This window comes from Heteronotia binoei, chromosome 5 (assembly GCF_032191835.1).
Source record: "Heteronotia binoei isolate CCM8104 ecotype False Entrance Well chromosome 5, APGP_CSIRO_Hbin_v1, whole genome shotgun sequence".
NCBI lineage: Eukaryota > Metazoa > Chordata > Lepidosauria > Squamata > Gekkonidae > Heteronotia > Heteronotia binoei.
The window spans coordinates 18,601,225-18,725,904 of NC_083227.1; the positions used below are offsets into that span (position 1 = coordinate 18,601,225).

The 124,680-nt window shown below is 47.3% G+C and overlaps 2 protein-coding genes and 1 non-coding gene across 3 annotated transcripts; 2 read left to right on the plus strand and 1 right to left on the minus strand.

The window, feature by feature from the left end:
• Nucleotides 1-456: 456 nt before the first annotated feature.
• AGPAT1 (1-acylglycerol-3-phosphate O-acyltransferase 1) lies at nt 457-93,700 on the minus strand. Its single transcript, XM_060238957.1, has 7 exons — nt 93,575-93,700; nt 24,028-24,217; nt 10,453-10,586; nt 8,589-8,764; nt 6,391-6,486; nt 4,516-4,588; nt 457-1,434 (listed from the first exon to the last, which is right to left on the minus strand). Exons 2-7 carry the CDS (start codon nt 24,210-24,212, stop codon nt 1,292-1,294), a joined length of 807 nt encoding a protein of 268 aa, XP_060094940.1. The 5' UTR covers nt 24,213-24,217; nt 93,575-93,700; the 3' UTR covers nt 457-1,291.
• On the plus strand, nt 54,111-54,185 carry TRNAP-CGG (transfer RNA proline (anticodon CGG)). Its single transcript has one exon. It is a non-coding gene; the product is annotated as a tRNA-Pro (tRNA).
• A 7,130-nt stretch (nt 93,701-100,830) lies between the features above and the next one.
• RNF5 (ring finger protein 5) lies at nt 100,831-121,577 on the plus strand. Its single transcript, XM_060238963.1, has 6 exons — nt 100,831-101,540; nt 105,658-105,676; nt 107,889-108,001; nt 114,137-114,191; nt 116,524-116,635; nt 119,830-121,577. The coding sequence occupies exons 1-6, from the start codon at nt 101,401-101,403 to the stop codon at nt 119,916-119,918; spliced, it is 528 nt and encodes a 175-aa protein (XP_060094946.1). The 5' UTR covers nt 100,831-101,400; the 3' UTR covers nt 119,919-121,577.
• Nucleotides 121,578-124,680: the final 3,103 nt, after the last annotated feature.

Sequence of the window (124,680 nt, forward strand, 5' to 3'; positions counted from 1 at the left end):
ACTGAAAGCGACAGATTAAGGCCACCTTCCACACCTCAGAGATTCCAGTGCGTAGCTCCTCCCCCACAAGTTTTTACTGGGGTGGGGCTGCATTTATTCATCCCACACAGGCCTTAGGTTAAGAAGGGGAGGGGGAATAGGAGAAAGGAGGGTTATTTTTCAACACTGAGAAAGGGATGGGAGGCGCAGGTATCATATTCTGCCTCCCCGTCTCCCCTGCTGTGGCAGGATCTCCAGGCCCCGAGACTTACCTCTCAAACCAAATGCCAAGGGAGCAAGCCGCTTGATCTCAGCCCCCTCCCCAAACACACAAACGCACCCACACGCAAAAAAATTCCTTCTTGCTCCCCTTCGCCCATCTGGGTGAAAGCATAGAGCCAAGTGCATATCCCCACCCACTCCCACCCCTTATCCCACCCCCTGTTCTCCTCCAGCGAGGGACGCAGTCCTGTCCATGATTTTCTCTTTTTATTAGAGCCTCTGTTCGGTCCTAGGAGGTCCACTTCAGGCAAAAAAGCCCCTCCGACCTGCCCTTGCTGGAGACGAGGGCAGTTCAAGTCCGGGGCTTGCTTCCTTCCTTCCTTCTCGTGCGGAGTCAGGGACGGGTCCCTCGGGGAGGGGGTGGAGTGGACTGAGGTCGGTGAGGCTACTTCCTCAAACGCCCTTCACGAAAAAAGCTGGGATGGATGAGTCCTGGGTCATCAATCCGTTGTACGTCCAGAGCAGCACTCTTCCTCTTCCAGACCCCACGCTCCTCGGATCCATCTCCCCCTCTGCTTCTCCCCATTTGAATTTGGAGGGGGGGTCAGTTTGTATAGCGTCTCTGATCCAGGACATGGAAGAGTCCCCCCCCCCAACATGGGGATTGGAGTGGTTGAGCCCAAGAAGTTCAAGTGGAACGGTTCACAGCAACAAAACAAGGAGTGGAGGGAGGGACTGTGCCACGTACCCCTGGGGTGCAGGAGGGGCAAAGGGATGGGGGAGAAGAATGGGCTAGGATTTCGATTCAGAACTGAAGGTGGAAACAGGCATGGCTGGGATCAACTCTCCCTAGGCAGCTCCTTGTGGGTGTGGCCAAGTTAAGCCCCACCCCTCATGCAAGACACCGCCACCAATCCATCCCCTCCACGCTTGGTGGTAGCACAGCTTTGACACTCCCGGTCCAGTTGATGGGAATAAGCTCCGCCCTCTTCTGTTCTGGCTCCGTCTCCACGGCTCTTCACAGGCATAAGCAGCTCCCAGTCCCTACCCTGGAGCTCCCAAGGGCTGGAGAGTGGGGGGGAGAAGGGGGTCACTGTGGGGCACCCAGCTCCCCTGAGAGCCCCTCAAAGGCAACAAGCATGGCTTGGCGCATGCGGTCCGTCAGGGCTGGCACATCGTCGGCATTCAGCCCCCGCGTGGCCATGGGAGGCAAGACCTGGACTGTGCAGCGCCCTGTAACAGAGAAGATAGGCAGGGAGGTGGCGGCAGAGAGATGACAGGAATTCAAGGGGAAACAACAAGGGTGGGGGAGAGAGAAAAAAACCAGAAATGGCATTAGAACAGAGATGTCAAGAGGTACAGCAGAAGGAATACCCAATGATTCCCTCCACTCTGGTAGAACTACGGTAAATAGTCTTTCACAGGGGTGGAATTCTAGCAGGAGCTCCTTTGCATATTAGGCCAAACACCCCTGATGTAGCCAATCCTCCAAGACCTTACAAGGCTCATTTTGGTAAGCTTTTCCTATAGAAGCACTAACTAGGTCTTACTCATGTCTCCCAAAACAGTTCTCACAATTACTGCTCAAGCGAGTTTCAGAGGTTAGCCATGTTCGGCCACAGTAGCACCTCAGAGACCAACAAGATTTTCAAGGGAAGAGAACCTAAGAGAAGCCATGTTGGGTCAGGCCAATGGCCCATCCCATCCGTTTCACAGTGGCCAAAAAAACAGGTGCCATCAGGGGGTCCATCAGTGGGGCCAGAACACTAGAAGCCCTCCCACTTGGTGTCCCACAGTGGCCAAAACCCAGGTGCCATCAGGAGGTCCACCAGCAGAGGGCCTCCCACTGTTGCTCCCCAGGCCCCAAGAAGCCAGAGCATCCTTTGCCCCAGACAGAGTGTTCCATCTTTGGCTCTTGTCTATATAGTCAAAGTCTAAGCATGTAAGAACTCCTTCATTCTCCTTAACATTACTGGGAGGGGGGGGGGAATCTACTGCAGCTGATATAAGTTTAATTCTATCTCGGTAATTATTTTTCCTGGGGGTGGTGGGGGGTGGGCTCCCTCTGGGAATCCTACCCCCCCAGGGAAAGTGCATGCGCAATACATAGCCTCTCCTCTCCCGGTGTAGTGAACGCCGCGTGGTCACTGTCTGGCTATGCCTGGCAGATGGTCACTGCAATGGCCTCTCCTGCATTACTGCATCCGTAGCAACACCTTCTCGCTGGTCCCCCCCGTTTTCACAGAGTTTGCTACGTCATGGTGCGACCGAATTGTCCGGCGGTATAACCGGATGGGCAGGCTGGGCCCACCAACTTCGTCAGCCTAAGAGAAGGAAAACTCTAACATCAAACCCGGGCAGATAGAGCTCGTTAATGTAACACCTACCACCTGGAGGACTCACTGCCGGCGTCCCGGCTTACTGGGCCATGGCAGATGACCCCCAGGTGAAAGGGTGGAGCCAGTACCGCGCACACTGCGCTTCACCTAAAAAATTCCTCTGCGCAGGCCTGAAGGGCATATCCACACCAACCCTAAATCAGACTTTTCCCTGCAGCCGCTGTGGCCGGACCTGCCTGTCCCACATTGGTCTTGTCAGCCACCAGCGAGCCTGCAGCAAACGTGGACTATTGCACCCTTCTTAAATCTTCGTTCGCGAAGCCAAGCCGAGAGAGAGAGAGAGAGAAATTATTTTTCCTATTTTGCGATAGCATCGTAAAGTATTTATTTTGGCTGACATGAGAGGGATCAAAATATAGAATTCCCTGCTAGAGGATGTCGTGATGGCCACAGGAATATACAGCTTGAAAAGGGGATTACACAGATTCATGGAGGAGAAGTCCATTAATGGCCACTAGCCCTGGTGTTAGAGGGGAACCTCCAGGTTCGTATTTCACCTTTTCATTCAAAGCCAAGGTGTGTTCAGCAGCTGCCCCGGATTTTGCCGGCCCATTTGATTTAATTTGAATTTTTGCGCCTTGTAGCAGGTCAGTGAGCTGCCCAGAGATGTTGGTCAAAGGAAGAGGCCACAGTGATTCATAGCCTGAGATATGGGGATGTTGAGTAAAGCAGGGGTGTCAAACTCATTCGTTTTGAGGGCCAGATCTGACATAAATAAGACTTTGTCGGGCCGGGCCATGAGTGTCAAAAAATGTAATGCCAAGTAGCGGAGATATTAACTTTATGAAGGACACAAACAAACACAATTAAGGATTTTTTAAAAAAACTTAAAACATGCTTAAAACATTAGCACTTGTTGGTCTTAAAGGTGCTTTCTTTGTATCTCCCCCATGAAATCCAGGGAACTGGGCAAAGGAAGCTCTAGCTCTTTCCTTCCTTCCCCAGGGGATCAGGAGGGGAAGAAGAAGAAGAAGAAGATATTGGATTTATATCCCGCCCTCCACTCCGAAGAGTCTCAGAGCGGCTCACAATCTCCTTTACCTTCTTCCCCCACAACAGACACCCTGTGAGGTGGGTGGGGCTGGTGTGGAAATGGACTACCTGAAAACTCAGTTGATTATCTTCTGCTCTGCATACTTCCGATGATGATACTGAGGGCTTTTTTTGTATCAGGAACTCCTTTGCATATTAGACCCCTGATGTGGCCAAGAGCTTACAAGGCTCTTCTGACAGGGCCTACTGTAAGCTTCAGGAGGATTGGCTTCCTCAGGGGGTGTGGCCTAATATACAAAGGAGTTCTTGCTACAAAAAAAACCTTGACTGGTACTTATTGAAACAGGGAAATACACTGGATGCCTATCTTTTGCCATCCCATCACTAATTGATAAAAATGTTTGAAGTCTATGAAATATTTTAATTTACTTGGTTTTATCATTAGAAATGGAAATTGAAATCTATAATATTTTATACTGTGCCCAAGCTGTATATCTTGGGGGATTTTTTAATGCCACTTGTTACTTATTTTTCTTTCTTTTTTTGGACGGGTCTCTGACTGTATTAAACTTGACTTTGACTATCTTTTGCCAGTCCTTTCAATGAACTTATGATGGATTTTCAGTGGAGGTGCACTTGACACATGTGAATTATGACTTGGGTGTGCTTCTCAAGGGACTCCTTTTGAACATGTTTTTAGTACAGGCAAGTTTGTTTCTGTCTCAATAGTCTTTTTTTTTCTATTTCAAAATACCGTCTTAAGGATCTTCTTCATTGGTGGACACGTCCTGCCCATTGCAGCTACACGGTGCGGTGCTTTTTAGTATTTTATTTCTTTCTAACTTTGCCTCCTTGCCAGGTAAGGTTCCCTTCAGATTCAGCAGGTCAGGATTTTAAAACCAGGCCAGAAAGTTCAACTCACCTGTAGCGAAGCGCCTTTCCTTCTTGCTGTAGAAATCCCGGTAGGATGACATCACAATTGGGATGACAGGGACCTGGGGTGGAGGGCAAGAGGAGGAACAAGTCAAAAAAAGGAAGAAGAGAATGGTTAAAAACCAACCAATCGCCCACCCAAATTCAAAGTAGTTCAGGGAGCATATGAGTGGCCCAAAGCAAAGTTTCTCGGCAGAGCAGAGAAACAAATTCAGACTTCTCAATCCTTGCTGAGCACTCTAGCCCAGGAATCCCCAGTCTTTTTGAGCTTGTGGCTGCCTTTGGAATTCTGACACAAAATGGCTGCTGTAGGAGGCAGAGCTAGTCACGGAATGGCTGCCACACCTTACCTTCAGTCGCACAGGGAAGAAGACCCTTGTGTTGTGGTGGCAGCTACTGCCCAAGCAACATTTTTTTTAAAAAATCAGCACAGCCAATCAAAACTCCACTAGTTAGTGATAAACCTTGCTGGGTTGTTCCCGACCACTTTCTGAAAACACTTGGTAGGCGCCAAGAAAGGTGCTGGTGGGACTCGTGACCACCACATTGAAGACTGCTGCTCTAACCACTGTACCAAGCAGGGCTTTTTTTTTTTTAGCAGGAGCTTACAGGGCTGTTCTTTCAAGGCCTACTGTAAGCTCCAGGAGGATTGGCTGCATCAAGGGTGTGTGGCCTAATATGCAAAGGAGTTCCTGCTACAAAAAAAGCCCTGTGTACAACACTCTTTCTGGGAGCAAAATGACCTAGAGATAAGTAACTTCCTGCTGAGGTTTGGCCCTGGTACAACCTTTGTGTTTCCTTCAAAGAGCCCAGAGGAGCATTTCAGATTCTCAACAGGTTAGGGCAGCCAGGTCTGTGACATGAGTCAGTGACACAGTCCCTATTGTGCATTTATTTATTTAGTAGGCTTATTTTCCGCATTTTCCCATAACAGGCTCAGGGTGGATCACAACATAAATGTGTCAATAAAAACCTACAAATCAAATTTAAAACTATACAACAAAACCAAGGGAGTAGAACAATAAAATGAATTAAGATGCATCACCGGCGGAAACGGCACATTTCACAAAATACAACTGTTTTTAGCCCAAGAAGAAGTGACAGTGTTAATAATCAGATTCAGCATCACAACAAGGCTGTAAAGCATGATGTTACAATATGAGAGCCAGTTTGGTGTAGTGGTTAAGTGCGCAGACTCTTAACTGGGAGAACCGGGTTTTTCCCCACTCCTCCACCTGCAGCTGCTGGAATGGCCTCGGGTCAGCCATAGCTCTCGTAGGAGTTGTCCATGAAAGGGCAGCTTCTGTGAGTTCTCTCAGCCCCACCCACTTCACAGGGTGTCTGTTGTGCGGGAGGAAGGGAAAGGAGATTGTAGGCCGGTTTGAGCCTCTGTCCTTGAAAGGGCAGCTTCTGTGAGAGCCCTCTCAGCCCCACCCACCTCACAGGGTGTCTGTTGTGGGGGAAGGAGATAAAGGAGACTGTGAGCCGCTCTGAGACTCTGAGATGCGGAGTGAAAGGCACGATATAAATCCAATATCATCATCATGAAAAGGAAGCTGACAAAAAGGCCATTGGCTGCTGGGCAGATTGTGCCTGAGGAGCAACCTGGTCTGTGGACCTTCTGACTCTCAGCCCACCCTTTCGGTCCTGAGGCTACAATGCCAAGGCAGCCTGCCAAAGGGGACTGCCAACCCGGCAAAAAGCCTAAACTGATGAGCCGGACTGAACAGCACGGCAGAGAAAGGGATACGCGCACTGCACAGGTCTGAAAAGGTAGAGCACGTTCTGAAGTCTGAGCACAGACCCAGAGGTCGAAGTGGAGCAAAGGGAATTGCAGGGAAGCGGAAGGAGCCGCGTCTCTTACCTGGGCTTGCACAGCCAAGTGGAAGGCACCCCGCTTGAAGGGCAGCATGGAGCCGTTGTGGTTCCTGGTGCCTTCCGGGAAGACCCAGACCCGAACCTGTGGGGAGGGAGCCAAAGGAGGAGCCATCAAGGTCACAGTCAACGTTCCGGAGTCCCTCCAGAGGTTAGCTTTTCAAGGACGGGGCGCTGCAGTGTCCCTTTGAATCAGAAACCCTTTGATCGCCTGCTCCAGATTCTCCTGGCTATGGCGCTACGGTGGTATGCTGGAGGTTGTTCGGGGGGGGGAGGGGGAGCTGGAAGAGCAACTTAACTCTGCATGTGCTCAGAGGCACTTAGCTCAAAAGCAAGCAGAAATCTCCCTCCTCCCCCACCCACCCCTCCTTTTCGATCCTTGGAATATGACTGGGTATCTACCAAGGGCCACACCCTTGTCTTGCCATGGCCGTCTCCTCTATTCACCCCTAGTGTCAAGTACCACACAATCTTCATCAATGACGACCTCCACATTTACTGAATCATAGGTAGCTTTTTTCACTTAATGAAAATGTAACAGGTAAGACTACGTCTTGGAAGAACTAGAGATACCGATACAGACAGGGTTTTTATTGAGCAGGAATGCACAGGAACGCAGTTCTGGCTGGCTTGGTGTCAGGCGGTGTGGCCTAATATGCAAATGAGTTCCCGCTGGGATTTTTCTGCAAAATGCCCTGTGTGAAACAATGGTGACATCAGGGGGTGTGGCCCAATATGCAAATGAGTTCCCACTGGGATTTTTTTCCTACAAAATGCCCTGTGTGAAACAATGGTGACATCAGGGGGTGTGGCCCAATATGCAAATGAGTTCCCGCTGGGATTTTTCTACAAAATGCCCTGTGTGAAACAATGGTGACATCAGGGGGTGTGGCCCAATATGCAAATGAGTTCCTGCTGGGATTCAGACCATTATTCATTTGAAGAAAAAGCACCTTTTTTTCCTACCAATGAAACAATTCCTCTTCCCCCCCACCTCATCTCAAGTTCCAGTTCAAGCCAGCTGCAACCAAAAGCGATAGTCTCTGAGAGTAGTCGACCTTGATACCAATGCGTGCCACGTACCTCAGGGTGAGAAAAGGATACTTGCAAATTTCACAGACATAGTATACGTGATAGCTAGCAGAGCTATTCTAGCAGCCAAAGCACATTGTTACAAGGCTCTGGATTCAACATGGAAGTACTCATGGCAAGGTGACTGACACCGAGTTTTGATACTGCTTTGGCAAAGCCACAGTTAAGCTTCCTTAAAGATTTAGCAGAAGAGCCTGTTCTAGCATACCTTTACCACCTTGGAATATATGCGATGGTCCCATGGATGCTTTGAGGGCACCCCCCGGCCCCGCCATGGCAGTATCTTCCTTCATTCATAAAGTTAAAACTCTCGGAAAGATGGCAAAGTCATTCTCCTTTTGCAAAGAGTTCTAGAGATGAGGCATCGTCTCCTAAAAGTGTTTCCTCTGGCCCATTGATATAGTGGGAGGTGGCCTACAAACACGGCTTTTTAAAAAGCAGGAACAGAGTTCCAGCTGGCCAGGCACCAGGGGATGTGGCTTAATATGCAAAATGAGCTCCTGCTGGGCCTTTTCTGCTAAAGCCGTGTGAAACAAGGATGACATCAGGGCGTGTGGCTAATAAGCAAATGAGCTCCTGCTGGGCTCTTTCTACCAAAAAAGCCCTGTGTGAAACAATGGTGGCATCAGGGGGTGTGGCCTAATATGCAAATACACTCCTGCTGGGCTTTTTCTAAAAAAAAAAAAAAAAAACCTCTCCCCACAACAAGGGCTGCACCATAAATTTAGCACAGTCATCCCATTCAGAGGCAGTGAACCTCTGAATCCCAGAGCCAGGAGGCAGCATCAGGGGAAGGCCTCGGCCTCTGTGCCCTGTTGTTGGCCTTCCAGAGGAACTGCCTGAGACAGGATGGTGGACTAGATGGACCACTGGTCTGATCTAGCGGGGCTCTTCTTATGTTCTTAAAGAGACATTTTAAACAGAGCAACATTCCGCTGGCTCTTCTCTCTCTTCCTCTTTGGCATTCCAACCAGGCTTGCTTTCTCCACCCATTTGGAAGAAACACCACTGCCCCACCACCACTTCCTCTCCCTCCACCCGCCTTCCTTCTAGATCTCCCAGGACTCTTTGCTCCCCCCGTCCCACGGAACTCACATCCTCGCGCAGCATCGTGTGAGCAGCCTCAGACATGACACTGATGGCGTCGTCCGTCTTCTTGCGGTTGATGAAGATGATGCCGCCCAGCCAGCACGCCAAGCCCACCGTGCCCATGTACATCAGCTCCTTCTTGGCAATTGGCACGCACCGGTCCGGAAGCACTTCCATCATCCCTGGGAAGGAAGAAGCAAAGGTTGGCCGGGGCCATGGATGAGACAGCCCTGCCTGCTTCAGAAGACAACCTTCCCTGGATGGCTCAACGCAAGCTCTTCTCCCCACCACCCCACCTGGACAAGTACCCCATGCGGGCATCCAGGAACCCTGAACAGTCCGCGTTCTCTCACCCACCATGATTTATATATTCAACAGCTGTGCTTTCCAGTTAACCCTGTTCCTCCACCCTTATCACCTGGGGTAACTAAAAAAACCACTTCCATGTGACAGAAGAAGAAGAAGAAGAAGGCTGCAGATTTATACCCCACCCTTCTCCCTGAATCAGAGACTCAGAGTGACTTACAATCTCCTATATCTTCTCCCCCCACAACAGATACCCTGTGAGGTGGGTGGGGCTGAGAGGGCTCTCACAGCAGCTGGCCTTTCAAGGACAACCTCTGCCAGAGCTATGGCTGACCCAAGGCCATTCCAGCAGCTATAAGTGGAGGAGTGGGGAATCAAACCCGGCTCTCCCAGATAAGAGTCCATGCACTTAACTACTACACCAAACTGGTCTTCCTGATGTTCCAACTGACTACCAACATGGTATTTGTGAGCAGGCAGGCTAGTAAGGCTTCAAAGAGGTGGGGAAGTTTTGATTTGGGTGCAGAGAAGTGGTAAGATTTTTCTTCCCCCCTACCAAATAGGGTCCCGTGTGATCTATGATGAGTGACCGTTTGGCTGGTGAGCAAACAGAAAGAGAAAAATGCAAGGAAATAGTAACATAAGAACATCAGAATAACCCTGTTGGATCTAGTCCAGCATCCTGTCTTACACAGTGGCCAGCCAGTTCCTCTGGAAGGCCAACAGCAGGATACAGGGCTAGATGGACCCCTGATCAGATCCAGCAGGGACCTTCTGATGTGCTTATGAACCAGCCAATCCATCCAAAAACCATACAATTGACAGACAGCCTTTGACATCATAATGGGACAACAACGTTTAGTCAACAACGGACAACTGAGAGACAGCAAGAGTCCAGTAGCACAAGATTTGTAGCAGCTTTTGTGAACCACTGCCCACTTCTTCAGATACATGAGCAGTGACTCACGAAAGCTCCTCCCTGGCCACAAATCTCGTTAGTCTTCAAGGTGCCACTGGACTCTTGTTCTTTTCTGCAGCTACAGACAGACGTGACCCGTTGCTGACAGATGGAAAATGGCAGCGGAGTTCTGAATAGGAAAATTAATGAAAGCCTGGGAAAACAGTGAATTGTAATGAATTAAGGCACCACCAAACTACTGCACCTAAAAATAAAAAAAGACGGTCCCAGAAGAAGGATCATTCAGATCCGAAACGAGAACGGACCAGTTTTGGTATCGTGGTTGGACTGTATCAAGTGAATGTAGTATCATCTTACGGACAGTAGCAAAATTGTGTGCTTAGGATGGTATTTTTGTCACTGGAAATTTATATTGCTGTCACTGTAATGTAATATTGTGTAGAAATCACTATAATTATATTTGGATATTGTTTTATACACAGAGAGTACTTTTCTTATTATTTCCTAGTTGTAAAACCTCCGTGGTCCTGGCCTTTGTTGGCTACAGACAGACAAGCAAGGCTACCCTTCCAAATGAGAGAGACACACACAAACGTGGGAAATTTTCTGGCCCTCTGGCGAGTTCCTCCCCCAGCCGAGACATACCTAGCAAATCCAGCGAGCTCTGGTGGTTGGAGACCACCACGTAAGGCTCCTTGATATTGAAGTTCTCTGTCCCCCGCACCTCAATCTTGATCCCGTACAGGTATTTCACATGCAGCAGCATGGATCGGATTATCCTGGAAATGGGGAGGAGGAAAAAGAAACCGGGTGACCCTCGGGATATGGAAGAGACACCACACATTTCTGCAGGCCCCACCACTGAGGCCTAACAAGTGCTATCCGTATTCCCTTAAGGCCATGGATGCGTTCCCCGCCCCAACCCATGACCCTAGAAGAAACTACATTATCCCTAAAAGGGGCTCCCCCTACAGGTCACCACTGTTGGTACACTGTCCGCCCCTATCTCCCATGATAGATTTCACATATACGACATGTTCTTGAAACCACCACCACTTTAGGCAGGCCTGTACGTTGAGAAGAGGAGGGAAGAAAGAAGCTAAGCAAGGTGGAAGCAGAGCTGTCTTACGAACATAAGAACATAAGAGAAGCCATGTTAGATCAGGCCAATGGCCCATCCAGTCCAACACTCTGTGTCACATAAGAACATAAGAGAAGCCATGTTAGATCAGGCCAACGGCCCATCCAGTCCAACACTCTGTCACACAGTGGCAAAAAAAAAAAATTATTATATATATATATACACACACACACACATACACACTGTGGCTAATAGCCACTGATGGACCTCTGCTCCATATTTTTATCTAAACCCCTCTTGAAGGTGGCTATGTTTGTGGCCGCCACCACCTCCTGTGGCAGTGAATTCCACATGTTAATCACCCTTTGGGTGAAGAAGTACTTCCTTTTATCCGTTTTAACCTGTCTGCTCAGCAATTTCATCGAATGCCCACGAGTTCTTGTATTGTGAGAAAGGAAGAAAAGTACTTCTTTCTCTACTTTCTCCATCCCATGCATTATCTTGTAAACCTCTATCATGTCACCCCGCAGTCGACGTTTCTCCAAGCTAAAGAGCCCCGAGCGTTTCAACCTTTCTTCATAGGGAAAGTGTTCCAACCCTTTAATCATTCTAGTTGCCCTTTTCTGGACTTTCACCAATGCTATAATATCCTTTTTGAGGTGCAGTGACCAGAACTGCACACAGTACTCCAAATGAGACCGCACCATCAATTTATACAGGGGCATTATGATACTGGCTGATTTGTTTTCAATTCCCTTCCTAATAATTCCCAGCATGGTGTTGGCTTTTTTTATTGCAAACGCACACTGTCTTGACATTTTCAGTGAGTTCACGACCCCAAGATCTCTCTCTTGGTCAGTCTCTGCCAGTTCATACCCCATCAACTTGTATTTGCAACTGGGATTCTTCGCCCCAATGTGCATTACTTTGCACTTGGCCACATTGAACCGCATCTGCCACGTTGACGCCCACTCATCCAGCCTCAACAGATCCCTTTGGAGTGCCTCACAATCCTCTCTGGTTCTCACCACCCTGAACAATTTAGTGTCATCCGCAAACTTGGCCACTTCACTGCTCACTCCCAACTCTAAATCATTTATGAACAAGTTAAAGAGCATGGGACCCTGCGGCACCCCACTGCTTCTGCTTGCTATCATTCGTAAACTGGGGTCCCAGCCTTTCCCCTTCCTACTTTAGTTCATGCACAGCCCCCCTCTCCCTGCCTTTAAGAAGAAGAAGAAAAAGAGCACTGCAGATTTATACCCTGCCCTTCTCTCTGAATCAGAGAGCGGCTTACAATCTCCTATATTTTCTCCCCCCACAACAGACACCCTGTGAGGTGAGTGGGGCTGAGAGAGCTCTCCCTGAAGCTGCCCTTTCAAGAACAATTCCAGCGAGAGCTATGGCTAATCCAAGGCCATTCCAGCAGCTGTAAGTGGAGGAGTGGGGGATCAAACCTGGTTCTCCCAGATAACAGTCCGCACACTTAACCACTACATCATGTACAGTTCACACAGAATTATTTCTCCCCCACCAGGAACATCTGTTCAGAGGCAAAGTACATGGGCATTTTCCACATTCTCATTTCCCTTGCTTGTAAGTTTCCGTGTCTTCATTTTGCTCCCTGTACTGGTGGATTTGATATTACATCAGTTTATGTCTGTCGTATCTCCCTGGAGGCTGCTATACTTTCTTTCTACCCTTAGAAGCTCTTGATTCACAAATCCTGAGCAGCTGAAGACATTTATTTAATATTTTTTTAAAATGCAAGGAGTTTTTATCCTGTTTAGTTTAGTCTGCAGGGAGATGTGCTGGACATAAACCAGTGCAATATTGAACTGACCAGTAGAGGAAGCAAACCGCAAGCAGAACAGAACCACCCTCGAAGAAACGGGAACTCAGAAGTGCGGAAAATGAGAATGCAGAAAAGCCCAAAGGCAGACTGATCCAGGAGAAACAGGAAACTTGATTAGTTTACCCCCGATGAAAAATATTTCCCATTTTCTACAGAAGAAAAATTAGCAATCTTTAGGGGCTACTGGAAAACTCCTTATGAAATGCATTGGCTTGGATCTAGTAGTAAATCTCCACTGACAGAAGGCATTTCCACCAGGAGAATGAGGATCTCCTTGCCTGCCCCCACCCCCCGCCATTAAAAATGAACTCCCAGCAACAGCACGTGGAGAAGGGAAGGTCTGCAGCAAGAGAGAGGAATCAACACACATACACTAGGGGGAAAAGCCATCACTATTACCATGAGACCTAACCAGGCCCGTAGATCACCACCCAGATATCTCGATGCTAAAATCCAAGAGAGATTTTATTTCCCAGCTACAAGCAGCTGCCTGGCATACCATTTCCTCCTGCTAGAAAGATTCAGCTAAACTTACACTCAAAACATGGTACGGTAGAATTTGGGAATCTTTCATTATGTCTCAAATTACTCAAAATGTATTCTTCTTAGGAGACTCTTTATTATCGACAGGCAACTATATGCAATACTATTGGGATCCAGTTACTGTTTACCTTAAATCCAACAATGTCCTACCAAATCGATCGCATTATAATATATGGTTGTTTACATAAATGTGTTTCTTCTATTATCAGCATTACATAAATGTGTTTCTATTCTATCCCTTATCAGTATTTTAAATACTGATATTAGATTACATATAATGAGGAACAAGATGATATTTATACCTTGCCCTACACTCCAAATCTCAGAGTCTCAGAGCAGCTCACAATCTCCTTTATCTTCCTCCCCCACAACAAACACCCTGTGAGGTAGGCGGGGCTGAGAGGGTTCTCACAGAAGCTGCCCTACACCAAACTGGCTCTCTGAGGAACACTATGTATGAATTTTCCTGATTTTGGTTACCAGTGACACATCCTTACACTTAAGGATCTTTTCTGGCTCCTTCATGGCTGCCTTCTCTGTCTCACTCTCCTTCTGGTTTTTTGGCTGCAGCCTCCCTTTGGTTGATGATGAAACCATAGAACAGAAATTCTTCCACGATTTTTTTTCCATTGCTGGCCTTTGAAAGTTGCATAACTTCTCAGCAGTCATTCCTTTTGTCTTCTTGATGTTCAGTTATAATCCCGCTTGGACATTTTCTTCTTTAACCTTCAACAGTCGTTGTTTCGAGTCTTCGTTGTTCTTGGCTGGCGATGTGGTGTTATCTGCAGATCTCAAATTGTTCATGTTCCTTCCACCAAGTTTCACTCCATCTTCACATAAATCTAATCCAGTTTGCCTTATGATATGTTCTTCATAAAGCTTGAAGAGATAGGGAGACAAATTTCATCCTTGTCTGACACCTTTGCCAACTGGAAATGGTTCTGTTCCTCCATATTCTCTCCTAACAGTAGCCTTGTGTCCAGAGCACAGGTTGCGCATCAAAACCATCAGATGTTGCGGCACACCCACTTCTTTTAAAACGAGCCATAACTTGTCCTGAGCCACACAATCAAAAGCTTTGCTGTCATCTATGAAACACAAGCTAATTTTCTTCTGAAATTCTTTTGTATGCTCCAGTAACCAACATATATTTGCACTATGATCTCCAGTGTCTCTTCCTTTTCTAAATCCAGCTTGAACATCTGGCATTTCTCATTCCATGTACGATAACAGTCTTTCTTGTAAGATTTTGAGCATCGCTTTACTTACATGAGAAATTAACATGGTGGTCCAATAGTTGCAGCAGTCTTTGACATCTCCTTTTTTCAGAACTGGAAAACACAGCATTTCCCATCTGTGGGCCGCTGCTTGTTTCCCATAATTGTTGGTGTATTCTTGTTAAGATTTTGATAGACTCCATTTCTCTGTCTTGGAATAGTTCTACTGATATCCCATCTACTCTTGGAGATTTGTTTCTCCCAATAAGAAAATAAGTATTGAACACATTTCAATTTCCCCCAAAATTTCTGTTTTTCCCTCTGGAATGTCAAACTTTCCAGAACAGCTAGATTCAAGCCCAGCAGAGATGCTCTGCATGTGTAAAAGTCTGGCCTCCCTTGTCGCAGTGTTCCATCTTCTATCGGGTCTACTGATGTACTAATGTATCATCGGTTTCAGCTCTGTCTGTATTATGGCATGGTTAGTCTGTCTTCCATCTGAACTGGAATAATTTTAATTGTTTTATTAACAAGAGCTAGTTTATTAACAAGAGCCACTTTGGTGTAATGGTTAAGTGCGAGGACTCTTATCTGGGAGAACTGGGTTTGATTCCCCACTCCTCCACTTGCAGCGGCTGGAATGGCCTTGGGTCAGCCATAGCTCTCCTAGAGCGGTCCTTGGAAGGGCCACTTCTGGAAGAGCTCTCTCAGCCCCACCTACCTACAGGGTGTTTGCTGTGGGGGAGGAAGTTAAAGGAGATTGTAAGTCGCTCTGAGATTCAGAGTGGAAGGTGGGATATAAATCCAATATCATCATCATCTTCTTCTTTTATTGTTATAATTGCTAAAGGTGCTGTTAATTATCTATTGTCTATTGCTACCTGATTCAATTTGTTGTACTCTGCCCTGAGCCCGCTCGTGGGCTAGGGCAAAATAGAAATTAACAAAATAAAATTTACAAATAATAACAATCAAAATCAAATAAAGAAGATCCTCTGATGTCAAAGCATCGCGTTTAAACTGAACCAACTGAAGGAGCCTGGACTCCTGAAAACTCGTAGCCCAGGAAATCTTGCTGGACTTCTGGACTTGAACCTAGCTGTTCTCCTGCAGGCCCTTTGAAACTATCTAAACATTTCCACAAGTTTAACACTTTGACAGCTGGGTCTGGTTTACATATGATGCTGGCACACAGGGATGGAATTCTAGCAGGAACGCATTTGCATATTAGGCCACACCCCCATGATGTAGCCAATCCTCCAAGAACTTACAAAAAAGAGCCTTGTAAGCTCTCGGAGGATTGGCTACATCAGGGGTGTGTGGCCTAACATGCAAAGGAGCTCTTGCTAGAATTCCACCCCTGCTGGCACATCAGACGATCTTCTTCATTTGATTTTACACATGCGCAGCATTCTCTCCACTCAACTGGCCTTGTGTTTCCCTTCCAGGGATCTTCAGCGCCTCACAGCCCACGCGGGAGAGTCACCGATGAACTAATGGGCAGAAGTCTTGTACAAAATACAGATGCAGTCTGCACTAGGCACCGGGGCACCGTCAGTGGGCTTCCTGACCACAAAAGTTAAGTGCAGCAGCAGCAGCATTTGCTGGCAAGGACAAGGAAAGAAGGGGTAGCAGCGGAGGGGATGAGGGCCTAGGCATGCCCAATCTCATCAGATCTCAGAAGCTAAGGAGGTTGACTGTGGTAGTACTTGGATGGGAGACCTTCTTGAAACACCATCAGGAGCCACTTCTGAATATCCTCCAAGTCCCCAATAGGGGTCAGTCACCAGAGGTCACCATGACTTCCAGGTACACACACACACAAACTATAAAGATACACATTTTTTTTAGTATTTCATAAATTTACCCCACAGCATAAAGGCAAGATAATGCTTTCTCATAGTGGTTTCCAACATCAAAATGCACAAACATTAAATAAAAAGGTAAAGGTAGTCCCCTGTGCAAGCACCAGTTGTTTCTGACTCTGAGGTGACGTTGCGTTCACGTTTTATGGGGTGGTTTGCTATTGCCTTCCCCAGTCATCTACACCTTCCCCCCAGCAAGCTTGAGTACTCATTTGACCGACCTCGGAAGGATGGAAGGCTGAGTCAACCTTGAGCTGGCTACCTGAACCCAGCTTCCGCCGGGATTGAAGGTCGTGAACAGAGTTTAGGACTGCAGTACTGCAGCTTTACCACTCAAAATCAAGTTCAATACCACTGTTAATTATACTAAAAATTATAACAAAGAGACTAGTACAGGATGTTTTATTACAATTATTAGAAACAACCATAGACCAGGATGAAAAAGCAGCAGATGATACAAAGAGAACACAACAAACAAAAACAACCCAACAAGTCAACCCAGCAACTATCAGTACTACAAGTACTGAGACGAACAGAAATGATCTTGGCCTTGTGCCAAAAGGGTATCCTGGTATATCTAGATCTCCATTCTAACTTACAGGGAAGGTGTTCCATTGACAGGGTGTCAAACCAAAGAAGGCCCTGTTGCTAGCAGTCACACACTCCACTTTTGAGGGTGGGGATACACCCAAACTGGACCCTACAGCAGACTGTAACTCTGAGACAGTGGTCCTCCAAATACCCCGTTTACAATTTTACAGCATCACTTTGAATGAATTGAACTCTTCTCTTTGAAGAAAGGCAAAAGGGTTTGGGAATTTGTTGTTTGCAGAGAAGACAACTGTGGGGAAGAAACATCAAAAAAGTTTACAAAAATTCACAAGTGACGTAAAGAACAAGAACTCCCTCCCCCCTGAAAATACTTAGGGTCACTCAATGCAGTTGGCAGACAGTAGACTCAAGATGGACAGAAGGAAATATTTCTTCACACAACAAACAGAATTCATTTGCAGAATTCACTGCTGCTGGGTAAAGAAAAGGGTGCTAGCTAAGCTTAGATGGCATTGAAAGGGGGTTAAACAAATTTGCAGAGAAGCAGCCCCTCAGTGGCTATGAGCCATGATGAAGCATCCACATTCAGAAGAAGTGAATCCCTGAATACCAGTTGCTGGAGGTATGGCAAAAATAGGGTGAGACCTTGGCCTCTAGATGAGGGGTGTCAAACTCATTTGTTATGAGGGCCGGATCTGACATAAATGAAACCTTGTTGGGCCGGGCCATGTGTGTTCCTATTTAAAATTAGGTAGCAGAGACAGAAACTTTATAAAGGACACAGACAAACGCAATTAAAGATTTTTTAAAAACTTAAAACATGCTTAAAACATTAGGTGCTTTCTTTGTATTTCTCCCATGGAATCCAGAGAATTGGGCAAAGGAAGCTCTGGCTCTTTCCTTCCATCCCCAGGGGACCAGGAGGGGGAGGAGCCTCAGCCAATAGAAGGAAGAGAGGCTTGGCTCAGTAGCTCTGCTGTGCAATTGAGGGAGCCTGGCAAAGCAAGCTCTCCCTCCTCCCTAAAGGAGGAGCCTCAGCCAATAGAGAAAACAGAGGCTTTGCTCTGTAGCTCCTGTGTGACTGAGTAAGCCTTACAAAGCCAGCTGTGATGCAGAAGGAAGCAAGAGAGGGGGAGAAGGAAGCAGATGGCAGCCAGTTGCCCAGGGGCCTGATAGGAGCCCTCCTGGGGCCTAATTCAGCCCCTAGGCCGCATGTTTGACATCCCTGTTCTAGGTCCTTCTTTTTGGAGGCATCTAGTTGGCCACTGTGTGAAGCAGGATGCTACTCTTATAGGCTCCTGGTCTAATCCAACATGGATGCTCCTGAGTTCTTAGGAGAGGCAGCAAACAGAGCCATCAGGAAAGAGAAGATTGCTAGAAGGCCTGGTAAAAGAAATTAAAAACAACAACCACAACCAACAACACTATGGGTCTGGTGCCTAAAACGTATACACAATTCAACACCAGGTGAACTTCCATAAAGAGGGACTAACCCCAGATGTATTATTGCAAGGATTAGGAACAATGAAGCAGAAACAAAAGCAGCACATGATACATGTTGCAGGTAACAGTCTAGGCACCACTACCAAGAACATATAGCTGCCAGCCTACCTTTGCCTTGCCAGGTGTCACATGCAGTAGACCAAAGAGGGCCTCTATAGGCTGCCACCACTCTGATATGGATGGGTCTGTCTGGGGGCCCAGAGCACCCACCTGACCCCTGTGTCTCAGCAAGTACCTTTTATCCATGACCAAAGAGACATGAGGACCCAGGCAGTATAACAACAATATTGTTGTTATTGTAAGCGCTCAAGAATAAACGTGTGATGTAAAAATTTTAGTGCAATATTGAGCAAGGAAGAAAACAGAAAAGGTGGTACAAAGAAAAATAAACCCTTGATGGAAATAACTGTATATCTCCTCCTTCTGATTCCCCGCGAACTCACCCTTCATTGAATGGGGGAACTCTCCTAGCTGCAGCCTCTCTCCAGCTCAGTCTTTCCAGAGAGAACACTCCTCCCTCTCTAGCTAATCCTTTTATTCTTTCCTCCCGTGTCCCACCCCTCTGTTCTCCACTGGGCAAGTTTTCCCTCTGAAATTTCTGCCTACCCCAATAAAAGGGATGGAAGGGATCCTGGGAGATGTAGCAACTTTGAGGTAGGCTTCTCTAGGTCCTCTAGGCCTCATGGCCTAGGGCATGACGCCAGGTCACACCTTGGATGGAAGCCTGGTATCCTAAGGCTCCCAGGATGCTACAAGAACATTTTACACCTTGCTTTGTTATCAGCTGTTCCATCTTGGCAGGTCTGGTCCACCTCCTCTTCCCACCTGAGCAGTTCAAGCGGTTCACAGGAAGCTTCCAAGTCATTTCTGCTTTCACATATCTGAAGCATGACCCAAGCCTTTCTCCTCCCACATTCCCAGGCCAAGAACGGCCACCTGTCCACCCACTTCCAGGCCTTTGGTTTCTCCTACCACTGCTGCTAAAGCTTTTCATGGAAACCCCACCCTCTGCCAGAAGTACTGAGCCCAGCAGTCAGGCTAGCAGCATGTCATGTTGTGACTCTGTGGCCCAGCCTTGCCCATTCACGGCAGAACAAGTCCTCCATCAGCGGATTACAGACAAGAACAGGATTCTTGCTATTGCCTGGGCAAACCTAAGTCATCATACCTCTGCCTGAAGTAATCTTGCCAGAATTGAACTATAGCCAAACTCAGCGCAGCAGAAGGTTTTGCTGAATGTGTTGACAAAGTCTGAATAGCAGAATTGATAACTATTTCACATTTGTCAGAGTATAACGGCTGGCTTGCCCACTAGGCAAACTAGGCTCCAAATTGGGCTCCCCCCCCTCTCAGTACCCAAGACAACCGCCTTAATTTGCCTCTCCTCCCCCCACCTGCCGCCGCTGCCAGACCCCTCCCTTCCACTGCACTCTGCCTGCCTCCCTCCCCTCAGAGAAGCTCACTGCGACAAGGCTGGACCCTACCGGCTTCGAGGCAGCCAGCATCTGTACATTTTCTGAAGACAGCGCTGGAGGAGGCTTCATTCCCCTTTCACTTCCGGTTCCACAAAGGAGGAGGGAGAAGCCTCCTCCAGCAGTCTCTTCGAAAAATGTGCAGAAGCCAGCTGCCTTGAAGTCAGTAGGGCCCAGTCTCATCGCACTTCTCTGAAGGAGGGGGGGTGCTGAGGAGGGAGGACTGGAGGCAGCAGCGGGGGGGTGGGGGGGCAGGCAGGGAGCCTGCCTGGGGTATCATGCGCCCTAGGGCTGGCACTGCACAGTGTATGCATGCATACGCTACAACTTTATTTCATACGCCAGTGTTTCCTATTTGCAGGGTCACGACCCAGTACTGGGCCACGCAAGCCTCAATGCAGGGTCACCAGGGGCAGCCCGACTGCCCCCATCCCTCTCTATTTATCTTCAGTACCATAATGTGGCACCATGCTCCAGCCCTTGCCCCCCTCACCAGCGACGACTGTAGCACTCTCGTGAGTGTCCTCCGCCTGGAGGATGCTCAGAGAGCACTACAGAGACTGCACGCTGGCCAGAAGCCCTTGCCCGTCCCTTTCTGATGTTTAGAAACATCAGAGAGGGAGGGGAAGCTCCTGGCCAGCGCACAGTCTCTGTATCGCTCCCTGAGCATCCTCTGCCCGGAGGATGCTCAGGGATTGATACTGAGACTGCGCGCTGGCCAGAAGCCCTCCCCCATCCCTCTCTGATGTTTGGAAACATCAGAGAAGGACAGGGAAAGCTCCTAGCCAGTGGGCAGTCTCTGCATCGCTCAGGGAGCGATCCTGAGACTGCGCGCCAGCCACGCACGCTCCTCCGCCCCTCTCTGATGTTCAGACCATGGGAAAAAAACCTCCACCTGAACCACGAGGAAAAAACTGGGCCATGGGGGGGGGGGAGTTTCGGAAACCCTGTCATACGCTATTACCGAAGTTGTATGAACTTTTCCTTCCCCTCTGGCCAAAAGAATCCTTTCACATCCCTCATGGAAGCCACACTGTTTGTCAACATTCTTCACCCCCACTTTTAACATCTAATGGAGGCGACCAGTACCTCACTACCTCCCAGCACTGATACCCTATCCCAATCCAAACAGAATTGAAATGCGCTAAACAGCATCTAATAGCAGCACAGTGCAGAGTGCTAATCAAGAACTAATAACAATGCCATCTAGGGATTAAAACTGTTTTTAGGATTCTATTGTGATTTTAGTGCAATCATTTAATTTTTTTGTTATTTCAATCGTTAGCCACCCTGAGCCCGTCAGGGGAGGGCGGGATGCAAGCGTAATAAAATAAATAATAACATAATTTAAAAATAAATAAATAATAACAATAAATAAAGGTCCACCTGTAGGCTTTAGGTCAGGGGTGGCCAAACTTGCTTAACGTAAGAGCCACGTGGAATAAACATCAGATGTTTCAGAGCCACAAGACATGAATGTCAGATGTTTGAGAGCTGCAAAGAAGGCAGGCAGCAGGCACAGAGATGGGGGGGGGGAGGGAGAGGTGGAAAGAAAACAACTTTAGTTGCCTCCTCCAAGCTGCTGGCTGGCTTGGTTTAGAGAAGTGATTTGAAGGGACGCATGACTTCCCCAAGTGGGCGGATGGGGCGGTGTGAGGCTTTGAGAGCCACACAATATGTGTGAAAGTTCTTGAGCTGCAACTTAGCCACCCCTGCTTTAGGATGTTTGCGACATCTCAGTGACATCACAGAAGCCTAGCCAAGGAGGGTGAACTCTTAAAACAGATTAATATAAATGCCCCATACCAGCCTACACCTTGTATATTGAGGATGCAAATAACCGGGTGACTCAGTCACATGCACTGTAAAAATGTAGGCCTCATGGCTGGCACTTGCATTACCGCAGAGACTGCCTTAACCTTGACTGACAGAAAATGTTAATTCCAGTCCTAAACTCTACATTCCCCCAGCCCTCTAAGTTGCAAGTGCCTATCTTAAGATTTCAGTCCCAAGAGAAGCCCTTCATAAATGCCTACTGCATCAGGAAACAAGACACTAGGACTTGAGGTCATCCAATGAAGCCGACAGGCAGTCGATTCAGGACGGACAAAAGGAAATAACGTCCTGACACGGCGAGTGATTTCACGGAATCTGCTGCCAGAGGCTGTAGTGATGGCTAAGGGTGGGCAGGAACCACAGAAATGCCGTTTGATTCACCGGCAAACCGTGACCAAGCAATGAAGCCATTCGGCTCGCAAATGAACCAGACTGGGCTGCGGGGGCAGCCTACTCCCACGGCTCAGTTGTTTTGGGCTCTCAACCAGGCTACCCCGTGACTCAGCTTCTTCCAATCTAAACAACTAAACCACAGGAGCAGGCTCTGTCCCTGCAGCTCAGACTTTTGCAATCTTTTGGCAGTGGGTATGTTTTGGCGAACTGGTTCATGCCCATCCCTGGTGACGGCCTCAGGCACAGACAGCTTGAAAACGGGATTGGGGAGTCAAGCTCATTTGTCATGAGGGCCGGATCCGACATAAACGTGACCTTGTTGGGCCAGACTGTGAGTGTTGATGACCTCCAGGGTCATCTAGTCCAATTCCCTGCACAGTGCAGGAAATTCACAAATGCCTCCCCCATACTCAGTGACACCTGCTCCATGCCCAGAAGATGCCAAAAAACCTCCAGGATCCCTGGCCAGATCAGTCTGGAGAAAATGGCTTCCTGGCCCCCAAGTGGCAGTCAGCATTTCACCAGAACTAATCCCTGATGCAACTCTTCCTGCCCTCCCTCTCGTGCTCTGCCTAAGTTCACAGGATCAGCATTGTGGTCAGATTGACATTTAGCCTCTGTTTAAAAACCTCCAAGGAAGGAGAGCCCACCACCTCCCAAGGAGGAAGCCTGTTCCACTGAGGAAACCACTCTAACGGTCAGGAAGTTCTTCCTAATGTTTAGTTGAAAACTCTTCTGATTTAATTTCAACCCAACTGGTTCTGGTCCAACCTTCTGGGGCCACAGAAAACAACTCTTCCTCATCCTCTAAATGACAGCCTTCAAGTACTTGAAGATGGTGATCATATCACCTCTCGGTCCTCTCCTCTCCAGGCCAAACATACCCAACTCAGTAGGTGGACATACCCAACAGGTGGACTGCAATCTCTTCCTCTATATACATATCAGCCCTGAATTGGAGAGCCCAGGCTAGCCCCATATTGTCAGATCTTGGAAGCTAAACAGGATTGGCCTTGATTACTACTTGGATGGAAGACCAGCCAGGAAGTCCAGGGTTAAGAACATGAGAAGCCGTGTTAGATCAGGCCAATCCAGTCCAACACTCTGTGGCCAAAAAACCAGGTGCCATCAGGAGGTCCTCTAGTGGGACCAGGACACTAGAAGCCTTCCCACTGTGCTCCCCCCACAAGCACCAAGAATACAGAGCATCACTGCCCCAGACAGAGAGTTCCATCAATAAACTGTGGCTAATAGCCACTGATGGACCTCTGCTCCATGTTTATCCAATCCCCTCTTGAAGGTATCTATGCTTGTAACCGCCACCACCTCCTGTGGCAGTTAATCCCCCTTTGGGTGAAGAAGTACTTCCTTTAATCCGTTCTAACCCGACTGCTCAGCAATTTCATGGAGCGCCCAGGAGTTCTTGTATTGTGAGAAAGGGAGAAAAATCCTTCTTTCTCCGTCTCTATCCCATGCATAATCTTGTAAACCTCCATCATGTCATCCCGCAGTCGACGTTTCTCCAAGCTAAAGAGCCCCAAGCATTTCAACCTTTCTTCATAGGGAAAGTGTGCCAACCCTTTAATCATTCTAGTTGCCCTTTTCTGCACTTTCCCCAATGCTCTGATCATCTCTTGCCTTGAAAAACCTATGGGGTTGTCCTAAGTAGCCTGTGGCTTGGTGGTACTTTCCACCACCGCATACATCTGAATGTGGGTTGCTCCAGTCGGAGCCATCCCGCAGAAGTACCCTCGGCGTGAAAGGCTTACGACGACCCGTGGGTGAAAGGCTTACGACACAAAATCATAATGCCTCCCAGCCAGGAAGATTTGTTTTGGGGAGAAGAGACCCCGGCATCAGCCTGGGGAGGGTCGGAGGGCACAGCCCAGCGCAAGCAGCTCACTTCATGTTTTCCACGTTGCGCCCGCGAAGCGCACAGACCGGGATGACGAGGATGGCCAGGAAGAGGATGTAGCCGTTGTAGAAGCCCATCTTGCAGAAGTACTTGAAGGTGGCGCTCCATTCGTACAGAAGCGGGACCACCACCAGGAAGAGGATAAGGAGCCACTGGCCCAGAGAGATCTCCATCGTCCCTGTGAGAGAGAGGAGAAGAGGAGGAGGGAGAATCAGCTCTGTTTTCAGTTACATCCGTTCAGTTTTATCAACTTGTTCTCTTCTGTTCGAAATACGTTTCAGTTCAACAGTAAAGACCTTTAATAGAAACCAACAGGGGTGTTTTTTATATGGCGTTCCAAGGAACTTTAGCAAGGAGTTCTAAATGAGAATGTTCTTATCTGGCTTGTTTAGGCTAAGCTGGTCTCACCAAATCTTGGAAGCTAAGTATGATATTGGATTTATATCCCGCCCTAGACTCTAAATCTCAGAGCAGTCACAATCTCCTTTACCTCCCCCCCCCCCACAACAGACACCCTGTGAGGTGGGTGGGGCTGAGAGAGCTCTTACAGCAGCTGCCCTTTCAAGGACAACTCCTACAAAAGGTATGGCTGACCCAAGGGGAATCAAATGTGGTTCTCCCACACACTTAACCACTACACCAAACTGGCCCTCATTGGTACTTGGATGGGAGACCTCCAAGGAATACCAGGGTCACCTATGCAAGGGCCACCACAATTGGATCTAACCAAGATTTTCTGTATGATCTCTTCTGTTTCTCCTCACTGTAGCCATTGCCCCACACAGCTTTTGTTCACCCTGGTCCCACAAACTCCTTCCCCCTCTTTTTGCCTGTGGAAAAGTTGGTAAGGTATGGATTTCTATCCCAGTTTTAGATCATGAAAAAAACCATCCCCTCCAGTACATCTAGCAGCAGCAAAAGGAAACAAGGAATTATAATGAAGTTTGATCTAACAATCGGAAAAAAAAAATCGGTGTTTTTGGGGTTTGGGCACACAGAACCCCAAAAATATCAGTATTTTCTGATATTCCTGAATCCCAATACTGGTATGATATTCAGATTCATGATATCTAGGAAATCCCATTTTTTTTCCAGCTCCATTACACCCTATGGAGACTTTTATATTCAATGGTTCCCATAGAGCAGGGGTGGCCAAACTGTGGCTCGGGAGCCACATGTAACTCTTTAACATATAGGGAGCGATGGTAACTCAGTGGAAGAACATCTGCTTGGTAAGCAGAAGGTCCCAGGTTCAACCCCCGGCATCGCCAACTAAAAAGATTCCTGGCAAGTAGGCATGAAAAACCTCAGTTTGAGACCCTGGAGAGCTGCTGCCAGTCTGAGTAGACAATACCGACTTTGATGGACCCAGAGTCTGATTCAGTATAAGGCAGCTTCATATATATGTTCATATACTGTGTGGCTCCCAGAGATCAAGGAGGAACTTAATGCAGGCTTACTCTTAAGCAGGCATGCTTAACATTGGGACCTCAGTCAGCTTCTGAGTCCTGACCCATAGGTAGGTGATATTTCTGCCATGTGTGAAGAGGGTAAGGAGGGGGAAATAGGCAGGCTTGCAAGCTCTTCTCCTCTACCACAGAGGTGACCCGGAGACCAAGAGTGGGGAAAGTGAACACAAGAGCCAAGGGAGCCACTGGAAGGAGGGATGGAATTAAAGAGAGTGGCGCAGGGCTCCCCCTTAGTTTCATAGCTCTTGTAAGAGCTGTATTTACTGAGACATGTGTGTAATATTGTTCATGTCTTGTAGCTCTCAAACAACTGATATTTATTCTATGGGGCTCTTAAGCAAGTTTGGCCACCCGTGCCATAGAGAATAATGGGAAATCGATTTAGGGGTATCTGGGGGGCTGTTTTTTGAGGTAGAGGCACTGAATTTACAGCACAGCTGCTGGTGACTCTCCTCAACACCCTCTCCCCCAGTTTCAAAAAGATTGGACCAGGAGGTCCAATTCTATGGGCCCCCAAAGAAGGTGCCCTCATCCTCCATTGGATTCAGTGGAGGGGGAAAGGTGTTCAAAGGGCTTGCAGCCCCTTTAAATGCCTTCTCCAAGTCACAAGTGAACTCCAAAGGCATTTAAGGGGGATCTCAGTCCTTCTCCAAGTGGTGAGTTCACCCAGAAGGCATTTAAAGGGGCTGCAATCCATTTCAATGCTGTTTAACTTTGACTATCCCTTTAACTTCACTATGGTGTGGGGGCTTGGCCATTTTGGATAGCAAAACAAAAACAAAAACCCACTCTTATCTATATCAGGCTGAAAGAATAGCTGAAAAATACTGATAAGGGTTTTTAAAAATATATTTTTTCAGCTTAGATATGACCAAATGCATACCCCTAGTTCCATCTATCCTTCTACCCATCCACCTATCCATACTAGCTAAATTAGCCTGACTCAGATTAGGTGCCAAACAATGGTCTCTGGCAGGGGTAGAATTCTAGCAGGAGCTCCTTTGCATATTAGGCCACACACCCCTGATGTAACCAATCCTCCAAGAGCTTACAAGGCTCTTTTTTGTAAGCACTTGGAGGATTGGCTACAATAGGGGGTGGGACCTAATATGCAAATAAGCTTCTGCTAGAATTCCACCCCTGGTCTCTGGTGAGGACGCTGAGGCAGCGGGCATCCAATTATTAGGCCTCCCTTGCTGAAGTTCTCCAACTGTATACAGCCTATATTAATAAGATCTTCATTGTCCTCTGGTTTATGGCTTAGTAGCTTCTGGCCATTTGGGCTTGCTATACTTCTAAATTTATTGTACTACCTGTTTTAAATTGTTTTAATAGTTTATTGTATAACTGATTTCAGGTTTTCACAGCTGGTAACATCATTAGGGTTTGTAGAATCTTTCGGGCTCAAGTGCCGTGTTCTACTGGAGAAAGTTTTCCTTCCAGACGTTTCGTTCTCAGCTGCGGAGAACATCCTCAGTGGCGTTTCAGCCGGAGCAGGCGCTCTGACCTTCTTGGCTGCTGTGCATTGAGTGGGGCCGGGGCTGCTAGAGAGCTGCTATTTCTAGGCTGGAGGGTGTGTGGTGAAAGGGCAATTGGTTTGTGGATGTGCCCATTGTCTGGTGGGGCTTCCTGGAAGGGTAGTGATAAGGAAACTGGCTGTTGAATGTGACCATTGTTCTGTGTTAATTGCTGGGAGAGTTGGAAGGGGTGTGAAGATAAGGAAGATGGTTGTTGACTGTGCCGATTGTTCTGTGGAATGTACTGGTTGTTCTGTGACTTTCTGCAATGTATAGTCTGTAGGGTGTTTTGCAGAGCTGGGTACCAAGATTGGTGGATGGAAATGCCTTCTTCCTTTCTGTTAAAATAGTGCTGGTGTTTGTAAATCTCAATAGCTTCTCTACCAGCACCATCTATGCCCCCTTTACAAGTATTGTGAACTGTGTGTGAGGAAGTAAGAGTGTCAGTCAGTTTTTAATTCTTGGCTTCTGCTGTGACCCAAATCTACACAGAAACATTTCTCTAAGTGGTTGACTTTGAGAACGACCATCAAACAGCCCTGAACCATTGTTTCTATACTTACAAAGGAGTTGAACGCTTGGGGACAAGGGATTAGAATGCAGGACTAGTGACTCCTCTTCAAAAAGGAAGATGGATCCCTTTCGCCTGAATTGCTTGTTCCTGTGGACATTCCCAGAACAAAGCCAGCTTTGCCCTTCCCAGGGCGGGCCTCGAGCCCAACGTAACAGTCTACTGGCCCTCAGGTTGACGCATTTGAGAAGGATGATAACAATCCCTGCTTATGGCCCTCTCAACCCCCTCTGGCCTACACCACGGTGCCACTGTGGAGAATACACATGGGCCTCCTGCCACCCTCTAAGCCATGGGTGTCGGTCTCATTTGTTATGAGGGCCGGATCTGACATAAATGAGACCTTGTTGGGCTGGGCCATGTTGGGTTGGGCCGAGCCATGTCAGGCCAGGCCATGTATGTACCTGTTTAAGATTAGGTAGCAGAGATATACACTTTATAAATGACACAAACACAAATATATATATTTAAAAACTTAAAACACGCTTAAATCGTTAGCACTCATTGGTCTTAAAGGTGCTTTTTTTGTATTTCTCCCATGGAATCCAGGGAACTGGGCAAAGGAAGCTCTGACTCTTTCCTTCCTTCCTCAGGGGGCTGGGGGAGGGGCCTCAGCCAATAGAAGGAAGAGAGGCTTGGTGCAGTAGCTCTGCTGGGCGATTGAGAGAGCCTGGGAAAACAAGCTCTGCCCCCCCTCCCCAAGGGAGGAGCCTCAGTCAATGAAGAAAATCGAGTAGCTCTCGTGCAACTGAGCAAGCCTTGCAAAGCAAGCTGTTATGCAAAAGGAAGCAAGATATAGGGAGAAGGAATCAGATGACAGCCAGTTGCTCAGGGGCCTATAGGAACCCTCCGGGGGCCTGATTCGACCCCCAGACCGCATGTTTGAGCCCCCTGCTCTAAGCCATAAGGGAACACTATGCCTATGGCTCGTATGGCACCACCTTTCTGGGCTCCCCTCCCACGGGACAACAACCAGTTACTTGGAAGACCGAGGAAGTAGAAATTGCAAGATACACGTTAGGCCCCTTGATTCAAATGCTTAGGGGACAAAACATGAGGAAACTATCCAGTTTCAAGCAGATCAACCACTATCTATGTTGAAAGCTCCCCCATTCTGACCTGCTTAATCCCTGCTACAACAGGAGAGGGAATGATAAAGCCTCTGACAGATTTTGAAGCACTAGTGGGAGGCCAGCGGAAGGATGTTGCACAATCACCGTCAGCAAGAGAACTGCGGAGGCCAGCTCTGAGGCCAGCCATAGAGATATTAGACGTTCTGGTAATTTTTTTGAGATGACAGTCCTCAAGCTTTTCTGAAAATCACAACTGCACTTCCTGTAACTCCAGGGAACAGGCCGGGGGTTCATTACAGCTTCGCTGTCCACAACAGTGCAACTGTTGTCTCAGCGCAAAGATAATGAGGCCGGCGTATTAACGCTGGTGTGAGTAAGCTTGTTTTAAGATCCCTATCCTGCCTTACTAGTGCCAGAGGCTCTCCAAGCCATGTGCTAATAAAAACAAAAGCCACGCACTGAACTGTTAATATGCATACAGTAAATCCCCTTTCATCTGTAGAAACAAAGCTCCATCCAGATAGGGCCAGAGCACCTGCTTGGTGTATGCAAAGTCCCAGGTTCGGTCCCTGGTTCCTCTTGTTAAGAGAGGATCAGCTAAACAGGTAATCTGAGCAACCTCCGTCAGAGTCTCTAGGGGTGTCAAACTCATTTGTTATGAGGGCCAGATCTGACATAAATGAGATCTTGTCGGGATGGGCCAGGTGTGTCATAAAATGTAGAACCAGGTAACACAGATATAACCTTTATAAAGCAAAACACAATTAAAGATTTTTAAAAACTTTAAATGAAACATGGTTAAAACAATTAGCACTTCTCGGTCTCTTTCTTTCCTTCCCCAGGGGACCAGGAGGGGGAGGAGCCTCAGCCAATACAAGGAAGGGAAGCTTGGCACAGTAGCTCTGCAGCGCAACTGAGAGAGCCCGGCAAAGCAAACTATCCCTTCCCCCCCCCTCCTCCCAAAGGGAAGAGTCTCAGCCAATGGAGAAAATAGAGGCTTTGTTCTGTAGTACATGTGTGATTGAGCAAGCCCGTCAAAGCAAGCTGTGATGCAGAAGGAAGCAAGAGAGAAGGAGAAGGAAGCAGATGACAGCCAGTTGCTCGGGGGCCTGATAGAAGCCCTTCAGGGGCCTGATTCGACCCCCAGGCCACATGTTTGACACTCCTGCTCTAGAGAGCTGCTTCAGGTCTGAGCAGGCAAATCTGACCTTGACAGACTCAGTATAAGGCAGCCTTGTGTGTTCAAATAAATTTTCTGGTGAAGCACCCAAACACATTACATAACCTTCTCCTTCCCATCTCAATTGTCTTTACAGGTAGGCCAAGAATCATCCTCACAGAGAAGGAAGAGGCCATTTCAAACACTGTCTTCATCATACAAGCAAGGTATCTACAGTGGTCATGTACTACATGCCTGGCTAGACTTATTGTATCGCTGCACCAGTCTGGGAGGGGGGAGCATTCACCCCTTGGCATTGATAGGGCAGCACCCTCTGGTATCCCCCTCTGGCGGGGCAGCTTTGTGGCACTTCCTGGGTTTCACTTCTCAGATTTGTGCCATCCTTGATCGAGAAACGCAAGGCTCCAAAGCTGCCTCAGACCCCGGCAGCTCACCTCAGATCAGAAGCAGCCCAAGTCCAAGCTGAGATAAGAACTGGACAGTGCTTCCAACCAGAAACGCTTCTCCTTCTGGCACTCAGACCTGGCAGAAGCAAGAGAAACTCAAGCTAGGCCAGGGGTTGTGAGCCCCTGGCACACATACCAATGAGCATCATGCCAGATCATATTGCTTGGCGTATGGGGTTGGTCCACTGCCCAAACAACTGAGGAAGGCACTTGCGTTAATGACAGCAGCGTTGCAGCCTGGTTTGCTTCCAGCATGTCCTTGTCTTTCCCGCACGCATTTGTTTGCCAGTAACTTTCAGAAGTACATGTTGTCGTTGTCGTGTGTGTGTTTTGGCACTCAGGACATAAAGGCAGCCCAACTTGTCAGCTAGCAGTGGCTTAATGACAGAGAACATAATCCACGACATGTCCAGTTACAGAAAGTTAGTGTGGTGTAGTGATCGGAGTGTCCTACTAGAAATGGGGAAGCCAGGGTTTTAATATCATTAAACCGCCTGAGTGGCCTTGGGACAGTCACTCACTCCCAGTCTAACCTACCTCACAGAGCTGCTAAGGGGTAGTTTTGGGCACCACAATTTATGAGGACGGCAATGAAGACGGTGAGGGGTCTGGAGACCAAGTCCTACAAGGAAAGGCTGAAGGAGTTGGGTACATTTAGCCTGCAGAGGAAATGATTGAAAAGTGATATGATTACCATGTTCGAGAACTTAAAGGGCTGTCATATAGAGGATAGTGCGGAGTTGTTTTCTGTTGCCCCAGAAGATCAGACCAGAACCAACGGGTTGAAATTAAAAGAATTTTGACTAAACATTAGAAAGAACTTCCTGACAGAGCAGTTCCTCAGTGGAACAGGCTTCCTAGGGAGGTGGTGGGCTAGGCTCTCCTCCTTTGGTTTTTAAACAGAGGCTAGATGGCCATCTGACAGCAATGCTGATCCTGTGAAGCTAGGCAGATCTTGAGGAGGAGGGCAGGATGGATTGCATCAGTGCTTAGTTCTCGTGACCCTTTCTTAACACGACCAGGAAAATGCTGTTTGCCATTTTGGGGTCAGGCAGCAATCTGTCTCAAGGCCAGTTTGGCCAGGGATCCAGGAGGATTTTTTTTTAAAACTTTCTTCTGGGTGTGGAGCAGGTGTAGCTGGGGGTATGTGTGGGGAAGGTATTTGTGAAAGACAAAGAATATTGTGCAGGGGGTTGGACTAAATGACCCTGGAGGTCCCTTCCAATTCTATGATTCTATGAAAATGGGAGGAAAGGTGAGAAGAACCACATACGGAAGGAGGGGAAGATAAAAGACATCAAGATAGGTCTCTCTCCCATCACCTGATACCTTTCTTTCTCTGCCCATGACCTTGGAATGCCACTGCCAATCAGAGGAGGCAATACTGAACAAGACATACCAATGGGCTGGCTCCGTTTAACGGAGCTTTACACACTCTTTGTCCTGGCAATCTCGGTGGGTCACACAAGAGAGAGGCCTTCTCAGCAGATTGGTCCCAGGTCATTTACAGACCCACACCACGTCTGCATGTACTCTGCTCATGAGCTACCACATCGCTGCCTCAAGACAGCCCAGAAACTCTAGTCTAGAATCACAGAATCAGAGTTGGAAGGGACCTCCAGGGTCATTTAGTCCAACCCCCTGCACAATGCAGGAAACTCAGAAATATCTCCCCCTAAATTCACAGGATCCTCACCGCTGTCAGATGGCCATCTGGCCTCTGTTTAAAAACCTCCAAGGAAGGAGAGCCCATAAAAAAAAGTTGGACTTTCTGAGCAAACACAAGCAGGGAACCATAACAGGCATAATTTTGCAGGAGTGACAGATACGAAGGCTCTGAAGAGAAACAAAATCCCTAGTTTTTGAGAATTCACTAAGAACTTAAGAAGAGCCCTACTAGGTCAGACCAATGGGCCATCTAGTCCAGCATTCTGCCCCACACACTGCCCAACAAGTTCCTCCGGAGGGCCAACAAAAGGGCAGAGAGACCAAGGCCTTCTCTCAGGATTTTCTCCTAGATCTGAGATTCAGGGGTTTAGTGCTCCTGAATGTGGAGGTTCCCCTCAGTCCCCATGGCTAGTAGCCACTGACAGGCTTATCATCCATAAATCTATCTAATCCCTTCTTTATAAGAACAAAAAAAAAAAAAGAGCCCTGCTGCATTAGACCAGTCGTCCATGTAGCCCAGCATCCAGTCTCACACAGTGACCAACCAGCTCCTCTGGAGAGCCAGCAGCAGGGCACAGAGTCCGAGGCCTCCTCCTGATGTTGTCTCCTGGCTTAGGGATTCAGAGGATTAGTGCCTCTGAATACTGAGGTTCCCCTCAGTCAGCATGGCGAGTAGTCATGGATAGACTTCTCCTCCATGAATCCGTCTAGCTAGAAACGCTCATAGGGTTTCTCATCTATCTTTGCTTGAGGACTAGAATCTCTCCCCTCCCCCTGGTTTAGAAAAGGGTCAAGCTTCTCAGAAGGCTTAATCTACCACCCAGCAGCAAGCAACTCCTCCTATGCTTACCTAGCACCATCATCCAACACCCTGAAGGTTATCACACTGAATCAAGTTCACAGAACAGTAAAAGCGCTTTGGGGATGTGGGCGTGGTATTCAGAGGGGGGGGGGAAGGAGGGGCTGATCCAGGCACTTGGCTGCCTGCCCAGATGCTTTGAAGCTTCATAACAGCACACTGGAGGAATGTGAAGAATTTCCCCAACTGTGCTCTCAGTGATCCAGCAGCAGTAGGAGGTAGATGGCACAGCTTAACCACAAGACTCCGGTTGAATGTCCCCACCCCCCCTCACACACACACACACACTTTTTTTTTTTTTCATTTACTAGAATGGAAAACAAGTATGCAACACATAGAAACTATTTCTCCCAGCTTTATTAGCACAGGATCGAGGGTGATGCCTCACACCTAAATGAAAACAAGCCCAGGTCTGAGTGGGGAAGAGGCCATAATAATGGCCAGTTGCATTATCAGTGATCTTTAGCAGGGTCCACCAGGATTAAGTTTACAAAAGGTTTCCGGTGAATTATGGGCCTCCTGTGTGGGGGGTCGGTTCCCTCCTCTTTGCTGTTATCTGTCAACGAGCATGTAAAGAATGTTCAATACTCAAGAGTAGTATGAATGTAAATTCTCCAAATGTGCATAAAGTAGGTTCTCAACAGAATTTTGATCGTTCTACTTCCCGTTGCAATAAATATCTTTATCAAGAGATGCACATATAAACAACTTAAGCCTTTACGCTGAGGCTCTCCAAGTTATCTATCAATATTTATTTTAATGCTTCTTATCTCTGGAGCCTTACAGCCTCTGTAACATTCACGACTCAGTGGTACATACTTCCTGCCCGGCTAGGAAACGGAAAGCATAATTATCGAAATTCCGTTTGAGAACCTACTTTATGTGCATTTGGAGAATTTACATTCATACTACTCTTGAGTGCTGAGCTATCTGTCAACGGGGCAAGACATTTAGGAATCTCAACACAGAAGCCCTCAGCATCAATCTGCTCCCCTTCCAGATGAATCTGGACCACGCTTTTTCAGACTTTTGACCAAGAGAATACTTTTCAAGCTACCGTAATTTTGATATTCTTGTGGTCAAAAAGGCAAAGTAAGCCGAACGTCTAGCAAAGCAACTTGGAATTCTCAGGTATTGCAGACAGGGCTGTCACCTGGAATTACATCTGATCTCCAGATTAAACAGATTAGTACCCCTGGCACTGGATTTCCTTGCAGAAAGGGTGCAGTGGCCAGGACCAGAGAAGACCTTACAGAGTGAAGTAATTAAAGTAGCTCTGTTCACATTTCTGGTGAGCTGACTTGTCTCTGGCACTGTGGGAAGAAGACGGCATCTACACATAGAGATGTGACCCCTGGCCCTGCAGCCTCCCAGGGCTGCAAATAAAACAAAGTTTTGAGTCCCGTGGCATCTCTGGGATCAACAGAGTTTAAGTCCGGCTATACGCTTCCATATGCATGCATGCTAAGAGTGCATTTTCTTATGCTTCACACTGCTTCCTCCTCAGTTGGCTGCTATATATCCTTTGGTTTATCTGTGCCACATAACAGAGAGGCTGGAACTTCTGATCTCTCTCATTATCCATCATGTGTTTTGGTTGTTAGCCACTGAGTTGTATTCGACTCTTGGCAATTCTGTGGGCCAGCTCTCTCCACGTTTTCCAATCTTGTACTGTTTCTTTGAGTTGTTCATTCTCAGGCTGGTGTGGACTTTTATGGTGTCTAGCTACCGTGTCCTTTGGCAGACTGCGTTCCTTTTTGCAGCTAACCGATCCAAGCAGAATTGCTTTTTCTAGTGAGTTCTTGTTTAACTCATGTATAACAACAACCTAATTGTTCCAGTCCCTTAGGGGGAGAGTCACACCAGAAAGTTTTATGTACAATTCACACCGAGCCTCCCTCTGCTTCAGCTCCTCTTTCTCCCGCTTCTGTAATTTTTCTATAGAACTATACAGAATATGATTTCTTCTTCATAGCATCTGAAACCGGAATAAGGTTTGTTAAGTTCGTCAAGGTGTCCCTGGACTTCTGTTTTATTCTGGCGAAACTCCAAGCAGGCTAAAGTACCTCGGCAGTAGCCACTCAAGTTGAGCCACTTCCACTGCTCACGCCACAAACAGTGGCTGACAACCGATGCATGAGAAAGAGCTGTGTCATCCAACTTGAAGTGAATACGTAACCATACTCACAAAGCTGTCTTATCAAATCACTGGTCTGTCAACGTTGGTATTGTCTACTTCCAGGAATCCCCACCCTTTATCAACCTCTGGGCACCTTTGTAATTTTGGCTGCCAGGCCTTATACGTCTAGGCTTGCCAATCCCCAGGTCCCAGCGGGAGTTCTTCCGCTTTCCCAGGCTCCTTCCCACCCTCAGTCAGCTGGCCGGTGGGGAGAAGCCCCTCCCCCAGAGGATCATGTGCCTTTCCCCCTCCGGAGGCTTCAGTCTCCAACTGAAAGGCTTCCTCTTGGGATGGTGTGTCTGTGTTACTTGGAAGAAGTTGGCAGCAACTCTTGAGTAGAGAGGCCACTTCCTTGCTTCAGAGTTGCCAGAAACAGCGGGGGGGGGGAAACGTCTGCTGAGCACTTAATTATTCCCTATGTGGAAATCGATTCTCATAGAGTATAATGGGGAATTGATGTGGAGGTTTCGTGGGCCCTGGGGGAGCTGTTTTTTGAGGTAGAGGCACTGAATTTTCAGTATAGTATCTAGTGCCTCTCCCCAAAGTACCCCCCAAGTTTCAAAACGATTGGACCAGGGGGTCCAATTCTATGAGCCCCAAAAGAAGGTGCCCCTATCCTTCATTATTTCCAATGGAAGGAAGACGTTTAAAAAGGTATGCTGTCCCTTTAAATGTGATAGCTAGAACTCCCTTGGAGTTCAATTATGCTTGTCACACCCTTGTTACTGGCTCCACCCCCAAAGTCTCCAGGCTCCACCCCCAAAGTCCCCAGATATTTCTTGAATTGGACTTGGCAACCCTATATACATCCTACCTGCATTCATTGGGCTCTTAAAGCTGCACCTTGGGCAGCCCTAGAACAAAGTCTGAATCCAATGGCACCTTTACCAACAAATTTTAATTCTGGGTATAAGCTTCCATGTGCATGCTCAACAGACTTCACATATCTGAACCCTGGGGAGGATTCTTGGCTCCTTTGGAAGGCATCTCAGCTGCCTTCTACTGAATCAGACCCTTGGTCCATTGAAGTCAGAATTGTCTACTCAAACTGGCAGCAGCTTTCCAGGGTCTCAGGTGGAGGACTTTCACATCAACTGGAGATGCTGGGAGCTGAACTTGGAACTATATCATTGGGAATCCCCTGCCACTAGGCAAACCAGGTGATCACCTAGGGCGCCAGCCTTTGGGGGCTCCATACTGACTCGGTGATGTTATCAGTGCGGGGGCGGGGGCACCAGAAGTTAGCCTTGCCTAAGGTGCCAGACACTCTAGGGCTGGCCCTGGTTGGGATGGCTAGCGTTCAGAAGAGGAACCCCTTCTGCCACCACCTCTGAAGTACAGTCCCAGAGGTCACTGCTTATAGGATGGGGGAGACTTGTCTTAGCAGTAGTCTGTGTGGAAAGGATCTAGGGGTCTTAGTGGATCATACGCTGAACATGAGTCAGCAGTGTGATGCAGTGGCTAAAAAGCCAAATGCAATTTTGGGCTGTATCAACAGAAGTATAGTGTCCAGATCACATGATGTGATGGTATCGCTTTACTCTGTTCTGTAAGACCTCACCTGGAGTATTGTGTTCAGTTTTGGGAACCACATTTTAAGAAGGATACAGACAAGCTGGAATGGGTCCAGAGGAGGGTGACGAAGATGGCGAGGGGTCTGGAGATCGAGTCCTATGAGGAAAGGTTGAAGGAGCTGGGCATGTTTGGCCTGGAGAGGAGGCAGCTGAGAGGTGATAAGATCACCATCTTCAAGTACTTGAAGGGCTGTCATATAGAGGATGGTGTGGAATTGTTTTCTGTGGCCCCAGAAGGTAGGACTAGAACCAGTGGGTTGAAATTAAATCAAAAGTTTCCTGCTCAACTTTAGGAAGAACTTCCTGACTGTTAGAGCGATTCCTCAGTGGAACAGGCTTCCTCAGGAGGTGGTGGGCTCTCCTTCCTTGGAGGTTTTTAAGCAGAGGCTAGATGGGCATCTGACAGCAATGAAGATCCTGTGAATTTAGGGGGAAGTGTTTGTGAGTTTCCTGCATTGTGCAGGGGGTTGGACTAGATGAACCTAGAGTCCTTTCCAACTCTATGATTCTATGATTCACCCAGGACAAGAAGATTAATGTTAAAAAAAATACACTGAGAAAGAATGAAAGAATAAAACAAACACTGTGGTCATTTTAATCTCTTTAAACCATCAGACCTTGAAGGGCCAACTGGCCAGGAGTCCCATTTGGCCTAACACATTTCCAAAAACACATGCAAGGCACCGGAGAAGAAGACAAAGGAGGAGAAGGAGAAAAAGAAGACCAGCTGGTTTTAGACCCTGTCCTTTATTTGGAGTCTCAGAGCAGCTTACTATGGCCCTTCCCTTCCTCTCCCCACAACAGGCACCATGTGAGGTAAATGGGGCTGACACAGCTGTGAGACTCAAGGTCACTCAGCTGGCTGCATGTGGAGGAGGAGTAGGGAATCAAACCCAGTTCTTCAGATTACAGTCCACTGCTCTGAACCACTACACTAAAAGTCCTGGCAGGTGCCATGGTGCCTCTGGGGAACCCTGAGCTATACTCAGAGAGCCAGTTTGGTGTAGTGGTTAAGTGTGCGGACTCTTATCTGGGAGAACCGGGTTTGATTCCCCACTCCTCCACTTGCACCTGCTAGCATGGCCTTGGGTCAGCCATAGCTCTGGCAGAGGTTGTCCTTGAAAGGGCAGCTGCTGTGAGAGCCCTCTCCAGCCCCGCCCACCTCACAGGGTGTCTGTTGTGGGGGAGGAAGGTAAAGGAGATTGTGAGCCGCTCTGAGACTCTTCGGAGTGGAGGGCGGGATATAAATCCAATTTCTTCTTCTTCACAGGTAGGATTCCACAAGCCAGTCATAACGGACCAGGCAAACAAGTAGATTTGGTACCTTTGTAGGTCAGTGCATACTGATCCTTCTGTATACTTAGAAGACAACATACCTGACCCAGAGGGAAGATATTTTTCCCTCCTGATCCAGACAGACTGGCTTCCCCTTTGGCTTAACCCTGAAGAAAGAATTCTGCACCTGGGACTAGGAATGCGCACTTGATAAATACCTTATCAATATTTATTGGGTATTTTCTTAGCCAATCACCGAGGGGGCTGACAATGTGGGTATCCAAAAAATGGATACCCCGAAAAAACCTGAAAATGTTCAGGGTTTTTCTGGACTGCCCCAGTTCCAGGGCATGTAAAGGGCTCTCAGTCCATTTAAATGCCTTCAGAGAGAAATCTCAGGCATTTAAAAAGCACTTTAAATGCCTTGTCCCCCCTTCATTGGAAACAATGGAGGATGGGGTTACCCTGGTCCAATCTTTTTGAATCTGGGGGGGGGGGGAGGTTTACTGAGAAGCAACAGAAACTATGTTGTAAATTTGGTACCTCTCCCTCAAAATACAGCCCCCCCTTCTGAGTACACAGGAAGATCAGTATGCCCTGGCCCTGCCATCTTCTTGCCACACTGTAAATGTAATAGGTATTTTAATTACTATACTCCTTTACAGTACTAGCAATTTAAGTTCTGGTTCCAAGTAGGGGTGTGCACAAAAAAATGGGTATTCTTCTGGTTTGAGGACATTCCCCTGTGGAGATGTCAACTTCTCGCTTTTTTTGTGCACACCCCTACCTGGAACCAGAACTTAAATCGCTAGCACTGTAAAGGAGCATAATAATTACAATACCTGTTACATTTACAACACGGCGAGAAGATGGCATCTCCACAAGGGGATGTCCTCAAACCAGAAGAATACCCATTTTTTGTGTGCACACCCCTACCTGGAACCAGAACTTGCTAGCGCTGAAAAGGAGCATAGTAATTAAAATACCTTTGACACTTTTACAACATTGTGAGAAGATGACATCTCCACTGGAGAGCCAGTTTGGTGTGGAGAGCCAGTTTGGTGTAGTGGTTAAGAGTGTGGACTCTTATCTGGGAGAACCGGGTTTGATTCCCCACTCCTCCACTTGCACCTGCTGGCATGGCCTTGGGTCAGCCATAGCTCTGGCAGAGGTTGTCCTTGAAAGGGCAGCTGCTGTGAGAGCCCTTTCCAGCCCCACCCACTTCAGAGGGTTTTCTGTTGTGGGGGAGGAAGGTAAAGGAGATTGTGAGCCGCTCTGAGACTCTTCGGAGTGGAGGGCGGGATATAAATCCAATATCATCTTCTTCTTCTTCTTCTTCTTCTTCTTCTTCTTCTTCTTCTTCTTCTTCTTCTTCTTCTTCTTCTTCTTCTTCTTCTTCTTCTTCTTCTTCACAGGGTACGGTTGCCAATCCCCAGGTGGGCAGGGGGGAGCAAAGCATACAACTACCATGAAAGTCAGTCTCCAAATAAACAATTAAACCAATAATACAAAAATTATACAAAGATTAAATATATTTGTTCCAAGAAAATGAAAACAATTAGTTTTTTTAAATCATATAAGGAACGTATGCACCAGGAGACCAGTTCTTTTTCCTTCAGCAAATCAATGCTGATTGTATAAGGAAGTCCTGGATGAAACTGATTAATTCCAAGTCAATTCAATATTTTGGATGTGTGAAGCCAGCGATCCATAAGGCAACAGTATAGTACTAAAGCCCCTGTTTCGCTTTAGCTTCTTCAAGCTTCTCACAAAATATTTCAAATACTTGGTCAGAATGCCAACAATCTCCAACAATGAGTAATGCTTCAATGGGGAAGCACTTAAGCATTGTTGGAGATTGTTGGCGTACTGACCGAGTATTTGAAACATATTGTGAGAAGCTTGAAGAAGCTAATGTGAAACAGGGGCTTTAGTACTATCCTGTTGCCTTATGGATCTCTGGCTGCGCACATCCAAAATATTGGATTGACTTGGACATTAATCAATTTCATCCAGGACTTCCTTATACAATCGGCATTGATTAGCTGAAAGAAAAAGAACTGGTCTCCTGGTGAATACGTTCCTTATATGATTTAAAAGACTGATTGTTTCAATTTTCTTGGAACAAATGTATTTAATCTTTGTATAATTTTTGCATTATTGGTTTAATTGTTTATTTGGAGGCTGGTTTTCACAGTAGCTGTATGCTTTGTTTTCCCCTGCCTTTCTTTGCAAGATTCTCTGTTTTGGTTGCACAATCCCCAGGTGGGGGCAGGGGATACCCCAGTTTGGAGGTCCTCCTCCCGCTTCAGAGTCATCAGAAAGCAGAGGGAGGGGAGGGGAGGGATATGCCTCCTGGCCACTCCATTATTCCCTATGGAAACCGATTCCCATAGAGTATAATGGAGAATTGATCTGTGGGTATCCTGTGCCTCGGGGGAGGAGAGTTGTTTTTTTAGCTAGAGGCACCAAAATTTCAGCATAACATCCAGTGCCTCTCCTCAAAAGACCTTCTAAGTTTCAAAAGGATTGGACCAGAGTATCCAATTCTATGAGCCTTCAAAGAAGGTGTCCCTATCCTTCATTGTTTCCAATGGAGGGAAGGCATTTAAAAGGTGTACAGTCCCTTTAGATGTGATGGCCAGAACTCCCTTTGGAGTTCAATTATGCTTTTCAAAACCTTGCTCCTGGCTCCACCCCCAATGTTTCTAGGCTCTACCTCCAAAGTCTCCTGACTCCATCCCCAAAGTCCCCAGATATTTCTTGAATTGGACTTGGCAACCCTACCATAGGGGGATGTGGCCCCTGGCCCTGAGGGTTTCACAGGGCCCCAGGATTGAATCCCCACTCTGCCATGGCAGCTTGTTGGGTAACCTCTGGCCAGTAATTCCCTCTCAGCCTAACCTACCTCACAAAATTGTTGTGAGGATAAAAGAATAAAGGTTTTGTAAGCTGCTTTGAGTCTCCACAGGGGGAGAAAACCAGAATCTAACTTAATAAGTCCTGGAATAGTGATCTCCATTTTGGCATTAGCCAAAATGCCCCCAGGAGGCATCAACTTTGTAGCTGTAAGAGGCACCCATTCAGAAACAGCTGTCTGCATCGTAGGAGGACGCATAGCTTAGAACACCCCAGTGTCGTGTAACTATCCCCCCCGCCATGGCAGCCATTTTGTGACCAAGGCTAATAACTTCTCTCAGCATTCCAAATGTCCCGACAGGCTCAATGAGACTGGGGTCCACACAGCCTTAGATCCACCCATCCACACGGTTTCATGTCTCAGGGGAAGAGAGGCGATGCTGCATCTAGCAGTCAGTCTTTCAGGGAAGCATATCCACCATTACTCAAATTCTCCCTGAGCCAACCCTCTTCCCAAGAGGCCCAGGGCTCCCAGAAGGCAAGCATCCAATACACTCCCAGGCTTCTCAAAGCAGCCAGAAGTTGTCCATCAATGCCAATGCAGCCCTGAAAACAAGTCATTCTACCTACGATTCTTCATCAAATTATTTGCCCGAAGAACCTGCGTGCTCCAGCCAATATTTATTGCCTTCCTGTCTCCTTCTTCCTAGAAGCTAAAATGACCAAACTGAGGCTATTGTACTTTGGTCACATCATGAGAACATGAGAGTCACTGGACAAGACAACCATGCGAGTAAAAGAGGAAGAGCTAACACGAGGCGGATTGACCCCACAAAAGAAGCCCGTTTGCAACACCAGAGCAAAGCTGTTAATGACAGGATGTTGTGGAGGTCATAAATTCATAGGATCACCATAAGTTGGAAGCAGCTTGATGGCACTACACACCCACACACCAATCTGTCTCCCAGAAGCTCAGTGCAGTATTCCTGTTTCTCTCTCCCCACTGCCCCCATCTTATTTTATTCCCAGAACAGCCCTATGGAGGTGGGTTAGGCTGAGAAAGAACAATTTCACCTAGTGAATTCTCATGGCAAACAGGAATTCAAACCTGGAACTCCCCTGGCCTAGCCTAAAGCTCACTGGTTACTATACCACACTGGTTCTCAGGGACACGCAAAGCTACTAAGTTTAGGATCCTACTACAGGCCAGACCCAGCAGCCCATGAAGACAGAGATGAATCATACAAAATTCTACCAGAAAGGGGATATTACACAGCATCCCTTCCAGAGCTCAATTCTGAAAATGATCTGAGAAAAAGAGGAAAGTGTTCCTAAATAGTGCATTTCCCTCCCCACTGCAGTTCTTACAGCAATACGTTCTCAAGGCAGAAGAGCTGATTTTTATACCCCATTTTTCTTTACATTTCATAAGAACATAAGAGAAGCCATGTTAGATCAGGCCAATGGCCCATCCAGTCCAACACTCTGTGTCACACAGTGGCCCAAAAAAATTTATTATATACACACACACACACACATACACACACACACTGTGGCTAATAGCCACTGATGGACCTCTGCTCCATATTTTTATCTAAACCCCTCTTGAAGGTGGTTATGCTTGTAGCCGCCACCACCTCCTGTGGCAGTGAATTCCACATGTTAATCACCCTTTGGGTGAAGAAGTACTTCCTTTTATCCGTTTTAACCTGTCTGCTCAGCAATTTAATCGAATGCCCACGAGTTCTTGTATTGTGAGAAAGGGAGAAAAGTATTTCTTTACTTTCTCCATCCCATGCATTATCTTGTAAACCTCTATCATGTCACCCCGCAGTCGACGTTTCTGCAAGCTAAAGAGTCTCAAGCGTTTCAACCTTTCGTCATAGGGAAAGTGTTCCAGCCCTTTAATCATTCTAGTTGCCCTTTTCTGGACTTTCTCCAATGCTATAATATCCTTTTTGAGGTACGGCGACCAGAACTGCACACAGTACTCCAAATGAGACCGCACCATCGATTTATACAGGGGCATTATGATACTGGCTGATTTGTTTTCAATTCCCTTCCTAATAATTCCCAGCATGGCGTTGGCCTTTTTTATTGCAAACGCACACTGTCTTGACATTTTCAGTAAGTTATCTACCATGACCCCAAGATCTCTCTCTTGGTCAGTCTCTGCCAGTTCACACCCCATCAACTTGTATTGGTAGCTGGGATTCTTGGCCCCAATGTGCATTACTTTGCACTTGGCCACATGGAACCGCATGTGCCACATTGACGCCCACTCACCCAGCCTCAACAGATCCCTTTGGAGTTCCTCACAATCCTCTCTGGTTCTCACCACCCTGTACAATTTAGTGTCATCCGCAAACTTGGCCACTTCACTGCTCACTCCCAACTCTAAATCATTTATGAACAAGTTAAAAGAGCATGGGACCCAGTACCGAGCCCTGCGGCACCCCACTGCTTACCGTCCTCCACTGCGAAGACTGCCCATTTATACTCACTCTCTGCTTCCTATTACTCAGACAGTTTTTGATCCACAAGAGGACCTGTCCTTTTACTCCATGACTCTCAAGCTTTCTAAGGAGCCTTTGATGAGGAACTTTATCAAAAGCTTTCTGGAAGCCAAGGTAAACAACATCTATCGGGTCTCCTTTGTCCACATGTTTGTTCACCCCCTCAAAGAAATGTAACAGGTTAGTGAGGCAAGATCTTCCCTTACAGAACCCATGCTGAGTCTTCCTCAATAACCCGTGTTCATCAATTTGCCTACTCATTCTGTCCTTGATAATGGTTTCTACCAACTTTCCCGGTATTGAAGTCAGACTGACGGGCCTGTAATTTCCCAGATCTCCTCTGGAACCCTTTTTAAAGATGGGGGTGACATTTGCTACTTTCCAGTCCTCAGGAACGGAGGCAGATTTCAATGAAAGATTACAGATTTTTGTTAGAAGATCCACAAGTTCAACTTTGAGTTCTTTCAGAACTCTCGGATGTATGCCATCTGGATGCGGTGACTTATTAGTTTTTAATTTGTCTATCAGTTGTAGGACCTCCTCTTTTGTCACCTCAATCTGACTCAGGTCTTTCAACACCCCTTCCAAAATTAGTGGTTCTGGGGCGGGCAAAAAGTTCTCATCTTCCACAGTGAAGACGGAGGCAAAAAATTCATTCAGCTTCTCAGCCATTTCCCTATCCTCCTTCAGTAATCCTATTACCCCCATGGTCATCCAAGGGCCCCACTGCCTCCCTGGCTGGTTTCCTACTTCTAATATATTTGAAGAAATTTTTATTGATGGTCTTTATGTTTTTTGCAATATGCTCCTCATAGTCCCTTTTTGCCTGCCTGATCACAGTCTTGCATTTGATTTGCCACAGCCTGTGTTCCCTTTTACTAATCTCACTTGGACTGGTTTTCCACCGCTTAAAGGAGTCCTTCTTACCTTTTACAGCTTCCATTACTTTGTTTGTTAATCATGCAGGCCTTTTCTTATGCTTGTTTGTGCCTTTCCTAACTTGTGGTATGTATTTTATCTGAGCTTCTAGGATTATATTTTTAAATAGTCTCCAAGCTTCCTCAAGGGTTTTGACTGTATTTACCTTTCCTTTCAGTTTCCTCCTCACATGCCTCCTCACTTCAGTGTATTTACCCCTTTTAAAGTTAAACATGGTTGTGGCGGTCTTTTTGGGCAACTCCCTATTTATACAAACGGTGAAATCAATAACATTATGGTCACTGCTCCCAAGCGGTGCAATCACTTTTACATCTCTCACCAAGTCTTGGGCATTACTTAGGACCAAATCCAGGATCGCCCCACCCCTGGTAGGTTCTGAGACCATCTGCTCCATAGCACAGTCATTGAGAGCATCAAGAAACTCAATCTCTTTCTCTCGACCAGAACACATATTGACCCAATCAATCTGCAGGTAGTTAAAACCACCTATTACGACACAGTTTTTATGTTTAGCCGCTATCTTTAAGCCTTCCATCATATTATAATTGTCCTCTCTCCTTTGATTTGGTGGGCGATAACAAACTCCCATAGTTAAATTTTCTTTTGGGCCCTCTATTTCAACCCAAAGCATTTCTAAAAGTGAATCTAATTCTCTGACAGTCTTACTGGACCGTATATCCTCTCTGACATACAGAGCCACCCCACCTCCAACCCTTCCCTCCCTATCCTTCCGATATAACTTATATCCAGGAATCACCGTGTCCCACTGATTCTCCTCATTCCACCAAGTTTCTGAAATTCCCACAATGTCTATGTTTTCTCCCAGCACTAAACATTCCAATTCACCAATTTTACTTTAAACACTTCTAGCATTTGCATACAAACATCTATAATTTCCCAGGCAAGCTAGGCCCGCCACCTTCCTCCTGCCGCCTCGAGACTCTGGCAGATAGTCCGTACTGTTTGTCACCATCACAGTGGACAACTCTGGTCCGTTACCCGGTAGAAAAATAGCAGCCAACCCTTCATCTCTTTGAGACGAGTCCTCCCGAACCAGAGACATTTCATCTCCTGTTGGCTTTCCCCCAAGTTTTAGTTTAAAAACTGCTCTGCCACCTTTTTGATTTTAAGCGCCAGCGGCCTGGTTCCATCCGGGGACAAGTGGAGACTGTCTCTTTTGTACAGCTCCTGCTTGTTCCAGAAAGCATCCCAGTGCCTAACAAACTTAAACCCTTCCTCCTTACACCATCGTCTCATCCACACATTGAGACTTCTAATTTGTGCCTGTCTCTCCTGCCCTGCACGTGGAACAGGTAGCGCTTCCGAGAAGGCTACCTTGGAGGTCCTGGCCTTAAGTCTCCCACTTAGCAGCCTAAATTTTTCCTCCAGGACCTCACGACTGCATTTCCTCACATCGTTGGTGCCAACATGCACCACGACCACAGGCTCCTCCCCAGCACTGTCTATCAGCCTATCTACTACACGCGTAATATCCACTACCTTCGCACCAGGCAGGCAAGTCACCATACGGTCAGTACGCGGTTTCGCCACCCAGCTGTCTACTTGCCTAAGGATCGAATCACCAACTACCAACTCCCCCCCCCTCCCCCTGCCCAGGGATGGTTCCTTGGCGCGAAAGGATTTCCGCTCACCAACCGAAGAAGAGGTCCCTTCTGAGGGTGCATTCCCCTTATCCTCAGCACGGTGCCCTGTTCCCTCTCGACCCTCACGCTCTCTGGCAGCAACGGGGCTGCTACGTTCAGAGTGGGGCTCATCTAATACGCCGAGAGTCTTCCCCAAGTGCCTAACTGACCGTCTCTGCTTCTCCAGGGCAGACACCTCGGCCTCAAGGGTACGAACTCATTCCCTGAGGACCAGGAGCTCCTTGCATCGAGCACACACCCAAGACTTCTGTCCTTTGGGCAGATAGTCGTACGTGTGACACTCAGTGCAAAACACTGGAAAGCCCCCACCCCCCTGCTGGCATTCTATCTTCATTATATATAAAATATACAGTCCTCTTTAAATTCAGTTTGTTTAAGTGGCTCCCCTTCTGGAGGGTCAACTTACCTTATTGGGAAAACAAGGAAATCAGGGATCTGGGTTCCTGGTCCTTAGGGAGCCCCCAGGCGAAGAGCTACAAGCCAAGAGCCCTTTAGCTCTCGCCCTTCGGCTTGCGCCAAAGGCTCGTGCCTTTGGCAAGGCGCAGCTTAAAATGTAAAGAGGGTGGAGCAGAGGCACTCCTCAGCAATCAGCAGCAATCTCAATCTCTTTCTCCTTTAGCCCACTCAACCAAACAAGGAGCAAACAAAGACCAAAGAAACAGCAGTTCCCCAGCTATCACACCTCAGAATTTTTGGCAGCCCCACAAACCTCAGAATGAAGTCTTTCAAAACTCAGAAATTCTCAGCAACTTCTCCAGCTGTCTCAGCTATGAGAGCTGCTCTGCTCTGTTCTGCTCCTCTCAGACCTCTGTGAGTGACTTACAAAGTGGCTTACAATCACCTTTCCTTCCTCTCCTCGCAACAGGCACTTTCTGAGGTAGGTGGGGCTGAGAGAGCTCAGAAAGAAACTCTGATTAGCCCAAGGTCACCCAGCTGGCCTCACGTGGTTCTCCAAATTAGAATCATAGAGTTGGAAGGGACCTCCAGGGTCATCTAGTCCAACTCCCTGAACAAATCAGTTTCGCAGGGCTTGCAAAACCACCCTCTGTCAACTTGTGTTTAAGATGGAACCCGGGTAATAACACCTAGCCATCCTACACATATATTGAACTGTAGCACTTTAAATCTGTAGCCGATAAATTTTAATTGTTTATTTAACTTAATTTGAATGTATTTAACTATTTTAATTGTCTTTTATTGCAATGATTGTATTTTATTGTAATCATAGTGTAACCCATGTCCTGTGAGCCGCCCGCTTCGGCGGGGGAGGGCGGGATATAAGAATAAATTTATTATTATTATTATTTATTATTATTATTATTATTATTATTATTATTACAATGCAGGAAACTCACAAATACCTCCCCCTAAATTCACAGGATCTTCATCGCTGTCAGATGGCCATCTAGCCTCTGTTTAAAAACCTCCAAGGAAGGAGAGCCCACCACCTCTCGAGGAAGCCTGTTCCACTGAGGAACCACTCTAATGGTCAGGAGGTTCTTCCTAATGTTGAGCCAGAAACTCTTTTGATTTAATTTCAAGCCACTGGTTCTGGTTCTACCTTCTGGGGCCACAGAAAACAATTCCACACCATCCTCTATATGACAGCCCTTCAAGTACTTGAAAATGGTGATCTTATCACCTCTCAGCCGCCTACTCTCCAGGCTAAACATGCCCAGCTCCTTCAACCTTTCCTCATAGGACTCGGTCTCCAGACCCCTCACCATCTTTGCTGTCCTCCTCTGGACCCATTCCAGCTTGTTTATATCCTTCTTAAAATGTGGTGCCCAAAACTGAACACAATACTCCAAGTGAGGTCTTACAGAGCAAAATAAAGTGATACCATCACATCACGTGATCTGGACACTATACTTTTGTTGGTACAGCCCAAAATTGCATTTGCCTTTTTAGCCACCGCATCACACTGTTGACTCATGTTCAGCGTATTAGAGGCCACTGCTCGATACCACACTGGCAATGCTGCAGTTGCAAAAAATTATCCCGGGAGGAAGGAAGGGCAGAATGAGGACATAACATACGTATTTGTGGAAAACAAAAAACCTTCACTTGGACTTACGATAATAGCTATTTTGAGTGCCCTTCATGGGGATACATTTTAATGAATAAAATTAATTTCGGCAGAATCGTCTTGAATGCCAACACAAGGGCTTTGTGCAGGCACTCCTGCTGCTAGTCCACCTGCAGCTCACCATCAAAAATTCAAAACACACACTGGCAACAAATCGAGAAATTGAGACACACCAAAGTGCCGAACATGGACAGCGTAATGGAGAGAAACCAGAAACCAAAAGAAAAGCCGTCACTGTTGAAGGGAGTGATAAAACTGAGAATGCATATTTGTTTGGTGTTCACTTGATGGTTCCGGAATTACTGTTTTAGGATTTATCATGCAAGGTCATTTTAGTTCTTTTTCCTTTGTAAGTCAGCTTGAACACTTTTCCAGGTGAATGGAGTTTTTCTTTAAAAAGAAGAAAAAAAGCTTCACGGGGAAAGGAATACCACTCTGGGAGGGGGGCGGGGACAAAACTGAAAAGGCCCTGTCTTGTCTAAGTGTTTAAGGTTGCCAGCAGGGAATGGCGGGGTAGGGGTTGGAAGCTCCTGGAGAACTGGAGATAAAGGGAGGCCAGGGACCTCAGCAGGGTAAAATGCCACAGACTCCACTCTCCAAAGCATCCATTTTCTCCTAGGGAACTGGTCTCTGCTGTAATTCCAGGGGATCCCCAGATTCAATGTGGAGGCTGGCATCCCTAGCAACGCCCCCCCCCCAAAAAAAACTTGCTTCCATCACTGCAAGTATGCCTAGGTGGGGTCCCTCCAGCCAATGTCAGAACATGACCAGGTTCATCTGTGCAAAAGCAGTTGTGCATCATCCTGCACATCTGCCTTGGCCTGAACTCCTGGGGAAAACACAGATAGGTCCCGAGATGAATTGTGACTCCCAGTCGATTTGGAACATAAGAGAAGCCATGTTGGATCAGGCCAATGGCCCACCCAGTCCAACACTCTGTGTCACAGGAGAACATAAGAGAAGCCCTGTTGGATCAGGCCAATGCCCCATCCAGTCCAACACTCTGTGTCACACAGTGGCCAAAAACCCCCCAGGTGCCATCAGGAGGTCCATCACTAGAAGCCCTCCCACCCCCAAGCACCAAGAGACTTCTCAGAATTGAATCAGAACCAGAACTCTTCTCAGCATTGCCCCAAGAGACTTAAGGCTAGCTTGCTTGCCTCCAAAGTTATTCCAGAAACGGACACCTTGTTCCATTGGGTTGCTGAACTCAAACTGACTGGGTATTGCACGCCTGCTGCTTCAACTGACCTTATCTTGATGGCTGGCGCTTTCACAAGCTGCTGCTTGCTTGTGCTTACAACCCATTGGTTTTTAGTTACTTTGCAAATTGTCTTTTAGTTACTTCTCTCCATCACTACCCCTGCATTTGTTGCTTTCCGCCCCCAGACTGCTTGGCATGCCGATTTGTTATAGATACGCAGCACAGGCTTTTTTAAAAAATTAAACGTACAACAGGGATTTTAATTGGGGAGAGGGGACTCTCCCTCCTGAGTGACTGCCAACTCACCCAAGATATAAAATATCCGATATTGCCGCCTTCTTTATTGCCTTCTTTTTTTCAGCCCAAACTAATAATCACCAGACCCAAACTTGCGATTCTTTTAATCTGCTAAAAAAACCCATTTCCACGATTCTGCATACTAATTCACTGCCCACTTTCTCTATACTTATGCCTGCTTGGCATTCCGCCCTGTCGCCTGACGAAGTGCGCTCCTAGCACACGAAAGCTTACATTCTGAATAAAACTTTGTAGATAGATCCAAGTAGGCAGCCGTGTTAGTGTGAAGTAGTAGAACAAAATAGGAGTCGATTGCACCTTTAAGACCAACTTAGTTTTTATTCAGAATCTGGCAGACTCCTCGTCTGACGAAGTGAGTTTAGAGAGCACATGTTCTGAATAAAACTAAGTTGGTCATAAAGGTGCGATCGACTCCTATTTTGAATAAAACTTTGCCGGTCTTAAAGGTGTCCCTTGACTCCTGCTTTGTTCTCCTGCTTCAGACCAACACGGCCGCCCACCTGGATCTATCTGATACTTAAGACTTTGCTTCCAAAGTAACAACATCTAAGGGAAAGCGGGGGGGGGGGGGGGAGCTCACATTCCCAAAGATTCTCCAAAATGAACTTCAGCAATTACTCAGTGGAACAGAGAGGTGTTATAGTAGGCAACGCACTGAAGGCTACAAACAAAAGGTATTTCGATACAGCAGAACTTTGTTGAACCAGGTTGCGGGAATGGGGGGGAATCACTGCCGTAGTGTTAGCCAAAAACCAGATGGCCAGTGAGTGTTTCCGGCAGCAGGTCTCTCCAAAGGGTACAAGCTGATGATTCTAAGCCAGGGAGGCAAAGCTCTTAAGTTGGACAGCGTAGAGAAGCCGAGGAAGGCACAACCATTGTGCTTCATGGAAAAGAAAGGCCTTTCCTTCCGCCATGGCTCCATCAGTTTCTCCTGTCCAAGACAGCTGATCCTTAGCGAGACAGCGCACGCTGCAGGGGACCAAACTCCTCTCACCAAAGAATCTCAAAATGTAATGCATGGGGGGTGGGGGCTAAGAATTCTAAGACTTCCTGAAACTACAGTTCCCAGGATTCTGTAGGACAGGGGTGGCCAACGGTAGCTCTCCAGATGTTTTGCCTACAACTCCCATCAGCCCCAGCCATTAGCCATGATGGGAGTTGTAGGCAAAAAACATCTGGAGAGCTACCGTTGGCCACCCTTGCTGTAGAAGATACCATGCCAGCTGTAAGCAAAAGACCCAGCACAGAATTCAGCGGCAGAGATACGCCTTGGCACAATATTTACCCCCCCCCCCCCCGAAAAAGTACCTGTGTGAGAAATTTGTCTCCCAGCGAGAAGAGCATTTTACTTGTCCACAGACACACAGAGAGAGCACAGGTGAATGCAAGAGAGACCAGTAACGCCACCAGCTTGCTTCAGCAATGTGGGCGGCTTAGCTGCACGCCCAGAGGGAACTTGTTACTTACCCAGCCCCGGAATCTGGGTGGCGGATTCCAGCAAAGCTGGTCTAGCATCAGAGAGAAGTCGACGAGGACCAGGGAAAGAAAGAGTGCTTGAGAAAGGCTGTCTCAGCGAGGGCGGGCAGGGCCACTGGGTGGTGGCCTTCCCGTGGGCAGGATTAGGCACCGAGAGGTGGCATCAGGAAAGGCAGGGCTCTCTGCCTCTGGACCCAGCTCCTGGGGCTGAGAAGATGCTCAGGGCTCTCAGAGGGGAAAGACGGCCACAAGCTGGGAGACAGAAGGTCTCACTGCCCTTTCTGTTGTGCAACCAAAATGAGGAAGACTTGCCTGAGCGAGACCCAGGAGGGCAAGAGAAAGGGAGGAGTGGGCTGGAGAACAAAAACAACAACAGGGGACCAAGAGCCAGTGTGGTACAACAGTTAAGAGTGGCGGCCTCTCATCTGGGAGAACTGGGTTTGACTCCCCACTCCTCTACATGCAGCCAGCTGGGTGACCTTGGGTCAGTCAGCGTTCTTGCAGAGCTGTTCTCTCAAGAGCAGCTCTGAGTCAGAGCTCTTTCAGCCCCACCTACCTCACAAGGAGTCTGTTGTGGGGAGAGGAAGGGAAGGAGATTGTAAGCCAAGAGAAAAGAAGACAAAAAGAAAAAGAAGGGAGGAGAAGGAGAAAGACGAGGAGGAGGAGAATTGGATTTATATTCTGCCCTTCACTTGAGAGTCTCAGAGTGGTTTACAATCTCTTTTCCCTTTCTCTCCCCACAACAGACACCTTCTGTGAGGTAGGTGGGGCTGAGAAAGCTCTGAGAAAACTGCTCTTGAGAGAACAGCTTGGAGCAAGAACTGTGACTGACCCAAGGTCACCCAGCTGGCTGCATGTGAAGGAGGGGGAAGTCAAACCCGGTTCTTCCAGGTTAGAATCCACTCTTAACCACTACACCAAACTGGTGGGATTTGGCAATGCAATTTTAAAAATAAAATATCAAGAAAAAGTGCAAGGATCACAGCAGAAACCAAAAATATAAAATGCTCTGGGCTTAGGAAAACATGAAATGACTGGGCATCGCAAGCTTCTCCTCCTGCTCCCAGGTTTACTCAGGTTGGCAATGGCTCTTCAGTATAATATTCCCCTTTGGCTGTGGGTTCCCAGCTTAGAGGACTCACTAGGCACCAGTTCTAAGGTCCATTCGGCAGAGACATACTGGCTCGAAGCATCAACCCTATTTGCAAGATCACACAACTCCAGCAATGAACAGCTTCTCACGGGCCATATAAATGCTGAAAAATGAAACTGAGCTCCACTCCATTTAAAATACACCGCAGCACAGACAAAGCTGGCAAGGAAAACTAGGAATGGATTTTCCATTGAGGTCTCTGTGCCCAGATAGACGACTCCAAAAATTGCAAGCCCAGAATCGCTTCCTGCTTCAGCCTCCAAAGACAAGGAAGAAGGAGCTGGGAATTTCGGCAGGCTTGAAGCTTCAAAATGTGAGGACAGGAGGGGGGGAGGGGAGAAAAGAGCCCAGTGGGCTTGATTAAAGCCCTGGGCAGACCGGTTCTGGCCCACAGCCAGACATTTCACACCCCTGTCCTAAACTGTCAATTGTAGCTTTATAAATAACTAGGCCCAGTAAAGCTGTGCTATACCTGTAAACAGATGCCATTCGCTTTTCTGAACCTCTTTATTCCTCTAACCCTGTGAGTAGGTTAAAGTTACGGTTCTTTTTCTGTTTCCCTCACAGACATCCAACTTTTATTTTTACTCAGAAGCCCGCTTGGGTTAAGTCTTTCAGGCAGAGGACTGGGGTGGAGACTGCACTGCTCCAACTTTATATCAGACGACTTCTGTTTAAATGTCATTTTTTTTAAGAGTTCGACCTTCAGAGGGACCACAGCACAGGGGGAGAGGGGGCTTCAGCTCCCCTCCCCCGTTTTCTTGACCAAATCAGCACGCCATTTGCCCCACCAGGGGTCTGTGTGTGGACTTACGGGCTACATGTACAAAATAGCACCCACCCAGAGCTGTTTGGAGTTGAGAAATAGCACAGGGAGGGTGGAAATCTGCGGTCCTGATCCAAACCTGGGGCTCCCCCATGCTTGAGAAATTAGTTCCCTTGCACCTAATGTGGGACCAGGGGCCATCTTAGCCAATGGGCAATGGAGGCAGCAGCCTGGCCCGCATCCTTGAATGGGGCCCTGACTACCCGTAGCCCTGCCCATTCAAGGAAGCGTGAGGGAACAAAAAGAGCAGGGTCTTGCTGCTGCTAGGAAGGTCAAGAACCTCCCTTCCCCCCCCCCCCCAAGAATATTGTTAATAGCCTCATGTTGATTAATAAGTCAGATCGGGTGATTGAAGATGATCACCATCTTCAAGTACTTGAAGGGCTGTCATATCGAAGATGGTGTGGAATTGTATTCTGTGGTTCTGGTAGGACCAGAACCAATGGGTTGAAATTAGATCAGAAGAGTTTCTGGCTCAACATTACGAAGAACTTCCTGACCGCTAGAGCGATTCCTCAGTGGAACAGGCTTCCTCGGGAGGGGGTGGGTTCTCCTCCCTTGGAGGTTTTTAAACAGAGGTTAGATGGCCATGTGACAGCAATGAAGATCCTGTGAATTTAGGGGGAGGCAGAGCTTTTTTGGTAGAAAAAGCCAAACAGGAACTCATTTACATATTACGCCACACCCCATGATGTCACCATTGTTTCAACATAAGGCTTTTTATAGAAAAAGTCCAGCAGGGATTCATTAGGCCACACCCCCTGACACCAAGCCAGCTGGAACTGCGTTCCTGTTCAAAAAAAGCCCTGGGGGGAGGTATTTGTGAGTTTTCTGCATCGTGCAGGGGCTTGGACTAGATGGCTCTGGAGGTCCCTTCCAACCCTATGATTCTATGATTCAGGTTTATGAGTAAGCAAAAAGAACAAGCCTGAACTTCAGATGTGAACTCTCTAACAAAAGAAGAAAAGACGTAAAAAGGTAGTCCCCTGTGCAAGCACCAATCGTTTTCGACTCTGGGGTGACGTTGCTTTTGCAATGTTTTCGGCAGACTTTTTACAGGGTGGTTTGCCATTGCCTTCCCCAGTCATCTACGCTTTCTCCCGCAGCAAGCTGGGTACTCATTTTACCAACCTCAGAAGGATGGAAGGCTGAGTCAACCTGGAGTCGGTTGCCTGAACCAGCTTCCGATGGGATCAAACTCAGGTCGTAAGCAGAGGGAGGGATGGTGGCTCAGTGGCAGAGCATCTGCTTCGGAAGCAGAAGGTCCCAGGTTCAATCCCCGGCATCTCCAAAAAAAGGGTCCAGGCAAAGAGGTGTGAAAAACCTCAGCTTGAGACCCTGGAGAGCCGCTACCAGTCTGAGAAGACAATACTGACTTTGATGGACCAAGGGTCTGATTCAGTATAAGGCAGCTTCATAAGTTCAGAGGGCTCCGACTGCAGTACTGCAGCTTTACCACTCTGCGCCACGGGGCGCTTATAAGAAAAGAGGCAGACCACTTTTAATAAGCTTTGAATCTGGCCAAAAGCAATAAATGCACCATGTAATTGTTTTCATGGACAAGTAGCTGTGTTTTGAGATTGCTTGCCAGCAAAGCTTGGCACACTATTAGAAGCTAGTCCTCACTAAGGCTGTTAAGTTAAACAGCTGTTATACCAATTAGAGGAATAGAAGGGATGTCCATAGGACCATCTGGAGTTTAACATATATCTTCTTCATTAACCTGCTATAGTAAAAAAACTCGCTGTGTTATCTTCATCAGATAATGCCTGATAACGTCCTTGGAACTCTTGTTATTTGAAATTTATAGCTTGTTTTGCTCGTTAAGTCTCTGGAAAAGGAACCCTGAACCACTGGTTTTAAATTTTGGCTTGAAGCATGGGTTTGTAATATCTTATTGCTGGTGGGGTCAAAGCACCATTAATTTAAAAAGTGCTGGCAAATATGTTTTCTTGTACATGCGTGTAAAGGAAAACAAAGACATTACAATTGAGTATGCTCAATGATTTAAGAAGGGGAGATTTTAATGTCATGGTAGGTGGATCAGCCTGATCGATAAAAACGTGATGTAACATTGCTAAGCTGAACTCTTTGGCTGAGACACCTGCCAAAAGGATTCCCTTTATTGAATAAAAATATAAACACACACACACACACTATGTATGTGTGTGTGTGTATGTATGTATATATAGAATCATAGAGTTGGAAGGGATCTCCAGGGTCATCTCGTCATCATGCAGAAAACTCACAAATACCTCCCCCTATATTCACAGGATCCTCATTGCTGTCAGATGGCCATCTAGCCTCTGTTTAAAAACCTCCAAGGAAGGAGAGCCCACCACCTCCTGAGGAAGCCTTTCCACTCAGGAACCGCTCTAATGGTCAGGAAGTTCTTCCTAATGTTGAGCTGGAAACTCTTTTGATTTAATTTCAACCCACTGGTTCTGGTTCTGCCTTCTGGGGCCACAGAAAACAATTCCACACCATCCTCTAAATGACAGCCCTTCAAGTACTTGAAGATGGTGATCTTATCACCTCTCAACCGCCTCCTCTCCAGGTTAAACATGTCCAGCTCCTTCAACCTTTCTTCATAGGACTTGGTCTCCAGACCCCTCACCATCTTCGTCGCCCTCCTCTGGACCCATTCCAGCTTGTCTATATCCTTCTTAAACTGTGGTGCCCAAAACTGAACACAATATTCCAGGTGAGCACGAGAACCGAGGGAGCCACTGGAAGGAGGGATGGAATTCAAGAGTTTTCATAGCTCTTGTGGGAGCTGTATTTAATAACCAAATAGAGGCAAATAGAGATTCATAATGATGCAAATAGTGGTCAATGATTTATATGGGACATGCACGTTTCCTTTTCTCACTGGGGCCAAAAAAATAAATCCCTAACCTTTCCCTGTGCTGGTCTTATGGAGACTGTTATTCCCAGCTTTTTTTTTTTTTAAGTCTCCTTCTAACATGGTCATGTTGTAAAATATATACCTATGTATTTTATCATTCTGTACAAATAAAGTATTAGGAGTTTTAATAAAGACATGTAATATTTGCTCATGTCTTATGGCTCTCATACATCTGACGTTTATTCTATGTGGCACTTATGCTTTATGGGTTATGGGTTGGAACTGCATACCTGAAAGAACACCTACTCCCTTATGAACAAACCCAACCACTACAGTTGTTTTTGAGGGCTCTGCTTCAGGTGTCTCAGCCATCTGAGTTCAGGCAGGTGGTACCCAAAAGAGCGCCTTCTCATTTGTGGCACCAAAACTCCTGAACTCTCTTCCAGGAGGATTTGCCTCTCCTGTTCTGTTGCCATCTTCCACCAGTGAGGGAAGACTTTTTTGTTGTTGTTTCGTTTGGCATTCCCTCAGCAATCCCTCCTTCCAGACCAACTTTAATTGCTGTTTTCATGTCTTCTTTAACTCTGGTTTTAACTAGTTTTAATGATGTGTGTTGGAGGGGTTGATTTTAATGGTTTTAAAATGTGATTTTATCACGTGTTTTAAATTGTTAGCTGCCTTGGTGGCCCTTGTGAGGCAGGAACAAAAAAAATCACTCTCTTGTCTTCACACAGAGAGTGATTAAGATGTGGAATTAGCTGCCAGGGGATATAATGATGACCACAGGAATAAACAGCTTTAAAAGGGAATTAGATTCATGAAGGATATATGTTTATCAGTCGCTACTAGCCACAGAAACTGAGGGAAACCTCCAGGTTCAGAGGCAGTCAACCTCTGAATCCCAGAGCCAGAAGGCAACATCAGGGGAAGGCCTTGGCCTCCATTCCCTGCTGTTAGATCTCCAGAGGAACTGGTTGGCCACTGTCTGAGGCAGGATGCCAGACTATATGGACCACTGGTCTGATCCAGCAGGACTCTTCTTAGGTTCTTATGAAAGCAGAAAGGCAGGTTATGAACATCGTAAGTAAATAAGACTCCTTAACTACCACTGGCCACTTCTCAAGTCTCCTGTGCCTAACCTTTAAAGCCCTACATGGTTGGGACCAGCACACCATTGGGTCCACCTCTCTTGGTATACTCACCACCAAAAACATTATACTCCCAGAAAAAAAGACTTTCTAGTGATCCCTGGACTGAGAAACATCCAATTAGCCTTGATCAGAGCCAGGGCGTTTTTGGTGTTGGTCCCAGTCTGGTGGAATGCTCTTCCAGCTGAGATCCGAGCCCTGCAGGACCTTTTATAGTTCTGCAGGCCCTGCAAAACTGAGCTGTTCCACCAGGCCCACAGTTGAGGCCTATGACTGAGGAGAAAAACAATCCCATCGGACAGCCCCCCCCCCCCACTTCTCTTTGTGGGCCTCCCCCCAAGTTTTTGATCTGGTTAAATGTCCCTAATTAGATGATATTATTATGCCATCTGACCATTGTTGACTGTTTAAACTGTTTTGTAATCTATTTAGTGTTGTTTTATCAACCTACTCGCCTGAAGGCCTGCAGTAGCAGAGGAGAGCAAGTAAAAAATCTAATTAAATAAATAAAGATAAATAACCATGCCCACCGATGGTCACACACTGATGACCTAGTTAGTCTTCCCCTTGGGGCAATGACAAAGGTACGAGGAAGCGCAGGAGACGGGCAGGAGACGGGCAGGATGTCTGGCTTCCGTTCCCTCACAGGGCTGTCGACAGACGTACAAAGCTTCAGGAAGGTGGATTAATCTGTTTGTGTGCTAGTATGCTAATTTTAATAGGATACTCTACCTGGGTCATTCAAGGCCTGAGCCCCATAGGCAGCCTGGTCAAACCTGCTGGATCAAATTCCTGAGAGTAGCGATGGGGTGGGGGGGAACCATTCAGACTTTTGTTTGGATGAAAATGCACAGAAGAAACAACCCCCCTCAATCTCCAGCAGTGGGCTCAGGATGTATTTGGGGGGGGGGGGGCGGTTCAGGAAGTTGAACAGAGGCCTAAGGACACAGTTGTAAGAACCAGATGTCATGGACAGTGAGAAAAGCTTCTGGGAGAGGTCGCAGTGGTATATTAAAATGGAGAGTCATTAGGTTCAGAACTTTTTTAAAAAGAGAGGGGGTGGTGGCATTTCACACACAAGTAATTAAATTTATGAAAATCGCTGCCAGAAAATGAGAAGTGAGATTGAATATCAAAGGATGGCTAGTTGAATTAAGGTATCACCATGGTCCTTCCTTACAAGAAACCAGTCAAGTTTTTATTATTATGCCAGTTCCCATACATACACATGGCTCAAACTGAACTGGACTCTGTGTCTGAAGATGTCTGAAGAAGAAGAGATTGGATTTATATCCCACCCTTTCCTACCCAAAGGATTCTCAGAGAGTCTTATAATCTCCTTTTCCCATCCCCACAACAGACACCCTGTGAGGTAGGTGAGGCTGAGAGAGCTCTGACAGAAACTGCTCTTGAGCAGAACAGCCTTGGGAGAGGGCAGAATTACGCAAGCTGTTTTGAGTCCCCCTTGGGGAGAAGACGGTATAAAATCAAGAAGTAAATACTCTGACTGGCAGGAGCTCTCCAGGGTCTTATATTACCTTCTACCTCATCCTTTCGAGAGATGCTGGGGGTTGAACCTGGAACTTTCTGCATGCCGAACAGATGTTCTAACACTGAGCCACAGCGCCTTCCCTCCAAACAGATGCCATTTCTGATGTTACTTACAAGTTTGTATCCTGCTTGGAACACACTGGGGATCCAGGCTTGATTACAACATCATTCTCATGATGGCAGCTTCTCTGGGTGACAACCCCTCGAGAGGCTCAGAGAGTGGCAACTAGAGGTAGGGCCATTTTAGTGGTGGCCCTGTGCCTTTGGAACAACCTCCCTGCTGTGGCCTGCCTGGTGTCAAATTTGCCATCTTTTCCAGCACTAGGTTAAGACAGCTCTCTTTGTTCACAGCTGTGAAACACACCACAGCAATAAAATGGAAGAGTAGAGATCTTCCGTAAGTACAACCCTGGTTTTTCAACATCCAGGGATATTTCATTTTAGATAAGTTAACAAATGACATTGTGAAGACTCACTCTACTGTGTCCAAGTCTACACTATTAGAAAAGTGGCTTCCTTTTATTGGAAAGGAAATAGGAGCACGTGAAGGGCATGGAAATGTTCCAACAGGTTTTGGATTTTTCACTCTTGGCTTTGCACCGACAAAAATAACTACTATGTGTTATATCAGCATTACAGAATATTGGAAACTAGCTTTATTTTCATTTTTGACAACAGCTTTTTAACTTCAATAGTGATTTTTTGAATCCTTTACCATAATGCTGTATTTATTACTTTCTTAAAAAATTAAAAATCAATTTTAAAAATTCTTTTCTTAAAAGACAGCCTTCTTTGCAGAGGCCTTTAAAGATCTCCCTGGCTATGCAGGGGTCTGATCCAACTAGCCAGGTATTTTTCTTTCACTTTAGGTCAGATCTTTTTTGGCTCACGTCTATTGTTCTTTAATGCTTTTGTTGTTATCCTAAATTATTTTTTTTAATGTTTCATGTTTTTATCTATTGTATTTTATTGTTTTATATCTGTTGTAAACCACCCAGAGATCTTCCGCTATGGGCAATATAGAAATAATAATAATATAAAAATGGAAAAGTGAGAAACAACAGCCCTCTGAGGTAGGTCAGGAGAGTGACTAGTTCAAGGCCACCCCATGAGCTTCCATGGCAGAGTGGGGGGGATTCAGCCTCAGGCATCCCAGATCCAGGATCCTTTACATATTAGGCCATATACCCCTGATGTAGCCAATCCTCTTGGAGCTTATAGTAGGCCTTGTACTAAGAGCCCTGTAAGCTCTTGGAGGATTCGAGGAAAACTCCACCCCCTAGACTGCTTTGTTCCTTACTTTTATTTTCCTGTGTTAGTCTGAAGAAGTCTGTTGAAATACAGCAGACTGTTACATTCAGCAACTCCCAAGGCTTTTTTAAAAAGCAGGAACTCATTTGCATATTAGGTCACAGACCCCTGTAAGCTCTTGGAGGATTGTTTCAGTTTCAGTTTATTTCAATTTATATCCTGCCCTTCCCGCCGAAGCGGCTCAGGGCGGCTCACAACATATAAAATCTAACAAAGTCTGGCTTTAAAATACATCAATTTACAACAATGGCTTTAAAAATACATCAATTTAGACAATTTAAAACAGTGAAATAATAAAACATATAGAACAAGCGATCTGCCAAATGATACACTACAACCTTCCATAAAGTTTCCAATGTCAGTTAGTTATAGGCCAGCCGGAAGAGGGCTGTCTTGCAGGCCCTGCGGAACTGCCCAAGGTCCCGAAAGGCCCTCACCTCTTCTGGCAGCTGGTTCCACCAGCAAGGCACCATTACCGAAAAGGCCCTGTCCCTGGTGGATTTCAGACGGGCCTCCTTTGGCCCGGGGATTACAAGCAGGTTTTGAGAGCCCGATCTCAGTACTCTCTGGGGAACATGTGGGGAGAGACGGTCCCTAAGGTAGGCAGGTCCTAGGCCATATAGGGCTTGGATACATCAGGGGCTTGTAACCTAATACGCAAATGATTTCCTGGTACAAAAAAGCCCTGCCCAGATCCCTAGTTCAACACCCTAAAGACTGCACCACGGCGGCTCCCTATACTCATTTGTACGTTGACAGTCTGTGAGTCGCATGGGATCAGCATATCAAAATGAATAAGAGAAGAGTTGACCGCAGTGACAGAAGTGAGGTAGACAGAAGCAGACAACCATCCACAAGCTACGAAGCAGAGAGAGAAATGGAAATGGCTGGATCAGCTTATCCTCAAACGACATGCACAATTAAACTTATGGAAATCAGCTTACGCATCCTTATCGCACACAATTACAAGTATGGAATCCATTGACACAAGATCTTAGCTGCTTTGATGGCATTAAAGGAAGAAAAGATGAGCCAGACAGACAGGAGGACAGACCTATCCAGCCAGGATAGCGCAACGGAGAGTCAGCATTCCTTTGAATAATTCTTTTGCAAATCCACCGCCTTCAGTCACAAACAACAGGAATGAAGGAAGTTCCCATAAGGGGGGGGGGGTGTCTCTCCGGGCCAGTAGCTATGCACCAATTTATGTGTTGCTCAGAAGCTGGATACGCCTCGGGGGAAGGTATGGAACCCCAAATTATTTGATACTTGGCATTCTAGATTTATTTAGATATTAAATTTGACGGCAAATGTCACCCAAACATATATTTTCTCCAGTCAAATCCCTTGACTCATAAAAAAAAAACCCTTAAGAAAAATGGACATGCATTCCTTTAACAGATGCCAAGCAGTCTCCTGGTATCTTGCCCTCTCCTTTGCCCAATCAGTCAAAGTACGGAGGCTGAACACTGTTTTCTATGGAATAGTGTTCCCTCTAAACTGCACCCATTTTAACTGGCTGCTCAGAGAATTTAGCTTCTAGCACACAAGCAGGGCCGGCTCACCCATTAGGCAAACTAGGCGGTTGCCTAGGGTGCTAGGAGGGTGGGGGTACTGAATTGGGCTCCCCCCTCCTGGTGCCCCAGGCAGGTGCCTAGTTTGCCTGCCTCCTCCGCTCGCCCCTCCTTTCCCTTCCCTTCGTCTCCCCCCCAGTGCAATCACAGTGCACTGCGCCTGGGTCCTGCCAGCCGCAATGTGCATTTTATCTTTCGAAGGAGGCGCTGGAGAAGGCTTGGCTCCACATCGGAAGCTGCAAGGAAAACATGGAATGGATTTCCCATTGAGGTCAAACCCACAGATTTTAAAAGAAAATCCATTCTATGTTTTCCTTGCAACTTTGTGCTGCAATGTATTTCAATGGACTGGGGCTAAGGCTGTATTTTGCAGCTTTTATGGTTAGTTGAAGCTCCCTGAAAATAAAGGGTTGCTTCTTTGAGCCAGCTTGTCTCTGATGAATAAACTGGTGCCTAGTGAGTACTATAACTTGGGAATCCACATCCAAAGGGGGATATTATATTGGAGAGAGCCATTGCCAATCTGAGTACACTGGGGTGGGTGGGGAGAGAAGCTTGCAATACCTAACCATTTTATGTTTTCCCAGGCACAGAGCATTTTATATTTTTAGTTTATATTTTTAGTTTCTGCTGTGATCCTTGTGCTTTTTCTTCATGTTTTATTCTAAAAACGGCCTTGCCAAATCCCAGCATCCCCCTTCCTTTCCATTTTAAAAAAATGTCACAAGAGTTTTAAGCACGTTTGTATTTTAAGTTAAAAATAATATATTTAATTGTGTTTCTCCGTATCCTTTATAAAGTTTATATCTCCACTACGTGGCAATGCATTTTATGACACGCATGGCTTGGCCCCACGAAGTCCCATTTGGGTCAAATCTGGCCCTTCTAACAATTGAGTTTGACACCCCTGCGTAGGATTTCTTTTTTGGTTCAAAAATTTTTTTATTAGTAACATATGGCAATATATTCAATTTCTTATAACATTAATAATTACTTTTTCCCTTTCCCATATATTACTTTCTACCTCCCCCTCCCCCCATTACTTGACCCCCGCCGGTGTACTATATTCAAACCTTCATTATAAAAGGTACCCCTAATTAATAAGAACCCACATTCATATCCTCCTCCCACTTTTAGTTAATCATTATCAAAAATTGTCCAATATCCCTTTATTTTCCATTCTTTTTCTACATATCTTCTGAACTTCTTCCACTCCATCTTAAATACTTCTAAATCATAGTCATTTAAAGTTCTTGTTAACGTATCCATTTCACTCCATGTCATAACTTTAACAATCCAATCCCATTTCTCTGGTATTTTTTCCTGCTTCCACAACTGCGCATACAATGTCCTAGCAGCTGAGAGCAAGTACCAGATTAAAGTTCTATCTTCTTTTGGAAATTTTTTCCATTTGTAGTCCCAACAGAAAAGTCTCTGCACCTTTGTTAAATTCATATCCCAAGATCTTAGAAATCTCTTGCTGAATCATCTGTGGTAGAAAGAACCTTTGTGTTTTTTACATTTCCAACATCTGTCTGGCATTTTGTTATTCATTTTTGCCAATTTTTTAGGAGTCATGTACCATCTATACATCATCTTAAAACAGTTTTCTTTAATACTTTGACATGTTGAAAGTTTCATAGAGTTCTTCCACAAATATTCCCAAGTTTCCATCTGTATTTCTTTATTTACATTAATTGCCCATTTAATCATTTGAGATTTCACTACTTCATCTTCTGTAGACCACTGTAGAAGTAATTTGTATACTTTTGAAATTAATTTATCATTGTCTCCAAGCAGAACTTTTTCCGATTCTGTTTGCTCTTTCCTTATTCCTTCAGTTTTAATATCATTCTCCACCGAGCTTTTTATTTGTTGCATTTGAAACCAATCATACTTATTATTCAACTCTTTGGCAGTTTTCAGTTCTATTTTGCCACTTGCCCTGGTGCCTCAACCTCAAAAAACAGCCCCCCCAGAGCTCCAGATACCTGTGGATCAATTCTCCATTATTTCCTATGAGAATAAGTCTCCATAGGGAATAATAGAGTTCCCTCCCCTCCCCCTGTTTTCTCTCTCACACTCACACACACGCTTAACTGTCTCTGGTGCAAGTGGGCAGCCGTGTTGGTCTGAATCAGTAGAACAAAGCAGGAGTCTCTGGTGCCTGCACAACCAGGTCTGGAAAGTACAGGGGCTACGCTGCTCTTTTACACACACACTCACTTGACCAAAAGGAAAGCAAAACAGAGGGGCTGCACTCTCAGGAGGTCTGCTGTTGCTAACCCTTCCCCATGAAGTACTTCCTGCTCCAATTAAAGGCACACACACATTTTAAAACGGGACCTGTTTGCAGGTCCTGCCCAAGATCTAGAGGTACAAGGCGGCTGTGGGGGAGGAGCTTTCTCCGCCGGCCAGCTGGCTGAGGGTGGGGGGAAGCCTGTAAAACTGGGGAATCCCCCGCTCGGACCTGGGGATTGGGAAGCCAGGTGCCAACAAAGATCAGAAAATGGCTTCCGCTATGAGAAAGAAACCATGCAGGATACTGAGAGAAGGAAAAGTGGCTGAGATACAGAAGGATTGGAGTTCACATCTCACCTCTAGATGCTGTGGCTCATTGCACTGAGTCAGGACTCCGTCTTCATTATTCACGGCAAAAATGGGATTTCTTAACTTTCAATGGTTAAGAGCAAGAGCGACACTGTGAGTCCTAATATGCATTTTAGGCAGAGAGATTGTGTGTGAATGCAGCATTTGGGGCTCATGTGTGTTTGGGAAAAAAACCAACCAGAGAATGAGTTATGTTCTGTGACACATCCAGGTGCCTGGAGCAAGAATGGAAGCAATTGTTCGCCTTCGCCACATAAAACAGACAGAGAAGGGGGCAGGGCAGGGACAGAACAGCTGAGAGGGAAATTGTTTCCTGGGATTTTCTTTCAATGCACAGAATGGTACCACAGATATTATTTCTGGAGGATATGCCTACCAGAGAGGCTACTAGCCCTGTTAACAAAGGGAACCTCCAGGTTAAGAGGCAGTCAACCTCTGAATCCCAGAGCCAGGAGGCAACCTCAGGGGAAGGCCACTGCCTCTATGCCCTGCTGTTGGTCCTCCAGAGGAACTGGTTGGCCACTGTGTGAGAAAGGATGCTGGACTAGAGGGACCACTGGTCTGACTCAGCACAGCTCTTATGTTCATCGAGGAGCCATGGCTCAGCAGTAGAGCACCTGCTTGGCAAAGAGAAGGTCTCAGATTCAGTCCCCAGTAGCTCCAGTGAAGGATCAGGTAGTAGGTGATGTGTAGGCCCAGACCTCGATGGCCCAACTAGCCCAATCTTGTCAGGTCTCAGAAGGTAAGCAGGGTTGGTTCTGGTCAGCATTTGGATGGGAGACCCCCAAGAAGTCCAGGGTGGCTATGCAGAGGCAGGCAATGGCAAACCACCACCGTTCCATCTCTTGCCTTGGAAAATCTATGGCAGGGTTGCCAAATGTGCGGCCCGTGAGCCGTAACCAGCTCCTGCGGGGCTGGTATCTGGCCTGGGAGCAACTGACTGTCCCCTGCGTCCTTCTCCAGGCCGCTACTGCTACTGTGTGGAAAAGCCACTCTGAGAGGGGAAGGAAAAAGAGAGTGCACACAGGCGCACCAGAGAAAGGACTCCCCCCCACCCCCGCTTCTTGCATCCTCCACTGGGACTGCTCCTGCGTTGCCAAACGTATCTTCCCTCATTTGGAGAAGGAGGACAGGAGGGAAGTGGAAGGAAGGATGCAAGAAAAGGGAGTCCTGTGGGACTTTCTAGACCAACAGAGTTTTATTCCAGGTATACGCTTTCTTGTGTATACACACTTTGGTGGTGGTGGGGGGAGAGGTATATTTTTGTGACAAGCCCTGCTGTGCTCTTTACTTTGAGTCTCTCTCTCTCTCACACAGACACACACACGTTAAAAAGGAAAGGGAGGGAAGATGCATCTGGGATAATGGGATTTTTGGGAAATTATTTTGGCTTATTCTGAAAAGGTTTCTTTTAAAAAAGATTAGTTTTCTAGGTTCATAGCTGGGATTTTCTTTTCTTTTTAAAAGACCCCGTTTAGCAATTACAATGCTTGGATTGGATTCCATGATTTAATGAGTGGTAGTAGATGGCTAAGTATTTAAAAAAAATACATTTATGGTTCCATATATTCCAGTTCAACATGTGGTCTCCCTTTCTCCCCTCCCATCTCACTGGCTTCCACTCTTCATATTACCCCCCCCCCCCGATTTTTAAACTTTTTATTATTTTTAAACTTTTTTATTTATTTTATTATTAGCAGTGAGTGGATTTTGTCCAGTCTGAAAGCACCATGTTATTTCACTTGGAGAGATCCCCTTTCCAGTTCTAATAAATAAAAATAATAAAAGAAGCTTAACAGGGCAGCTTGCAATCTTTATTAGTGGAAGGGACCAAGAGACTAGTAGCTCCTTAATGACTAACAATATTTTTGGCAGGGTATGAGCTTTTGTGAGCTTTCACATCTTCAGACTTATGCCCACTAATTCTTTTCATCCTCCTGGACCAAACTGAGACCTAGATTTCCTATCTCATTACCAATGGTGATACCTCCACACCTACTACCCTTCTGCATATCATACCTAATCCAATTAACCCTGCTATTGGCATTTGGCATCTGAAATCATCTCTATAAAGTTTATATCTCTGATACCTTGTGTTACATTTTATGGCATACTTGGACCGGCCCAACAAAGTGACATTATGTCAGATCCAGCCCTCATAACAAATGAGTTCAACACATCTGCTCTGCAGGATTGCCATGAATCAGCTGTGACTTGATGATGGTTTCCATCACCACCACTAGTGGTTACGTTTCTGAGGAAGCCAGGATTTCCCAACATGATGCTAGTGGGTAACATGGTGTCCGCCAATACTTCCTTTGGTGCCCACCGAGTTCTGCAGAAAGTAGGTGAGGCTTGTAAGGTAAAATTTTGTATCAGCTGCCCTCTATCAAATGAACAGGTTTTCCAGTGTAGGAACAGGAGGATTGGTAAGGACCTGGGATTTCCTTAATCAATACGTAGTTTCACATCCCCTTTAGGATTTCATTCTTCCTAGGAGCTGTGAGGAAGAAGATATCCTGTTTTGGCTCCTCCTCCTAAGGCAGCCATTTGGTGGCTCCACCTCCTGTGGCCACCATTTTTGATTGGCTCTTCTGAGCCTCAAAATTCCAAAGGCGCCCACATGCTCAAGATCAGGGACTCCTGGACCAGGCAATACTGACCTTGATGGACCAATCATCTGATTTACTGCACTTGCTCAGGAGCAGCAAAGCTAGGGATGCTAGCCTTCGGGGAAGTCCCAGAATTGCAGCTCCAGACTACAGAGATCAGTTCCCCTGGAGAAAACGGATGCTTCGCAGGGTGGACTCCACGGTATTGTACCCCACTGAGATCCCTGACCTCCCCAGGCTCCATTCCCAACTCTCCAGGAGTTTCCCAGCCTGGATCCTGCAACTCTACATCCCCCCCAACCCTCACCAGTGGCCAAGGGGAACCTGACAATACAGAATGGAACTACCCAGGCTGTGGGAGACACAGGTGATGGTTTGGGATGGAGGCTGGGGAGGGACAGAAGCTCAGGGGCAGAACACTGCGCTTAACCTGGCAGCAGGTCCCACGTTCTCTGATAACAGGATATGGGGAAACAACCGCTGCCAGTCCAGGATGGACAGCAACGATCAGATGGGTTGACTCAGTAGGCTTCCCTATGCTGTAATAAAACTTGCTCAATGCAAAATATTTCAAGAATGCTGGACTCACCGACCTCATTCAGACAATCGCATAAGCAACAGGTGGCCACGTTGGCTTCCAAAGCGTAGGGAGAAGGTTCCCCCCCGCCCCGAAAAGCAGATCATAAGAACATAAGAGAAGCCATGCTGGATCAGGCCAATGGTCCATTCAGTCCAATATTGTGTCACATGGTTGCCAAAAAACCCAGGTGCTTTCAGGAGGTCCAGCAGTGGGGCCAAGACGCTAGAAGCCCTCCCACTGTCCCCCCCCCACCCCAAGCACCAAGAATACAAAGCATCACTGCCCCAGACAGAGATTCCAACAATATGTCCCATGCCCAGATCCCTAGTAGCAAATAAGCCCTCAGCAAGGAGACAGGGAAGGACTGAGAAACTGTTGGGGAAAAGGCAAGGGGAAGCACTGGGGCAGCAGATATTTTAGGCCTGCACTGCCTTGTGCATTTATAGCTCTTTATTTATTTATACCCCCCCTCCTCAATGGGGAACCCAAAGCTGCAAACAAAGTTCTTCTTTCCTTCATTTTATCTTCATAACAACCCTGTGAGGTAGGAAGCGAACATGGGAAAAAATCAGCTGAGAGTCTGTGACTGGTCCAAGGTCACCCCAGCAAGCTTCCATGGCTTGAGTAGGGATTCAAACCCAGGCCACCTAGATCCTAATCTAGCACTCTTAACCACTACACCCCAAGCTGGTTCTCGTAATAGTTGCTGGTCAGCTTTTTTTTGGGGGGGGGGAAGGAGGGGCACAAAGACCTCCGTGCAAGGTTGGACACACGTTTTCTCCTTGACTCGGCCTTTTTGTTTTACAAGCCTGCAATGCAGATGGCAGGGCTATTGCCTTTAACCTTGATTCTTAGAATGCGGAGCGGTTGTTCCAGCTTGAGCAGACTTCTCTCGACTCAGGTGTGGACTAACCTCCCCAATTAAAAGATTATTTAAAATAACAGCGAATGCAGTTTATGGGCAAGGGAGTGGACACCTTATAAAATGGGAAATGCCATGGCCCAAGGCGATTGGGAAATTCTGCATAGCGGGTAGGCAGTGTTTCACCGCCTTGAAATTTCCATCTGACAGCTGGGCTTCAAGACAGAGCACGTTGCCTACAGTTGGCACGGAAGCAGTCGGCACGTTTACAGGGTGCACACAATCCAGGCACATCCCCAGTTGGATAAACAGCACGTGTTTCCCCTTGCGCTCCCATCCCATAGCAGTAGAAAAGGGCCAGAGTATGGTAGCTCGTTAAAGACTAACAAAATTTGTGGCAGGGAATGAAGCTTTCATGAGTCAGTGCTCACTTCCTCAGATACAGCTAGCAGGTGAGCCCGTCTTGATCTAACTCCAATCCCATGTCAGGCATTTCATAACAAACTGTTCTCTAAGGCAGGAGTCCCCAACCCCCAGGCCTGTTAGCAACCGGGTCGTGAGTAGTATAATTATTTCATTGTATATTACAATGCAGTAGTAATAATAATAAGACACTGGATTTATCTCCTGCCCTCCACTCTGAGTTTCAGAGTCTCAGAGCAGTTCACAATCTCCTTTACCTTCATCCCCACAACAGACACCCTGTGAGGTGGGTGGGGCTGACAGAGCTCTCCCAGAAGCTGCCCTTTCAAAGACAACTCTGCAAGAGCGGTGGCTGACCCAAGGCCATTCCAGCAGCTGCAAGTGGAGGAGTGGGGAATCAAACCCTGCCCTCCCAGATAAGAGTCCACACACTTAACCACCACACCAAACTCATAGAAATAAAGTGCACAATTGTATCATCCTGAAACCATCCCTCCCTCCTCCTTCTTGGAAAATTATCTTCCACAAAACCAGTCCCTGGTGTCAAAAAGGTCAGGGACCGCTGCCCTAAGGCTGTCGTCTTCCACACACTTAACTCCTGGCCCCGTCTGTATCCTGCTTTACAGAGAAACAGGAAGTCCAGGGTCCAAATCTCACCTCTGTAATCATAGAATAGAATCACAGAACAGAAGATTCAATTAGATCGGTATGTGTCAGCGCTCATTTTAAAGAGCGAGAGACAGAACCCACCCACCCAGGAGTTATTTACTTATTTAGCAAATTTATGAGCCACCCCTCCAGAGACCTGAGAAGACCAGACTCACGAGAAAAGACAATAATGCTAGGAAAAGTCAAAAGCAGCAGGAAAAGAGCAAGATCCGACACGAGATAGAACCACAGGATTACAGAGCGGGAAGGGGCCATACAGGCCTTCTAGTCCAACCCCCTGCTCAATGCAGGATCAGCCTAGAGCATCCCCGACCAGCGTTCGTCCAGCCAATGTTTAAGGACTGCCAGTGAGGGGGAGCTCACCACCAACTTTGCTGGCTGATTCCACCGTTGAACAACTCGGAATGTGAGAAAGTTCTTCGTAATATCCAGCCAGTACCTTTCCTCCTGTTTAAACTTGTTATTGCGAGTCCTCTGCTCTGCTGCCAACAGGAACAGCCCCCTGCCCTCCTCTGAGACAGCCCCTCCAGTACTCCAAGAGAGCGATCATGTCCCCCTCAGCGTCCTCTTCTCCAGACTGAATATTCCCAAGTCCCTCAGCCTTTCCTCATGGGGCTGGGTCTCCAGATGGGTTGACTCGCTCAAGGAGGCCAGGGCCTAAGAATGACTGCTAACTAGCGTTCCCTCTAAGCTGAGTTAATGTGAGCCAGCTCACAATTTTTTAGCCTCTAGGCTCACACATTTTTGTCTTCGCGCGTGAAAAATGGCCCCAGAGCAAACTAATTTATGCAGTAGCTCACAACTTTAATGCTAGCAGCTCACAAAGTAGAATTTCTGCTCACAAGACTCCACGGCTTAGAGGGAACACTGCTGCTAACAACAAGACATTTCGGAGGACGTTCATTCATAGGGTCACTATACGTCAGAAGCGTCTTGACAGCACGTAGCCTGATGATGATGATATTGGATTTATATCCCACTCTGTACTCTGAATCTCAGTCTCGGAGCGGTCACAATCTCCTTTACCTTCCTCCACCACCACCACAGACACCCTGTGAGGTGGTTGGGGCTGAGAGCTCTTACAGCAGCTGCCCTTTCAAGGACAACTCCTACAAGCGCTATGGCTGACCCAAGGTAATTCCAGCCAGCTGCAAGTGGAGGAGTGGGGAATCAAACTCGGTTCTCCCAGATAAGAGTCCGCGCACTTAACCACTACACTAAACTGACATCTGGAGTGTGTGAGTTAAGTAAATCACGGCAGAGAAACCATTAAACATAGCATTAAAATTAACCAACCACAAACAGCCATTTAAAATTGATAGTGCCACCCTAAATGGAGTTGTACTCCTCTAAGCCAATAACTGACTTCAGCAACCGAGAGGGGGAGAACTCTATGCAGGATTGCGCTGTTAGCAGCCTAAACTGATCCTTGTAAAACAGTCCTCGGGCTAGAAGCAATTTAAAGAGACGAACTGCCAAGAAAGCATCAGCCTACAGGCCTAGTTTCATATACAGCTTTCATGTTCTAAATTATTTTGAAGGTAACTTTTTCAGTGCCATAATTCAGTCATTTCAAAACAGCGCCTCATGCATGTGCGCAAGAGCCATAAACGCGACGGGCAAGATGAGCCATCGTTTAAAAAATCCTTTTTCTAATCTTCAGTTAAGAGGCTCCTAAAAAAAAAAACCCACCAGGCAATAAGTTTATGACGTTTCGTTGTACTGATATTCTTGCTTTCTCATTTAGTAACCCGAGAAAAAAACAAAAAACAGAGCTTATGCCAATGACCTCTGTAATCGGTTGAGCTTGTTAGGTTAGTCACAAAGACGACTTTCCCCTCCCTCCATTGATACCTGAAAACAAAACAAAATGTTTTAACTTTACTCATGTCTTGGAGTTTGTTTGCATTGAAGAAGTGTCAGGAGATGTTATGCGAGAATTTTTTTTTTTTTGCATGCCACAGTCCTTGCGACAAGCAAACCATTGTAATATGTGACTAACACAACATAATGTGAGACTGTCGTCATTCCCAATGTAATATTAAAATGCACACACTACTGCTTTCCGTTCAGTGACACATATATTTAGTCATTAGAGCCTTTAAGGTTGGTTGATTATTAGTAACTCTAAGCTGGGCATAGATCGGGGTGGCCAAACTTGATTAACGTAAGAGCCACACAGAATAAAATGTCAGATGTTTGAGAGCGGCAAGACATGAACAAATACTACACACACATCTTTCTTAAAACTCTTAATACTTTCTTTGCACACAAAGATAAAATACATATGCATGGACTTGATAACTTACCATGCTAGAAGGAGATTTTTTAAAAAAAACAAAAAGTGGAAATAACCGTCCCCATAAGGCCAGCATAGAGAAAGGTTAGGGAATTATTTTTTTGCACCAGTGGGAGAAAGAAACACACATGTACCATATAAATCACTGACCACCGTTTGCATCATTACGCATCTCTCTTTGCTTTGATATCAAGTAAATACAGCTCCTACAAGAGCTATGAAACTAAGGGGGAACCCTGTGCCATCCTCTTAAAGGTCTCCTTTAAGCAGTGGAAAGCTAGTCCAAGTGAGATTAATAAAAGGGAACACAGGCTGTGGCAAATCAAATGCAAGACTGTGATCAGGCATTCGATCAGACAGAAAGGGACTATGAAGAGCATATTGCAAAAAACATAAAGACCAACAATAAAAATTTCTTCAAATATATTAGAAGCAGGAAACCAGCCAGGGAGGCAGTGGGGCCTTTGGATAACCAAGGGGTAAAAGGATTACTGAAGGAGGATAGGGAAATGGCTGAGAAACTGAATGCATTTTTTGCCTCCGTCTTCACTGTGGAAGATGAGAAGTGTTTGCCCGCTCCAGAACCACTAATTTTGGAAGGGGTGTTGAAAGACCTGAGTCAGATTGAGGTGACAAGAGAGGAGGTCCTACAACTGATAGACGAATTAAAAACTAATGTCACAAGGTCCGGATGGCATACATCCAAGAGTTCTGAAAGAACTCAAAGTTGAACTTGTGGATCTCCTGACAAAAATATGTAATCTTTCACTGAAATCTGCCTCTGTTCCTGAGGAATGGAAGGTAGCAAATGTCACCCCCATCTTTAAAAAGGGTTCCAGAGGAGATCCGGGAAATTACAGGCCAGTCAGTCTGACTTCAATACCGGGAAAGTTGGTAGAAACCATTATCAAGGACAGAATGAGTAGGCACATTGATGAACACGGGTTATTGAGGAAGACTCTGCATGGGTTCTGTAAGGGAAGATCTTGCCTCACTAACCTGTTGCATTTCTTTGAGGGGGTGAACAAACATGTGGACAAAGGAGACCCAATAGATGTTGTTTACCTTGACTTCCAGAAAGCTTTTGATAAAGTTCCTTATCAAAGGCTCCTTAGAAAGCTCGAGAGTCATGGAGTAAAAGGACAGGTCCTCTTGTGGATCAAAAACTGGCTAATTAATAGGAAGCAGAGAGTGAGTATAAATGGGCAGTCTTCGCAGTGGAGGACGCTAAGCAGTGGGGTGCTGCAGGGCTGGGTACTGGGTCCCATGCTCTTTAACTTGTTCATAAATGATCTGGAGTTGGGAGTGAGCAGTGAAATGGCCAAGTTTGCAGATGACACTAAATTGTTCAGGGTGGTGAGAACCAGAGAGGATTGTGAGGCACTCCAAAGGGATCTGTTGAGGCTGGGTCACCGCACCTCAAAAAGGATATTATAGCATTGGAAAAAGTCCAGAAAAGGGCAACTAGAATAATTAAAGGTTTGGAACACTTTCCCTATGAAGAAAGGTTAAAACGCTTGGGGCTCTTTAGCTTGGAGAAACGTCGACTGCCGGGTGACATGATAGAGGTTTACAAGATAATGCATGGGATGGAGAAAGTAGAGAAAGAAGTACTTTTCTCCCTTTCTCACAATACAAGAACTCGTGGGCATTCGATGAAATTGCTGAGCAGTCAGGTTAAAACGGATAAAAGGAAGTACTTCTTCACCCAAAGGGTGATTAACATGTGGAATTCACTGCCACAGGAGGTGGTGGCAGCTACAAGCATGGACAGCTTCAAGAGTGGGTTAGATAAAAATATGGAGCAGAGGTCCATCAGTGGCTATTAGCCACAGTGTGTATATATATATTTACACACACACATATATATATGTGTGTGTGTAAATATATATATATACACACACACACATTTTTTTTTGCCACTGTGTGACAGAGTGTTGGACTGGATGGGCCATTGGCCTGATCCAACATGGCTTCTCTTATGTTCTTATACCATCCCTCCTTCCAGCGGCTCCCTCAGCTCTTGCACTCTCTTTCTTCATCGTAGGTCTCTCTGCAGTGGAGGAGAAGAGCTTGCAAGCCTTCTTATTTCCCCTCTTCCCCGACTTCACAAATAGTGGAAATATTCGTCTACCTATGGGTCAGTGCTCAGAGGTTGACTGAGGTTCCGATGCTAAGCAAGTTTACTTGAGAGTAAGGCTGCATTAAGTTCCTCCTGGACCTTCAGGAGCCACACAATCAGTGTTCCCTCTAAGCTGAGTTACCGTGAGCTAGCTCACAGATTTTTAGCCTCCAGCTCACACATTTTTGTTTAAGCACAGGAAAAATGGCCCCAGAGCACAATAATTTATGCAGGAGCTCACAACTTTAATGCCAGTAGCTCACAAAGCAGAATTTTTGCTCACAAGGCTCTGCAGCTTAGAGGGAGCATTGCACACAATATGTGTGAAAAAGCCACAAGTGGCTCCCAAGCCACAGTTTGACCACCCCTGATATAGACCGAGAGGATGTCAAACCAGAGATATTTCTCTGCTGGATTCCAGCTCCCTTTCTGGAAGCATCTGAAAAGCTTCCATCAGTTTCTCCTCTGCTGTATGAAGAATTTGGGGCTGTGGTCAAAGGGAAAAAGTCTGCTCATCACCAAGAACAACATAGAGGAAAAAGCTTTTTGGGGGGGGGGGAACCATGACAAGATGTTTGCAAATATAAATCCACTAAAAAGCATTCGATCAGCACAAGATGTCGTCAATATGGGGCTATTTCGAGTATGCCATTATCAGAAACACTGGGGATAATACCCCATGGGGAAAAAGCGACTGTCCTAAAAGAGAACAAAGAAGCAGAAACTGCCAAAGTCCTGTCAGTCGATGGCTTTGTTATTGCTGAAGCCGAGATAGGGAAATGTCAAAGAACTGTGTCGGTCAGGGGATGTGATGCAAGGTTCATGAATATGAAATCCCAGTTGTTATTGTCACTAGTATTCAAAACATTCCTACGCTGTCTTTCCACCTGATTAAGAGTCCCCAAAAGCAGTGAACAGGGAAACCCTTTTGAACGGTAAACCAGCATTTTAAAATATAAAGTCATCAAATAAATAAATAAATAAATAAATAAATAAATAAATAAATAAATAAATAAATAAATAAATAAATAAATAAATAAATAAATAAATGGTAGTCCCCTGTACAAGCACCAGTCATTTTCTACTCTGGGGTGACGTTGCATCATGTTTTCACAGCAGACTTTTTACGGGGTGGTTTGCCATTGACTTCTTCAGTCATCTACACTTTCCCCCCAGCAAGCTGGGTACTCATTTGACCAACCTTGGAAGGATGGAAGGATGAGTCAACCTCGAGCCGGCTACCTGAACCCAGCTTTCGCTGAGACTGAACTCAGGTCGTGAGCAGAGAATTCACACTGCAGTACTGCAGCTTTACCACTCTGCATCACGGGGCTGCTCCAGTTCTGGCTTCACACGAAGCAGAAACCCCCAAAGACTACCTCCCAGTCTCCCCTGCACGGCGAAGCCCCATTCTGCAAAGCACCCAATGACTTCCTACAGGGACTTTGAGGATCAAAGGCAGAGCCTTCTTGAAGAGGTTATAAAGGTCTGAATTGTTTAAATAATAATTTAAAAGACAGCTTAACAACATTAGTAGTAGTAGAAGAAGAAGACTGCAGATTTATACCCCGCCCTCCTCTCTGAATCAGAGACTCAGAGCAGCTTTCAATCTCCTATATCTTCTCCCCCCACAACAGACACCCTGTGAGGTGGGTGGGCCTGAGACAGCTCTCACAGAAGCTGCCCTTTCAAGGACAACTCCTACAAGAGCTATGGCTGACCCACAGCCATTCCAGCTGCTTCAAGTGAAGGAGTAAGGAATGAAACCCAGTTCTCCCAGATAAGAGCCCGCACACTTAATCACTACACCAAACTGGCTGTAGGTTAAGGCAACCTTTTTCAAGCCGCTGATTTAGGACATCTGACAATTATTCTGCTTATGATTTCATCTCTGCCCTTGGGACGGGAGGAGAGTAATTAAATAAAAACATATAAATACATAACCGTGTGCATGTTGGTATTAAGTGCCATCAAGTCGCTTCCAATTTACGGAGACCTGATGAATTAATGTCTTCCAGAGCGTTCCCAAAAACATACAACACCAATAACCGCTACTGGGGATATGCCAAACAAAACACAAGTGTTTAATATTAAAATGCATACCTTACTGCCTTCCTTTGAAAGGCAGTAATATATTAGACCGCCCTGGGGTATGCCAAACAAAACAAAAACAGAACATCCACTGGCAGAAGACATCAATAGAGAGAGACAGATGAATCTGGCAAAAGGAACTGCATAAATGGCAGAACAAAATGATGTTTATACGTATGCTACAGGTGGACGGGAAAACCTCTGGGAAAGAAATATCCTCTTTTTAACCCAGACTTGCTAGCAATAGAGTAATTAACAGATATCTATTGCCTTGTTCTCCCATTCTGACATGTTACTGCTTGATTGGTTTCCCACGCAAATGCTATCCAGACCAAATGTCCTTTCAATTTGTTAATTGCACTATTTTGCCACTGGATTCTAACATCATACCCCTTTGCATTCTGAACCACTGCCCACCGGCTATAAGTAGCTCTGCTCACTGCACCCCATTCCGTTGTCTGATGAAGTCCGCATCCGTATGAAAGCTTCCATTCTGAATAAAACTTTGTTGGCCTTAAAGGTGCTATTGGACTCCTACTCTGTCCATATGTCTGAACTGTTACCTTCCGTTTTAGCGTCTCTGCCCCTGGACTCAAACTTTGCATGGATATTAAGTCTTCTCTGAAAAGGATGACAGATGTAGGTTGAAAAGAAACAAACCTTTAGTAGGATCATTGCCACAGACAAGCACCAGTTCCCACAGGCAAAACATTTCCCACATGGCCTTAATGCAAAACTATAATGGGCACATCCACAGTAAGTATCGTCTGTAGTATCTGGCTTTGTGGGCTGCTCATTTGTGCATGTTTGCTGATGAACTGTCACGTGAGTTTGTTCTTTGCCAGAAAAGTTTTTCTCCACAGATGCAAGGGACGCAGTGTTCATTTACACTGATACCAGGGCAAGCAGTATTTTTGGATTCATCATTTAAGAGAGAAAAATGGTCTAAGTATGATAACTAAAATTCTCAAGGTTACAAAGCTATTCCAATTAGTCATAGCTTTTAAGACATAATAAAAAGACTCTTACCTACCTGGGCCACGTTTCTTAATTATTTCGGTAAAAAGGTAAAAGTAGTCCCCTGTGCAAGCCCCAGTCATTTCTGACTCTGGGGTGACGTGGCATCATGACGTTTTCACAGCAGATTTTTTACGGGGTGGTTTGCCATTGCCTTCCCCAGTCATCTACACTTTTCCCCCAGCAAGCTGGGTACTCATTTTACCAACCTATATGGCTGTAATATGGCTGTATGGCTGTAAATCAGTCAGTCCTAAGGGAAATCAACCCTGACTGTTCCCTGGAAGGTCAGATGCTGAAGCTGAAGCTCAAATACTTTGGCCACCAAATGAGAAGGGAGCACTCCCTGGAGAAGACCCTGATGCTGGGAAAGACAGAAGGCAAAAGAAGAAGGGGATGGCGAAAGATGAGATGGCTGGTCAGCGTTACTGATGTAACAAACACGAATTTGAGCAGACTTTGGAGGCTGGTGGAAGACAGGAGGTCCTGGCGTGACTTGGTCCATGGGGTCGCAAAGAGTCAGACTCGACTGTGCGACTGAACAACAACAAAATACATTTTGTGTGTGTGCGTGTGTGCGAATACAACTGATCAGTGTCCCCTTGGGAGGGCAAATAAGATCACCGAAGGACGAAACATGATGAAATGATGCTTGGACACGGTATATTGTTAGTCACTGCGGCATTAGCCCCGAAGAAACTAGATGGGGCAACAAGTATCAGGTGGCTGCTCTTCCATTAACATTCCAGCCTGACCACTATCACCTTTGTCAATCTCTGGCTCGGAATGTGCAAGAAGAGCATCCACACCATCCTGCACGGGAGGTGGCCACACCCAGTTTGGAGTGGCAGAGTCCGGAGAAACCAGCTGTAAACAAGTCATCAGCCAGGCACGGTGCAGCGGAATCCAAACCCTCCAATCAACTTATACTATCCCAGGACAACTGTGCAGACAAACCACCAAGGGCTAGGGAAGGGCAGAAGGCTCAGACCAGAAAAGATGCAAGTCTCTGTTCAGCGGTTCAGCTAATGGTTTGGGGTTGGTTTGGGTTTTTTTACATGGTTAATTTGGATCAAACAGTAGCCCTGTGGCGCAGAGTGGTAAAGCTGTAGTACTGCAGTCTGAGCTATCTGCTCATGACCTGAGTTTGATCCCCACGGAAGCTGGGTTCAGGTAGCTAGCTCAAGGTTGACTCAGCCTTCCATCCTTCTGAGGTCGGTAAAATGAGTACCCAGCTCGCCGGGGGGGAAGTGTGAATGACTGGGGAAGACAATGGCAAAACACCCCGTAAAAAGTCTGCCGTGAAAATGTCGTGATGCGACACCACCCCAAAGTTGGAAACGACTGGTGCTTGCAGAGGGGACTACCTTTACCTTTTTTTTAAAACATGGTTAATTTGGATCAAATAGCAGCCCCAGAGCGGTAAAGCTGCAGTACTGCAGTCTGAGCTCTCTGTTCATGACCTGAGTTCAATCCTGGCGGAAGCTGGGTTCAGGTAGCCAGCTCAAGGTTAACTCAGCCTTCCATCCTTCCGAGGTCGGTAAAATGAGTACCCAGCTTGCTGGGGGGAAAGTGGAGATGACTGGGAAAGGCAATGGCAAACCATTCTGTAAAAAAGTCTGCGTGATGTGACATCACTCCAGAGTTGGAAACAACTGGCGCTTGCACAGGGGACTACCTTTACCTTTAATTTGGATCACGCAGACCGGAAAATGTCATTTTATCCGCCGCAACAGTTACCTTCCAAGGTGGCTGCTGGCCTTAGCCAAGAGCGCGTAAACAGACATTAGAGATCACTCTGTGGTTAGGAATAATGACACCAGTCCGGTGCTATCAGAGATGAAGAGAATGATTTAACATATCTAATGGGGTATGCGTTACTGGGCCCTGCCCAGATTTAGCATTCTTTTCACCCGCATGGCATAATGCTTGACAACCCCTCCTGAAAGTGTCGCAATGGCCCAAAGTAATCCCGAAAGAAAAGGAGCCATCGTTCAGTGACAGGATGCTTTATCGTGCAGAAGACTCCAGATTCAGTCCCCATAAGGAGACAACTAGAGTCTACAGGATCAGACTGGTGGTCCATTTAGCCCCGGGGTGGCCAGACTATGGCTTGGGAGCCGCATATGGCTCTTTCACACAGTCCCCACCACCTCATCAGCCAGCTTGGAGAAAGCATGTGTTTCTTTACATCGCTTCTCCAAGCCAAGCCAGCCAGCGGCATGGAAAATGCAATCCAAGTTAAAGTTGCTTTCTTTCCACCGCTCTCTCCCTCCCCCATCTATTTTCCTCCCTCCCTCCCAGGCCTGTAAGCTAACCAGGGGTCTGGCTCCCTGACAGTTTTTGGGGGGGCACCTCACCACCCATCCCAGGGCCTCTCCCTCCCCCCCCCCGCATGATTTGAATTGCGCAGGAGCAGCGCCCAGGAGCAGCCGCTGCCCGTCGCATTTCATGTAAAGGGCAAGCCAATCGTCTTATCAGCTGGCTCTAAATCACACAGGAGGGGGGAGGAAGAGGGGTGGCTCCTAGCCTCTCCAGCTTCCTGCTGTCCTCCCCCATGGCCTTCCCACGACCAGTGTTCCCTCTAAGCTGAGTTAGCGTGAGCTAGCTCACAGATTTTGAACCTCCGGCTCACACATTTTTGTCTTAGCGCAGGAAAAATAGCCCCAGAGCACAATAATTTATGCACTAGCTCACAACTTTAATGCCAGTAGCTCACAAAGTAGAATTTTTGCTCACAAGATTCTGCAGCTTAGAGGGAACACTGCCCATGACCCCCTCCCCCCACGGCCCCCAGCTACGGGGCTCCTTCCTTCCTTCCTGTCTTGCGGCTCTCAAACATCTGACATTTATTCTATGCAGCTCTTACATTAAGCAAGTTTGGCCACCCCTGAGCTAGCCCAACATCCTGTTCCTCACAGCATCCAACTGGATGCCCTGCTCAGCCTTCAAGGCAGGGCGTGTAAGCCGAAGCTTTCCCCTGAAGTTCACTCCTAGTGCTTATACTCAGAGGCTTGCTGCCTCGGTACAAATATGGAGGTTCCCTTCACTCACCATGACTAGTTTCAGAGGATAGCTGTTATTAGTTTGCAATAGAGCAGTTAGATTTGAGTCCGGTAGCACCTCAGAGACCAAGGGGATGAGCTTTCAAGGGCTCTGCAGGCTATGGCAACTTGGTTAAGGCAGAGTGGGCTGAAACTGAATCCAGCGAAGACAGAAGTCCTTTGCCTAGATCGGGGCGCCCGGGGAGGAGAAATACCTCTCCCGGTTTTCGACGGGGCGCCGCTGAAAGCGGCGTGCCGGGTCAGGAGCCTGGGAGTTTTACTGGAGCCTTCACTATCAATGGAGGCCCAGATTGCAGCCACTGCCAAGTCAGCCTTTTTCCATCTGAGGCGGGCAAAGCAGCTGGCCCCCTTCCTAGAGCGTCAAGATCTGGCAACGGTGATTCACGCAACGGTCACCTCGAGACTAGACTACTGTGATGCCCTCTACATGGGGCTGCCTCTGTACCGAATCCGGAAGCTGCAGCTAGTGCAGAACGCGGCGGCTAGATTGCTGTTGGGGCTCCCAATGTGGGGTCACATACAGCCTGGGCTGCGCGAACTGCACTGGCTGCCAGTTGTATACCGGATTCGTTACAAAGTGCTGGTTATTACCTTTAAAGCCCTATATGGTCGAGGACCTGCCTACCTTAGGGACCGTCTCTCCCCGTATGAACCCCAGAGAGCACTGAGGTCAGCTGGGAAAAACCTGCTGAACATTCCCGAAAGAGGTGAAGTTGCAAAGCACCTGCAACCGAGCTTTCTCTACTACGGCTCTACGCCTATGGAACCAACTTCCAGAGGAAATGCGGGCCCTGCAGGACCTTGAGCAGTTCCGCAAGGCCTGCAAGACTACCCTCTTCCGGTTGGCCTTCGCCGATTAAGAGGGAAACTGCTAAAGAACTCGCCATCATAAACGTAAACGTAATCATAGCACTAGTACATTTTATTAATTTTAGAATTTTAATAAGAATTTTAATTAAACTGTCAATGTAGTTTTATTGATATTGTATGACCAATGTATGAAATAATGCTGTTAGCCGCCCTGAGCCTGCTCCGGCGGGGGGGGCGGGATACAAATAAAAATTGTTGTTGTTGCCAAGGGGCTTTTCAGGGCATGAGCTTCCAAGAGTCAAAAAAAATCCCTCTGTCGGACGCGTTTGACTCCCAAAAGCTTATACCGTGAAACTCTTGTTGGTTAAGGTGCTACTGGACTCGAGTCCGTTCTCCAAGACTAGTAGCCATTGATGGACCTCTCCTCCATTAATCTGTCCCCAGCATCTCCCCCGACAGCATCTCTGGCGCTGAGAAAAACCTTTCTCTACCCAAGATGTGGAGAGCCACTCTCAGCCCAAGGATACAACAGAGAGTGAGGCAGGCCAACAGAAGAGGGCAGATTCATACATGTCGTCTCCAGTGTTCCCTCTACTGAGTCAGTTTTTTTAGCCTCTGACTCACACATTTTTGCCTCAGCTCAGGAAAAGTTACCCCAGAGAAAACTGATTTATGTGGTAGACAAACTGCTTGCTCACAACTTTAATGCCAGTAGCTCACAAAGCAGAATTTTTGCTCACAAGACTCCACAGCTTATAGGGAGGATTGGTCTCCGGTGTATTCACCAAGAACAGACACATATTTATCTCTCATACACACACGTACACACTACCAGCACTGAAGTTCCTTTATGACCCCTGTCTCAATATAAACAGTTCACAGGCCAAGTTAAAGAGGAATTCAGGGCAGGCCCACCCAGCCTAATGATCATCTGGGGGTCTCATTTAACCTTTTGACTAGAGCCCCCCCCCCCGCCCAATCCATTGTCTGGGAAAGGAAGGAAAGAGCCAGAGCTTCCTTTGCTTAGTTCCCTGGATCCCATGGGAGAAATACAAAGAAATCATCTTTAAGACCAATGAGTGCTAATGTTTTAGTTTTTTAAAAATATATATTTGTATTTGTGTGTTTTTATAAAATTTATATCTCTGCTGTGCTACCTGATCTCAAAGAGGTACACACATGGCCCAGCCCGACATGGCCTGGCCCTACAAGGCCTAATTTATATCAGATCCAGCCCTTATAAGAAATGAGTTTGACACTTCTGGTCCAGCAGCTCCTCACAGACCCTACCCCCCACCCACCCCCGCAATTTTTCCCCCTGTCGAAACAGTTCGGTCTAACAAGCCCTGCGGAAAGTGGAAAGATCCCGCAGGGCCCTTATGGCCTCTGGGAGAGTATGGAACCTGGCAAAATGAGTGCACCAAACCTGCTGTCATCGCCAAGACCACTACACGTGACTGGTGCCTGTTAAGATTATCTGAATGCTGCCTATTTATTTATTTGTACTGAAACAGCACCTAAGTGTCATTTTAATATAAGGTTTTAATATTGTTGTTGTTTTATTATTATGAATTGTGAGCCGCCCTGAGCCTGCTTCGTCGGGGAAGGCAGGATATAAATCGAACAAACTAAACCACAGAGCCAGTTGGGTGTAGTGGTTAAGTGCGCTGACTCTTATCTGGGAGAACCGGGTTTGATTCCCCACTCCCCCACTTGCACCTGCTGGAATGCATGGGTCAGCCACAGCTCTCGTAGGAGTTGTCCTTGAAAGGGCAGCTGCTGTAAGAGCTCTCTCAGCCCCACCTACCTCACAGGGTGTCCGCTGAGGTGGGCGAAAGGTAAAGGAGATGGTGACCGCTCTGAGATTCAGCGAATAGGGTGGGATATAAATCCAATTTCTTCTTCTTCTTTTAAACTAAACTAAGGAGCTACTTGACTTGCATTTTGTTCCCTAGGTGAAAGACGGCCAGCGAGCAGAGAGTCAGCAATGCAAGCAAAGAGAAAGAAGTGGAACCTTTCCACCTGCTGAGCTGGTCTGCTGGTTGCAGAGACCTGCTTTAGGACGAGGGAAGTTCAAAGCTGGAAAGCGCCACCTGCAGTCGGAAGTGCTGGCATCGATTTCACCCTCCCGCGGCAATACCTCTTCGTTCTCCTGCATGTAAGAAACTAGCCTGGGAGATGGATGGGTGTGGGTGCGCGTAAGACAGAGAAAAAGAAAACAGGAGAGGCCGTGAGAACAAGGGACAAATGGAACCAGGTTTTAAAACAACCATGAAACAAACAACATCTTTAATTCCTGCCTCTCCTCCAAGGAACTCAGGCTGGTGTTCATGGTTCTCCTGCCTTTCCCTCCTCCACTTTATTTTAATCCTCACAACAACCCAGCGAGGTAGACCAGGCACAGGGCGACTGCCTCATGATTGCTCAGTGGGCTTACTCACTTAACCAGAGCAACTCCAGTTCTAGTATGACGCCTAAGTGACAGACATTCTACAGGGGTGTCAAACATGCAGCCCGGGGGCTGAATCAGGCCCCCAAACAACTGGCTCTTGTCTGCTTCCTTCTCCCTCTCTCTTGCCTCCTTCTGCATCTCAGCTCGCTTTACAAGGCTTGCTCAATCACCCAGGAGCTACAGAGCAAAACCTCAATTATCAAAGATTTCAGGTTTTCACGGCTGGTAACATCATTAGGGTTTGAAGAATCTTTCGGGCTCAAGTGCCGTGTTCTACTGGAGAAAGTTTTTCTTCCAGACGTTTCGTTCTCGGCTGCGGAGAACATCCTCAGTGGCGTTGCAGCCGGAGCAGGCGCTCTGACCTTCTTGGCTGCTGTGCATTGAGTGAGGCCAGGGCTGCTGGAGAGCTGCTATTTCTCAACTTTCTCAATTGCTTAAGACTCCTCCCCCTTCTGTTCCCCTGGGGAGGGAGGGGAAAAGCCGGAGCTTCCTTGGCCCAGTTCCCTAGATCCCATGGGAGAGGCACAAAGAAAGCACCTTTACTACCAACAAAGTGCTCATGTTTTAAGGAGGTTTTTTTCAGCCTTTAGTCATGTTTGTCTGTTTAAAAAGTTTATGTCTCTGCTACCTAATCTTAAATAGGTACACACATGGCCTGGCCAGGTCTCGTTGATGTCAGATCGGCCCTCATAACAAATGAGTTCGACACCCTTGTGTGAGCTTTAGCCCACATTCTGTTAGGCTTCACTGACTGGGTGATAATTTACCCCTGCCAGTGCTGTGGCCCACCGCTTTCTCTGCTTTCAGGTTACAGCCACCATACTTCGGATGCACTGCCTGCTTGCGCCCAGGCAGCATCTAGGAACAGGCTGCTTGCCCCAAAGGAGAGCAAAATAGATAGATGGGGCAGGCAACGCTCAGGGGGTGGGTTGATAGGTCAAATATTCACTCCAATATTTCTGCAGGAGAGTAATTCTCTCCCACTCCTGAAGAGTTTTACAGAACGGTTTGCAGCAGTTCCCATCCAAATCTATGTCAGCATCATTCACAGGAGGAGCGGAAACATCCCATCAACGAGGACAAGATAGGGCAGAAAAAGTCTCGACTGCAGTCTAAGCGTGACTCTGTCCTGTTCAGAGAGAGGATTGCTCAGACTTCTTAATGATGAAAACCTATTATTATTATGGGCCTCTTTTTGGGGGGTGGGGGGGAGGAGAAGAAGAAGATGAAGAAGATATTGGATTCATATCCCGCCCTCCACTCCGAAGAGTCTCAGAGCGGCTCACAATCTCCTTTACCTTCCTCCCCACAACAGACATTCTGTGAGGTGGGTGGGGCTCAGAGGGCTCTCCCAGCAGCTGCCCTTTCAAGGACAACCTCTGCCAGAGCTGTGGCTGACCCAAGGCCATTCCAGCAGCTGCAAGTGGAGGAGTGGGGAATCAAACCCGGCTCTCCCAGATAAGAATCCGCACACTTAACCACTACACCAAACTGGCTCTCTAAGGCTAGATGGCAGAGCAACCCAAACTGGAGGTTCTCTAAGGCTAGATGGCTAGATGGCGGAGCAACCCAAAAAAGCGCCTTCTCAGTTGCGGCACCAAAATGGCGGGAACTCCCTCCCCAGGAAGACTCGTCTGTCCCTCTTTATCGCTGTCATTCCCTTATTGGCCCTCCTTCCTGCTAACATTTTATGTGGTGTTTTACATAGACGTGTGTATCATTTCTAAACTTGAGCCTCAGTGCCTGTTTAATTGCTGGCTGCCCTGTGAGCCCTATCTGAGTGGGAAAGGTGGGGCAGAATTTTTTAAAATAAAGAAATACTCTGCACATCTTAGTGTGTTTCCAAGATGTGTTTGAGGCAGGGCTTTTTTTTTTTTGTAGGAGGAACACCTTTGCATATTAGGCCACACACCCCATGTAGCCAATCCTCCTGGAGTTTACAGTAGGATTGGCTACATCAGGGGGTGTGTGGCCTAATATGCAAAGGAGTTCCTGCAACAACAAAAAAAAGCCCTGAGGTACAGTACGGCACAAGCGAACACACATGAAGTTGCCTTATACTGAATCAGACCCATCAATCCTTAAGGTCAGTATTGTCTACTCAGACTAGCAATGGTTCTCTGGGGTTTCGGATGGAGGCCTTTCACGTAATCTCATAACTGATTCTTTTTAACTGTGGAGATATCGGGGACTGAACTTGGGACCTTCTGCATGCAAAGCAGAAGCTCTACCGCCGAGCCACGGCCCCTCCCTCCCCTACCCTAAAGGCAGGCATTCTATTATTGCCCGTTATCATCTGCTTTTACGGCACTTCCCCATACTCTGTAATTCACTTCCTGTATTGTTTATAGTATATCTTGCCTTAAATGCATGGCTCGCATAGTTCTCTAATTATGTCATCCTAGGCCCGTTGCATTGTTCATGGGTCGTCAACACTAATTCCCACGTTTCATTATCTTGCAATCTGTCTCAGCAAGAAAGGGCTATAAACAAAGTCAATAAATAGATAAAATCGAGGGCTCTAGAATAAAATCTATCGACCGTCCTCTAACACGCCGAGGACATGGCATGTGAAGCTACCTTCCACTGAATCAGATCTTCGGTCTACCCAAGTGAGTATTGCCTACTATGACTGGCAGCGGCTCTCTGGGATCTCAGGCTAAAGTCTTTCACACTGGCTATTACTTGATTGTTTAACTCAAGGGTGTCGAACTCATTAGGGCCGGATCTGACATAAATGAGACCTTATCAGGTCGGGCCATGTCAGGCCGGGCCATGTCATGTGTCTACCTATATAAGATTAGGTAGCAGAGATAGAAACTTTATAAAGGACACAGACAAACACAAAGATTTTTTTTTAAAACTTAAAACATGCTTAAAACATGAGCACTCATTGGTCTTAAAGGTGTTTTCTTTGTATTTCTCCTGTGGAATCCAGGGAACTGGGCAAAGGAAGCTCTGACTCTTTCCTTACTTTCCTCCCCAGGGGACCAGGAGGGAGAGGAGTCTCAGCCAATAGAAGGAAGAGAGGCTTGGCTCAGTAGCTCTGCTGTGCAACTGAGAGAGCCTGGCAAAGCAAGCTATTCCTCCCCCTTCCTCTCCAAGGGAGAAGCCTCAGCCAATAGAGAAAATAGAGTCTTTGCTCCATACCAACATTGCCCACATTTGCTGTAACTTCCCCTCCTTCAAGTTACCTTTGGAAGATCTGCTCTACCTTAGCAGCACTGCGGCTAACAGACTGAGCCTCAGAACACAAAGTCCCTGGTTAAATTTCACCGCAAATTTCTTAGGTGCCATGAGACTGGTCCTATCTACATTTAATCTGAAGTTCCACCTAGCTCAGTGGTGCTTCCAAGCAAAAACCATGTAAGGCTTCAGCCCCTACACGAGCTGCTCCCTCTCAGCCTCACACTGCCCTCTCCATCTACAATGTGGCAATAACACCAACCTACCTTACAGGAAATTGTAAAAATTCCTGAAAAAAATAAGAGTTGGGGGGTTTTATATCCTGCTTTTCTCTACCTTTTTTTTTTTTTTCAGTTTCTATTATTTTATTACATCCTTCAATTAATACAAACACAACCAAATAATTTCCACTAGCAGATAAACACACAAAATTATATACTCTCAATAGGATTATCCTTATCCTATAACAAACAACATACATCCCAAGTGGGGTGATACTGTGGTATTAAAGTCCCGAATCGATAGTTAATATCTTTCCTTTCTCTTTGATACAATCACAATATAAATAATATTGAAACAGTTATCATTAACAATTTCAATTCAGTTCTTTTCCAACCATGCATATACTTTTCCCCATCTTTTTTTTGCTTCCTCCTTCGAATTTCCTTTAATAATATTAGCTAATATATCCATTTCGGCCACCTGTACTATTTTTTGAATTATTTCTTCCCTCTTTGGAAGCGTTTTAGATTTCCAATTTTGTGCAAATAATATTCTAGCCACTGTTATTATATATACTGAGATAAATTCATCCTCACGTGGAACCGTCCCTCTAACCAACGATAATAACATAAATTCCGGCTTAAAAGAAAAATTAACCTTAAGAATGTCTACCAACATTTTATGAATATTTTTCCAATACCTACTGGACACACTACAGGTCCACCATATATGATAATAGGTTCCTAACTTTACTTCGCATTTCCAGCATTTAGGTGGGATGACATGATTAATTTTATTTAATAACACCGGAGTGATATGCCATCTGTAAAAAAGCTTAAAGAAGTTTTCCCGAAAATTAACTGGCTTTTCTCTACCTTAAGGAGTCTCAAAGAGGCTTACAATTGCCTTTCCCCAAAACAGGCACCTTGCGACCAGTGTTCCCTTAAGCTGTGGAGTCCTGTGACCAAAAATTCTACTTTGTGAGCTACTGGCATTAAAGTTGTGAGTAAGTGATTTGGCTACTCCATAAATTAGTTTGCTTTGGGGGCATTTTTTCTGAGCGAAGACAAAAATGTGTAAGCCAGAGGCTAAAAAACCATGAGCTAGCTCATCCTGACTCAGCATAGAGGGAACAGTGCTTATGAGGTAGGTGGGGCTGAGAAAGTTGTGAGAGAACTGTGACTGGCCCAAGGTCACCCAACAGGCTTCGTGTGGAGGTTTGGGGAAGCAAACCCAGCTCTCCAGATTAGAGCCCCTTGTTCTTAACCACTACACCACACTGAAAAGTTTAAAATATTTATAACCCAGCCCTCCTTCCAGAGTCAGGACTCAAGGCGAGTAAGAAAATAAACACACAACCAGCCAAAAAATGAGCTAAGACCAAACCACACAAAATCAACAAAACATTTGGCAAACAAGCATAGCAAACTGGTATCAATGCCTCACAGAAATCTTAAATACATTAATTTCAAAAATTCTCCTTACCAATATCCCTGCCCCATAAGTCTCCGCTTTGGGGCTGTGGCTCAGTGGTAGAGCATCTGCTTGATTACACAGAAGGTCCCAGGTTGTCCTCGGTCTCTCCAATTCAAAGACCAAATAGCAGGTGATATGAAAGACCCCAATCCGAGACCTTGGAGAGCTACTGCCAGTCTGAGTAGACAATACTGTCTTTGATGGACCTAGGGTCTGCTTCAGTCTAAGGCAGTTCCATGGCTCTTATCGGGCCTGAATGCCTTTCCTAAATAACACCACATAGATCTTTCTGGGGAGAAGGTAGGGTGGGTGTTCACACTTGAAAAGTGAGGGGGCAGCTACTGAAAAGGGCCACAACAGAGCGCACCCTAGAAAGATCAGACTCAAAGAGAGAAGCTGTTGGGTAGTAATGGAACAGCCTCAAAGCTTTAAGCGAAAGAGGGGCTCCTTCAAGCACCTGGGTCCCAGGTCATGAAGGGCATTAAATTGTTTTTAGTCTTCTCACCTAAGAACTGTTTTATGAGGACCATTTTTAGGCTGTTTATTAATACGCTTATGCTCAAGCAGAGATAAGTGGCAGAGTTTTAACGTATTATTTTTAACACTTATTTCTGCTATTTTTAATGCTGTTTTTATCACGCTTTACTTTATAAGTTGCGTCAAATGGGCTCTCCAGAAAGGCAGCATAGAAATTTTCTAAATAAATAAACAATGGCTGGTACCAACGTTTTGAATGGAACCCAGAAATAAGCCAGACAGCGGCGTGATCTTAAAATGAGAGTAACGGTTGCTGAGCAGTGAGCTCTTGATAATAGGCAGGCTTCCCTCATTCTGCGTCACTGATGCTTCCAAGTTGCCCTCAAGGACCACTTCACATAGAGTGCCTTACAATAAACGAACCGCTAGGTTATTACAGCTTGACCAGATCCGCTACTTCCAGGAAAGGAAAACATTTCTGAGGCAGCTGGAAAAAGTGGATTTTCAGCCACCATATTCACCCACTTCTCCAGTAAGAGAGAACGATCCCACAGAACTGCCTGGCCTGTTTGGGGAAACTGGACTTCCAAGAAAAATCCAATCCAGAACGGCACTCTTTCCCAGCTTGCTTTGCCCCCCCCCCCCCCCCGTCTTGTCAGGATTCTGTTTCAGCTTGTTCTCCCTCAGCCGCTGAAATACTCCATACAAAACACCTGCTCCATACAACCACCTCACAGCTTGTTTAAAAATTCAGCACAGATCAGACCACACTGGAGGGATTTTAACTGGCAAACAACAGGCCAAAAGAAACTCAGTTTAAAGCCACCAAAACCGCTATCTTTACAAGACTCATTTCACAGGCATTGTGGCTGGCCAGATTATTATGAACACACGAAGCTGCCTTTTACTGAACAAAACCATTGGTCCATCAATGTCAGTACAGACTGCTCAGAGTCTCAGGCTGTTATCATTTACATCATCTGCTTCTGGGGTCTTTCAACTAGAGATGCCGGGCATCATGGCTGGGACGTTCTGCATGCCTATCAGATGCTCTACCACTGAACCCCACAGCCCTACTCCTATCCTAAATAAGTGTGCTGGGTGTACTTCAGCTGACGCAAGGAGTAGCAGAGATGTAAATTCTCTCTGCTGCCATTGCTGATGTCTCACAGTTTGCTCTACACACACTTGGCCAGATTTGACCCGAGAGTTCCACCAGCAACGTTCTAGATGGCTCTTCTTCAATTCACCCAGCTCTGCAGTAAATCACGACATTCAAACATAAGAAGAGCCCTGTTGGATCAGACCAATAGTCCACCTAGTCGAGCATCCTGTCTCACACAGTGCCAACCAGTTCCTCTTGCCAGGGCACAGAGGCTGTGGCCTTCCCCTGATGCTGCCTCCTGGCTATGGATTCAGAGGATTAGTGGAGGTTCCCCTCAGTCACCACGGCTAGTATCCTCTGTGAATCTATCTAACCCTCTTTTCAAGCTGTTTACACCCGTGAAAGCAAATTCCACATTCTAATCACTGTCTGTATAAAGTAGTATTTCCTTTTGTCCATCCTGAACCCAATAAGAGATGTTGAAATCATTGGGAGCAAAAGTCTGGAGTTATAGACCTCAACAGTGCCATGGATCAGAGTCTCGAAATTTCCTCCAGACCCTTCTTGGAACCTTGTGCAATTCACAAGCCTCCAGGGGCAGACTGACCAAGTGGTTTGTGACCCCTACAGGATAGGGGGGCACCACTAACCATGTCTCCGACAGCTAAGAGGTCTAAGCGTATGTTCCTGTGTGCCAACTACAGTTGTCTGGCAGCTATCAGTTGGCTCTTCCGCCACTTGGGGGGCCTGTGTGCCATTGACCAGAGCGTGGGCTTTTTTCATCTGTGGAATGAGCTCTCGGAACAGGCGATGAGGCCCTTTCCTTTGGGATCTTCAGGAAGTGCTGCCTGCCTGTTCATCAGGGTTTTCCAGGGGGATTTGGATTGGCAGGCATCTTTTAAGGGGGGAGGGACTTGCGTCGTGTTATTTTATTTCTGGTTTTAAAGCGAAAGTGTTTTTAACTGCTATCGTAAGCTACCTTTGCTACCACAAGCAAAGAAGAAGAGATTGGATTTATGCCCTGCCCTTCACTACCTGACAGAGTTTCAGAGCAGCTTGCAATCTCCTTTCCCTTCCCCTCCCCACAACAGACACCCTGTGAGGTAAGTGGGGCTCATAAGAGAACAGCTGTGAGAGAACCTATGCAGCATCAGCAGGTGCATATGGGGGGGGGGGAACGGGGAATTAAACCCAGTTCTCCCAGATAAGAATCCACACATTTAACCACTGCTCCAAACTGGCTCTCAAAGGTGGGGTATAAATGATTCAATAAATAAACAAGCATGGCATGGGCTGGATATACAGGTCCCTCAGCACTGAAATATTAAGCGTAGCACTTGCCTTTACTAGTGTATTGGGACCAGCACACTCTGAGGCAGGACCTTTGTTGGTTATAAAACTCTGAGCTCGACCAGCCATGGGTGGGAGGTCAGCATGGGCTGAGAGTTCTGCTAAAACTACTGGTTTAGAGGTCTCCACTCCAGTACCCAACAGGGAGACCACTTACTTAAGGATACCTAGCAGCAAGGAAGGCAGATAAGATACCAAGAGGATATCCAGCCTGCCCCTGGCTCCCACCAGAATCTCGTCACTATCAACGATATCTACTGTTTGGGCTGAGAGTCTACGACAGGAGACCGACTCCCAGAAGATAATGGCTTCCAGCCAGTTCAGACTGACCCCCAAGAGATAGTTGAAGTGGAAACTTTGCCAAAACTGCCTTGGCTTTAACAGAACACCAAGGTCAAAACCAAGGTAATGAAGATTATTAGGGGGTTGGAGCACCTTATGAGGAAAGGCTGAAGAGTCTGGGATTTTCCAGTTTAGAAAAAGAGACGACGAAAGGGGGAACGTGATAGAGGTTTACAAAATTAGGCACAGGGTGGAGAGCGTTGACAAAGAGAAATACAGACAGTGACTAAAATGTGGAATTCACTGCCAGAGGAAATAGCAATGGTCACAGGAATAAATAGCTTTAAAGGGAGATTAGACAGATTCATGGAGGATAAGTATCAGAGGCTACTAGCCATGGTCGCTGAGGGGAATCTCCACATTCAGAGGCACCAGTCCTTTAAATCCCAGAGCCAGGAGGCAATGTCAAGGGAAGGCCTCAGCCTCCATGCCCTGTTGTTGGCCCTCCAGAAGTGGCCTGGTTGGCCACTGTGTGAGGCAGGATGCAGGACTAGATGGACCATTGGTCTGATCCAGCAGGGCTCTTCTTATGTTCTTAATCCCAGAAGCCCTCCCAAACACCATGAGGGTGGGTCAGAGCTCAAGTAAGCCAAACTACACCTCACAGATCTCCTCACATGCTCACCCCCAGAACCTGACTCACCAGATCAGGGCCCTACATTATTGAACTGTCACTCCAGGAGCTTTGCCGTAACACCACTCAAGCCTCCTAGGTAGGCATGGATTAAAAACACAGATTTGCCTCTCCTCTCGCCCATTCCTAAAGTTGGCAAAACTCACCTCATTCACTCAAAGCTTCTCCCAACCCCAGCAAGGACTGTATAAAAGGTCTCCTCAGTCCCTCATATCCTCACTTTGAGGTGAAGACAACCGAAAAAGGTCTTCTGGGAGTCCTCTTTTCCCCTCTCATGTTTTGTAGAAGATCCCAAATGGAGATATTAGGAGCAAGCGCGCATATGAAGCTGCCTTCTACTGGATCAGACCTTGGTCCATCCAGGTCAGTACTGTCTCCTCAGACTGGCAGCGGCTCTCCAGGGATCTCAGGCAGAGATCTTTCCCATCTCCTACTGCCCAGTTCTTTTAACTGGAGGTGCCGTAGATTGAACCTGGGACCTTCTGAATGCAAAGAAGAGGCTCATATTGTTGGAACTCTCTGTCTGGGGCAGTGATGCTCTGTATTCTTTTGCTTGGGAGGGGCACCGTGGGAGGGCTTCTGGCCCCACTGGTGGACCTCCTGATGGCACTTGGGGGGGGGGGGGGGTTGGCCACTGTGTGACACAGAGTGTTGGACTGGATGGGCCATTGGCATGATCCAATATGGCTTCTCTTATGTTCTTCCCCAAGAACCCCTCCACAATGACAGCTCAGATATTTCCTCTTGGTGAACAACAGTGACCTCCTGATGGCACCTGGGTTTTTTGGCCACTGTGTGACACAGAGTGTTGGACAGGATGGGCAATTGGCTTGATCCAACATGACTTGTTTCTTGCATCTTGTGATTTTCTCCTAAGCACTCAAAGCTTTTTCTTGGGTTCTGCATCCACTGGCCACCAGCTCTTCCTACAGCCCAGAGCAAAATATACCTTCCCTCTAAACTTGACATCTCTGGGTTAAGAAAATCCTGGATATTTGGGTTGGAGGGGTGCAGAGCCTGGGAAAGGCTATGCTTGAAGGGGGGGAGTGACCTCATCAGGGCACAATGCCATGCAAAGCAGCCTTTTCTCCAGAAGAACTGATCTCTGTAGTCCGAGGGTGAACTCTTAATTCCAGGGTATCCCCAACTGGAGTCTGGCAACCCTAGCTTCCCTTCCATCGCAAGCACCCCATATGTCCCCAATATTGTCCTCATCTTCTAGGAGCCCCCTATATAGTTCCCAAGCTCCCCTCATGTCCTTTCTCCAACCCACTGGATACCTCTGGCTGCTTCCCACGGCAAACACTCCATCCCTCCATCACAGCCCCCCCCCCCCAACTTCCCACTCCAGGCCCTTCTTCCCTTCCCCCACCCCACACCCCACTTTTCAATTCCCAGCTGTCTCCCATCGCAGCCAGACAACATCCCAGCTTCTCCAGTCAGGGCCCTCCCTGCCACTAGGCAAACTAAACGACTGCTTGGGGCACCAGCCTTCTGGGGGCCCCCTTGTGACTCAGTGATGTTATCAGAGGGGGGGGGTGTCATAAGATAGTCTTGCCCAAGGGCCAGCCCTGTCTCCGGTTCCTCCCAGGCCAGGCTGCTCCCCCCCCATCCCTCCACGAAGAAGCCCCCCTCATGCGATTATCCCCCCCAAACTGACCCCACAACTCCGCCTCTCGAGCCTCACCCGCCCCCAATCCCTTCCTCCTCTACCCCCCCACGACGACTCCACCATCACTGAACACCCCCCCCCCCAAAAAAAAAAAAAATCCCCGTTCCCCCAACATCCAAGAGCGCCACCGAATCCTAGGAAGCCTCTCCCCGGCCCAGCGTATCCCCCTTACCTGGCTGCGCGGCCTCCCCTCCCGGTGGGGCAGGGCTGGGGAGGGGCAGCGGGAGGCCCCTGCCCGGCTACCCCCCACGCCTCCAGGGCCAGGCCATGATGGTGCAGGCGCCGCCGCCGCCGCCGCGCTCCCGGCTTGCAGGGAGGGAGGGAGGGATGCGCTGCAAAGGGGAAAGAGGGGGCAGGAGGCGGAGGAGGAAGGGAAGGGCTCGGATGCTCCAGCAGGGCTAGCGGCAGATGCTGCCTCCGCCGGCCACTTCCTTGGGGGGACCGGGTGCTGGGGAGGGGGGTGGTGGTAAAGAGAGGCAGGAAGTGTGGGGGGGACAGCTGATGGGCAGCTCGAGCCGCCAATGGCAGCGGCGGCTCCCTTCCTCTTCGTCCCCCCCTCCCCAACCCGTGACCACTCCGCGGCTGCCGTCCTCTCCCCCCCTCCAGTCTCGGATTCTCGCGCGTTCTCCCTGCCCTCCCATTCATTCCCTTCCCATTCATTCGGGGCATCCCCTCGACCATGGGTTTTGGAAACCCTCCCGTCTCTGGATCTTCACCCCAGGGGGAGAAAAAAGGGGAGGTGGAGGGCGCTGTTAGATCTGTTGCATATTACTTTTGGGGGGGGGGGGAAGGGCAGGGCACCAGCCCCCCCCCCCCGCCCCTCCGCCAAAGGAAGACAGCACAACAACGCAGGAACGCGCAAGACGCCCCTACGAGCTCGCCCTAGAACATTGGTGGCCAGACTGCGGCTCGGGAGCCCCCATCAGCCAGCTTGGAGCTGGCATTTATCTCTTTAAAAATCACTTATCCAAGCCAAGCTTGGAGAATGCATTTAAAGTTAAAGTTGCTTTCTTTCCACCTCTCCTCCCCATCTATTTGCCTGCCAGTATTCCTGCCCTGTGGCTCTCAAACATCTGACGTTCATGTCTTGCAGCTCTCAAACCTTTGATGTTTAATCTTTGTGGCTCTTACATTAAGCAAGTTTGGCTACCCCGCCCCAGAAGCATGCAGACACAGCCTTCCAAATTGTATCTCTGGAGAGAGCCAGTTTGATGTAGTGCTGAAGTGTGCAGACTCTTGTCTGGGAGAACCGAGTTTGATTCCCCACTCCTCCACTTGCACCTGCTGGAATGGCCTTGGGTCAGCCATAGCTCTGGCAGAGGTTGTCCTTGAAAGGTCAGCTGCTGTGAGAGCTCTCTCAGCCCCACCTACCTCACAGGGTGTCTGTTGTGAGGGAGGAAGATAAAGGAGATTGTGAGCCACTCTAAGATTCAGAGTGGAGGGTGGGATATAAATCCAATATCGTCATCATCAGCTGCAGTTTGAGTTCACATGGACCTCTTTCAGTGTTCACTCTAAGCCGGAGTAGCCAAACTTGCTAAACATAAGAGCCACATAGAGTAAACATCAGATGTCTGAGAGTCGCAAAACATGAACATCAGATGTTTGAGAGCAGGCAGGCAGGCAGGCAAATAGATGGGGGAGGAGAGGGGAAAGATGAAAAGAAAACTTTAACTTTAAATGCATTCTCCAAGCTGCTGGGTGGCTTGATGAAGTGATTTAAGGAGACAAATGCCTTCTCCGAGCCAGCAGGTGGGGCAGAGAGGGCTTCGAGAGCCACACAATATGTGTGAAAGAGCCATATGTGGCTCCAGAGTCACAGTTTGGCCACCTCTGCTATAAGCTGAGTTCGTATGAGCTAACTCACAATTGTTAAGAGTCTGGCTCACACCTTTTTGTCTTAGCTCAGGAAGAATGGACTTGGAGCAAACTAATTTTATGCAGCAGCTCACGACTTTCATGCCAGTAGCTCCCAAAGTGGAATTCTTGCTTGCAAGACCCCGCAGCTATAATATAGTGGGTTCTATGCAATGATGAGGCGAGGTGGTAGTGAACATAGGTCTTTTATTGAATACACCATGGTATAGCGCTGCCTTAGAAGATGGGCCACAAGGCCAACTATATATACACCCAAAGTTCCTGCACTAGCATGTGATTGGACCATTCAAACCAGCCGGGGACTCGTGATTGGAGCAGGGCAGCAGGAATTTGGATCCTACTCCCTATTGTTCCTGAGTCCCCAAGCTCAGTCCTTCAGGCTCCAATGAGCCAGGCAAGAACTCTATATCATAGATACGAGAATTTTGCAAAAAAAGCCCAGCAGGAACTATTTGCGTATTAGGCCACACCCACTGATATCACCATTGTTTCACACATGGCTTTTTTGCACAGCGGGTGCTCTTTTGCATATTAGGCACACCCTCTGACGGCAAGCCAGCTGGAACTGCGTTCCTGCTCAAAAAAAGCCCTGTTTACATGTGAATGTCAACAATCCCAGATTAATTGTGTGCATGTCCGAAAAATGCAGGGAGAATACCAAAGGTGGTTGACTGCCATCTTGCAGCCCAAAAACAATGGCCTTAAGGTACATGGAACTCTCCCTAGGGAAATAGGGATGCAGGATGGCTGTGCTGTATTCATTGGGGCTGTCTCTGAGTTCATATTTGTCTGGACCGGGTAGGGCTACTGAAAACTACCACTGGACTCCCCAGCAAATCTTTCCTTTGCGGGTGACCACCCCTGCCAGTTTCAGACCCAATTAGAGTTGCCAGGTCCCCCTCTGGCCACTAGCAGGGGATGGGGGTAGGGTTGCCAGATCCAGGTTGGCAAACTCCTGGAGATTTGGGACCTCAGTGGGGTGCAATGCCAGAGTCCACCCCCCAAAGCATCCATTTTCTCCAGGGGGTCTGGGGATGAGCTGCAATTCTGGGGGAACTCCAGGTCCCACCTGCAGGCTGGCATCCCTAGACCTAACCCAAATATATAAATTGTATAGCAACTGGGATCACTCAAATTTTTGTTCCCTTAGTCCTAGGAGCCCAGGGCTTTTTTGGTAGAAAAAGCCCAGTAGGAACTTATTTGCATATTTGGCCACACACCCCTATGTCACCATTGTTTCACACAGGTTTTATTTTTTTGCAGAAAAAGCCCAACAGGGACACATTAGCATATTAGGCCACACCCCCTGATGCCAAGCCAGCAGGAACTGTGTTCCTGCTTTAAAAAAAAGCCCTGGTCCCACCTGAGTTCTGACCTGGATAGCTCAGGCTAGCATCTCATCAGATCTCAGAAGCTAAACTGGGTGGACTCTGGGCAGATATTTGAATGGGAGACCTCCAAGGAATACCAGTGGCGTGATGCAGAGGCAGGCAATGGCAAACCACTTCTAAACATCTCTTGCCTTGAAAACTTTATGGGTCTCCATAAGTCAGCTGAGACTTGACAGCACTTTCTACCACCAACCTTGAATTGTCGAGATTCACACATTAATTTCTACATTCATTACCGTTTGGATGTTGTGACAAGCAGGGCCTTTTTTTTTTTTAGCAGGAACGCAGTTCTGGCTGGCTTGGTATCAGGGGGTGTGATCTAATATGCAAATGTATTCCTGCTGGGCTTTTCCTAGAAAAAGTCCTATGTGAAACAATGGTGACATCAGGGGGTGTGGCCTAATATACAAATGAGTTCCTGCTGGGCTTTTTTCTACCAAAAAAGCCCCGGTGATAACTACAGTTTGACAAGGAATTTAAATCTTTGACATGACATGGTAAGAAGGCGAGTTTGAATACAGCATTTTCTAAGGTTGCCTGTGTTGAGTTGGGAAATTCCTGGAGATGTGGGGGGTAGAGTCCGGGAAGGACCTCCACAGGGTAAAATGCCATAGACCCCATCCCCCACAGCAGCCATCTTCTCTAGGGGAACTGATTTTAGTCATCTGGAGATCAATTGTAATAGAACGAGCTCTCCAGATGCCACTTGGAGGCTGGCAAGCTTGGAAGTATCCCAAAGAGAAATAAAGATGTGGAAATACAAATACACCCACGTCCCTGGTATGCATACAGTCTGGTCCTGCGCATATTTACTTGAAAGGAAGTCCCACAGTACAAGCAAAGCCCTACAGCCTAATCCAGAATAAACATCAGATGTTTGAGAGCCACAAGGAATGAACATCAGATGTTTGAGATCAGCAGAATGGAAGGAAGGAAGAAGAAGACATTGGATTTATATCCCACCCTCCACTTCGATTCTCAGAGTCTCAGAGCGACTTATAATCTCCTTTATCTTCCTCCCCACAACAGACACCCTGTGAGGTGGGTGGGGCTGAGAGGACTCTCACAGCAGCTGCCCTTTCAAGGAGAACCTCTGCCTTAACTATGGCTGACCCAAGGCCATTCCAGCAGGCGCAAATGGAGGAGTGGGGAATCAAACCCGGTTCTCCCAGATAAGAGTCCACGCACTTAACCACTACACCAAACAGGAAAGAAGGAAGGAAAGGAAGGAATGAAAAAGATAGGGAGAAAGAGGTGGGAAGAAAGCAGCTTTAACTTTAAATGCCTTCGCCAAGCTGCCAGCTGGCTTGGCTTGGAGAAGTGATTTAAAGAGACAAATGCCTTCTCCAAGCTGGCTGGCTGAGTGGTGGGACTTTGAGAGCCACACAATATGTGTGAAAGAGCCACATGTGGCTCCTGAGCCACAGTTTGGCCACCCCTTGCCTAATCCTATACATACTTATTCATAAGTAAGCCCCACTGAGTTCAATGGCATCTTCCAAGGTAATAGGTAAGTCTCAGCCCACTGGGATCAACAACTCATAGAAGAAAACTGTAAGCAAAAAATTGGTGGCAAGTTCACAACAAGTTCACAACAAGCAATAGTCAGCCCCGCTACGCACTGCTTCTTGCTCTTATTCCCAACGATGATAGCAAAACTTTCATTTGGCAGAATTGCCCTGTTGAGGCTCTGAGCCCAGCGCCCACTTTCTTGGCCCCCCCCTTTGAACTGCCCCTCTCACACATTCTGTTTCCTTCCCTCACCCCTTCATAATAAACATCCCCCCTCCTTACCTTAAGCTTTCTGAAGTTTCTTCTGTATCCTTGATCCAACTGTTTATTTCTCCCGTCAGGCTTCCATTTCCTGAATATTAAGGACATTATCAGAAGCAATCAGAACACACCTGCTGGATCGGATCAGAGCAAATAAATCCACCTTGTTTAGTACATTTTACAGGTTGCACAGTGGATAGCCAGTTGCCCTAGAAGTTCTACAACCAGCCATACAAGAAGTCCTTGCCTGCTGCTGTGCCCCTCTCTCCTTCCAGCTGCTGCTACTCAGAGATACACTGCTTCTAAAGACTTATCTTCCAAGAACATGTCCAGTTTAATTGAAAGGCTTTTGCATCACACCACCAGTCCTTTCTGCAGGTCCTTTCCCCCCCCTCAAACTAGTTCTTTATTCTTTCTCAACCATTTTACCAGCCATGCTTAGGGCAGCATAACTTTGCACTAGTTCAGACTGCTTGCATGCATAACGCTCCAGACCTTCTTTTGACAAATGCTGCAGTCGTGTGCACACACTACGAACCAGGTAAGCAGCATTGAACTCAGTAGGATTTTTATTGCTGAATAAATTTGCAAAGGGAGAGAATGTATGGCCGCTGTGAACTTACTTGGGTATGTCCTACTTAATTTTTATTTAACAGTAAGCATGCATAGGTGAAACGCTTCAGTCTTCCGCACACTTACCTGAGTGTAAGTGCTGCTGGAAATCAATAGGATATTTCTGAATAACTAGATATTGGCTAAGGTTACACCTGTAACTGTGTTTTGAGGCATGGACTCACGAAGAAAGAAAGAAAGAAAGAAAGAAAGAAAGAAAGAAAGAAAGAAAGAAAGAAAGAAAGAAAGAAAGAAAGAAAGAAAGAAAGAAAGAAATGAACATATTTTGAAAGTTTGCAGGAAGGAAGTGGAATAAGAAAGAAAGGAGATATAGAGAAAGGAGAAAGTAAACATTTTAACCTAGGACCCAGTACACCAAACATCATCCTAACATATTTACTAGCAAACACTCTATTCAAGCATCCAAAATCTTTGAGCAATTGGGAAGGAGGGAAGCAAGACCAATGTAGAATCATAGAGTTGGAAGGGACCTCCAGAGTCATCTAGTCCAACCCCCTGCACAATGCAGGAAACCCACAAATACCTACCCCAAACTCACAGGATCTTCATCGCTGTCAGATGGCCATCTAGCCTCTGTTTAAAAACCGCGCTTAAAAAAAAACCAGCAGGAACTTATTTGCATATTAGGCTACATCCCCTGATACCACCGTTGTTTCACATGGCTTTTTTGTAGAAAAAGCCCAGCAGGAACTCATTTGCATATTAGGCCACACCCCAACACAAAGTCAGCCAGAACTGCGTTCCTGTGTTCCTGCTTTTTTTTAAAGCCCTTTGCTTAGCCTTCTCACACTCACATTAATACCTTGTCCTTCCCAGAACTTGGACCTAACAAAGAATACTCAGAAATAAGGACTAGAGAGCTTCCTCTATCCCACCACTCTGGGATCTCCAGGGACCACATAGGAGGAGGGGCCCCACTCACATTTTTCAGATGAGTCCATATCCGGTAACGTGAGGCCTGGACTTGCCTATAAAGGGCTGGTAGAAATGGGTTGGCGTGGCAGTGGCTGCAATTATGATGCCTGTAGGTTGCCATGGCACTACCAGGTACAATTATAACTCTAACAGTCCAATCCTACATTTGTCAGTAAGTAAATCCAGCTGAACTCAAAAAGGCCTGCTTCTTAGTAAGTGTGCTTATGAACAGTTGCTTAAAATATGACATAAACCAAATAGGGGCTCTGAGATTAGTTATGCTGTACTGTGGTGACTGCGGGTGTCAACAGATGAAAGCAAAAAGTTTTGGCAAAGGGCAGTGTGTGTTGCCACAATGGCGGCAGCGTTAAGGTGTCATTGCCTTTTTACAGTGGTGGGCGAGTGTGCTGTAATGTGATTATCACAAAAACCTCATTTTTAAAAGCAGGTGTAGGCTGCGGCAGCGCTGAGAACAGGTTGCCATGCCAACAGCATCAGTTAAACAGCTGTGTGGTTGCTATGAAACCGGTTTTATTCTTATACAGCCCTTAGGCCAGTTGACACAAGTTCACTGTTTTTTACCACAGTTTTGCAGTTGGATTTTTGTTGCCATGATCTCTGGACCAACAGGTACGGAAGAAACTGAAGAAAAGCTTGTGCTTTGTGGGGTGGGTGAGTTTGTTTTTATTTTGTTTATTTTAAATCATGCTCCGCCTCCAGCAATTACATCTCAGATTACAGTTGATTGGTTACTCAGGCCCCAGGCAGGAAGTGACCTTTGACCCTACAACAACCCTTCCTCTCATAAAGGGACACGCATAGCAGAGCTCAGCGCGGGATGAGACTCCGCCTCTCGCTTGGTCCGGAGTGTCCGTTTTCTAAATTGGTCAAGGAACCCGTAGATTAAGGCTGGTTCCGCCCTCCTCTAGGCAGCCACGAATCAGAATCGCCTTTTTAGTGGGCGTGTGACCACGTTAGTGTATTCCAATCAGAGCCCGTATGTTATCGCCTTGCTAGCACCCACCCTCGACGATTAGCACATTTGGCTTTCTGAAAGGCTTGTGTTTCAGTCAATCAAGGACACGCCTCTCTTTTTTCCCCTCCCCAGTCACATGAGATTTTATTTTGATCGATGAAACGAAGGTAGGGAAATAAAGCTCTTAAGCCAATAATATTGGCGCACATTTTGACAGCCAGCTAACCTAACCAGTGAAAAAAGTTTTATGAGCCTACACAGAGCTGTAGGCGGCGCTAAACCCAATGCGCGCAATCGGAATCTCGGAGACTACAGTCGATTGCCTCTCGCTCCAACGAAATGTCAGTAGGGCGTGAAAGACGACCGGCTGGACCAATCGCTGGACGCCAGGCGTTTCCAACAGCCCTCCCGCGGCTTAAGTGAGGGCGGAAGATGGCGGCGGCCGGGACGGGTCCGGGGGATCCCGACGGGGGGTCTGAGGGGTCAAACCGCGACCGGAGCGCCTTTGAGTGCAATATCTGCTTGGAGCCTGCAAGAGAAGCAGTCATTGGCCTCTGCGGCCACCTATACTGGTAAGGTGGGGGCGAGGCTGAACAGGAGGTGGCGGAAGAGAGGGGGGCTGAAGGGGTGTGGTCGAACAAGTGGGGCATGCATGCAAAAACAGAAGCCTGAAGACAGTGGACTGCACAGAAAGTGGACCCAGATTTTTTTTTTAAAAGCCTCCAATTTGCAGCATTTTCTTGAGTAGAAGTCAGGCAGGTGACGTCTTTACCCTTCATTGTATCTTCCTGGCTGGCAAAACTGTGTCTGTTGAACTTCTGTCTGTCCCGGTTGCTGCTCAAGGCACAGAGTGAGGCTTGAGGGTTTTTTTTTTAATGGTACATAAGGAAGAGATAGGTGGCTGTATGGCTCCAAGGAGTGGGGTGTTGTGTTGGCACGGGTGTGAGGTTTCTAAAGGGAAGAAGCTATGGTGGGCAATGTTCCCTCTAAGCCGCAGAGTCTTGTGCGCAAAAATTCTACTTTGTGAGCTACTGGTATTAAAGTAGTGAGCTGCTGGCATGAAAGTGGTTAGCTGCTGCTTAAATTATTGTACTCTGGGGTCATCCTTCCTGAGCTAAGACAACAATGTGTGAGCTGGAGGCTAAAAACCCGTGAGCTAGCTCACACTAACTCAGCTTACACTGATGGAGGCCCTGGAAGGTCTTGTTTTCTGGTTGTGGTGGTGAAGAGCCTTTCTTTTGTAGCTGCAAATGTCTGGACTGCCTCTCTCTCGCTTTGAGGAGTCAGCTCAAGATTTATTTATTTATTTGATTCGGTTTGTAGCCCGCCCATCCCGTAGGACAGATGATGGGTCAGGGCCACTGATCCAGCTGTGTGTCAGTGGACAATGCCCGCTTTGCACACAGAAGGTCGCAAGTTCAGTCTCTGCCACCTTCCAGCTTAAGAAAGGATCATGGATGTGGAAAAACCTCTGCCAGAGGCTCAGGAGAGCTCCTGCCAGTTAGGGTAGACATCAGTGAACTTAATAATCCCGTGATGCGATTTCCCTATAAATCAGCTTTACATGGTCATGGAGCCTAATGAGACCGTGCCTTAGAGACATGTTCTGCTGCTTTCTGTTATACCATCCAAGGTGTTCCAGGCTGGTTGACGTGGCTCTCCTGTCCTTGATTTTATCTTAACAACCCGGTTGAACTGTGAAAGAGTACCTGGAACAAGGGCAGCCAACAATCTTGGTTGAGCGGAACATCTAGATCAGGGGTGGTGAAACTGTGAATTGGGAGCCACGTGTGGCTCTTTCGCGCATATGGTGTGGCTCTCAAAACCCCCACCACCCTGTCGGCTGGCTTGGAAAAAGCATTTGTCTCTTTACATCCCTTCTCCAAGCCGGCTGTTGACTTGGATAATGCATTTAAAGTTGCTTTCTTTCCATCTCTCTCCCTCCACGGGTGGAATTCTGGTAGAAGCTCCTTTGCATATTAGGCTCTTTTTTGTAAGCTCTTGGAGGATCGGCTACATCAGGGGGTGTGGCCCAGTATGCAAAGGAGCTCCTGCTGGAATTCCACCCCTGCCTCAATCTGTTTGCCTTCCTTCCTTGTGACTCTCAAACATCTGACGTTTATTCTTTGTGGCTCTTACATTAAGGAAGTTTGACCACCCCGATCTAGATTCAAGTCCAGTAGACTTTGGGAGATGAGCTTTCGAGTGTCAAAGTTTCCTTTTGTCAGATACAAAGTGACTGAGTGGGTTTTGCTGGAAGCAGAATCATCTTGTCTTCAACTGATGATCAGACAGCTGCGACACACTGTACACCCTCTCTACGCAGATATCAGTGTTGGTACCACAGGCGGTGTGGCTCTGTGGTGAAGCCTTTGCTTTGCATGCAGAAGGTCCTAGGTTCAATCCCTGACATCTCACATTAAAAGGACCAGGTGATGTGAAAGACCTCTGCCTGAGACCCTGAGAGCTGCTGGTAGGCTGAGTACACAGTACTGGCTTTGATAGGCCAAGGGTCTGAGCAGGACTTTTTTGTAGCAGGAACTCCTTTGCATATTGGGCCACACCCCTCTGATGTAGCCAATCCTCCTGGAGTTTACAGTAGGCCCTGAACTGCTAACCTCTTGGTGGATTGGCTACATCAGGGGTTCCTGTTACAAAAAAAAGCCCTCGGTCTGAGTCAGCTTCACGTGTTTGAGTGACAAAAATTCTCCCCTCACTGTGCCGTATGTGGCTTTTGATGGCTATGAATAGGGCAGAATAGAAGGATGAAAACTTTGGGAAATGGGGCGGTTCAGTTAGTTATAATACAATGAAGGAGCGGAGCTTGTGCGTGAAAGGGTGGAGCAAGGGGTGGTTCTGTGGTTGATTTTTTTGGGGGGGCTCCTTGGAAAGAACTGGGGTTACCTATCAAATCAAGTATGAGAGGGGCTTTGTTAAGGCAAACTGAAGTGAGGGGTTGAAGGAAGGTCATAGCCAGTCCTTGTCCACAGACAGTAAAGGAATAGAAGAAGACTGCATATTTATACCCCACCCTTCTCTCTGAATCTTAGCGGCTTACAATCTCTTATATCTTCTTCCCCCACCACAGGCACCCTGTGAAATGGGTAGGATTGAGAGAGCTCTCACAGCAGCTGCCCTTTCAAGGACAACCTCTGCGAGAGTTATGGCTGACCCAAGGCCATTCCAGCAGCTGTAAGTGGAGGAGAGGGGAATCAAACCCGGTTTTTCCAGATCAGAGTCTACACACATAACCACTACACCAAACTGGCTCTAGGTTAAAGGGGAATAGATGTAAAGAGAGAATAAGAAGTGGATGGGGTTTGCTTAGTGAGAAACTGGGAACGGAGAGCAGTCGCAGACACGAAAGTAGACTTTTGAAAGAAAGTAAAAGCCAATCTGGTTAGATCATCCGACTTCGATCTGGAAGACCCAGGTTGAGATCCCCACTCTGCCATGCAGTTCACTGATTAACCTTTACTGATCCAGGTGGCAGCCGTGTTGGTCTGAAGTAGCTGAACAAAGCAGGAGTCAAGTTTCACGTTTAAGACCAACCAAGTTTTATTTGGAACGTGAGCTGTCGTGTGTTCTCTAAGCACACTTCATCAGACGAGGAGATCAGGTATTGTGGGCTGAAATACAAGCAGTTTGTCGATTTAGTATGCAGACTGATCACATGGTGAGCCACTGTGGCTTGGCAGTTTGGTCTGGATAGCCATAAAAGGTAATAAAGTCCTCTGCCAATTGGCGTTTCTGTAAATCTAGGTGAATCACAAAAGGATGTGTATTTCCTAGTTGTAGTCCACCTAATTTAATCAACCTAATTTAATGTAATTAACCTTTACTGACATGCCGAACTGGTCAAAAAGGGCATTGCAGAGCTGAAAAAGTACGCAGGAGAGTAACCAAGATGATTAGGAGGGCTGGAGCACTTTCTCAATGAGGAAAGGCCGAAGAGTCTGGAACTCTACAATTTTAAAAAGAAATGATTGGGGGGGGGGGGGGGGAGGGCATGATAGAGGTTTATGAAATTACGCATCAGGTGGAGAGAGCTGCCAAAGAGAATTTTTTTCTCCCTCTCCCAAAATACCAGAACATCTTCTGGCAGCAAAGTCCACATTTTAATCCTTCTCTGACTGGAGTAGTATTTCCCTTTGAACCTACTGCCCGTCAGTGTGATTGGATGCCCTCGAGTTCTGGTATTTGGGGAGAAGGAGGAAGAAAGCTTTCTTCATCAGCTCTCTCTGCCCCAAGCATGATTATAAAACCGTAACCTAACATAAGAACGTAAGAAGCTTACGTTCTCAATAAAACTTGGTTGGTCTTAAAAGGTTGACTCCTGCTTTGTTCAAAACCATAAGATGGCATGGCCATCCTGTGCCAAGCAGGCTGGCAGATGAAGCCCACAGAGAGTTTTTTTGGGGGGAGGGCATAGCTGCCATGGAGGTGAGCCTGAGGGTAAGGCACAGGTGGGGGAAGGCAGAAGCCTGCCAAAGCTGGATGGATTTACAACCCCCTTGCAATAACTTCGTGCCCCCTCCCCATAGAGGTCCCTGGCCCACAGATTGGGAACTACTGACCTGTGGCCACGGAGGAGGGAAAAATTCCTTTTTTGGAGGAGCTTCCTGACGTTGTGTCCATTATCAGCTATAAGTCTGAGTAACAAGCCTTTTCTCTCTCCTTTTTTTTTAGCTGGCCTTGCCTTCACCAGGTGAGTCTTTTTTTGTGTCGTCGTCATCATCTTCTGGGTGCATGACTTGAGCAGGGGTAGCCAAACTTGCTCAATGTAAACGCCACATAGAATAAACACAGAGTGTGTTTGAGAGCTGCAAGACATGGACGTCAGATGTTTGAGGGAAGGCAGGCAGATAGATGCGGGGGAGGGAAAGTTGGAAATGAAGCAGTTTTGACTTTAAATACATTCTCCAAGCAGTTTTAACTTTAAATACAGTCTCCGAGCAGCCAACTGGTTGAGACGAATTCCTTCTCCAGGCTGATCTGTGGAGTTGGCAGCTTCGACAGCCACACAATATGTGTGAAAGAGCCGCATGTGGCTTCCCCTGGTCTAGATTGCAAGGGAAGAAGTTTAAGATTTATATCTGTGGCCAAGGACTCATTATTTCATAGCTCCCTATCCCCTTTCTCCGTTACACTGGGCCCAAGGCAGGTCACTGAAACATCTAAAATCCGACCATAAACCACTGGTGTGGCCGAAAACTCACTTTGCTCTTAAAGACTGAGGACGAATAAGCCCTTGAGGCCAGCAAGTGCCCGTTTTGCAAGAGTCATGCAGTCTCACCCATCCACTAGGAGAGTGGGCGCTTTCCCTTGTACAGGAGGTGCTGTGGGAAGAGCCCCCAAATGGGCCCTGGCATTACCTGTGTTTGCTCTTGAGGGCACTGAACAGGGCAGCTTCTGTGACTCCGCCGAGGAAGGTGCTGTCTGCTGCCCAGCTGGCCGCTGACCTCGGAGGGGAAGCCAGGCTTTCGGTTTCGTTAGTGAGATGCAGCCTTGATAGACCTCTCGATTACTATGAAGTATGGTAGCTTAGAAACCTCCACGCTATTTATTTACTTCATTTATTCATCCATTTTTATTCTCACAACAACCCTGTGAGGTAGGTTAGGGTGGCCAAAGGTCCCCCAGCAGGTTTCCGTGGTGGAGTAAGGATTTGAACATGGGTCCCTCAGATCCTAGTCAGACACTCTAGCCCTTACGCCACGCTGTTTCCCTGCTCAGAGGCAGTCTGCTAGAAAGGAGCAACTGAGCCAAGTGGTCTCCATTCTCCCTTGACTGTAGGCCTTCCAGAAGCATCTGGAAAACCTTCCTTTGGGATAGAATGCTGGGTGAGGTGGACTTTTGGTCTCCCCTAGTGAAACATTTCTTACTACAACCTCTGTCCCTGAATCGAACTTTGTGTGTTTGCGTTCGTGGCTGGGCTTTAATTCTGAAAAGAACAGGGCTGAATTCCAGAATCTGCCTATAAAGCTTCTTCCATCAGTAATCAGGGCAGAGCATTCTGCCTGTGCTCAGCGGCTCTTCTTAATTATTGGGACTTTGCAGGGCTTTTTTTGTAGCAGGAACTCCTTTGCATATTAGGCCCCGCCCCTCTGATGTAGCCAATCCTCCTGGACCTTACGGTAGGCCCTGTGCTAAGAGCCCTGTAAGCTCTTGGAGGATTGGCTACATCGGGGGGTGGGGGGTGGCCTAATATGCAGATCCTGCTACAGAAAAAGCCCTGGGACTTTGTAAATTCTCGGATACACAGTTCTGCCATTGAAAACTGGCTCAAGATTGAAATGCTCTTATTTATTTGGCACCTTCTGGGTCGCCTTTCTTCATCCCAGGGGGAGCTCTGGCAAGGTCCTTAAGTTTTCCCTGTGGTACTCTTCTGTTTTGATCCGCACCTGTGTTTAATGGTTGCTCGATAGTGCCAGGGTGTCTGCGGTAGTTAATGCCTCCTGTCACCTGTAAATTCAAGCCTGAGGAATGTGTCATGATCTTTACTGAGACTGATGCTTCTGATGATGGCTTAGGGGCTTGCCTGCTGTAGGTTGGAGGGTCCACAGCTGTTTGAGCTGTATTTTGGGGAGTTTGGCGACAGGGGTAAAAGCCTCCTTCTCATTCACTGAGAGCCAGTTTGGTGTAGTGGTTAAGTGCGCAAACTCTTACCTGGGAGAACCAGGTTTGATCCCCCCACCCCTCCACTTGCAGCTGCTGGAATGGCCTTGGGTCAGCCATAGTTCTCGTAGGAGTTGTCCTTAAAAGGGCAGCCCTCTCAGCCCCACCCACCTCACAGGGTGTCTTTTGTGGGGGAGGAAGATAAAGGAGATTGTGATCGCTCTGAGACTTTGAGATTCAGAGTATAGGGTGGGATATAAATCCAATATCATCTTCTTCACTGTCATGCTTTTTCCACCTAGTGGCTAGAAACACGGCCCGAGCGGCAGGAGTGTCCCGTGTGCAAGGCAGGCATCAGCCGCGACAAAGTCATCCCCCTCTACGGTCGCGGGAGCTCAGCCCAGCAGGATCCCAGGTAATATTTCCCCGCTGTTTTTTTTCCCCCTTCTTTCAGTTTTGACAGACCCCCATAGAATGGCAGTTCTGGAAGCTGTTTCTTCGTTCCAGCAGACTAATTGCTCTTTGCCCAATAAAGTCTTTGGCATTCAGGCACATTCAGAGGCACTAAACTTCTGAATCCCAGAGCCAGGAGGCAACATCAGTCTCAGCCTCTAAGAGAGCCAGTTTGGTGCAGTGGTTAAGTGTGTGGACTCTTATCTGGGAGAGCCGGGTTTGATTCCCCACTCCTCCACTTATAGCTGCTGGAATGGCCTTGGGTCAGCCATAGCTCTCGCAGAGCTGTCCTTGAAAGGGCCATTTCTGTGAGAGCTCTCTCAGCCCCACCCGCTTCACAGGGTGTCTGTTGTGGGGGGAGAAGAAATAGGAGATTATAAGCTGCTCTGAGTCTCTAATTCCGAGAGAAGAGTGGGGTATAAATCTGCAATTCTTTTTCTTTTATGCCCTGTTGTTGTCCCAGAGGAACTGGCTGGACCAGGGCCAGTGCATGGGAGTAGGTGACCTAGGCAATTGCCTAGAGTGCCAGCTCCCAACAGGGACGGGGGGCGGGGGCTCCTCCCTACTTGCGCCATCCCTGAGCCTCCGGCTGGACGCTGAGGGGTCGGAGGAGCTCCCCCGGCCCCTCAGCATCCAGAAACAATGGGACTTTCAGTCCTCAGCGCTCTCTGAACTCAGAGGGCGCCAACGACTGAAAGCACTGCACATTCTTTCTCGGTGCTGAGGGGTCGGAGGAACTCTCCCGGCCCCTCAGCACCCAGAAACAAAGGTATTTCAGTGCCTGTCGTGATGATGTCATCTCTGGGTGATGTTATCATGCTGTGCGTGTGCTTTGTGCATGTGCGAAAACTTTTTCCCAGTGGGAGCGGGGCTGGGTGCACGTCAGGGTTTTGCCTCGGGCACCCCACGCGCCGGCCCTGGGTTGGGCACTGTGTGAGACAAGATGCTGGTCTAGGTAGGCCATTGGTCTGACCCAGCAGGACTCTTCTTATATTCTAATGAAAGCCTCGGCCTCTTAGACTCTGTTGTTGGGCCTCCAGAGGAACTGCTTGCCTGCTGTATGGGACAGGATGCCTGGCTGCATGGACCGGGGCTCAGTGGCAGAGTATCTGCTAGGCACGCAGAAGGTCCTGGGTTCAATCCCTGGCATCTCCAGTTAAGGATTAGGTGGGAGGGGATGCAAAAGACCTCCACTTGAGATCCTGGAGAGCTGTTGCTAAGTCTGAGTAGACAACACCAACGTTGATGAGCCACAGCTCTAAGTATAAGACAGTTTCATTTGTGTTCATGTGTGCTTGACATGGCAGGCTGAGGTATGTTCTCCTCAGGGGTGGAATTCTAGCAAGAGCTCCTTTGCATATTAGGCCACACACCCCTGATGTAGCCAATCCTCCGAGAGCTTACAAGACTCTCTTTTTTGTAAGCTCTTGGAGGATTGGCTACATCAGGAGCGTGTGGCCTAATATGCAGAGGAGCTCCTGCTAGAATTCCACCCCTGGTCCTCGTGAACAAACTGTGGTGTCGATTCGCATGCTGCATCGAGTGTTACAAGGCAGAGCGAGAAACAAGAAAAGGATCACTGCTATGGATGGCATTCCTATTAAGCCTTTGGAAAGCAGGATGATCATGGATAGGAAAGACCAGGGGGAGGTCTTGGAAGTGTTCTAAGGCCGCGATCACACACACTAAACAATGCACTTTCAATCCACTTTCATTGCACTATCCAGCTGGATTTTTTACTGTGCAGAAAGTGCGTTGAAAGCGCATTATTTAGTGCGTGGGAGCCCAGCCCAAGTTCAGTTTTGACATCATTAAAATGCTGGGGAAGCCGACCCCTGCTTAGAACACGGCAGAATGGGTCACACAAGTGGGAAGAAGTGGCAAGGCCCTCCCACCAGTCCCCTTTCCCGCACTTTCCCTACTTAATGGAAGTCTGAAGTGTCCTTAGGAGGAATCGGATCTCATTAAACTCCAAGAGAAGACAGTCTTCATTGAGAATAGTCTCTAGTGGAGCCCACCTTCCTCCCAGCAAGACATCTGAAAGGACAGGCGCTCGTCTTTCCCATGCAAGCTTATGGAATCATTAGAATGCAAGAAGAGCCCTGCTGGATAGGCCCGGTGGTCCACCTAGCCCAGCATCCTGTCTCACATGGTGGCCAAGCAGTTCCTCTGGAGGGCCCACAATAGGGCATAGAGACCACAACCTTCCCCTGATGTTGCCTCCTGGCTCTGGGGTTCAGAGGCTTAGTGCCTCTGAATGTGGAAGCTCCCCTTAGTCACCATCACTAGTAGCCACTGATAGACTTATCCTCTGTGAATCTATCTAATCCCCTTCTGAAGCTTTTGGTTCCTGTGGCCATCACTACATCCTTCGGAAGTAAAGTTCACATTTTAACCAATCTCTGTGTAAAGAGAGATTTCCTTTTCTCTGTCCTGAATCGACTTGCCCATCAGCTTCATTGGATTCGCTCACGTTCTGGTATTTTGGGAGAGGTAGAAAAAGTTCCCTTCCTCCCTCCCTTTCCATTTTTAGCCCGCCCTTCCCCTAGCACAGGGTCAGGGCGGGTTCCATCATAAAAACAATCAACAGTAAAAAAAAAATAATCAAAATATATCAAATCTAAAACGACAGAGAACAATAGATACTAAAATGGCAAATTCTGCCTCACAGACATGGCCTGTTGTCCAGGTCCAGCGCTGAGATGGAATGAGTGTCGCATTGTAAGTGTTGCACAAATAACATCTGTCAGTTTTTTTCATCCTGTTAATTTTTTTAAGAACTGTTTCCTCGGGTACAAAACTGCTTCAAGGAGTTGTGTGTGTGTGGGGGGGGTTATGTTCGGAAGAAACAGCCAATGCACACTTCCATCCTCTCCTGCAATCTTGTGGAACCAATTACTTGGGGGTGTTTTGGGGTTTGTTTTTTTCTTTTCCTTCAGAGCTTGACCCCAGAGCAGAATAGGAAGGTCTGGAACTGAACCACGGCCCAGCCTCCCTGTTCTTGCTGTCTGCCCTCCCTCCCCCTCACCTCCCGAGATATTTATTTTTGGGTAAGCTGGCTGAGGGTTCGGTGGAACAAGCACAGGAGCTGGGATCAGGAGGGCTTTGTAAGCAAAACAGCTCTACTCCCAAGAGGATCTCAAACGAGAATTCTCAAGCCACATAAGCAGCAGAGCGCTCGGGGAGGCTTTTTGGCACAGGAGATCCATCTATCACGTTTATATTCAGCCTTGCATTCAAGAAGCCTCGCATTCAAGAGTGGGGGATTGCCATCCTGAGAATCTGAGAACGTTTTTAAAAGGAGCCATCTGTCCGATTATGGATGGACTGAAGGCAACTCCAATTTGGAGCGCCATGAGAGTACTGGACTATGAATTGAAAGACCTGGGTTCAAATCCCATTGCCCTGGCCTTGGAAGCTTGCTGGTTGAATTCCACACTCAACTTAACTTACCCTATAGGTCTGCTCTGAGGATACGATGAGGGAATTACAGCTGCATCTGCAGGAGAAAAATGTGTTGGATGGCTGGGCCTTGGGAGGAAGACAGGCAGGGCACTTAGCAAGATTGGACCAGCCTATGTAGAGAGCCAGTTTGGCATAGCGGTTAAGTGTGCAGACTCTTATCTGGGAGAGCGGGTTTAATTCCTCACTCCTCCACTTACAGCTGCTGGAATGGCCTTGGGTCAGCCATAGCTTTCACAGGAGTTGTCCTTGAAAGTGCAGCTGCTGTAAGAGTCCCCTCAGCCCCACCTACCTCACAGGGTGTCTGTTGTGGGGGAAAGAGATAAAGGAGATTGTAAGCCGCTTTGAGTCTCTGATTCAGAGAGAGGGGCGGGGTATAAATCTGCAGTCTTCTGCATCATCGTCATCTTCTTCATCTTCATCATCATCTTATCCTGCATAGCTCCATGGTGTTTTTCCCAGCCAGTATTTCATCAGTGTGTAACAAACTGGAATTCACTGCCTAAAATGTAGTGGTGGTCACTGGCTTGGGTTGGCCTGTACAAGGGCGTTAGACAGGTGTTAGAGAGCCCCATGGCGCAGAGTGGTAAAGCTGCAGTACTGCAGTCCTAAACTCTGCTCACGACCTGAGTTCGATCCTGGTGGAAGCTGGGTTCAGGTAGACGGCTCAAGTTTGACTCAGCCTTCCATCCTTCTGAGGTCAGTCAAATTGAGTCCCCAGCTTGCTGGGGGAAAAGTGTAGATGACTGGGGAAGGCAATGGCAAACCACCACGTAAAAAGTCTGCCGTGAAAACGTTGCGATGCAATGTCACCCCGGAGTCGGAAACAACTGGTGCTTGCACAGGGGACTACCTTTACCTTTTGTAGACAGCATCAGAGGCCAGGCCAGTCAACAGCCCTAGTAGCTGAAGGGTAACCGCCGTGTCCAGAGGCAGTGCCTCTCTCTCTCACGGGGTGCTGGAATGAGGCAAGCCACAGAGGGAGCTTGTCCTGCTCACTGGAAAATCATTTGGGCTGTCCTTCCATTAGGAAAAAAGGATCAGATGGGTCTTGGAGCTGTCCCACCAAGGCCCATTTTTTACAGCAGGAGCGGAATGGGTCAGGCAAAATATGCATTGATGTCTCTGACATGGGTGAAGGGCCGCGGCCCAATCGTCAAGCAGCCTTGGGCAACAGTGCCGCCGCGCTTAGGATCTGTGGCATAACATGGCTGAACCTTTCTCGTCCCAAAGCGCTGGAGAGCAGCATTCCCTCTAAGCTGAATTAGTGTGAGCTAGCTCAGTGTTTTAGCTTCTGGCTCACACATTTCTGTCTCGGCTCAGGAAAAATGGTCCCAGAGCAAACTAATTTATGTAGCAGCTCACAGCTTTAATGCCAGGAACTCACAAAGTAGAATTTTTGCTCTCAAGATTCCACAGCTTAGAGGGGGTATTGTCGGAGAGCTGCTGCCAGGCAGAGAGAGACGACAATAACATTTATTTTATTTGAACCCCAGGGGTGGAATTCTAGCAGGAGCTCCTTTGCATATTAGGCCACACACCCCTGAAGTAGCCAGTCCTCCAAGAGCTTACAAGGTTCTTTTTTGTAAGCTCTTGGCGGATCGGCTACATCAGGGGGTGTGGCCCAGTATGCAAAGAAGCTCCTGCTAGAATTCCACCCCTATGTACCCCTGCTTTGCCACCCAAAAGGGACCCAAAGCAGCTTACGTTGTTCTCATCTCGCCTCCCAACAACCCGGTGAAGTAGCTTAGGCTTAGAGTGCATGAATGGCTCAAGGTCACCTGGCGAGCTTCCATGGACAGAGTAGGGATTCGAACCTGGGACTCCCGAATCCTAGTCTGATGCTCTAAACACTGCACCACGCTGGCTTAGTGAGCTGGATCTGTGGTTTGTTTTCCTACGTTCCTGTACACACACTGGAATTCAGCTTACATTTATATTGCCGCTTCATTCAAGGGCAAAACTTGGCTTCTCATTTCCTCTTTTTAAACCAGGAGCCGAGTCTCCAGCCCTTGTGAAGGGATGCTTGGAAGCCCACTGGGGCCACACCCCAGTGAGATATACAACATGAGGATTCCCTGCAAGCAGAAGAACTGGACTCAGTGAGAGCCAGTTTGGTGTAGTAGTAAAGTGCGCGGACTCTTTATCTGGGAGAACCAGGTTTGATTCCTCACTCCTCCACTTGCACTTACTGAATGGACTTGGGTCAGCCAAAGCTCTCATAGGAGTTGTCCTCAAAAGGGCAGCTGCTGTGAGAGCTCTCTCAGCCCCATGTACCTCACAGGGTGTCGTGAGGGGGGAGGTAAAGGAGATTGTGACCGCTCTGAGACTGAGATTCAGAGTATAGGACGGGATATAAATCCAATATCATCATCTTCTTCAGTGCGGCTCTTGCTGCCTGCTGTAATTAGCGGGAGCAAAATGGAGACCGCCCTGTATAAAATAAGCAGGTTTGTGGGATTCAGCTGGATTTGGGTGACAGGTACAAGACGCAGAACCTGGGGGACTGGTTTTGGGGCCTTGCCTTGCTTAGCCTTTTGTGTTGGGTGGTGGGGAAAGCCACAAAGGGGGAGGGTGAGACACAGTGGCAGCAAGCGGGGCTGACCACCCAACATTCATCTTCATTTTCTTGCAGGTTGAAGACTCCTCCCCGGCCACGGGGTCAGCGTCCAGAGCCCGAGTCCCAAGGGGTGAGTGTACAATGTCGTCAGCCCCACCCTCTGTCTGTCTGACTGTTTCTGCACTTTTATCATGCCTGTCCTTCAAGGAGCGCAAGTTGCTCTCACCACAGTTTTATCCCCACAACAGCCCTGCTATTTAGGTTAGAACAGGGGCAGGCACCTTTGGAATTCTGACATTCACGGTTGGTTGCGGCCACAAAACGGCCTGGTGGAACACTCTCCCAAGTGAGAACAGGGCAATGTGGAACCTCCTACGGTTCCACAGGACCTGTAAAACAGATGTTCCACCAGACTTTGGGTGAGGCGGCAGGTGTCTAATTACATCAGCCTCCCTGCTCCACACTGTCTTGCACCATTTATGTTGCACTTCCAATGGTGGTTTTACCCACTTACCCAGTACTCAGCCCGTCTTGCACACACAGAAATTTAGGAGGCCTTGTTAACTGTGCCCATTTTTGACGTCTTGTGCGTAGTGTCATCTGTTGAATAGGTGTTAACGCTTTGGCATGTATTATGAGAGCCAGTTTGGTGTAGTGGTTAAGTGCATGGACTCTTATATGGGAGAACCGGTTTGATTCCCCACTCCTCCACTTGCACCTGCTGGATCGGCCTTGGGTTAGCCATAGCTCTCGTAGGAGTTGTCCTTCACAGGGCAGCTGCTGTGAGAGCACTCTCAGCCCCACCCACCTCACAGGGTGTCTGTCGTGAGGGGAGAAGACATAGGAGATTGTAAGCCGCTCTGAGTCTCTGATTCAGGGAGAAGGGCAGGATATAAATCTGCAATTCTTTTTCTTCTTCTAGTTTTTAATTGTTTATAAAATTAAATAATAAAAACGAAAGAGGTGGAACCAGCCACAAAATGGCTGCCACAGTGAAAATCCTTGTGTGGTAGTGGCAGCTACTACCGAAGCAGTGTTTTTAAGCAGGGCTCATTTTGTAGCAGGAGCTCCTTTGCATATTAGGCCACATCCCCTTGCTGCAGCCAATCCTCCAAGGGCTTACAGTAGGCCTTGTAATAAGAGCCCTGTAAACTCTTGGAGGATTGGCTACATCAGGTTGGTTTTGGTGGATGCCGTGGGGCCTGCAGGGTGCTAGGGTTGCCAATCCCCAGGTGGGGGCAGGGGATCCCCCGGTTTGGAGGCCTCCCCCCCGCTTCAGGGTCCTCAGAAAGCGGGGGGAGGGGAGGGAAATGTCTGCTGGGAACTCTGTTATTCCCTATGGAGATTTATTCCCATAGAAAATCATGGAGAATTGATCCGCGGGTATCTGGGGCTCTGGGGGGGCTGTTTGTTGAGGTAGAGGCACCAAATTTTAGTACAGCATCTAGTGCCTCTCCCCAAAATACCCCCAAGTTTCAAAAAGATTGCACCAGGGGGTCCAATTCTATGAGCCCCAAAAGAAGGTGCCGCTATCCTTCATGATTTCCTATGGAAGGAAGGCATTGAAAAGGTGATGGCCCTTTAAATGTGGTGGCAAGAACTCCCTTTGGAGTTCAATTATGCTTGTCACAGCCTTGATCTTGGCTCCACCCCCAAAGTCTCCTGGCTCCACCCCCAAAGTCGCCTGGTTCCACCCCCAAAGTTCCCAGATATTTCTTGAATTGGACTTGGCAACCCTAGTGGATGCCGCAGGATGGATACCCTCAGTTAGAAAAAGAGCACGTGATTGGCCCAAGATCCGTCCTAGTGCTTCGCAGCTGAGTGGAGATGCATAAACATGGGGCTTCCTGAGTCTGAGTCCAACACTTCTGACCACTACTCCATACCAGCCTCCTCCACCTCAGCTGACACTCTGCCTTTGGCAGCAGGCTGCTAATTCCTTCTCCAGCCAAATCTCCAACCCTAGGGAAGGGATGCTTGGAAGCCCGCTGGGGCAATGCCCCAGTGAGATACACAACATGAGGGTTCCCTGCAAGCAGAAGAATTGGGCTCAGTGAGAGCCAGTTTGGTGTAGTGGTTAAGTGCACGGACTCTTATCTGGGAGAACCGGGCTTGATTCCCCGCTCCTCTACTTACAGCTGCTGGAATGGCCTTGGGTCAGCCATAGCTCTTGTAGGAGTTTCCTTGAAAGGGCAGCTTCTGGGAGAGCTCTCTCAGCCCCACCTATCTCACAGGGTGTCTGTTGTGGACAGGCGGAAGATAAAGGAGATGGTCCTTGAAAGGGCAGCTTCTGGGAGAGCTCTCTCAGCTCCACCCACTTCACAGGGTGTCTGTTGTGGGGAGGGGGGAGATAAAGGAAATTGTGACAGTTCTGAGACTCTTAGATTCAGAGTATAGGGCAGGATATGAATCCAATAACATCTTCTTCTCCCCCTTCTTCCCTTTCCCCTCCCTGCTGGCAGAGCGTGGGCGGTTTCCCTGATGCAGCCACCGGCTTCCATATGGCGTTTGGGATCGGTGCATTCCCCTTTGGGTTTTTTGCTACCGGCTACAGCGGCCCCGGAGAAAGAGCAGGTGAGGTTCTGCTTTCTAAAGTCGGGTTAAATAAAAAGTGCCACCTGCTCAGGGAGGGGGGGTGCATGAGGAGGAAGGCAGCAAGCTTGTCTGTACGCTTGCGTGTGCTTCCTCTCAACTGCGTACGGGTCCATCTCTAGGTTTTTGTCCCGACTAACTCTGTTTTGGAGAGGATCTGACTTGGGTTTGCCCACTCCATCATGATGTGGTATCGGTGCAACGCCCCATTGGCCTGTGCTAAGTTTTCATTTCCTCTTTGAAGCAACGGAACATGCAAAATAGGTCAAATTTAAACAAGCAGGCTAATAACTGCTCTTAAAGCCACCGCACTTCACACAGTGTTGAAGGGAATGGATTGTACTGTGCTTGTGCATTCCATTGTTTGCGGTCATAAGCACACGTGTGTGTACACTCTATCCACTGGCTGCTCTTACACAACCTAACAATTGGCTGTGCCACCTCCTCCCCCTGTCTGTCCCAGTGTTAGAGACCCACATGCTGGCACTTCTTATTTTTTTGTTCTATGTTCAACTGGTGGAATGTTCATAAAACATTCCATGACTCCACAGCATGTAAGCCAATGGCTAGGAAGGGATTGTTTTCAAACAGCTGCAGACAGAATTCTTGTAGCCGGTCGCTGCAGATGTTTCATACAGTTTAGCTCACATCTGCTTAGATGTATTTTTCCCTGTTCTGTCTTGATCAGGGGAAGGTAGGGCGCAGGGCTTATTTTGTAGTAGGAATTCCTTTGCATATTAGGCCACACACTCCTGATGTAGCCCATCCTTAGAGCTTACAGGGCTCTTAGTACAGGGCCTACTATAAGCTCCAAGAGGACTGGCTACATCAGGGGTGTGCGGCCTAAGATGCAAAGGAGTTCCTGCTACAAAAAAAGCCCTGGTAGGGCATGTTTTTTCTTCTGCTCACGCACTCCAGTTTGGTGAATCTCTGTAGGACACAAATCAGTTATCCAAAACAACCTTTAACTTGGGGGGGAGTTAAGTGAATATTTAATGTTCAGTTCTTTTTTTGAAGTGAGAGGCGGGGAGTGCTTCTGAGGGCAAAAGCTGTCTTCTGCCTTCTCTGCCAGGAGTCCTTCACATTATTTATTACAAACCTTTCCTCCGGACATTCCCTGCCCGCTGCCGTTATTTCACATTTTGCAGACTTTGGACTCCTGAGTGTTGTTTCGATTTATGGGTGATCGGATGAGTTTAGACTGCCTGTGAGCCTGGTTAAGAGTACTGTGGGCAGGGACAGAATTCTAGCAGGAGCTCCTTTGCATATAAGGCCACGCACCCCTGATGTAGCCAATCCTCCAAGAGCTTACAAGAAAGAGCCTCGTAAGCTCTTGGAGGATTGACTACATCAGGGGTGTGGCCTAATATGCAAAGGAGCTCCTGCTAGAATTCCACCACTGACAGTGGGCCCTGCCTTAACTCCTTGAGGGGACATTTAGTGTGGTCAAGTGTCTGCTTTTCATAGTGAGAAGGTGCCAGGTTGAATCCCCTGGATCTCCAGTTAGAAGGACCAGGTAGCAGTTCATATGAACAATCTCAGTCTGAGACTGTGAAAAGCTCCTGCCAGCAGAGCTGGATTAACCATTAGGCCAAGTAGGCACTGGCCTATGGGCCCCCATGCCTTTAGGTGTCCCGGGCTGGCTTTTCCTCCCATTTCCCCCCCTGCTTGCAGCCCTCCCAGCTTGCACGAGCAGCCAGCAACTGAGCTGCTCTTTGCCTGACTTGCCTGGTGTGGCTGCTGCTGGCGTTGTCAACAAGTTTGCCTCTCTCTGCCTCTCCCCTGCAGCTTTGTCCAAGGGGCTTTTGAGAAAGTGCCTGCAGGCTGCAGCGGGGGCCATGGGCAGCAGGACAGGCACTCAGACTCTGAGATAATTTGCCAGTGGGCCCCCAAGAGTTTGACTGCCTAGGGGCCTCCACAGGGTTTAATCCAGCACTGCCTGCCAGTCCAAGTGGGCAGTTTGTAAACCAAGAGCCTAGGTGTGTGAACTCTGGCTTGGGACATTCCTGGAGATTTGGGGGATGGAGTCTTGGGGAGGGTGGCGTTTGGGGAAGGGAGGGACCTCAGCAGGATATAATGACATTAGAGTCCATCCTCCAAAGCAGCTTTCTTATCCAGGGATTGTAAATACAAGTGGAACCAGTGTGAAGATAAGCAATATAAGATAACCACTGGAAGCAATAAAACTTTCATGCCAAGAGTGTAAATATGCATTTTTAGTGAAGTTAAACAAAAACAGAACTAAGGAACACTGAACATTCTTGAAATCCCCCCCCCCCAAGTCTCTCAACGGTCACAAAGAATGATAACCTCTTCAAATAGCACTTGGGTGAAGTCTTTAATTTCTTAGTGTTCCACTCGTGATGGTGTGGAGAGAATAAGGAAGTGTTTTTAAAAGGACTCCCCACAGTTTCAATAGTTAGTTCTTCCTCAGCCTCTTTCTCCCAACGTTACATGCATGTTCTAATTTGCTGCTACCGGCAGCAAATTAGAGCATGCATGGATCCATATTGTAAAGAGTAGAGCCGTGTCTCCGTGTAACATCAGGAGAGAGGCTGAGGAAGAACTCACTATTGAAACCGTGAGGAGTCCTTTTAAAAATGGTTCCTTATTTTCCGCATCATCACGAGTGGAACACTAAGAAATTAAAGACTTCATCCACATTTTCATTAAGTCCTGTTTGAAGAGGCTATCATTCTTTGTGACTGTTGAGAGACTTTGTGGGAAAAATTTCAAGAATGTTCAGTGTTCTTTAGTTCTGTTTTTGTTTGACTTCACTAAAAATGCATATTTACACGCTTGGCGTGAAAGTTTTATTGCTTCCAGTGGTTATCTTATATTGCTCATCTTATCCAGGGAAACTGATCTGGATTGCCTGGAGATCAGTTGTAATTCCAGTTGGTCTCCAGGTTCAGGAAGGATGGCCCCAGAGCACACTAATCTATGCAGGAGCTCTGAACTTTAAGGCCAGTAACTCACAATGTAGACTTTTTCCTCACAAGACTCTGCAGCTTAGAGGGATCATTGGTGAAGAGGTATGGAAATCTGCCTCTTCCCTTTCCCACTTCTCCCAAACCTGCTTTAGGTGTGGTCTTGAAGTTGCCACAAAACAGGCACAGTGTCTGGTGACCGTTGCTTCTAACCTTCTCTCCTTCTCCGTCCCTCTTTCTGTGCAGAAGCGGACGCGATGAGACCGTCGAGCTGGCAGGATTCCTTGTTCCTCTTCATCGCCATCTTCTTTTTCTTCTGGCTGCTGAGCATCTGACCGAGCCCTCCCGGACTTGCCCTACGCTAAAGACTTCAGAACTGGACAAGGAGGGCTTCGATGGTTGGAGGGGGAAGGAGATGTTGGGGAGGGGGCAGGGAAGGGAGTTTGTTTCCGGGCTGCTCGGGGCCGAGCAGGCAGGGGTCGTGAGGATGTAATTGAAGCATGGTGATTCTCTGTCAAATTCCGCTGCCTCCCCCCACGTACACACAGATGCGCGCGTGCATCTTATGCAGAATTAAAGTATGTAATAGGACTACTTTGGAGATTTTGCAGTAGGGAAGGGATGGGGGGGGGGGAGTCCCATGACTTAATTGTGATGGGGAAATCTTGTAATTCTCAAACAGTGGGTTTGTTATTCCTTCCCCTCCTGCTTCCTCTGTGGGAAGGGGAGCTCAATCCGATAGATTCGAGAGAGTGCGAGGGTGCGCAATCATCTGCCTCATGGAGGACTGTCTTCCGGCACTTCAAAATACTGTGTTGGCTCACCTACTGCTTGTGCCCCCGTAGGATGGGGCGTGTGCCGTCTTGATTTGTTGGCACTGTGGGCGATTCAGAATGGAGAACGTGCGAGAGACAATGTGCAGGAGTCTTTCATCTTGGCGTTTCTTGGTTGAGTTCCCCCAGCCCCTTGCTGTGGTTCGTGGCTTATACGCCGTCCTTTGCTAGAGCAGGAATCCAGAGTGACTTTGCCCTGTGTGTGAGTTGACACCAGGGTTTTCGTAGCAGGAACTCTTTTGCATATTAGGCCACACACCCCTGATGTAGCCAATTCTCCAAAAGCTTACAGGGCTCTTCTGGCCGGGCCTACTGTAAGCTCCAGGAGGATTGGCTACATCAGGGGTGTGTGGCCTAATATGCAAAGGAGTTCCTGCTATGAAAAAAAGCCCTGGTTGACACTGTAACACGAGGGGCAAGGCAAGGAAAAGGGCAGGAAGGGAGCGTGTCACTTTTCTCGTCCTAAAAAGCACAAGTCCAAAGACCCATGCAGGGGTGGGGAAGGAACACAAAGCCAGGAGATGTCCAGGAACAGAGGAGAGCCATTCTTGGAAGGACCCCTCCCCAACATTAGCGCATCCTGATCCTGCCGTTCCAGCTGCCAGTCACTGGGCTGGGATTTGATTTGACAGGCCCAGTCGCCACCCTCCACGGGGCAGCAGAAGAGGCCCTCAGTCGGGTGGAATCCTAGCAGGAGCTCCTTTGCATATTAAGCCACGCCCCCCCTGATGTAGCCAATCCTCCCAGAGTTTCCAAGGCTCTTTTTTGCAAGCTCTTGGAGGATTGGCTACATCAGGGGTGTGTGGCCCAATACGCAAAGGAGCTCCTGCTAGGATTCCACCCCCAGGCCTCCTCATGGTTAGTTCCATGGGATGTAAGAATCTGTCATGCTTTTGCAAAGGCACCAGCTAGTCAAGCTACAGCAGTAATTGAAGGACAATTAGCCGTTTTCTGCAAATTGGCAGGAGGGGATTATCATGGCCAGGAGGGGACTTCCACTGTTTGGGGTCGTGGCAGGTTGGGGGAGATCCTTGTCTTGAATTAACAGTATTTCGTGGTCCAGGAATCTGTGAAAATACAACTTTTTTCTTTTTGAGTGAATGAGCAGAGACTTGGTGTAAATTTAAATGATGCTGTAATTAAATTAACCCACGATTCTTATTCCTGGTATGGGGATGGTTGCTTTTTAAAGTTATTAGGGGATATGTCTCTGTAACGGAAAGAGGGATGGTGAGTGGCGTATTTTACCCCGACTGACTGCCGTCTGGAAGAGACAAGCATGCAAAAACTGCCTCTTTGTCCCTTGCGGTCCTTTTCCCTCTTCCCCCAGTGCCTTCTGATACTTCCATCTGGCGTTGAATGTGTATTTTTGACTTCATATACCTGCCAAGGCTTATCTTCTCCCCGCACAGGAGCCTTCCCCTCTCCCCCAGCCTGCTTGCAGACTCTTGGCGTGGTTCTTCCTCTTCCGTGTTTCACTTTTTATTCTCCTGGCACAGTTCCCTCTGCCAGAGGACCCAGCTGGCTGCTTTCCACCCCTCTGTTTGATGGAGCAGTTGAGAGTGGCGGACTCTAATTTGGAGGACCAGGTTTGATTCCCCACTCCTCCCCCTCCCACATGCAGCCAGCCCGGTGACCTTGGGTCAGTCACAACTTCTCTCAGAGCTGCTCTCTCAGCCTCACCTACCTCATGACGTGTCTGTTACGGGGAGGGGAAGGGAAAGGAGATTGGTAAGCCGCTCTGAGTGAAGGGTGGGGTAGAAATCCAATTCTTCTTCTGGTCCACTTAGGATTAATCATGTATGGCCATCCTGTCTGGTTGCTGCTGCCCAGCCTGTCTGTAACACACAGGCAAGTAAGCTACTGGTGTCTTTCCCCAAGCCACAGGTCTCAGCCCATTTCAGGATAGAAGAAGACTCCAGAAATCAGAGACTCATAGCGGCTTACAATCGCCTATATCTTCTCCCTCCTGTGAGGTGGGTGGGGCTGAGAGAGTTCTCACAGGCAATACAACTGGGGGAATCCTGTTCCTGGGATGAAGAGCTCAGAAGACAATCCCTCTGCTGTTGCAAGTTGTTCAAGACACCTGAGGCACCCTTAAACCTAGACCCCCCCCCCCAAAAAAAAAGCTTGATTAGAAGTAGTCTATCTGCAAAGCGGGTAACTCCAGCAAGTGAACCTGTCTGTATGAAGAGAGAGGCTGGATTCCAGCCAGGGTTATCATTGGCCAAACTGTCTTACAAGGGAAATGTTTTAATTTTTCCTGGTAGAAATAATGGAAAACGGCCAGTGTAAAAAATATATTTTATTGTATAGGCAAAAAAAATGTACAAGAGTGAGAGGGTGGCTGGGGGAGGGGAGTATCCAGAGAAGCAGAGACCAATTTTCACCTCTTCATATATGAAACTTGTGTTTCTCCTCTCTCCCCTCAAGCCCTTCTACTGGAGCTTCCTACGTGTAAATGTTCTCTCTCTGAGGCTTTTCTTCCAGCCATTGTTCACAAATTCAGAAGTCTGGCTCCCCCCGCCCCTCTGTGGAAGGAGAGTGGAGTGTTTTGTGCCTTTTCATAGCAGCTATTCTACAGGTGAAGTTTCCTTCCCACTATTTCTGCTGTTGCCATCATAGCTGTCTGAGGCACACTGCAGTTCGTACCCAATGCAGAAGAGCCGGGAACACACACTTTGGCCTAGTGTCCACTTTAGCCCAGAAGAGGCTTTTTTTTGTTCTTTGGAAGTAAAAAGGGAGATGTGGGTTGTTTAGCGGTAAGAAAAGCCTTTTTTTCTGAGCATAGAAAAAAATATATAGATGGCTGTATAGGAGAAAGGGAAGCTGGTCAAAACACATGAAGAGTGCAGGTTACAGTGAATGCGTTTAAAGCTACCAGACGAGTGTGTGTGTGTATATATTAAAAACTTATTATAGTGCCTTTTTAAAAACAGGCAAACGATTTTGCTACCTTACCCATTGGAAATGGAGGGGAGGCTGAAATGGAAGCCTCCTTTCCCTCAAACTGTGGCAGCCATTCCTGGTGGGAAAAATTACAGAAATGGAAAGCCCACTTTTAAATTGGTTAAAACGTACTGAGGAGTACTGTCTAATTTGAGAGCCTCCTCAGGTACGTTCACAAAGATAATTCGCTCATACTCTTCCCTTAATCTTTGTGTCTGCAATCACAAAAAAAAAGTTAAAATGCATTGTATCCATAAATACTTGCTGCAAAGAGTAGAGGGCTTTAAAAAAATCACCTTACCTGCTCTCTCTGGGGGTGTGGTATTAAAGTGAATTAATCCGAACTTTTAAGACTGCCCGCTTTGAAAGCATTCACTTCCGCTTGCAGCCCTGCCTTGCCCTCTCTGCCTTCCAAATACATCACTATGTAATGCCAGTGCTGAGGGAGACATACTTCTGGGTGAACACAGCCAAGATTGGGAACGTGTGGATGAATGAACGCTGCTGACAAAATAGTTTAATGGTCATTTCCCCATTCCCAGAAAACTGCAGGCGGGGGGCGGGAGAGGGCCCCATTGATTTCTAGCATACTCAGCCAACTAAATTGCCAGGTTTTGGGGGTGAAGGAAAAGCTATGACAGATCCCATGTTCTAAAATAAATGTAGTTTCTTGTAGATAGATCCAAGTAGTCAGCCGTGTTGGTCTGAAGTAGTAGAACAAAATAAGAGTCAATTGGCACCTTAATTTTATTCCGAACGTAAGCTTTCGTGTGCTCTCTAAGCACACTACATCAGACGAGGAATCCAGTACAGTGAGCAAAGCCATCCACAGCTGGTAGTCAGTGTCTCAGAATGCAAAATGGTACAAATTTAAGATTCAGTGACAGAATAGTAAAATTAACAAATTGAGCAAAGCTTTGATCTGAGTAGCATGACCATGCAAAAGCAAAAAAACCAGTAATATGTCAAAATGTGAGAATGTATGTTAATTACTATATTGTATTAAGCCTGGGTCAAAAGGAAGGTATTTTTCCTTTTGCTTTTGCATGCTCATGCTACTCAGATCAAAGCTTTGTTCAAGTTGTTAATTTTACTATTCTGTCATTGAATCTTAAATTTGTACCATTTTGCATTCTAAACCACTCCCTACCAGATAATTCTACTGTACTGTCATTGGATCTTAAATTTGTACCAGTTTGCATTCTGAGCCACTGACTACCGGCTATGTGTGGCTTTGCTCACTGTACCGGATTCCTCGTCTGATGAAGTGTGCTTAGAGAGCACATGAAAGCTTATGTTCTGAATAAAATTAAGT

What these genes read in the sequence shown, in the direction of transcription:
- AGPAT1 (XM_060238957.1), bottom strand. Translation starts at nt 24,212, where the DNA reads ATGGAGATCTCTCTGGGCCAGTGGCTCCTTATCCTCTTCCTGGTGGTG. An exon ending in ACACGATGCTGCGCGAGGAT is followed by an intron (nt 6,487 to 8,588) that starts GTGAGTTCCGTG and finishes CCCTCCCCACAG; the next exon opens with GTTCGGGTCTGGGTCTTCCC. An exon ending in ACTTGGCTGTGCAAGCCCAG is followed by an intron (nt 4,589 to 6,390) that starts GTAAGAGACGCG and finishes CCTCCACCCCAG; the next exon opens with GTCCCTGTCATCCCAATTGT.
- RNF5 (XM_060238963.1), top strand. Translation starts at nt 101,401, where the DNA reads ATGGCGGCGGCCGGGACGGGTCCGGGGGATCCCGACGGGGGGTCTGAG. An exon ending in TCAGCCCAGCAGGATCCCAG is followed by an intron (nt 108,002 to 114,136) that starts GTAATATTTCCC and finishes ATTTTCTTGCAG; the next exon opens with GTTGAAGACTCCTCCCCGGC. An exon ending in CAGAGCCCGAGTCCCAAGGG is followed by an intron (nt 114,192 to 116,523) that starts GTGAGTGTACAA and finishes CCCTGCTGGCAG; the next exon opens with AGCGTGGGCGGTTTCCCTGA.